The 144,179-nt window shown below is 42.1% G+C and overlaps 1 protein-coding gene across 4 annotated transcripts; it reads right to left on the bottom strand.

The window, feature by feature from the left end:
- Nucleotides 1-23,219: 23,219 nt before the first annotated feature.
- On the bottom strand, nt 23,220-94,193 carry LOC140734471 (cysteinyl leukotriene receptor 1-like). 4 transcript variants are annotated; one of them, XM_073058465.1, is made up of 4 exons: nt 93,784-93,968; nt 81,180-81,272; nt 60,632-60,761; nt 23,220-27,041 (listed from the first exon to the last, which is right to left on the bottom strand). In XM_073058465.1, the coding sequence occupies exon 4, from the start codon at nt 27,012-27,014 to the stop codon at nt 25,923-25,925; it is 1,092 nt and encodes a 363-aa protein (XP_072914566.1). In that variant the 5' UTR covers nt 27,015-27,041; nt 60,632-60,761; nt 81,180-81,272; nt 93,784-93,968; the 3' UTR covers nt 23,220-25,922. The 4 variants fall into 4 exon arrangements, with proteins under 4 accessions (XP_072914566.1, XP_072914564.1, XP_072914565.1 ...); XM_073058463.1 differs by lacking the exons at nt 60,632-60,761; nt 81,180-81,272 and adding an exon at nt 94,095-94,193 and having other exon boundaries at nt 93,784-93,913; XM_073058464.1 differs by lacking the exon at nt 81,180-81,272.
- Between the last annotated feature and the right edge of the window lie 49,986 nt (nt 94,194-144,179).

Here is a 144,179-nt window from a genome sequence, read left to right on the forward strand (position 1 = left end):
TGGCTTGCATGCTTCCAATCCTACCTGGAAGAGATTCCCGTGACTGAGCCTGCTATCATGCACAAAGTTCTGCTCTCCAGGGTCAGTCCACGGATATACTCCCTTATCAGAGACCTGCCGACCTACCAAGGGGCACTGGATGCCCTCAAAAGACAGTACCTGTGGCCGGTGAACACCGTCTACGCAAGACATCACTTAGCAAGACGGCAGCAGCGAGTCGGAGAGCCGAGCGCTGAGTTTGTCCAGGCCCTACAGACACTCGTGCGGGCCTGCAACTGCAGGGGACTGATGGCGGAACAGCATGCGGAGCTCCTGGTACGAGACGCCTTTGTTACGGGGATCAGGTCAGTGTACGTGCGCCAGCGGCTGCTGGAAAATGCCGATCTTATCTTACATTCAGCGATTGAGCTGGCCGATACGCTGGAGGCTGCTCTGCACAACGCTGACGCTGTCCAGCCATGCGATCTCCCGCCGGTCCCATGGACGCTGCAGACCCCGCCACCCGCCGGTGAATCAACCACAGCTGCTGCCACTCACGAGTCCATGAACTCCCCGCAATCGACCACGGCTCCTGCCAGTCGCAAGTCTGCACAGTGTTACTTCTGCAGACTCGAAAAACACCCCCGAGATCGCTGCCTGGCCCGAAAAGCTACCTGCTCCAGCTGCTGAAAGAAGGGCCACTTCGCCAAGGCCTGTAAGTCTAAACCACGAGCCGGGTTGAGCAGCGCCGCATGCAAGGCATGGGGGTCACCATCTTGGTCACCGCCATCTTGCCTGCCCGCCTCGTGCGAGGCATGGGGGTGGCCATCTTGGTTGCCACCATCTTGCTTGCCCGCCTCGTGCGAGGCATGGGGGCGGCCATCTTGGTTGGCGCCACCTCACCCCGCCTCCGACCCACGGGTGCTTACCAGGCACCAAGACGGCGATTCAACTCTGGCCTCCGTAACCCTCGACCAAAGCGCCCCACACCAGCTCGCAAGGTCAATGATGGACATCCTGGTGGAGGGGCACAGGACTAGCTGCCTGTTTGACACGGGCAGCATTGAGAGATTTATTCACCCGGACACTGTGCAACGCTACAGACTCATGACACAGCCGATAAGCCAGAGGGTCACCATGGCTTCTGGATCACATTCCACAGACATCCGGGTGGGTTGTGTAGCGACATAGGTGGTGCAGGGCACAGAATATCGGGACTTTGCGTTACTGGTCATGCCTCAACTGTGCACGCCTGTGCTATTGGGGCTGGACTTCCAGAGCCACCTGAAAAGTGTGACAATGGAGTATGATGGGCCCCTCCCACCAATCACTGTCAGAAATCCTCAGTTTTGTGGGACTTCATCATATACCCAGCTATTGACCACACACACACACCGAACCACCCAGCACCATGCCAATGGCCGCGCTACTGACACCACTTGCAGCCTCTCCACCCTCAAGATCCCTCCCCCACTGCTATTCGCCAACCTGACCTCCGACTGTAAACCTGTAGCAACTAAAAGCAGGAGGTACAGCGCGGGGGACAGGGCCTTCATTCAGTCAGAGGTGCAGCGGCTGTTCAGGGAGGGGATCATTGAGCCAAGCACAAGTCCTTGGAGGGCCCTGCTGGTTGTTGTTTGGACCGGGCAGAAAAATAGGATGGTTGTGGACTATAGCCAGACCATCAATAGGTTCACGCAGCTTGACACGTACCCCACTACCCCGCATTACAAGGTGTACTCGACCATAGACGTGAAATCCGCTTACCATCAGCTCCCCATCCGCCTGGAGGATCACCCCTACACCGCCTTCGAGGCGGGCGGCAGGCTCTATCACTTCCTGCGCGTCCCCTTCGGTGTCACAAATTGTGTCTCTGTCTTCCAGAGGGAAATGGACCGGATGGTGGACCAGTGCCAACTGAAGGCCACGTTCCCATATTTGGATAACATCACCATCTGTGGTCATGACTGGCAGGATCACGACACCAACCTCCAACGATTTTTCCAAGTGGCCGAAGCCCTGAACCTTACTTATAATAGGAACAAGTGTGTGTTCGGAACCACCCGACTTGCTGTCCTTGGGTATGTCGTGGAAAACGGGGTCATTGGCCCTGACCCCGATCCCTATTGGAGCTCCCTCTCCCCACCACCCTCAGAGCCCTCAAACGGTGCCTGGGCTTCTTTTCCTATTACGCACAATGGGTCCCCCACTATGCAGACAAGGTCCACTTCCTGGTCAAGTCCACCGCATTTCCCCTCTCAGCCGAGGCCCGCGCGGCCTTCAGCCGCATTAAAGGGGACATTGCCAAAGCAACGATGCATGCGGTGGATGAGACCATTCCCTTCCAAGTAGAGAGTGACGCCTCCGACTTCGCGCTGGCTGCTACCCTCAATCAGGCAGGAAGGCCGGTAGCATTCTTCTCTCGTACCCTTCAGGGCCCTGAAATTCGGCACTCCACGGTGGAGAAAGAAGCCCAGGCCATAGTGGAAGCTATTAGGCACTGGAGGCACTATCTTGCCGGCAAAAGGTTCATCTTGCTGACCGACCAGCGCTCAGTTGCATTCATGTTCAGTAACCAACAGCAGGGCAAAATCAAAAATGATAAAATTTTGCGGTGGAGAATAGAACTCTCCACCTACAACTATGACATCCTGTACTGGCCTGGAAGGCTCAATGAGCCCTCTGATGCCCTATCCCAGGGAGCGTGCGCCAGCGCACAGCTCGACCAGCTATACGCCCTCCATGCACATCATTGCCACCCGGGGGTCACCCAACTCTACCATTTCGTGAAAGCCCGGAACCTGCCTTACTCCCTTGAGGAAATCAGGACGATGACCAGCGACTATCAAGTCTGCGCTGAGTGCAAACTGCCCTTCTACCGTCCTGAAAAGGCGCAACTTATCAAGGCCACTCGTCCCTTTGAGCGACTGAGTGTCGACTTTAAGGGCCCCCTTCCCTCCACTGACCGCAATGTCTACTTTCTCAACGTCATCGATGAGTACTCGTTGCCATCCCCTGCCCCGATACCACTGCCACGTCTGTCATAAAAGCCCTGCGCCAGCTCTTCACTCTGTTTGGATATCCCTGCTATATCCACAGTGACAGAGGGTCCTCGTTTATGAGTGATGAGCTGCGCCAGTACCTGCTGGCTAGGGGTATTGCTACTAGTAGGACCACGAGTTATAACCCCAGGAAAATGGACAGGTGGAGAGGGAGAATGCCACTGTGTGGAAGGCCACACTCTTAGCCCTTAGGTCAAAGGGATTGCCGGTCTCTCGCTGGCAGGAGGTTCTCCCCGAGGCACTCCACTCCATCCGCTCCCTGTTATGTACGTCCACCAATGCCACCCCTCATGAGCGACTCTTTTCTTTTCCCAGGAAGTCTGCCACTGGGACCACCCTACCGGCTTGGCTGATGTCCCCAGGGCCAGTGCTGCTCCGGAAACATGCGAGGATTAAATACTCACCGATGGTCGAGAGGGTTCACGTACTTCATGCGAACCCCCAGTATGTCTACGTGGTCTTACCTGATGGGCGGGAGGACACGGTCTCCGTCCGCGACCTGGCGCCCGCAAGAGCACCAGACCCCTACCCCAAACACTCCACGGTGACTATGAACCTCGTACCCACCGATGTGTGTGTGTGTGTGTGTGTGTGTGTGTGTGTGTGTGTGTGTGTGTGTGTGTGTGTGTGTGTGTGTGTGTGTGTGTGTGTGTGTGTGTGTGTATATATACACCCATGAGACCCCGCGCACACTCCCCTCTCAGCCGAGGCCCACACGCACACCAAGCCCTACGCAGACTCCTCACGACACTCCCATACCGGGCACACGCATGAGGGATTGCTGATGCCTAACGGGCTGGCACCTCAAGTCAGGCCGGAACCAGCACAACCACCGTCACCTGTGCAAGCACCACCGGTGCTACGTAGATCGCAGCGACAGACTCGACCGCCTGATAGACTTAACCTGTAAATATACTTGTGAGAAACTTCACCCGTGTGGACTCTCTTTTAAAACAAAGGGGGGGGGGGTGAATGTGGTAAACTATGTGTATACCTGTCTGGACACGCCCCTCTGCTGACTGCTGTTGTGGCTCCTCCCAAAGACCCCTGTATAAAGGCAATTGGAGGCACTGCTCCTCCCTCAGTCTCCAAAATGTCGTGGTCATGTTTGCAGCTAATAAAAGCCTATCTTTTGCCTCCCATGTCCGAGAGTTATTGATGGTGCATCACTCTGTATCTACTTCCAAGCACCTTAAAACTATGCCCTCTCATGCTAGCCATTTCATCCCTGAGGAAAAGCCTCTGACTATCCAGACGATCAATGCCTCTCATTATCTTATACACCTCTATCAGGTCACTTCTCATTCACCGTCGCTCCAAGGAGAAAAAGCCGAGTTCACTCAACCCATTTTCATAAGGCATGCTCCTGAATCCAGGCAACATCCTTGTAAATCTCCTTTGCACCCTTTCTATGATTTCCAGATCCTTCCTGTAGTGAGGCGCCCAGAACTGAGCACAGTACTTCAAGTGGGGTCTGACCAGGGTCCTATATAGCTGCAACAGCTATACTTGACACTTGACGGACTACTTGACAGATAGACCTCAGTATGTGCGGTTGGGAGACTGTAGGTCTGACACGGTGGTCAGCAGCACAGGGGCGCCGCAGGGAACCGTACTCTCTCCGGTCCTGTTCACCCTGTACACATCAGACTTCCAATATAACTCGGAGTCCTGCCATGTGCAAAAGTTCGCTGATGACACGGCCATAGTGGGGTGTGTCAGGAATGGACAGGAGGAGTATAGGAAACTGATACAGGACTTTGTGATATGGTGCAACTCAAACTACCTGTGTCTCAATATCACCAAGACCAAGGAGATGGTGGTGGACTTTAGGAGATCTAGGCCTCATATGGAGCCAGTGATCATTAATGGAGAATGTGTGGAGCAGGTTAAGACCTACAAGTATCTGGGAGTACAGTTAGACGAGAAGCTAGACTGGACTGCCAACACAGATGCCTTGTGCAGGAAGGCACAGAGTCGACTGTACTTCCTAAGAAGGTTGGCGTCATTCAATGTCTGTAGTGAGATGCTGAAGATGTTCTATAGGTCAGTTGTGGAGAGCGTCCTCTTCTTTGTGGTGGCGTGTTGGGGAGGAAGCATTAAGAAGAGGGACGCCTCACGTCTTAATAAGCTGGTAAGGAAGGCGGGCTCTGTCGTGGGCAAAGTACTGGAGAGTTTAACATCGGTAGCTGAGCGAAGGGCGCTGAGTAGGCTATGGTCAATTATGGAAAACCCTGAACATCCTCTACATAGCACCATCCAGAGACAGAGAAGCAGTTTCAGCGACAGGTTACTATCGATGCAATGCTCCTCAGACAGGATGAAGAGGTCAATACTCCCCAATGCCATTAGGCTTTACAATTCTACCGCCAGGACTTAAGAACTTTTTAAAAGCTATTATTAATGCTTTTTGAGATAGTGATTTAGATGCATATCATATTTTTTTTACTGAGTTAAGTATTGTATGTAATCAGTTTTGCTACAACAAGTGTATGGGACATTGGAAAAAAAGTTGAATTTCCCCATGGGGATGAATAAAGTATCTATCTATCTACATTACCTCTCTGCTCTTAGACTCAATCCCACGATTGATGAAGGCCACTGCACCATATGCCTTCTTCACTACAGAGTAGAAACATATCTAAAGAATAATGATGCTTTAGTTTTAATTGAGCAAAATGAAAAGGTCATTTATGCTACTTAAAATACTTTTTGTGCACCACAGTTTTCTCACGAAATATCCAAGGGAATTAGTGCGCAAAGAGTGTCTTGTTTAATGGTGAATCTAACTCTTCTTCTCTTTCAAACAAAGAAAATAGAGTTGCAGAATATATCAAATAAAAGAGGAAGTATTTTGAGAATGGAATGACTGGTAAGTCTGGTTGCTGTTTCAGAACAGAGCTAATGTAATTAGCCTTTCAGGATGAGAACAAAATCATTGCTGAAAATCCTTTAGAAATCAGCAGTCAGTATTTCACCACATATTGCTAACTGTAACTTCTGTACCAGTGTGAAATGACCTGGTAGTTCTGTTATTAGTCTGCAGAGTCAAAAGTAGGGCACAGTTTAAATTTAATCATGATATAGTCATTTCAAGTTGTAAATTTTAGGCAAAAGTTATTCCCCCACACTAAAATAGCTACTCTTCTTTTAATATAGTTCCATATAGTGACTGTGGAATATGAATGTATGAATTAGGGAAAGAAGTAGGCTGTTTGTCCCCTCAAGCCTCCTGCACCATTTAACAAGATCATGGCTGATCTGATTGTTAGCCCAAATTCACATTCTGGTCAACCACCAGAAGGTACAACAGCAACTGTATTTCCCTATGAGTTTGAGGAGATTTGGAATGTCACCAAAGACACTTGCAAATTTTGACAGATGTACCATGGAGAGTGTTCTGACAGGCTGCATCATCTTCTGGTATGGGGGTGGGCTGGGAGCTACTGCATAGGATTGAAATAAGCGGCAGAGAGTCGTAAGCGTAGTCATTTCTATCATGGCACTAGCCTCCATGGTATACAGGACATTTTCAAGGAGTGATGCCTCAAAAAGGTGGCATCCATCATTAAAGACCCCAGTTACCCAGGGCTTGCCCTGTTCTCACTGCTACCATCAGGGAGGAGGTACAGGAGCCTGAAGCCACACACTCAGTGATTCAGGAACAGCCTCTTCCCCTCTGCCATTGGATTTCTGAATGGACGCTGAACCCATGAACGCCAGCTCACTACTTTCTTTTAATTCTTATTTTTGCAATACTTATTTAACTATTTAATATATTCAAGTATACTTACAGTAATTTATGCCTTCTTCTCTATCATTATGTATTGCATTGTACTGCTGCCTCAAAGACAAAAAAATTCAGGACGTATGCCAGTGATATTACACCTGATTCTGACCATGACTTGCAAGAACCATTCACTCCTTTGCTGATCGAAGGGCTGCTGTAAATGCCAGTGTTGGTGGGCATGTGAAAGAGAATAAGTTGCAAGCAGCACAATGGAAAAGAGAAGAGGAACAGGACTGATGCAATTGCTCTGCTGAAAAATTGCACAGGCCCAATGGGCTGAATGGCCTCATTCTCTATCATAATAAATAGTTATTTATCTACCTCTACCTTAGAGATATTCAAAGGCTCCACTTCCAATGCATTTCAGGGAGACGATTTCCAAAAATCCATGACCCTTTGAAAGAAGAAAGTTTGCCTTGTATTGGTCTTATTTTTACATCAGGAGTTTTGGTCTTTCCAATGTTAGATTTAAGTCTGCTCCTGACTCAATGTCTTGAAGTTTTCAGGTTCTTGACACATGGACCCAAGGTTTGCCACCAATGGTCAGAGAATAGAAATAATTGCTCACAAGAAAGTGCATTTCTCTGGTTCATCCAAGTTGAAAGTGTTTGCGAGGATGTTAGAAGAATGGGACCTTCCTTCATCTTCTTCAAAGCAAAAATCCTGGAAACGCAAACAAGAGAAAATCTGCAGCTGCTGGAAATCTGAGCAACACACATAAACTGCTGGAGGAACTCAGCAGGACAGGCAGTGTCAATGGAAAAAAGTACAGTTGAAGTTTCGGGCTGTTTCCATAGATGCTGCCTGGCCTGCCGAGTTCCTTCAGCACTTTGTGTGTGTTGCTACCAAACTGGCCCACTGGAACACACCAGCTCCCTTCTCCCAACACTTTCTCTATCCTGGAAGTCACCTGACATAAAAGACATATATCATTACTAAAATGCACCAGTGCCAACACAACCGATGGCCATTTGAAGAATGGTTGTTTACGGCATTCACCTCAAAGCAAGAGAGAGAGGTACCATGAACACTCTCTTGGCAAGGGATAATCAAACCAACAGCAGTGTTCCCTTCCAGGCCATCATCCTCAGAATCGAGGCTGTGATTCCACTCAGTCAGCTTTGATGGCCATATTGTCTGCATCCCGGACACCAGACTTCAAAAGTGAACACTCTGTTCCAAGTTGAGTCATGAGAGGCTCTAGATAATGGAATCTGAAGCAATACACCGAGTGTTGGAGGAACTCAGCAGGTCAAGCGGTGTCTGTGGAGGGAAATGGACACTGGACAGCCTTCATCTTGACTCTGATCCAGTCCAGGTAGAAATACACCTGCACCTGGTGAAAATGATCCAATGATGCTCTTAAAGCCTCTTTGAAAAGCTGTAATATCCCCAATAATTTGTGGGAATTCCTGGCCAAAAGCCTCCAGGTCCTTGTGTAAGGAGCAGGCAGAGTCCTGATGTGAATGGCCAGAGGAGAAAGGCCTGGATGTCAAGACTTCAGAACAGTTTCCACACTGCTATCAGACTCCAAAGCAGGCACCTTTTTCACACTCCCCTCCTGCTGGTGCTGCCACCTTCTCCTTCTCTTAACTTTGACTCTCTTGACTATTCTACTGCTTCAAAACTGCACAGCAATCTTTGCATCATTCTGCCACTTTGTGCCTATTGTTTTTATGACTACCATGTATACTGCTTGTGCTGTGACCTTCATGTGAACATAAAGGTTATTGCTCTGTGGTGTATATAACAACTTAATCTAATCTAATCTGTCAACCACTGGATCCCTCTTTTCCTCCTCAAGTGGTTCTAAGAGCCCATCATCCCTCCCTTATCTGCTGCCATTTATCTTCTCGACTTAACAGATTTCAGAACCAGCAGCCTTTTGTTGCCCCCTCTGATCACCTTCCAGCTTCTGTAACTACCTCCATTCTCTCCCCTCTCCCCATCTGGCTCTAAGTGCCCATCATCTCCTTCTTACCTGTCACCTGCCTGCTCCTGTCTCACCCTTCCACCTCAGCTCTTTATGCTGACCATCCCCCACCTCTGTCTTCTTGCAGAATTTCCGCTTGAAATGTTGGCCATTTCCCTGCGTTTGCAGTTGCTGCCTGACCCATTGAGTTCCTTCAGAGGTTGTATTTTGTCCTCAGACCTGACAGACAAAGAGAATATGACCTATTGTGCATTTTAACATAAGCAATCCAAGGAAGTCATAGCAGTACTAGAATTCTATTTAAGCTGATGATATGTTTACCCTGCTTCACTTTCCTTAAAAACACCAAACTTTGATGTTGTTAAAGGATGCACCGTTAACCAGCTGAGATGGCTTTTGAAATCCATTTTGTGACAGGTCTACATCTGTAGTCTTACAAATGAAACACCCTGGTTTCTTTGGCTGTGTGAGCCTAGGGAAGACAAGCTTCGGCCCCGTCAAACTCGAGAGATTGAGACGCGCTCAATCCCACCCCAAACCCCGGTTCATGTGGATACTGTGCCATTTGCTACCCTGTTACAAATTAATGCCATGAAATAACAGACAGTACACTGCACACGATTAAAGGAATTATATTTATGAATCTTAACTAAAGGGTTAGCAAAGAATATCAAAAAGAAAAGGGCCCATTCTAATTAAATAGTCAAATATGCACAAGTTGGAGCTCATCTTGAACTTCCCTGTCACTCATACGCGGGGCCCTTTGTCAACGTGAAAGCACACACCACCTTCCGAACGTTGCTCGTAATCCATCTCGAACAAATGGGTCTCCCACCAGATCATATGCTACAACCGGTTCTTCCTGTCTTCTCTCTTCATCTCCTCTCAAACAAAAGCCCAAGACCAACCTTAGTGTCCCTCACCAGAGAAACCTCCACTTAATCTGACATCCTAATTGGATGGTACACATTTATCTTCAAGAGGAATCCAAATAAGCATGAAAACAGAACAAACTGCTCTTACAGAACTGCCAAAATGAAATACATACAGCATAACAGTAAAACTGTGAACCAGGACATTACACAAAGAAGAAAGGGAAGATGAAGGAAGAACTTTAACAGCATTACAAAAATGAGATATGGAGTAATTTTTCAAAATAGGAGGAACAAGGTCTCTGAGCAGAAAGCAAAAGCAAGCACAGGAAATCATTTTTATCATCAATTGGATGTTGCAATGAAGACTAAGATTTTGGAAATCTCAGATTGTGACACAGAATTTCAAGAAGCTAACACTAAGGAGTTCTGTAATCCAAGTGATTATGAAAGTCATTTCTTTTTGTGCATAATCAGAGACCCAATGATTAATCAGCTTGAAACAAAGCTTGAATACATTCTGAAAAGTATAAATTGCTGAGATCCTTTGGGTTGAGAACTATCAGTGAACAATTACGATTTAGGAGTGTTGTAGCCTAGCAAATAACTCCAAGGAAATGCTGAGCACAATGTGAAAGGTCAAATGTGATCAATCCAACGAGCAGTTTTGCAGAACATCTCAGAAACATTTAGTTAGCAAAAATAAAAGTTTTTCTGCTAAACTCCTTCACAGTCTCAGGATTTCTGCAAACACTGAATGCTGTAACTTCAACACCTCCCCTAAAAATGATTGAAATGCATCAATACAGTTCCTGTTAAAAGACAGTTGGAAAGATTTAGAGGGCTATGGGCTCACTGGAAAATGGGACTAGCTTGGATGGGCCATCTTGATCATCATGGACCAGTTGGACTGAAACCCCCATTTCTGTGCTGTTTGACCCTATGACTGACAGGGTGCATAGAGCAGTCACAGCTTTCCGAATCAGAATCGGGTTTATTATTGTCAGCATATGTTGTGAAATTTGTTAACTTAGCAGCAGCTGTTCATTGTAATACATAATATAGAAAAAAAAGTAAATCAATTACAGTATACATATATTGAATAGATTAAAAATCATGCAAAAACAGAAATAATCTATATTTAAAAAGTGAGGTAGTGTTCAAGGGTTCAATGTCCATTTAGAAATCAGAGGGTAAGAAGCTGTTCCTGAATCGCTGAGTGTGTGCCTTCAGGCTTCTGTATCTCCTACCTGATGCTAACAGTGAGAAAAGGTCAGGCCCTGGGTCCTTAATAATGGATGCTACCTTTCTGAGACACTGCTCCTTGAAGATGTCCTGGGTATTTGTAGGCTAGTACCCAACATGGAGCCGATTAAATTTACAACCCTCTGCAGCTTCTTTTGGTCCTGTGCAGTAGCCCACCCCCCACCCCCCATAACAGACAGTGATGCAGCCTGTCAGAATGCTCTCCATGGTACATCTAGAGAAGTTTTTGAGTGTATTTGTTGACATACCAAATCTCTTCAAACTCCTAATGAAGTATAGTCACTGTCTTGCCTTCTTTATAACTACATCAATATGTAGGGACCAGGTTAGGTCCTCAGAGATCTTGACACCCAGAAACTTGAAACTGCTCACCCTCTCCACTTCTGATACCTCTATGAGGAGCTGTGATTAAACTTGCTATGAGCATGCAGAAAACAGCAATAATATGCTGGTTATGACATGGGCTCAGAAAGAGAGAAGATAGATGACCACTCAAAGAGGTCTGTCATTTTAGACAGTGTCAGGGGATGTTCTCCTGGAGGAAAGCAGCAGGGAGGAGTCCAATGGAGCATTATTGCTTACAGAGTTATTAGAGGGGAATGGACAGGTATTTCTGAGTCCAACAGTGACATCCTAAAGTGGTATTTTACCTTGCTGTTGCAAGAGTCAGGGGTATCTTGGATTAGGCATAGAAAATTCTAAAGGGAGAGGGAAAAAAAGCCAGAGGTCAAAGTTTAGATTGGTACTAATGACATAGATAGAAAAACTGAAGAGGTTCTGTAATGTGAGTTCAGGGAGTTAGGCAGAAGTTTTAAAAGCAGGACCTCTCAGGTTTCAATCTCAGGATTACTCACTATGCTCAGTGCTGGTGAGGATGAATATAGGAGGATGGAACAGATGAATACTCGACTAAAAATGTGGTGCAGGAGGGTTAGTATTAGCTACTTAGATCATTTGGGATCATTTCTGGAGTAGGTAGGATTGTAGCGGAAGGACAGGTTAGCGTGTAAACTGAACTGCAACCAGAATGCTTGGAGGGAGATTTGCTCATGCTACAGATTGGGTGGAGGGGAGGGGGTTAAGCTAATTTTACAGGGGTTGGAGGGGTGCCTGGGGGTAGGTAGAAAGAGTTGCAAATGGTGGAGAAGAAAATCTGGAGGATAAATAAAATGTCATTGAGCAAAGCAAACACCGATAGACTAAGGAGCATGGTAGGGCTAATGGGCTTAACTGTGCTTATGTTAATAAAAAAGGAGCCTCACAAATAAGCTCATTAGGTAAGTTTAGAGTCTGGATCACCATTTGGAAGTATGATCTTATTGCAAGGGAATGTGAGGGAAATGCAGGACTGGCAGCTTAACTTTCCAGTGTCTCAAAGTTTCAAACGTGACAGAGATTAATATAATTGAGGTGGGGTCATACCATTGATTAGAGAAAACAAGACAGTGGTACTTGGAAATAAGATCTTGGAGGGACCATTCAATGAGATCATATGGGTACAATTCAGGAAAAAGAGGAAGGCAGTCATTAAAACATAGGCCTCCCAGTAACCAACAGGAAGAACAGATATCTAAGCACATTGCAAAATGGTGTATTAGGATTATAGTAGTGGGGGAGTTTAACTGTACTCATTGGGATTGTCTTAGTGCAACGGGCATAGACAGGACAGACCTTACTTTGCACATCCAATAAAATATTTTGAGACAATCTGTAAATAGTCCTACTAGAGACATGGGGAAGGATATGACCTTGTCTTAGAAAATGAAACTGGGAACATGATGGAAGTGTTGTGATGGAACACTTTATGAACAGTGACCACAATTCTATATGTTTTAAGGTGCTTATGGAAAGGAAGAAGATTGGTCCTCAAGTTAAGATCTTGAATTGGAAGAAAACTGATTTCAATAGGAGGACAAAAATATGCCTCGAAAACATTCTTGACAAGTAAAATTAAGGAGAATATCAAGTGTAGTAAGTGTAGGAGGAGCAAAGAAGGAAGCCAGCGAAAGAGTAGGTTGCTTTGGAGAAAGTGGGCAATCAATGTGTGGAGCTTTAAATCTTTGCTCCCTCATCTTAAACCTATGCCCTCTAGTTTTAGGTTCTCCCACCCTGGGAAAATAGGTGTAACAATTTGGCACAGGAATGACCTGTCAAAAGGGACAGGTTGCACTTGAATCCAAGGGGGACCAATATCTTTGTTGGAGATTTGATGGAGCTGTTGGGAATGGTTTAAATGAATATGGCAGGGGGATGGGAACCAGGATTATAGAGCTGAGGATGAGTCAGCAGGTTTACAAGTAGATGATGAAAGTAATATCAATGTAAGGAAGGACAAGCCAATGATTGGGTACCAATGCAGACAGCGCAAAGAGTTATATTGTATCACAGAGACAACATTCAAAAGGGTGAAGATGTTGTATTTTAATGTGTGTCGAATTTGGAATAAGGTGGATGAAATGGTGGCGCAACGAGAGATTGGTCGGTATGATGTTGTGGGCATCACTGTGTTGTGGATGAAAAAAGGTCATAGTCGGCAGCGTAGTGTCAAAGGATATACTTTATATCGAAAGGACAGGCAGGAAGGTATAGGTGGTGGTGTGGCTCTGTTGGTAAGAGATGGAGTCACATCTTTACATAGAGGTGACACGGTCAGAGATGTTGAATCTTTGTGGGTGGAGTTAAGAAACTGCAAGAGCAAAAGAAATATTATGGGAATCATATATAGGCCTCCAAATAGTAGCCAAGATGTGGGGTTGAAATTGCAAAGGGAGCTGGAAAGGGCATGTAATAAGGCTAATGTCAAAATGATAATGGGAGACTTCAATATTTAAAGGGATTGGGAAAATCTGGTTGGTGTCAGATCGGAAAAAAGGGAATTTGTTGAATGGCTATGAGATGGCTTTTTAGAGTAGCTTGAGCCTACATGGGGAAAGGCTATTTTAGATTGAGTGTTATTTAATAATCCAAATTTTTTTAGGGAGCTTAATGTAAAGGAACACTTAGGATGAATTGATCGTAATATGATTAAATTCATACTGCAATTTGAAAAGGAGAAGCACAAGTCACATGTATCAGTATCCCAATGGAATAAAGGGAATTACAGAGGAACGAGAGAAGAGCTGGCCCATGATCAGAGGGGGATTCTGGTAGGGGTGATGGCAGAGTAGAGGTGGCTAGTTTCTGGGAATAGTTCACCAGGTGTAGGATAGATATATCCCACAGAAGTAGTTCTCAGGGGGCAAGGCTAGACAACTGTGGTTGACAAAGAAAGTTAAGGACTGCATAAAAGTCAAGGAAAGGGCATATAATGTAGCAAAAGTGAATGAGAATTTGGATGACTGGAAAATTCTTAAAATCTAACAAAAGGCAACTGAAAAAGCAATAAGAAGGGAAAAGATGAAATATGAGGACAAACTAGTTATTAATATAAAGCAAGATACTAAAAGTTTTTCCAGCTATAAAAAGCATAAAAGGGAGGTGAGAGTTTATATTGGACCACTGGAAAATCATGCTGGTGAGGTAGTAATGGGGGACAAAGAAATAGCAGATGAACTTAATGAGTATTTTGCATCTGCCTTCACTGTGAAAGACACTAACAGTGTGCCAGAGGTTCGTGAGTTTCAAAGAGCAGGAATGAATGCCATTGCAATTACAAAGGGAAAAGGTTCTAGGCAAACTGAAAGGTCTTAAGGTGGACAAGTCACCTGGACCAGATGGACTACATCCCAGAGTCCTGAGAGAGGTTGCCGAAGAGATAACAGATGCATTGGTCATGATCTTTCAAGAAACACTTGATTCTGGCATGGTCCCAGAGGACTGGAAAATTGCAAAGGTTACTCCACTCTTTAAGGGAGGACGGCAAAAGAAAGGAAATTATAGGCATAGATGGTAGGGAAAATGTTGGAGTCCATTATTAAGGATGAGGCTTCAGGGTACTTGGAAACCAATGATAAAATAAATCAAAGTCAGCATAATTTCTGTAAAGGAAAATCTTGACTGACAATTCTGATAGAGTTCTTCAAGGAAGAAAGAAGCAGGGTGAATAAAAGATGTAATTTACTTGGATTTTCAGAAGGCATTTGATAAGGTGCCACACATGAGGGTGCTTAACAAGATAAAATCCCATGGCTTTACAGGAAAGATACTGGCATGGACAGAGGAATGGCTAACAGGCGGAAGATAGTGAATGGGAATAAAGGAGGCATTTTCTGGTTGGCTGCCAGTGACTATTGGTGTTTCTCAAGGGTCAGTATTGGGACCACTAATTTTCACATTGTTTGTCAATGATTTAAATAATCGAATTCATGGCTTTGTGGCAAAGTCTGTAGATGATACAAAGATAGGTAGTGCTGAGGAAGCAAAGTGTGTCATAAGTCAGGTGTTGAATCAGGACCCAACTGCAGGACACAGACACTGGAGTCCCGGAAACTGGACGAGATGGAACACAAGGACGGGACGGGATGCAGTCTAGGCAGGGGAAGCAGGACCAGGAAGAGGGACTGGGAACAAGGAGCCTGAGGTGAACTCTGAGCCCGAGACTGGACAAGGACCCAGAACCTGGGTCTTGCCTTGGGCTCAGACCCCTAAACCCAGGCAAGGACGTGATGAGGCTAGAGGCTGCAGGCTTGGGTCGAGGCTTGAGGCTAGAGGCTGCAGGCTTGGGTCGAGGCTGGAGGCTGCAGGCTGCAGGCTTGGAGCTTGGGGAACTTGGAGGCTGGAGCTAGGGGCAGACTAGGAACTGTACATCAACATGGAGCCAGGACTTATCTACCGACAAGCCAGGACTAATCTATAACTCCACACCAAGGTGGCGCAGGACCATCCATCAGGTAACAGCAGAACAGACTGACCTACCCAGCAGAGGCAAAGAGAAGACAAGACAGATTCCCCCCACAGGGCAATGGCAGAACGGCCGGACTTACCCCACAGAGGCAAGGTCAAGGCAAGACAGATCCCCCCACAGGGCAACAGCAGAATGGCCTGACTTACCCCACAGTGGCAAGGACAGGAAGAGACAAACACCAAGGAATGACAGACAGTTCCACCTCTGCATTGGAGTAGCTCCAAGTAGCCATTACAGCCAGCAGCCTTGGCTAGCTATGGAAGCAACCAGATCCCTACCTAGCTCAGAGTGGCTGACAGCCACCCAGCTGGCCCAGGAAACAGCTGAATCCATACCACAATGACCACTCTGACTACTACCAGCAAGGCTCCCAGAAGCCATGGTTCGCCAACCCCAAGGATGGCAAGAGTCCACTCTGGCCTTCCACCAGACTTGACAACAACCACCACCCACACACAATACCAGGGCCACTTATATTCCCAGTTCCAATATGAACCTCAGGTGTTTCTAGTTAAGTCCAACTGCAGCAAGGGACCGCTGGAAAACCCAGAGTCTGCGGACCAGACCACGGACTTCGGACTGAACCACCACAATGTGATTGCAGAAAGACTTAGACAAATTGGAAGAATGGGCAAAAAAGTGGCAGATGGAATACCGTGTTGGGAAATGTATGATAATGCATTTTGGTAAAAGGAACAAAAGTGCAGACTATTATCTAAATGGGGAGAAAATTCAAACATCAGAAGTGCACAGGGACTTAGGAGTCCTCATGCAAAACTCCATGAAGGTTACTTTACAGGCTGAGTCTATGGTAAAGAAGGCAAATGCAATGTTGGCATTTATTTTGAGGGAATTAGAATATAAAAGCAGGGAATTAATGTTGAGGCTTTATAAGACACCAGCCAGGTCACAATTGGAATATTGTCAACAGTTTTGGGCATCATATCTCAGAAAGGATGCGTAGTGATTGGAGAGAGTCCAGAGGAGATTCATGAGGATGATTCTGGAAATGAAGGGGTTAACATATGAGAAGTGTTTTGCACCTTTGGACCTGTACTCTCTGGAATTTAGAAGAATGCAGGGGGATCTCATTGAAGCCTAGTGAATGTTGAAATGACTAGATAAAGCAGATGTGCAGAGGATGTTTCTTATGGTGGGGTGTCCAGAACTAGAGGGCACAGCCTCAAAATTGAGAGGTGACCCTTTAGAACAGAGGTAAGGAAGAATTTTATTTTAGCCAGTGAGTAGTGAATCTGTGGAATGCTCTGCCACAGACAGCTGTGGAAACCAAGCCTATGAGCATATTTAAAGTGAAAAATCGGTAAGTTTCCTGATTGGTCAGGGTATCAAGTGATATGGCGAGAAGGTGTATGGGTTTGAGCAGGATCTAGGATCAGCCATGATTGAATGGGAGAGCACACTCGATGGGCTGAATGACCTAATTCTGCTCCTATGCCTTATGGTCTTAATGGACTAATCATAGTTATCAGGAAAATGGGATACCTCAGGAATACAATCTGGTCAGCACAGACATATTGGACCAAAGGAACTGTTTCTGAGCTGTGTAACACTGACTGTTTCAGGATGATAAGCATTTAGTAGGTTTTAGTCATCTCCTTCGGAAGTTACTTTATATTGTGCAGTGCAATGCCATAGGCAATCTTCTTACATATTTCTCCAAATTTTTGCTGCATGAATAATTATGCAAAAGTCACTAATAGGTTTACAAAGCCTGGAACCAACTTCTGCAAAATCTTCTGAAAGGAATTTGACTGCTTTTGATTATATTTTATTATTTTTATTTTTTTTTAAACGGCTAGTTCTGTCAGCTGATGTTGGCTGATCCAGTTTGTTCAAACACATTTGTTACATTCCTTTCCCCCTGCTTTGCAATTGCTGCTTTGTTTTCCATGCTCGATACCTACCGACACTGCAGAAGGTCATCAGATATGTGTGAGTCATATCTCATTCTTTTGGTGTAACAATTAGCACGGGTGCACCTCGGGGGTTCACACTTGTCTACTGCTCTACTCTTTCTACACCCATGACTGTGTGGCTAGGCACAGCTCAAGTGCCATCTATGAACTTGCCAATGACATCACTGCTGTTGATAGGATCTCAGATGGCGATGAGGAGGTGTACAGGAGATAGATCAGTTGTTTAAATGGTGTCACAGCAACCTTGCACTTAACATCAGCAAGACCAAGGAAATGATTGTGAAGAAGTCAGGAGAACACGCACCAGTCCTCATCGAGGGGCCAGCAGCTTCAAGTTCCTGGGAGTCAACATCTCAAGAGATCTATCCCGGGCCTGACATAAGAAGATCATGAAGTAGGTATACTAGTGGGTGTACCTTGTTTGGAGTTTGAGCAGATTTGGTATGTCAAGAAATACTCTAGCAAACTTCTACAGATGTACCATTCTGAGTGGTTGCATCACCGTCAGGTATGGAGGCTGCAATTTGCAGAATCGAAAGAGGCTGCAGAGGTTTGTAGAGTCAGCCAGCTCCATCACAGGTACAAGTCCTCCCACCATTGAGAATATCTTCAAAAGCTGGTGGCCTGTCCGAGAAATAAAGGACATTCACCACCTCCGACATTTCCTCTTCTCGTTACTACCCTCAAGGAAGAGGTAAGACTCACATTCTACATTTTATAAACTGCTTCATCCCCTCAGCCATCAGCTTTCTGAATTATCCATGAACCCAGGAACATACCTTACTATTCCTGTTTTGCAATGTTTATTTTTTTATTGTAGCTCACAGTAACTCTTTTTAATTATACTGTAATGCTGCCACAAAACAACAAATTTCATAATATATCTGTGACAATAAACCCATTCTGATTCTATTCCAATAACTAATTGACATCTTTTTAATTGACATAAAAAGATTTGTGTATTTATTTGCGCGTAGCTTTGGAATTGAAAGCCAGTTTGGGGGGGATCTTGTCAAAACTGTAGCTCTGGGATATACTGTATTCCAAATGTACAAGTTGCATTTAAACATAGAGTCCATGAGATTTGCAACAGTGCTGTCAATCAATATCCAACAAAATTTTTTGTATTGATTCTCAGGAATATGTGTTTAGAAATTACAACGGCAATGGACAGAGTAGCAGTTCCACCCAAATCATAATCAGGGAATCCATCTGTAAAACAAATCTTAGAATTCTCTTGAAGAGCTGAGGCCAATTTCAACTTTGGCTGAAGTGGAGAAGGAAGGTATGTATAGTAACCCGAGCTGCTCTGTGCCTATGCAGTCTGAGGTATCCAGTAGCTTTCCAAGAGTTCAATTCTGCCCATCTCTCCTAATCCTCTCAATCTCCTCAGGGTCACCAATTTCCTCATGGATCAACAGAATTGCTTTGCATCCACTTAAGGGATGTGGGTTTCACAGGCTGAGCCAGCATTGAATTGCTCTTCCATTGTTACCCTTGAGAAGGTAGTGCTGAGCTGCCTTCTTGAATTGCTGATTTTGCCCAGGTCTTGCTGCATTGAGTTGTGAGCTGCTTGATCATCTGAGGACTCATGAATAATGCTGAACGTGTATTATGAATGAAGGAAGGTCAATGACAGAGCAGCTCCAGATAGTCGGGCTACAGCATTACCCTGAGGAACTCCTGTGTCTGAGATGATTGACCACCAACCACCACCAACACTATACTGATCTTCCTTCGTGTTAGGTGTGATTCCAAACTGTGGAGGATTTTCCATAAATTCCCATTGGCTCTAATTTAGCCAGAACTATTTGATGTTAAAGTCAGTCTGAAGCTGCCTTGATATCTAGTGCTTAAATAAGATGCAAAAATCCTACAATTTATTTCCTTGTTTTCCACAATGTCTTAGGAGACAGCTACTTAGGCATGGGGTTTAATCACTTTTATATACCGCAACATCTTTTTCAAAATGTCAATATGTTTCAGGACATCACTGTTGTCTTTCCCAAATTTCCTGGCTTCTCTGACTCTTCTTCGTAGTAAATACCAACAAGCAATATTGATTTGTCCTCACCCATCTCCAATTGCTCTAAATGTGGGCAACCACATCAATCCTTAAGGGGACCAATTTTCTCCCTAGTTACACTTTTGCTCTTAATATACCTTATACATATTTTTAGGATTACTCCTTTATGCTTTCCTTATTTCCTTAAGTGCACTTCTATATCCCTTCTACTTCTTTTGCTTGAGCACAGCTGCCTATATCTGACAAATACTTCTTTGCTTTCACTGATCAGACTCTCAATATCCTTTGGGAACCAGTCTTCCCTAATCCTGCCAGACTTGCCCTTCACTCTAAGAAAAATGTTGGCCTTGAACTTTTCCCTATCTCACTTTTAGGTCTCCGACTTGCCAGACATTCCTTTTCTTGCTCAAAGCCTCGCCCAGTTAATGTTGCCTTGATGTCTAGTGGTTAAGGAATCCTTACAGGGCTCCTGCAATTTCTTCCCTTGCAAATTCTTCTTTCCTGAATCTAAGACTTTAACATGTGGATCAGTCCTATCTTTATCAAGAACTATTTTCAGACAAATAGAATTATGATTACTGGTCCCAAATGACTTTCCCGCCAACTCTCCATCTACTTCCCCAGCCTCATTTCCCACTAAGAGATTGAGTTGTCGTCCCCCCCCCCCCCACCCCCACAGCTGCTAGTAGGATCTAGTAGGATCATCTACATATTCACTGAGAAAACTTTTCTGGACACACTTAAATTGTACGCCATACAAACCCTTAGTACTATGGCAGTTTCAATCAATACTTGAAAAACTAAATTCATCTATTACGCCAGCCCTACAACTATCTGTGATATTTTCTAATTCCTGCTGACTTAAAGTGCATATTCATCAAAGTGATCGGTCCCTTCATATTTCTAAATTCCCCCTATCTAGCCTCACTGTGCGATCCCTCAAGTACTGTATTTCCTTCCTAAGTACTGCCATGATGTTCTCTTAACTCCATCTCTCTTATGTCTGAGTATCTATACCTTACAACACAGAGCTGCCAGACCTACCCATCCCTCAACCATGTTTCTGTCATAGCTATAATATCTCAGTTCCATGGGCACATCCTCAACCTGAGGTCATCTGAATTACCTGCATTTTTGAATTAAATGAATGATATTTAGCTTACAAGGAATTTGTGACTTCCTGCCTCATCATTCCTCTGCTTATCCTATCCAAACTTACCTGCTTTAACTTATACATATGCCTCTACTTTCTCATTTGCCACATGAGTACTTTGGGTCACACCCTCTGCCAGACTAATTAAATCCCTCTTGAGCAGTTCTAGCTAATAGACAGATATTGTCTCACCTCCGTTTTGCATATTTCCTGCACTTTATGCATTTATTTCTGGCCACGTCATACCCTCCAGAAAAAGATTTATAAATTCTAGCTACCACGATAATTCACATGTACAAAAGCTGGATGAACTCAGCAGGTCAGGCATATAGGGCCCCTACCCCCTCCTTCTTCAGTCCTGACGAAGGGTCTCGGCCCAAAACGTTGACTGCTCATTTCCACAGATGCTGCCCGACCTGCTGAGTTCATCCAGCTTGTTGTACGTGTTGATTTGACCACAGCATCTGCAGTGTACTTTGTGTTTACGATAATTCACACATAGGTCACATCCTTAGTGAAATCTAACAACTTTTAAAAACAGAGGTGTTCAGAAATTTTCAAAAACATTTAAATACTTCTAAAGCTTATAATCAATAATAAAGAACTTAAATAAAATATTTCAAATTATATTTTGATACATTCAAACACTTAAATACCTATAAATATTTCTAAAAGATAAAATTAAAAATCCAACTAAATATAAATACTTCTTGGAAAGATCTAGAAACTAAACTTCTTCGATTAACAGCCAATTTAAAAAACTTTAAATGACCGAACTCTTACCCGAGGCACTTGCCCCAATTCTTTTTCAGTTAAATCAGAAAATACCCCAATGACATATTGCAGAATTCTCCAGCAAGTGGAACAGCACTTAAGTACCCTCACCCATTCTGAACCGTGTAAGGATTCCGGCAGTCTGATGCAGTGTAAACCATTAGCGGTATTGTGCTTTCCATTTTAGCATATACGTGTGCAGAAATAACACAGCTCTCGTTATATTACATGGATTATTAATACCATAAGACATAGGAGCAGAATTAGGCCATTCAGCCCATCGAGTCTTCTCCACCATTCCATCATGGCTGATCCCGGATCCCACTCAACCCCATACATCTACTTTTTCGCCATATCCTTTGATGTTCTGATCGATCAATAAAATATCAACTTCTACCTTAAATGTACCCACGTTCTTGACCTCCACCACAGTCTGTGGCAGAGCATTCCACAGATTCACTTCTGTCTAGCTAAAAAACTTCCTCCTTACCCCTGGTCCAAGAGGTCACCACTCAATTTTGAGTCTGTGCCCTCTAGTTCTGGATACCTCCACCATAGGCAACATTCTCTCCACATACACCCTATCTAATCCTTTCAACATTTGGTAGGTTTCAATGAAATCCTCATGTATTCTTCTAAATTCCAGTGAGTACAGGCCCAAAGCTGCCAAATGCTTCTCGTGTGTTAACCCTTTCATTCCAGGAATCATCCTCATGAACCGCCTCTGGACTCTCTCCAACGACAGCACATCCTTTCTGAGAGAATCGGCCTAAAACTGTTGACAATTACATATAGACTGAAGATACTGACAATTTGCTACCACATAATCTGGGCCTTCTGCTGATGGTTTGGTTGATAATTAAATATTCCAAAATAAGATTGTGCCTTCTGGTCATCATCTTGGTCAACACTGTTTATAGAAGGCAAAGAATAGGAGACCACCTTTGTCTGGAGCAACAAGAGGCCCTGATATTTTTCAGTGAGTGGTAAGTCATTGAATCATGAGAACTGGATGGAATCTTTAGATTGCAAGTTCAGTAGTGAGTTGGAAGCATGTTAGCCAGAGAGCCTGAAAGGAAGCAATTTTTGCTGCTACATACAGTAGATGTCTTCCAAAAATTCCACATATTTTAATTTGTTCAATGTTTGCAGCATCTCTGGGATATTTTCTACTCCGGAGTGTTACCTAGCCAACTGAGGGCCAAGTCTCTAAGCAGACTTACTTTTGGGAAAGGAATCTGTTTTTGGAAAACGCTGCACTTTATATAGCCTTGACTTCGTAGTATATTGTTTAAACCCAAACTTCTTGGACTTATGAATGAACCTTCCCACAAACCCTCATCAAAAGTTATATTGGGTATTATCTAAAACATAGAAACTGAAATTATCCTTAAAATAACATTTAAAGAGTTATTGATAATAAAACATACATACAGTCCATGAGGACATGAGGATGCAGGGTAAACAAATCTCATCATGCCCAAAGTGGGGGGAAGCAGATGAAATGTGGTCACATGGAGGAGACTCTTTATTTCATAGGTAGCTTTTTAGTGAGATACTGCAATGTGAAATAACAGAAATGTGGAATGTAAAATAAATTTATTTTTTCATTGCTCAGAAAAACTTTATAAAAACTGATTAATAAGAAAGCTTGCTTTCTGTTTAATGACATTATATTGTGCAATTCTAATAATGTGAGATATCATAAATCAGTAAGACAAAATTACAAGGTATTGTTTCAAAATTATTTTGATAACTAATTCACTAATGTACATATATTTTACATTTTTGTGCTTACCTTCTAGTATTTTTCAATTGATGTAAAATTGATTAAAAAATACTAGGTTATAAGTTCTGTGTTTTTCTCTCTTAATCAAATTGACCTGACATTCTTTTACCCATGTTTTTATTTATCTGTCTCCTTGCAGGAGTATCGCTGTGTGGGACACAGGTCAATTTCTTGTAAGAAACAACCAAAGTTCATTAATTATGACATTTAACCCATTGTGAATTCTGCAGTTCTGGCCAACAATCGTTTTCCAGAAATAACTGGGTTAATTTTAACCTTATTGGCGATGACATTTAATAGGATGTTAGAATCCTATTAGACAGAATATAAAGGCATAATGTTCTCCAGTTATTTCTTTGCTGCTGTCAATTCTTTGAAATTACTCATGATGTGATGTGTAGAATTATGAATACCAATATCGAAGTGCAACATGCTAATCCGCTATACATCTAGAAGTCAGTGCATTTTCATTGTAAATATCCTTAGAACTTCAATACATATTGATATTGAGTGCATTACACTGAAGCAAAACTGTCCAAAATACTTTGAGAGAGAATTTCATGGGCCCTTAGGCACCATTTTCAAAGTCTGAATCAACTCTAAGTTAGTTTTCTCTAATGTCAAGATGATCTTATCACTAGCTCTTGGTGTTTTATTTAGCATTTAGTCTTCAATGGTGTTACATCTATAGGAATAATTATATTAAAGTTTCCGGCTTTATATAATCAACCTGAGTAAAGTCCTAATTGATTTGTAAAGTACACAGAATTTCATAAACTAGCTTGAGGTGGATTGCAGAGATGTAATCTGGAAACTTTAGCAACGAACTATGGTAACTGCTTTGAATACTTAACCTAGCTGTCATCACCATCTGCCTCTACGTAAGGAATAGTAGATCATTTGGTCCTAGTGCCAGTTCTTTTATTCGATGAGATTATAGCCAACAGTTTAACAGTGCCAATTTCGTACAGTAGTACTATATACAAAAATCTCTACGTTGAATCTCCTCAGCAACTGAGTCTCCATAACCCTCTGGACATGCGAGTTTTAAAGCTTCACTATTTGCAAGACGGAAGTATTTTTCCCCATCTCTGTCTAGCATGGCAATTCCTTTTGAGGCTCTGCACATAGTTCCTCTGCCAGAGGAAATGTTAACTCCATACCTGAACTGCTTACATAATTTTGTATGACATCCCAAATCTTCTTCCCTCAAAGGTTTTTGTTTTGGACAATTTTACTTCATTGCTCTGCAAAGCTTTAATTTCAATAAAATACTGTACGTGAAAAGTTGGTAGAATTTTTCCAGAACACCCTTTAGTTTTGCAATGAGACTATGTTGGTCAACTATAACTTTTGTGCTTAGGAACATTTGTCTTAAACAGATTTATGTACATATTTAAATTTAAACATTAGTAGGTATTTGTTAAAGAAAAAAGCTGTTTCTACCAGAATTAATGTGATCAATTACTTCCTTCTTGTTCACTGGAACCACATAGCTGTTTTTATTCCCTCTCCTTCACTGGCAAAGGTGGGCATCACATGTTCACCCACTCTCACACAGAAGGACATGTGGCAAGTATAGATATCAGCAGACATTTTGAGTGTGAGGTAAATTAACAGACAAGGCTCAATGAAACCCGAGTCATAAACACTTCCAGTGCATGTTGATGAACAAGTAGATAAAGTGATTCAATAATAATTGCATACTGGCTTGGCTGTGATGCTGAACTCAACAGTGCAATATGGTGACAGTCTTCTCTTTTCAATTCCACTGTCTCTCCACAATAAGTGACGATATTTTACACTTGCCTTTCAGCCCTGTTACTTTTCAAAGAGCTCCACAGATTTTTCAGACAGTCTAATAGCCCATTCTTCTTAAGGAAACAATCCTTCTCGTCCCTTTTTTTGATGCATGTTCATCTTAAACGTGCTCCCTAGCCCCAGCTCAACATTCTGCTCCAACAATCTGGTAAAATCTATACGTGAGGCGATTCAAATTAGATCATATCCCCTTTCAGAGTTTGTTCAATTGAACAGAAGTTGGAAATAGACACAATCCAATGTAAGCAAGCTTCGTGGTGCTATGGAGTCTGTGGAAGTTGCAGAAACTTCACCATCAGACTTTTTGAAGCAGTTGTCATTAAACTAATACTAATCAGAATGTAGAAGGCTCATAAAACACCAATCAGCAGCCTAGGACAGGTGAATCTACTTCAGCATTTACATTTCAGATACCTTCAGCGCCAGCACTTGTAAATAAGCAAAATTATGTCTGATGTCTAAAATGTTTTTGGGGAAGCAATGCCTTTTTAAAGTATCTTTATGTCTTTGTTGTAAATGATACCAATAAGGAGATACTCTTCGACTGCTCCTCTGATTGAATCTAAGGACTTAACAGTGACACTTGGTTTGTATTTGTTTTGCATAATAGAAACGTGATAGTAACAAAAGTTATCTCACAAATTGAAAGGTTGTTCCAAAGCTGTACAACAAGGGATTCAGATTTTGCTGTTGTTGCTGTTGGTTGCACTTGTCGCTGCAGGAGTGTAAGCATTTCCATCGGACTTCTCATTTTCTTGAATCATCAACGAGCGTTTCCTTTTGTTAGACATTTGGTGGCTTGACAAAGATGATTTTCTGCTGAAAGAAATTGTGAGCCTTCGTCTGAAGTTTTCACCTGAGAAGAAGTATAATAGTGGGTCAAAGCAGGTGTTGGCAGCAGCCAGACAGAGCGTGACTACGACTGACTTCTGCATATAAATGATGTCTTCGCAGCTCTTCACATCTTGGTTCAGGAAGTGCAAATGCACTGTACGTTGTACGTGATACGGCATGAAGCTGATCAGGAAGGCAGCAAGCACAATTATGATTAGATGCACTGCTCTTCGACGCGATGCTTTTTTCTTATGAATAGCTGCTGTGCTTTTCATTAAAGTCCTTACGATAAAGGTGTAACAAACAAGGATGATGAGGAAGGGTAGGATGAAGCCCAAGACCACAGATACGTAGTTCATGATCAATAGGCTTTTTAGGCCATTTTTATCTTGTAAAGTTGGAGGTTCAAAGCACTTTGTTTTGTTTTCCACCTGGTGAGAGCCGGACATCAGGAATGGAGCACTCGTCAATGTCACAAAACTCCATATCACTGCACAGACGATCTTAGCCTTCTTAATATTCACTATTTTCATATTTTTAACAGGGAACACGATGGCCAGGAATCGGGTGAAACTCATGGCAGTCATGAAGTAAATGCTGCAGTACAGGTTAACATAGAGAGAGTAAGAGGTGACTCTGCACATTAAGTCCCCAAAGATCCATCTTCCTTTGAAAGAGTAGTATATCACTCTCAAAGGCAAGGTGCATACACACAGCAAATCTGACACTGCCAGGTTCAGCATGTAGATGTTGAAAGCTGTTCTTTGTTTAAAAGTCTTCAGCAGCACATATACAGCAAAAGAATTTCCTGCTAAGCCCACCACAAAAACTAGGGAGTATACCGTGGAATAGACTTGATTGCGAAAATCATCAATCATCGGGCAGTCAGGCTGACCGACCCCTGATTTGTTAGTTGGGGTCACCTCCAGATTCATTTTAGCTTTTTGATATGTCTTCCAGTTCTAAAAGGTAAAACACAGAGAAACAATCAATGCAGTGAAATTTGACATACAACAACTAAATACCTACACTTTTCAAATGTATATATTTTATTCAATAATAGGATAAATATGAACTAACAAGGCTAATGTTTATGGCTCAACCACAGATTCATACAATCTCACCAGCTCATTCCTCTTTCAGTAGGAGAGCGTCTTGGAAATAGTGAGTGTAACTTGGTAAACACAAGGGATACTGCAGATTCTGAAAGCCTTGGGCAACACACAAAATGTTGGTGCAATTCAACAAGTCAGGCAGCATCTACGGAGGGGAATAAACAGTCAACACTTCCAGCGAGACAGCCTGATGAAGTTTCTTGGCCAAAACATCAACAGTTTATTTCAAACCATGGATGCTGCCTCCAGTGCTTTATGTGTGCTTCTCATGATTTGATAAGTTTTCAGATAGTTAAAGTTAAGGACTGGATATTGGGGGAAAGTGCTAAATTTGGTAAAATTAATTACAATAGTATTTGGCAGGAGCTGGTGAGTATAGATCGGGAATGGTTGTTGTTGGGTAAGTCTTATGTCATAAGACTAGAAGTCAATTAATATAGGAGCAGAATCAGGCCATTTGGCCCATCGAGTCTGCTCTGCTATTCCATCATGGCTGATTTGTTATTATTCCTCTCAACCCCATTCTCCTGCCTTCTGCCTATAACCATTGACACCCTAACAACCAAGAACCTATCAACCTCCACTTTAAGTATACCCAATTACTTGGCCTCCACAGCCGTCTGTAGCAATGAATTCCACAGATTCACCACCCTCTAGCTAAAGAAATTCCTCCTTATCTCAGTTCTAGAGGGATGTCCGAGACTCCCTGACAATAGGAAACATCCTCTCCTTATCCACTCAATCAACAATACATCTTTCAAATTCCCCTTTCTTCCAAACCACAGTGAGCACAGGCCCAGAGCCCTCTGGACTCTCTCCAATGTCAGCATATCATTTCTTAGATAAGGGGCCCAAAACTGTTCACTATACTCCAAGTGCAGTCTGACCACTGCCTTATAAAGCCTCAGCATCATATCCTTGCTTTTATAATTTTGTTTGCTTGTTATGTTCCATATCATATGACATAGGCAATCATGGTCTCTGGATAACCAGGACTGTTCTTGGCATATTTATCAGCAAAAGTGGTTTGCCATGATGAACACTCTTCAGAGATTGTACGCCTGGTGTCAGTGGTCGCTAATCAGGACTTGTGATCTGCACCAGTTGTTCATACGGCCATCTACTGCCTGCTCCCATGGCTTCATGTGACCCTGATCGGTGGGGGCGGGGGGGGGGGGGCATGCTAAGCACATGCTACACCTTGCCCAAGGGTGACTAGCAGGCTAGCAGAGGGAAGGCGTGCCTTACATGTCCCATGTCCTCTAGTAGAGAAGTATCTCCATCCACCTCAATTTTATATTCTAGTCCTCTCGAAATGCATGCTACCATTGCATGGTTCTATCTTAAGATGACACTGGTTTAAGATAGTGACTACTTATGGGTGGCAAAAAGACAAAATCAAGGAAACTACTACAGGTAGTCCCCGAGTTACGAACGTCCGACTTACAGACAACTCGTCCTTACAAACCGAGGAAGGAGAACACCGTCTGCCATTTTAAGTCAGATCGTGACGCTGTCCACCATTTTAAGTCAGATCGCGATGCCGTCTGCCATTTTGTCATTGCCGATGACACTGTGTTGTGTGTTTAACTTTGTATTTGGCTTAAATTTTTCTTAGTAAGATTCACCCTGACCCCGCTCCCCGTTCCGGTCGGCTGGTGGCGCAGCGAGATCAGCGCCGCGCTCGAGAACGGAGGTTCCTGAGTTCACTTTAGTGACAGACTGTTCCCGTGCAGGGTTGATGTTGATCCAGTGACTCCCATACCATCTGAGCCAGGTTGATGTCGAGCTCGCAACTTGACCTTGTTAAAAAAACACTGCCACCTCCAGTTTAAAATCCCACGCGGAATATTGTGGAGGATCAAATACCCAAACCCAGCACAGCCCCCACTTGTCCCATTCAGCCTGTCTCAGTGTGGTGGAGTTTAGGACCCAGCGGACCTTGGGAGCCGGTGCAGCTCAGGACCCGCCGCCCGCAGTGTTTCTGTTCCATTGACGGGAAGCGATCACGATTGAAAATAAAGTGGCAATGATAAAGCGTTTGGAAAGAGGTGAAATGCCATCGATCATTGGAAAAGTGTTAGGCTACAGTCAGTCAACGATTGGAACAATTTTAAAGGATAACGGATAAAGTGAGAATAATGGAGCATGTGAAAGGCCCTGATGAAAGCTACGATTATTACTAAGCAACACAGTGGTTTAATTATTGAAATACATATGTTTCTTAAGTGTTTTATATGCATAGAAAGGTAAAATATATACTATATACTAAGACAAACTGACGCTAAATAATACCGGATGTACGTGTTCCGACTTACGTACAAATCTGACTTAAAGACGGACTCAGGAACCGAACTCGTACGTAAACCGGCGACTGCCTGTATACACCTTATTAATAATGATCAACATTAACAATCCTAACAAAAGGCGAGCAGAGGGTGGTTGAGGCAAGTGGAGGTGGAGGTGCTGGCGTGGCATGGTCAGGGCAAGTAGAGACCAGTGGTAACGTTGGCACAGGGAAGATCTGGTCATGGCAAACAGAGTCAGAGTCAAGGCAGAGTCGTGGCACCCCCAAGAGGGAGAGAAGTCCGATGTCTGATTGATTTAACCACCGGGCTGAAATAGAAAGTTTGGGTATGGGTCGAATCATGGTGGCAGGGTCCCAGCCCCAGAGCAGTCCGAATGCGAGGAATGATACGATGTTTTGGATGATTTAAGTGCTGGGCCAGATTGTAAAAGTCAGGGTGTCGGGGGCTGGTTCTGCTGGCTGATCTGCGACGTTTCTCTGAAATGCAGTGCTGGCTGCAGTGATGCCTGGCTTCATGTCTGTGTTTTACAACATTTGCTCGACTTTGCGATGAACTGTGGCTGTGGCCTGCACCAGCTGCAGCGATGCCTGACTTTGTGTCTTTCGTAAAACTTCAGTTCTGAAGCTATTTGCTTATGTCTATTGTCTGCATGGTTTTTGTTTCATTCTTTGCGCATTGGATGTTTGATGGGCTTTTTGTTTAATGGGTTCTTTTGTGTCTTTGTGTTGTGGCTGCCTGTAAGGAGATACATCTTAAAATTGTATATACTGTAGAATACATACCTCAGTAACAAATATACTTTTGCCTTCCTTATCAGGCCTGCAATGCTAACCTTTAGGGAACCATGCACGAGGCTCCCAAGTCCCTTTGCACCTCCAATTTTGAATATTCTCCCTGCTTAGAAAACAGTCTATGCTTTTATTCCTTCTGTCAAAGTGCATGACCATACACTTCCTTACACTGTATTCCATTTGCCACTTCATTCCCATTCTCCTAATCCCTCCAAGTCCTTCTGCAGACTCCCTACTTCCTCAACACTACCCACCCCTCCACCTGTCTTTTTATTGCCCACAAACATGGCCACAAAGCCATTGTCATTGAAATCATTGACATTTTATATGAAAAGAAGTGGTCTCAACACAGACCACTGTAGAACACCAAGAGTCACCAGCAGCTAACCAGAAAAGGCCCTCATTTTTCCCACCGTTCATCTCCTTGCCAGTCTGCCAATCTTCTATCCGTGCTCATGTATTTCCTGTAATACCATGGGCTCTTATCTTGTTTACCGACCTCTTATGTGGCACCTTGTTAAAGATTTCCTGAAAATCCAAGTAAACAACATCCATCAATTCTCCTTTGTCTATTCTGTCTGTTATTTCCACAAAGAATTCCAACAGATTTGTCAGGCCAGATTTCCCCTTAAGGAAACAATGCATTGCTGACTTGAGCCTATTTTATTATGTGCCTTCAAGTCTCTGAAACCTCATCCTTAATAATGCTCCAATATCTTCCCACTGATGCCTTTTGCCTCCCTCACTTTTTAAGGCATGGAGTCATACCTGCAATTTTCCAGTCCTCTGGAACCATTCCAAACTATGGTGATCCTTGAAAGCTCTCCACTGATGCTTCCTCAATCTTTTCAGCTACAACTTTCAGAACCACGGGGTGTCATCCATCTGCTCCACCCAATAACAACTGGTCTGGAGTCAGGACCAACATGTTCCGAGGAAGAAAAAATGGTTTAATGGTAAGATATTGCAAATGTAGTTGGAAAGGAAAAAGAAACACATGTAAGGTTTGGGGAGTGTTTTCTCTGGAGCATTAGAAACTGTCTGGCACGGAAGCATGGATACTAGATAGCCAGAGTCATATTTCTAGGGTGGTTTTGTCATAGATTTGAAGTGTGGGAGAAAGCTTAAAGGAGATTTATGAGTCAAAGATTTTTTTTTTACCTCTGTGCCAGACAGTGGTAGGTCCCTGGAATGTGCTGTCAGAGGAATTTTTGAAGACGGTTACAATCTACATTTAAAGGGCACTCAGCCAGGCCACATGAGCAGAAAGGGAATGAGATGACATAGATTACATGCAGGCAGATAAGATTAGCTTAGCTTGAAATCAAAGCCAGCACAGACATTGTAGGGCAAGTGGTGTGTTTCTGTGCTATACCGTTCTATGTTCTACGTTCAGTCTGCTGTGCCTGCTCAAGCAGTCAAAGTAATTATCATCACTAATCCCATTTTCCAGTATTTGGCACATAGCCTTCTCTGCTTTGCCATTTCAAATGTTCATTTAAGTACTTATTAACTGTTAAGTGATGCGGTTCTTCAGAATTCCCTCAGGCGTAAAGTTTCAGATTTTAACTGTTATCTGGGTACGAATTCTTTCTCCAAACCCCTCTAAATTTCTTCCCTTGAAATTTTAGCCTCTGATTATAGATATCTCTGTTTTTTGCTGTACTTGTTATGCATGCCTTTCATAATTTTGCTTATTCTCAATCTTCTCTGTTCCAAAATAAACAAACTCACCCAACCCAGCCTCTCTTTAAGCTCATTTGCACACAGTACTTCCGGTTTAAGATGGCGCTAGTGATGCCAGTGACTACTTACCAGTGGCACAAAACAAAACAAATAAAACTACTAAATACCTTGTTAATAACACTTTGTTAATAATGATCAACTCTAACAATGGAGAAGCAAGCGGTGGCAGTGGTGCAGGTGAGAAATGGCTGAGGGAAGTGGAGGCAGAGGCCCAGGGAAAGCGAAGGCCTAGGTAAGCGAAGGCGGGGTCTAGACAGAGAAAAGGCAGAATCATGATGTCCTTTAGAGTGAGGAGGGTCCTGATGTCTGATCAATTTCAGTGCCAGGCTGGGTACAGGCCAAATCCTGACAGCAGGGTCCAGGCCCCAGAGCTGGCTGAGAGCAAGAACAACACAATGTTTGGATGAGTTAAGCACGAGCCAAGATTGAAAAGGTCAGTGTGTTGAGTCCGGAGGTGAGGTGAGGACTGGTTCTGTGGCCTACTCCAGCTGCAGTGATTCCTGGCTTCATGTCTTTCGTAGAAATTCAGTTCTGAAGCTATTTGTTTACGTCTATTGTTTGCATGATCTGTTTTTTTAAAATCTGTCTGTGCATTGAGTGTTTGATGGTCTGTTTTTTAAGGTTTCTTTGTTTAGTGGCTACCTGTAAAGAGATGAATCTCAAGGTTGTATAATGTATGCATACTTGGATAATAAATGTACTTCGTACTTAAACTTCTGCACTGGTGAATTGCCTCTGCATCACTTACAGTGCAGTCTTACCCTTCCTATAGTGTGGTGACTGGAACTACACACTCCGGCTGGCTTTCATCTAACCTGTGTTCTACATAGTTGAACAAAACCTCTCTGCTCTTGTATTCTACACTTTGGCTAATGAAGACAAGCATTCTATTTGTCCTTTTAACCAGTGAAGCTGCTGCCATAGGGGATTTACTATTCTTCAAAACATCTTTGGATCCTTTATATCTCAGTATTATTAGTCCTTCCAAAATGCAAGACCTTAAATTTTCTGGGTTAAATTCCATTTGTTGTGGCCAACTCATCAGTATTGATCTGCAGCCAAAACTGCCTTTTTTACCATCAACACCGCCATCAATTTTCATATCAACTGTGAACTTGACATTCACACCTCCTCTATTAACATCCATTTTACATCCAATCGACTAAGTTGTCAATTTCCCATGTGGGTCCTTGTCAGCATGTGGACTGCATTAAGAGCACTATCTTCATTTACACTCCTCTTTAACTCTTCGCAAAATTCAAAATCAAGAATACTCAAATCATAGTATCCATGACTATAAATACAAATGCAAGGTATCCTTTTCAGACCTCAGCTCTAACCTTTGCTTAGATTGCCACCTGGACCTTAATCTTTCTGTTGTTACCCTCATGCCTTTAATATACTGATAAAATGCTTTGAAATTTACTTTAATCATGCCTACCAGTACCAGTTCATTCTTCCTCTTTCCCTTCCTGCTTACATTTTATTTTCAATAGGAAAGGCAAGTACTGATTAGCAATGGTCAGCTAATCTTGTCTCATGAATTTGATGGAGTTGTTTTGAAGGAGTAACCAAGTGGGGTGGCAGAGTGGAGAGATGTCTCTACCAAAGGCTCTCCAGCCCCCTGCTAGCCTGCAGGTCACCCTTGGGCAAGCTGTAGCACCTGCTTAGCACAATCCCCCACTGGATCAGGGTCCCGTGAAGCCACGGGAGCAAGTGGTGGATGGTTGTATGAGCAGTCGGTGCATAGCACGTCCTGGTTATGCGACCACTAACGCCAGACAGACAATCTCTGATAAGTATTGATAATGGCTGGGGTCACCCATCTTCTAAAGACACTGCCCAGAAGAAGGCAATGGCAAACACCTTCTGCAGAAACATTTGCCAAGAAGAATCATGGTTGAAGACCATGATCGCCTACGTCATAAGACATGGCACATAGTGATGATGATGATGATGAAGGAAGTGTGCCATTCTAAGGCCGGCCTCCACAGTCAGACATGCAATCTATTACATAAGTTAATAAATTAATGGTGTGTATGTCTCTCAGGTGAATGTAAAAGATCCCATTACAGTAATCCAAGAAAAACAAGGACCAAAGGGTAATCACTAACCTTCAGAACTGGATGCAATTGGCAGTCAGTAAGTTTGCAGATGATATCAGAACTGGTGGTGTGGTGGAGAACTGATGAAGGTTGCCTAAGATAACAACGGCATCTAAAACAGCTGGAAAAGTTGGTAAAAGGAGTAGCAGATAGAATTTATCATATATGATAAATCGGGTTGTGGAGTAGAGATACAGCTCTACCAAAGAAGGTGTAAGGCACTCCTTCCCTCTGCTAGCCTGCAGGTCACTCTTGGGCAAGGCGTAGCACCTGTATAACCTCCCCGAACAATGTCACGTGAAGCCATGAGCAGCTGGTGCATATCACAAGTCCAGATTGTGAGACCACTGACACCAGGCAGACAGTCTCCGAAGAGTATTGATAATGGCTGGGGTAACCCGCCTTGTAAAGTCACTGCCCAGAAGAAGGCAATGGCAAACCACTGCTGTAGAAAAATGTGCTAAGAATAATCATGGTCATAGGACATGATTGTCTACGTCATTTGACACAGCACATAATGATGCTGATGGACCATGGAGAATGAAGAGGGCTGGGTGGTTTACATTGTCTGTGTAGACCTTTACCAGACCTTTAGCAAGGCCCACATGGTAGTCTGGTTCAGAAGGTTGAAACACATGGATTCCATTGTGAGCTCAGATTGGAGACCTGTGCACAGTGGTATCTCACAGTCATCGATGCTCAATCCAATGTTGCTTGTCATGCATATTAACGATTTGGAATAGAATAGAATGTAGATGCATGTAACATTGCCAGTCTATAGGAAGAATATAATTGAGCTAGAGAAGGAGCAAAAGAGATTCACATGGATGTTGCCTGAACTGGAGGGCTTGAGATATAAGAAAAATTATACAGGTTGGAATTGTTTGCCTTGGAGCAAAAAAAAAGTGAGATTGTGACATGTTAGAGGTACATAATGTAAAACGATGGGATGCAATGATAGAGTAGATACCTGTGGTTTAAAGTAAAGGAGCTAGGAAGTTTATAGGAGATCTGAGGAGTAATTCCTTTACACAAAGAATAGCTAGTGTCAGAGAGTTATACTACATGGATAATGGTTCTTCATTGTTGCTGTTCAAGATGCCTAACTTGAGGCAGTCCCACTTGCCTATGTTAGACCCATATCCTGCTGTTTTTCTTCTATCCATGTATCTGTCTAAATGTCAGTTAAATGTTGTAATTATTCCTCTCTCCACCACTTCCTCTGACAGTCATTGCACATATCCACCATGCTCCGTGTGAAAAACAAAATTACCCCTCTGATGCTCTTTAAATCTTTCCTCTCTCACTTTAAAACTCAGTGAGGGAGATTTTGTGACTGGGGAAACAAGTTTCCAGGCAAAATTATTTGGGTGGGGGGAGGGTGTAACTCTTTTATAAGATAGTATAAATTCAATTGATCGTTAAATCCTAAGGAAGTAGAAAAATCAGGGACAGACTGCTGAGGTTAATTAATAGGCTGAATCTTTGAGGAGTTAACACTGAGAGTAAATAAGGGCAAAGATGTTGCTGCCATTTATAGAGCTTGTGATAATCGCTCATTTGGCATGAGGATAGGAGAAAATTATGAGAGAGCAACAAAATGGAGCCAAGATTGGCTCAATATCTGGAGGCACGGTGTAAACACAGAAAACCTGCTAATCTGAAAGGAATGCTGTTAGCACTGGGGTTTCACAGAGTGAAAACAACACTTGTTTTGTTTATTGTTCTCTGTATGAATGAATTACAACATAGAATGCAAGAACAGGCACTTCGGCCCGTGAGACCTGTGTCAGCTATGATGCTAATTTAAAATGTACTTTGGTATAGAGTTTCCATTCTCAGTCTGTACACAGTCTATAACCCTACATTCTCTGTCTGTACACGGTCTGTAACCCTCCATTCTCTGTCTGTACACAGTCTATAACACTCCATTCTCTGTCTGTACACGGTCTGTAACCCTCCATTCTCTGTCTGTACACAGTCTATAACACTCCATTCTCTGTCTGTACACGGTCTGTAACCCTCCATTCTCTGTCTGTACACGGTCTATAACACTCCATTCTCTGTCTGTACACGGTCTATAACACTGCATTCTCTGTCTGTACACAGTCTATAACACTCCATTCTCTGTCTGTACACGGTCTGTAACCCTCCATTCTCTGTCTGTACACGGTCTATAACACTCCATTCTCTGTCTGTACACAGTCTATAACCCTCCATTCTCTGTCTGTACACAGTCTGTAACCCTCCATTCTCTGTCTGTACACAGTCTATAACACTCCATTCTCTGTCTGTATACAGTCTATAACACTCCATTCTCTGTCTGTACACAGTCTATAACACTCCATTCTCTGTCTGAACACAGTCTGTAACCCTCCATTCTCTGTCTGTACACAGTCTATAACCCTCCATTCTCTGTCTGTACACAGTCTGTAACACTCCATTCTCTGTCTGTACACAGTCTATAACTCTCCATTCTCTGTCTGTACACAGTCTGTAACCCTCCATTCTCTGTCTGTACACAGTCTGTAACACTCCATTCTCTGTCTGTACACGGTCTATAACCCTCCATTCTCTGTCTGTACACGGTCCGTAACACTCCATTCTCTGTCTGTACACAGTCTGTAACACTCCATTCTCTGTCTGTACACAGTCTATAACACTCCATTCTCTGTCTGTACATAGTCTGTAACCCTCCATTCTCTGTCTGTACACGGTCTATAACACTCCATTCTCTGTCTGTACACAGTCTATAACACTCCATTCTCTGTCTGTACACAGTCTGTAACACTCCATTCTCTGTCTGTACACGGTCTATAACACTCCATTCTCTGTCTGTACACGGTCTGTAATCCTCCATTCTCCATCTGTACACAGACTATAACACTCCATTCTCCACCTGTACACAGTCTGTAACCCTCCATTCTCTGTACACAGTCTATAACACTCCATTCTCTGTCTGTACACAGTCTATAACACTCCATTCTCTGTCTGTACACAGTCTGTAACCCTCCATTCTCTGTATGTACACGGTCTATAACACTCCATTCTCTGTACACAGTCTATAACACTCCATTCTCTGTCTGTACACAGTCTATAATCCTCCATTCTCTGCCTGTACACAGTCTGTAACCCTCCATTCTCTGTCTGTACACAGTCTATAACCCTCCATTCTCTGTCTGTACACAGTCTATAACCCTCCATTCTCTGTACACAGTCTATAACACTCCATTCTCTGTCTGTACACAGTCTGTAACCCTCCATTCTCTGTCTGCACACAGTCTATAACTCTCCATTCTCTGTCTGTACTCAGTCTGTAACCCTCCATTCTCTGTCTGTACACAGTCTATAACACTCCATTCTCTGTCTGTACACAGTCTATAACTCTCCATTCTCTGTCTGTACACAGTCTATAACTCTCCATTCTCTGTCTGTACACGGTCTATAATCCTCCATTCTCTGTCTGTACACAGTCTATAACCCTCCATTCTCTGTCTGTACACAGTCTATAACTCTCCATTCTCTGTCTGTACACAGTCTGTAACCCTCCATTCTCTGTCTGTACACAGTCTATAACACTCCATTCTCTGTCTGTATACAGTCTATAACACTCCATTCTCTGTCTGTACACAGTCTATAACACTCCATTCTCTGTCTGAACACAGTCTGTAACCCTCCATTCTCTGTCTGTACACAGTCTATAACCCTCCATTCTCTGTCTGTACACAGTCTGTAACACTCCATTCTCTGTCTGTACACAGTCTATAACCCTCCATTCTCTGTCTGTACACGGTCTGTAACCCTCCATTCTCTGTCTGTACACGGTCTATAACACTCCATTCTCTGTCTGTACACAGTCTATAACCCTCCATTCTCTGTCTGTACACAGTCTGTAACCCTCCATTCTCTGTCTGTACACAGTCTATAACACTCCATTCTCTGTCTGTATACAGTCTATAACACTCCATTCTCTGTCTGTACACAGTCTATAACACTCCATTCTCTGTCTGAACACAGTCTGTAACCCTCCATTCTCTGTCTGTACACAGTCTATAACCCTCCATTCTCTGTCTGTACACAGTCTGTAACACTCCATTCTCTGTCTGTACACAGTCTATAACTCTCCATTCTCTGTCTGTACACAGTCTGTAACCCTCCATTCTCTGTCTGTACACAGTCTGTAACACTCCATTCTCTGTCTGTACACGGTCTATAACCCTCCATTCTCTGTCTGTACACGGTCCGTAACACTCCATTCTCTGTCTGTACACAGTCTGTAACACTCCATTCTCTGTCTGTACACAGTCTATAACACTCCATTCTCTGTCTGTACATAGTCTGTAACCCTCCATTCTCTGTCTGTACACGGTCTATAACACTCCATTCTCTGTCTGTACACAGTCTATAACACTCCATTCTCTGTCTGTACACAGTCTGTAACACTCCATTCTCTGTCTGTACACGGTCTATAACACTCCATTCTCTGTCTGTACACGGTCTGTAATCCTCCATTCTCCATCTGTACACAGACTATAACACTCCATTCTCCACCTGTACACAGTCTGTAACCCTCCATTCTCTGTACACAGTCTATAACACTCCATTCTCTGTCTGTACACAGTCTATAACACTCCATTCTCTGTCTGTACACAGTCTGTAACCCTCCATTCTCTGTATGTACACGGTCTATAACACTCCATTCTCTGTACACAGTCTATAACACTCCATTCTCTGTCTGTACACAGTCTATAATCCTCCATTCTCTGCCTGTACACAGTCTGTAACCCTCCATTCTCTGTCTGTACACAGTCTATAACCCTCCATTCTCTGTCTGTACACAGTCTATAACCCTCCATTCTCTGTACACAGTCTATAACACTCCATTCTCTGTCTGTACACAGTCTGTAACCCTCCATTCTCTGTCTGCACACAGTCTATAACTCTCCATTCTCTGTCTGTACTCAGTCTGTAACCCTCCATTCTCTGTCTGTACACAGTCTATAACACTCCATTCTCTGTCTGTACACAGTCTATAACTCTCCATTCTCTGTCTGTACACAGTCTATAACTCTCCATTCTCTGTCTGTACACGGTCTATAATCCTCCATTCTCTGTCTGTACACAGTCTATAACCCTCCATTCTCTGTCTGTACACAGTCTATAACTCTCCATTCTCTGTCTGTACACAGTCTGTAACCCTCCATTCTCTGTCTGTACACAGTCTATAACACTCCATTCTCTGTCTGTATACAGTCTATAACACTCCATTCTCTGTCTGTACACAGTCTATAACACTCCATTCTCTGTCTGAACACAGTCTGTAACCCTCCATTCTCTGTCTGTACACAGTCTATAACCCTCCATTCTCTGTCTGTACACAGTCTGTAACACTCCATTCTCTGTCTGTACACAGTCTATAACTCTCCACTCTCTGTCTGTACACAGTCTGTAACCCTCCATTCTCTGTCTGTACACAGTCTATAACACTCCATTCTCTGTCTGTACACAGTCTGTAACCCTCCATTCTCTGTCTGTACACAGTCTATAACTCTCCATTCTCTGTCTGTACACAGTCTGTAACCCTCCATTCTCTGTCTGTACACAGTCTATAACACTCCATTCTCTGTCTGTACACAGTCTGTAACCCTCCATTCTCTGTCTGTACACAGTCTATAACCCTCCATTCTCTGTCTGAACACAGTCTATAACACTCCATTCTCTGTCTGTACACAGTCTATAATCCTCCATTCTCTGCCTGTACACAGTCTGTAACCCTCCATTCTCTGTCTGTACACAGTCTATAACCCTCCATTCTCTGTCTGTACACAGTCTATAACCCTCCATTCTCTGTACACAGTCTATAACACTCCATTCTCTGTCTGTACACAGTCTGTAACCCTCCATTCTCTGTCTGTACACAGTCTATAACTCTCCATTCTCTGTCTGTACACAGTCTATAACTCTCCATTCTCTGTCTGTACACGGTCTATAATCCTCCATTCTCTGTCTGTACACAGTCTATAACTCTCCATTCTCTGTCTGTACACAGTCTGTAACCCTCCATTCTCTGTCTGTACACAGTCTATAACACTCCATTCTCTGTCTGTACACAGTCTATAACACTCCATTCTCTGTCTGTACACAGTCTATAATCCTCCATTCTCTGTCTGTACACGGTCTATAATCCTCCATTCTCCATCTGTACACGGTCCATAACACTCCATTCTCTGTACACGATCTATAACTCTCCATTCCCTATCTGCTCCAATTGCCACTGAAAATTTGTTACCCTGTCTGCTTTCACCTCTGGCAAGGGTGTCCGGGCACTACTTGCCATCTATATAATGAACTTGCCTCACATCTCCTTCATATTTTTCTGCTCTCACCTTAATTCTTCACTCTCTGGATTTCGACATTTCCACCTTTAGTTGGAAGTGCCACAGTTCATAACAATACAAAAATTGACCGTGTGATCGATATGGGTACGAACTGTTCAAACTGCAAGATAAAGATGGGCAGAAAAACAGCCAGCACAATTTAATACAGAGAGATGTGAGGTTAAATGCAATAAGATAATTGACTACCAAACGATTAGACAGATATTGAAAGCTATCAGGAACAAATGGACTTCTGAGAGTATGCTCATAAATGCTTAAAAATAGGAGAACAGTTTAGTTGAAAGATATCATGAAAAGCCACTTTATTATTTGAGGCACTGAATATAAAAGTAAAAGGGCTACACCAGAACAGTTTACAGCTGGTAAGTCATAACTTCGGAACTGTATACAGTTCTGGTCACCACTCTTAACAGGAAGGATGTGGTGAGTATCTGGAACAACATGTTCAAGGAAGCTGCAAGAGGTGTGTTCAATTATGATTAAAAGACATTGGGACAGGGATATGCTTGGAATGAGTTGGAGGGAAATGCAGCCCATGTGACTCGCACTGGTCCAGATGGATGAGTTTGGTTGATGGATTTGTTTTCTACGTTGTACAATTATATAAGTGAACTGGAGAACATGTGGAGAAAATGTGCCAGGGCAGGAAAGTAGTAGCTATGAGGAATAACTAAATGAGCTCGATTGTTTTGTAAGAATTAAGAAAGCTGTTCTAATTTTACACATGTAAAATTGAAGGAACTCAATGTTGAAGGAACTCAGTAGGTCAGGCAGCTTATATGGAAATGCTTATCTTGAATCAATTCTATTCCCTTGGCTCAGTCCATTCCAATCTACATCCAAGACACTTCACATTCTCTTGATCTGCTCAACAACTTTCAGTTCCCTGGCCCTGACCACATTATTTTCATCATAAATGCCCAGTTCCTGTACACCTCTATCCCCCATAAAGAAGGCCTTAAAACTCTCCACTTCTTTCTCAAAAAAAGATACAACCTGCTCACCTCCATTACCACCCTCCTCTGTCAGAACTGCTTCTTGCCCTCAACAATTATTCCTTTGGCTCTTCATACCTTCTCCAAACTCAACAAAAAGCCATGGGTATCCACATGGGTCTTAGTTATATCTGCCTTTTCATTGCAACCTGGAACTGGAACAGTCCATGTTCCAAGACTTCCTTGGTAACGCTCTCCAACTCTTCCAACACTACAGTGGCATCTGCATTGGTGCTGCTTCATGCATCCATGCTGAACTTGTCAATTTCATCAATTTTGCCTCCAACTTCTGCTATTCCCTTGTCTCATATCCTTCATCTCCATCACTTCTGTTCCCAATATGAGGCTTTTCTTTCTAGGGCATCAGAGATGTCCTCTTCCTTTGAAGAATGGGGTTCCCTTTCCTCCACCATTGCTGTTGCTCTCACCATTTGCCAGATATCCGTGCTCACCCCATCCTCCTGCTGCCTTAACAGGGATAGAGTTGCTTTTGCCCTTACCTAGCTCCCCGTGAGTCTCCGCATCCAACACATCATTGTCTGCAACTTCTGCCACCACCATCGCCTAACACATCTTTACTGTCCCCCATACTCTCTGATGGCATTACTCCCTCTGTGATTCACAAGTCCATTTGTCCCTTGTCCCTCCCCTCTAATCGCCCTCCTGGTGCATATCAGCAACAGGCAACAGAAATGCTACACTGCCTACTTACTTCCTCCCTCACCTCCATTCAGGGCCACAAACAGTCCATCCATGTGAAGCAACACATCACCCGTGAATCTGTTGGGGTTGTCTGTTGTATCCAGCGCTCTTGATAACAGCCTCTTCTACATTGGTGAACACTAATGTTAATTGGTACCTCCATTCCATCTGCCAAAAGTGGAATTCCCTGGTGGTCAACCATTTTAATTCTATCTCCATTCCCACATGTCAGCCCACGACCTCCTCTTCTGCCACAATGAGGCCACTCTCAGGGTGGAGGAGCAACACCTCATATTCTGTCTGGGTAGCCTCCAACCTAATATCATCAATTTCTCCTTCCAGTAAAAATTACTTTTATTTCCTCTTCCCTCTTCTTCTATTCCCCACTTTTGCCTCTTACCTGCTAACCTCTGCCTCCTGGTGCCCATCCTTCTTCTGATTCTTCCATGGTCCACCTTTCTCTCCTATCAGATTCCTTCTTCTCCAGCCTTTTACCTTTCCCATGCAGCTGGCTTCAACTATCACCTTTTAGGAAGCTCTCCTTTCTGTCCTCCCACTTTTTTTTGGCATGTTCCCCCTTCCTGTCCACTCCTGAAGAAGGGTCTTGGCCCAAAATGTAGATGCTGCTTGGACCGCTGAGTTCCTCCAGCATTTTGTGTGTTGTTACTCTGGATTTCCAGCATCCGCAGAATCTCTTGTGTTCCTAATGTTACATATCTCACTTAATTGAAGTGTATGAAATTGTGAAAGGGCTGAATATAGAATGAGAAAAAGGTATGCCAACCTGAGCACATGGATAGTCAGTGATTGGGAGGATTACAAGGAGATGAAGAAACAAAATCTCTCTCCTAAAGGGTGATAGGAATTTGCAATTCAGTGACTGAACAGATGACAGATGAATAAACTTTTATCACATTTTAGCTATGTAGATAAGAACATAAAGAGTTGTTAATAAATGACTATGGAACTAGTTCTATAGGGAAATGGGATAGATAGTTCTATTTTTATTAGCACTGACAAGGCCTTCTCTGCCTTAACTTTTCTGTGGGTCTATTTCCTCCATTCCCCATGAGAATTCACTGCCGCATCAGTATTCAGAACCAAGTTCTAAGAAGAGAGCAAGATGCCCTCAGAAGTTCCCCAGACCACAGAACCATAGAACACTACAGCCCTTCATGTTCTGCCAACCCATATAATTCTTTAAAAAAAGTACTAAACCCACACTACCCCATTACCCTCCATTTTTCTTTCATCCATATGCTTGGCTTTTTCTGTCTGTTCACCCATTGCTTGGTCTCTCTCTGCCTATACCCTCAGCTGTAAGATGACCACCTTGTGAAGCATACTTTCTACAGCACACAGAGTCTTGTCAATAGTCTGCAATGACATTACCCTAAACCTTGCTATCCTTTGACTGTTAATACTTCCGCCACCTGCAGTTTCTGAGATATGGAATATCCTGGGTATTTTCCACATGACACAAGATACTCATTCCACAAGTTGTTACATGCCCTATTCAAAGATAAGCTATTTTTTTTTTTAGCAAAAATAAACAGCTTTTAAAAACGAGAAGTACTTACCAGCAGAGTTTCGTTGTCCTGAGCTCATCCAGTAAGGATTATCCTTACCATTTTGTGAAATCTTACTATTGTCCTTCACCGTCTAATCCCAATGCTATATCTCCACTCTAAGGTTTTACCACGTCTTGCCCTTTTTTGTGATTTCTCCAAGAGAAACACCAGAGTGAGTGTTACTAACAGTTACTATACTTAGCCTACCAAAAGTCCCAACTCACTCATACTGCAGATACAATGCTACAGATGCTGGAGACTGGCACAAAGCCATCTGCTGGATGTACTCAGCAAGCTGAGCAGAATCTTTGGGTGAAAAGGATCAATGGACATTTCTGACACTTCTTTTTCCTTTTCCAGATCAGTCTCTCTCTTAGAAGACAAACTATCAACTGATATATCCTACAAACCCACTAACTCCAGCAGGTACCTCTTCCCATCCTATCTCTTGTTAGGATGCCAGCCCATTTTCAGCATTTCTAACATATCTGGTCTCGAGGTCAGGCCTGCGATTCTAGGACATCTGAAAAGTCCTCCTTTCTCAGAAAATGCAACTTCCCTTCAACTGTGGTTGATAGAGCCCTCTCTCATATTTCCTCTGTTTCTTGAACTTCTGCTCTCACCCCACCCTTCTGCACACAGGACAGAGACAGTCTAAGTCCAAGCACAAACTAGTGACCAAATCACAGGTTCAAGATTGTTTAGTGTCATTTCCAGTACGTAAGTGTAAAGGAGAATGAAATGATTGTTACTCTGGATCCGATGCAGCACAAAACAACAACACAATAAAATATGGAACACAATAATAATAAAACACAATAAATATAAATACATAAGATAGCTTATATACATAGATTGATTGTCCATAAATTGACGCTAGAAGACAGCAAACTGTGTAAATGCATATGGAAGTAAATAGCAATAAGTAATGAGACCATGAGATAACAAGTTAGAGTCCATAAAGTGAGATCATTGGTTGTGGGAACATCACAATGGATGGGCAAGTTGGTGTGGTTGCAAATAAAATCTGCCGATGCTGGAAATCCAAGCAACACACATAAAATGTTGGAACAACTCAGCAGGCCAGGCATCATCTATGGAAGAGAATACAATCGATGTTTTGGGCCGAGACCCTTCGGCAGAACTTTACCTATCCTCTTTTGTTCAGGAGCCTGATGGTTGTGGTGTAGTATCTGTTCTTGAACCTGGTGGTGTGAGTCCTGAGGCTCTTGTACCTTCTACCTGATAGCAGCAGCAAGAAAAGAACATGGCCTGGGTGGTGGGGATCTCTGATAATGGATGCTGCTTTCCTATGAAAGCGTTTCATGTAGATGTGCTCAATGGTTGGGAAGATGTACTGGGCACAATCCACTACCTTTTGTCAGATTTCATAATACTGAGGTATTATGTTTAAATCTAGCCATCTCATTAAAGCAAGAATGGAAGGCATTACAGAAATTCTGGAAAGAATCTACAAAAATAGTTCCAATGGATAAGGCACAACAATTAGAAGAATAGGTCAGAGAGGCCAATACGTTTCTCTTTGGAGAGATGACTAAGGGCAGATTTAACTGAATTGAATAAAATATAGAGAAATTAGGATAGTAACGGACTGTTTCCTTTGGTAAAACATTTGAGGACTACAAATCACAGATGTTCAAGTTTTTCTTCTAAAAAAGTATGATTGAAATACAGAATACATTCAGTGGCCATTTTTTTAGGTTCACCAGCTCGTTAATGCAAATATCTAATCGGCCAATCACGGTCGCAGCAACTCAGTGCATAACAAAACGTGCGGACATGATCAAGAAGTTCAGTTGCTGTTCAGAACAAATATCAGAATGGGGAAGAATTGTGATCTGTGACTTTGACCATGGAGATGATTGTAGGTACCAGGCATGGTGTATCTCAGAAACTGCTGATCTCTTGGGATTTTCATGCATGATAGTCTCTAGAATTTACAGAGAATGGTATGAAAAGCAAAAACAAAATTCCCAGCGAGCAGCTGTTCTGTGGGTGAAAGTGCTCTGTTAAAGACAGAGGTCAAAGGAGAATGGCCAGACTGTTTGAAGTTGACAAGAAGGCATTATTAACTCAGATAATCATGTGTTATAATAGTAGTGAGCAGAAGAGCATCTCTGAATGCCCAACATGTTGAACGTTGGAGCGGATGGTCTATGGCAGCAGAAGATACCAGGTTCCACTCTTGTGCCTAAGAAAGTAGCCAGTGCGTGTATTCTCATTGGGCACCCAACGACTCTGTGTTGATCAGGATGCTTGGCTGTGTGGGAAATGCCTTTCAGAGAGATTTGTTGAGGAACTGTACATTGTACTGTATTTATTTGTAGTGCACCACTGCAAAGGAAATTTGTTTCTATTCCTAATCTTTTGTTTGTTATCGGAAATTAAATGGAAACAGATTGCAGGGGAGGAGAGAACAAGGTGATGGTCACAACAGACAACACATGACACCAGACAGCAGAACTAGAGATGAAAACGGACTAGTAGAGATAACAGTGAGGAAATGTGCAAGTGAAGCAGAATTAACACAGGAAACAGAAAGAACAGCCAGAGCACTAACAAAGAGCGAGACAAAGACATGGGCAAGAAGAATACAGAACAATTTAAACAATACCAGAAATTAACCAGAGATCAGGGTAACTGAGAGGTAAATGGGATTGAGAGGGATATGTGGTTATGGCCCAAGTGCCAAGAGAGAAACACTGAAATGGATCAACAGTTCACTGACTTTTAACAGGAACTGTGCAGAAATAAAGGGGAAAAAAACAACAATAAATGCTACATCACTAGGGCTGTTTACTAGAACTGTCAATCTAAAGCTAACACTGATATAGTGGGTCAGCAGTAAAAGCACATTAAGTAATTACCGCTCCTTAACAGCATCAATCTAAATGATAGCCTTCTTTCCCAGAACCTGGACAATGGTCAGCAGGGAGTGCTGACTTTGCTCTGTTTTGGTCAAGTCTCGACAAGACTGAAAGGGAAGGAAGGGACCAAATTACCACCAGAATGAAACACTAATCATCTGGCACGCGCATACTCATGAGCATGACTGCTGAACCTGTTCCGCAGCCCGTCTGAGCGTCCACGGTGGTGGCTGAGACCCCCCTTGTAGGCGCTACTCCCAAGATGACAGACCTGTGTCTGCTGGAAGTCCCAGCTGAGACACCTGTACAGCATATCATGGACCGGAACCCCTCCTTATCCATGAGATACTGACCTGTGACCCACAACTGGTGAAGAACCAGAACATGTCACCCAGAATAAATCACAGACCCATCCACCAAGTGGAGAGCTGGGGTGACTGGAGCAAGGGCAGAGCTGGGAATCATGGAATACTGGATGAATCCTCATTGTTGATCATAGGTGCAACCTATATGAGGCCTTGTTGATAACTTTCTCCACTATAAATAGTTCCATGTGGGGACACTTTGCAGCTCTTGACTTTCAGGGGAAGATCGCTAGACTCCAGCCAGACTTTCTCCCCTGGGTTCAGAGGTCTCAGCCGTGGGTGGTGCTGATCAACCTGCCAAGTATGTTTCTGAGTGCGTAGCAGAGAAGCCCTGTAGCGTTGGACAAACTATTCAGCAGCAAGAAATTTCACGTTAATCTTTTGGTCAGTGAAGACCAGTGGCTGGAATCCCTCCTGGCATTCAAAGGGGGACATCCTGGTGGAAGATGACTGCACGTTATAGTCATAGTCTCTGCCCAAACAAATTGGGCACTCCAGGAAGAGACAAGGCAACACAGTGTTGTCTCCAGCTGTTGATTCTCTCTCTCAGTCTGGCCGTTAGATTGGGGGTGGAAGCTAGATGAGAGGCTGGCTGGGGCTCCGGCAAAAGAACAGAGCACCTTTCAAAAGTGGGATGTGAACTGTGGACCTCGATCAGGCTCTAGTCCTGAGGGAGACCATGTAGAATGAATCACGAGGGTGGTGGCCTCATAAGCCACCACTTAGGGAGCTTAGGGAGAACAATGAAGTGGGCAAGGTTGAAGAATCGGTTTACACCCAGCAGAATGGTAGCATTTCCATCAAACGTTCTACTTTATTAGACGCTTGGGTAGATTTGGCATGTCACCAGAAACTTTGACAAACTTCTATAGATGCAAAGTGGAGAGTATCCTGACTAAGTGAAGAAACCTATTGAATATTGAAACACATAGTCAAAGGGGATGTGGAAAGGATGTTTCCTACGACTGAAGGGCACAGCCTCAGAATAGAGGGATATCCATTTAGAATGGAGATGAGGAGGAATTTCTTTCACCAGAAGGTAGTGAATCCGTGGAATTCGTTGTCACAGATGGCTGTGGAGGCCAAGTCATTGAGTATATTTAAAGTGGAGGTTGATAGGTTCTTGATTAGTAGGGAAGAATCAAAGGTCACGGGAAGAAGGCAGAAAAATGGGGTTGAGAGGGATAATAGACCAGCCAGGATGGAATAGCGGAGTAGGCTTGATACGCTGAATGGCATAATTTTACTCCTATGCCTTAAAGTCACATCACAGCCTGGTATGGAAACACCAGTGCCCAGGAATGGAAGAGGCTAGAGAAAGTGGTAGATACAGCCGTGCCTATCACAGGCAAAACCCTCCCCACCATTGAGTATACTTACATGGAGCGCTGCCACAAGTAAGCAGCATCCATCATCAAAGACCCAGGCCATGCCTTCTTTTCACTACTACCATTGGCAGGAGATACAAAAGCCTTAGATCCCACACCACCAGGTTCAGGAATAGTTATTATCCTGCAACCATAAGGCTCTTGAACTGGCATGGAAAACTTCAATCACCACTAGTCTGAACTGTTTCTACAACCTACAAACTCACTTTCAAAGGCTCCTGGTTGCTTGTCAGTCTTCTCTGTTTATATATAGCTTTTCATAAATTCCTCTGCTTTTGTTTTCCTGAAATTCCCACAACAAAATGAATCTCAAGGTAGTATATGGTAACATATACATCCTGTGATAATGAATTTACTTTGCAAAAGGCCAGCGAGACCACCATGGATTACGGGGAGTAGAAATGTCAGACTTCCATGTAAGCAGAACAGCCCAGATTAGGATGATTCAGTCTTTCTGCATTTGCTCAAGGACGGCCTGAGCACAGCCTACCAGGAGATTCTGGAACTAGATGTAGCAGTGTTATCTACTACCTGAACAATAATACCATGGGTCCAAGAGGGAGGAATGGTCACACAATTGCTGCAATAGGTATATCTGCCATTAAGAGTCTGTAGGGAGAAAACAAGCAAAATCTACACATCTTCCAGACATAAGTGGAAGCAAGGAATTGGAATTCAGGATTGTTGAGGATGGAGATATTTTAATTTTGTAAAGAGAGACATATTGCTCTGGAGTGTAGGACAAACAGTCTTACTATTTGAGTCCCTTTATGGTTCAGAGGTTGGATTGTAACAAAACATGGACGTTGTTTCAGCTTTGGTGCTGTGAGGATGTTTGAACATGTGCTTCTCCATTACCAATAACATCCTGTATTATTTTGTTTTAAAGTCTTAATGTTTAAAAGACTCCTTAATTGTATTTCAAGCTGCTTTGTCAACTGTTTAACCCTTAAGAGCAAGGAATTCTTTGAACTGATTCCAATTGTGAATGGTTTGTAAGTGGTGTACGAAGTATGACAACTTGTGAGTTAATATTGATTTGCACTTAGTGGGGAGGAGGGAGCAGAGAGAGCTGGATTCTATACTGAATCCAGGTTGATTGTACCTGTTGGACCACAATGCCTCTCTAACACCACCTTCTGGATCACTCTTTTTTTCCCGCTCACTACTCGTACATTATTGTCCTTCTTAACTAGCCATTTCTGCAGTACTCATTTTAAGAGGTAGGACTACATCTTTGAATGGTGTGTAGATATTTTTTCACTCCCTAATCCATCACAGCAGTCAATTTTTGCAGACTCCAGCTCACTGACCATAGTTCGAGCTTATAGGACTAGATGTTTCAATCCCTTTGATAAGCAGACCCTAACTCGGATCATAGCATAGAGATCTTGAGGTGGGGCTTGGTAGAGGGCAAATGCTTCCCAGGGGTCATCAGGTGGGCAGCCCCCTTCTTAGATGTTGCATCAATTATGCCCACTACATCTCCAGAGGGCTGAACAGTGCAACACGGCATCCCAAGTGCACCCCCCGCTTCACATCTGGCCAGCCATGGGTCATTTTAGGGCCCAGCTGCTGTCACTCCTCTCCATCAATGACCAGTGGCTGCTTTGCTCGGCTACCTCCAACACTTATTTTATAGCTTACGGCTGGCCCTGGCCTCAGACTCCGATCCCTTCAGCAATCTGACCACGGAAGTAGTGAAACCAAAGTTTTGAGCTACAGATGTTTTCTGAGGATGTGGCTGCCACCATTGATCAGGGTTTTCATCAGCTTTCATCCTGCCATGTGCATCATAGAGACAGAGCCAGAGGGCGCAGAAGTAAGCCCTTCAGCCCATCAGGGCCAGTGTGGATAGCACGGACCTTTATGCTGGCTGTCACATTCCCATCAATATCATTCCAATTTGATCCGTTCCTTTGCTGTTGGTGCTTATCTAAAGACATAAATGCTATGAGAGTTCTGCCTCACTCTTAAGGCCAATTTATACATCTGTGTCGAATCTACGCCGTAGTCACCGCATGCCCTACACCATAGGGTGACGTGCACCTCTCCAGAAAAGTAACTCACGCATCGTGGCGACGCAGACCGCAACAACTGTGATTGGTCTGGTTGGTAGCATCGCATTTCCGGTTGCTTCTTCTCCGCCATGTCTCTACACCGATGTGAAATAGATGAGCCAAATTGTCAAATCTACCTGCCAGCATGCGAAAATGTTCGAAATGCATTTCCTCGTCCATGTCTCTCACAAAGGAACTCAACACAGTGGCATAGAAACCTCATTGCCAACTAGCATTTTGGCACAAACCACACTGCTTGCTATGGTGTAGAGCCTATGCAGAAGTGAAAATCAGGCCTACGGCGTAGCCCATATGCAGAAGTATAAATCAGCCTTTAGGCAACATGACTCCAACCACCCTTGGGTGAAAATGTCCCTTACGTTTCCTCTAAGCCTCTTACCCCTTATCTAAAATTTGAAGGCAGGATACCATTGCCAGGGACATAGATTTCCTACTATTTGTCACATTTTTAATCCTTTGCCATCAGTCTCTTCTGCTTTAGAGAAAACAAATCCAACGTGTCCAGTCCCATTTCATATCTGAACCTGTCCACTCCAGATGCTGGTGAAACTCCTACGCACCTTCTCCAGTGCAATCATGACCATCCAACTGTGCAGCAGCCAAAACAATACCCAATTCTCTGGTGTAGCCCAACCAATGTTTTCTCAATGTGAACCATAACCTTTCTGCTCCTAATTTTATGCCCTGTCCAATGAAGGCAAGTATCTTTTATGCCTTTTTAATCACCTTATGTACTCACACCTTCAGAGATCTTTAATTTCTATACTAGGGTCACCATCATTCAGTGTGTAAATGCTAATGAGTCATTTTACCCTTATTAACCATACTTCCTACATTCCTATTGAAATTACTAAACAACCATAGCCCCAGCACCTAGTACATCACTGGTCACAGGCTTCCAATCACAAAAACCACCCTCCCTATTATTCTCTCTCTCCCATTACATGTAATTTTGGATTCAATTTGCCAACTCATCTTGGTTTTGTACTGATTCTAAACTTTAGGACCTGTTTCTCAATGTTAAAGACTACATCAACCATGCTGCTGATGGCAATGCATCTTGTTACATCTCTATTTGGTTACTTGGGATTGAGACACTGATTCAGAAAGTCAAGAGATATGGGATTCAGGGAAATCTAGCTGTTTGGTTACATAGAAGGCAAAGGGAAGTTGCAGATGGATCAGATTCTGCCTGAAGGTCCGTGACCAGCGGTGTTCCGCAGGGACCCCTGCTCTTAGAGATTTTTATCTATTGACTTGGCAGATGACATAAAAGTTGGTGGAGTTATGGATAATTTAGAAGGTTGACATAGGTTACCATGGGACATTGACAAGATGCAGAGCTGGAATAAGAAGTGTTAGATGGAGTTAAACCCAAAAAGGTGTGAAGTGATTTACTTTGAAGGGTCGAATCTGAAGGTGGAATAGAGGGTTAATGGAAGAATTCTCAGAATGATCATTGGGTCCACTCCCATAGATCCCTCAAAGTCACAGCAAAAAAAAATGTTAGTGTTGTTACAAAAGTGTATGGTGTGCTAACTCCCATTAATCAGGAGAATTAATTCAAGAGGAGTAAGGTCATGTTGTAGCTCTATAAAACCCTAGTTAGACTACACTTGGAATATTGTGCTCAGTTCTGGTTGCCCCCTTTATAGGAAAGATGTAGAAGTATTAGTCAGGTTGCAGAGGAGATTTACCAGGGTGCTGCCTAGATTAGAGGGCATGTCTTATTAGGAAAAGTTGAGGAAGCTAGGACTTTTCTCTCTGGAGTGAAGGAGGATGAGAGATCACTTTTTCCCGGGGCAGAAATGGCCAGTGTGAGAGGCCATAATTTTAAGGTGATGAGGGGAAAGTATAGGGTAATGTTGGGGCAAGTTTTTATTTATATATGAGCACAGAATGGTAAGTGTGTAGATTGCCCTGCCTTAGGTGGCAGTAGAGGCAAATACATTAGGGGAATTTAAAAAACTCTTAGATAGGCACATGGACGATGGAGAATGGAGGGCTATGTCAGAGGGAAGGGTTAGACTGATCTTGGGGTAGGTTAAAAGGGCAGCACAACGTCGTGGGCAAATGGTCTGCACTGTGTTATAATGTTCTATGTTCTGTGGTCTAAGAGACATGAGCGACTGCTTCAGGCCAAAATGTTAAAAACACTTTTTCTCTTTCTCTTGCTACTCAACCTTCTGAGTTTCTCCAGCAAATTGTTTGTCAGGATGTTCCCCTATAAACCATGCTGACCATCTTTGATTAATCCCTGATTTTCCAACTGTAGATCTTTTAAATAATTCTTTACAGCTAAAACTGCTCCATTATACTTAAAAATCAACTCTCACCCTTGACAGCAATCTACTACTACTAAATATACAACGAGTTCTGGCTGTATCAAATGGTACTGTGTGTGGTTATAACTGATTAAGATCACATTTAACAGCAAACTGTAACTTAAAAAGTACTTTCCTGAAGTTAAGTGAAAGTTTAAGATAGCAGAGCCATGAGTTTGCTGTTTTTGAGGAAATGTTTAAATGCTGTACGTTGTCAGTTCATTTGGATGTGGTCCAAATGTGGAGAGAGAGACACTGAAGTGGTCAATAGTTCAGACTTTAATGTAAACAGGGTTTTAAGGGAAAGGAAAACAATAAATGCTAGACCAAGGTGTGCCATTAATTAAATCTCTCAAACAGAAAGCTAGATGCCAGCACTGCAGCTGAAAGGAATAAATACAAAATGAACACTGGCAGTTTTCAGCATGATTCAACTCGACAGTCCAATTTCTCAGGCAAGGCCAAATGCAAGCAGGTAGCGCAACATTGCTGTGCTTTGCTCAAGTCTCAACAAGCGCTACAACAAAAAGGAGGGAGTTAAATACCACCATAATGAAATAATAACTAGTTGACACGTGCATATTCAGGAACGCAATTGCCAAATCTGCTGCATTGCGAGACTGTGGTTGTGACTGGTGCAGCTCCTGAGCCCGAACAGACGTGTACCCGCTGGAAGTCCCAGATGAGTGGCTTGTCCAAGATGTCCTCCGCTGGCATCTAAGTATGTTCTTCAGGACCATTCCTTTCCCAGTCCACAAGGTACAGGATCTTACCATGTACCCGGCGAGATGCCAGGAAGTGCTGCACTGTATAGACCAGGGAACCATCTACCATAAGACCATAAGATATAGGAGCTGAAGTAGGCCATTTAGCCCATCGAGTCGGCTCCGCCATTCAATTATGGGCTGATCCAATTCTTCCAGTCATCCCCACTCCCCTGCTTTCACCCCATACCCTTTGATGCCCTGGAGGAGGGGGCAGTAGGAGCCAGGGGAGAGTAGTAACTGGCTTGAGCTGGGAAGCATGGAATACTGGGTGGACCTTTTTCATTTTGTGGCTCTTGACTTTCAGAGGAAGATCCCTTGATGCCAACCAGACCTCCTCTCCTGGTTTGAATGGCTTTTATCTACTGGTGGAGCCGATCAGCCTGCTGGGCCTGTTGTTTCTGGGTGTGCAGCAGAGAAGCCCTGGCTTGTCTTCAGGTGCACGTAGTGCTGGATCAGCTGCTCAGCAGCCGGAACTCCTACATCAACCTCCTGATCAGGGAAGAGCAGGGGCTGGAATCCCTTCTTGCATTCAAAGGGAGACATACCTATGGAGGATGACTGGAGGTTATTGTGTGTTATCTCTGCCCAAACCAGTTGGGAGCTCCACGACGTAGGGTTGGAAGAGGTAAGGCAGTGCAGGATTGTCTCCAACTCCTGGTTCACTCTCAGTCTGGCCATTAGATTGGGGAGTGGAAACCAGATGAGAGGCTGGCTGTGGTTCCTACAAGAGAGAAGAAAGCCTTCCAAATGTGGGAAGTGAACTGTGGTCCACGATCAGACACTGTCTTGAGAAAAGCCGGGGAGCATGAACACATGTTGGGACATTCGGGGACATAGATGGTCACCAAAATTGTCTCTTTATGAATTCCTGGGTCTGTTGAATTCCTAGATGTCCAGCCAGACGGGAGGAGTGATCCCATTCCAACACTTCAGAGTGCACTGCAGCAGGGACAAATGGCTGGTTGGTAGGTCCGCCACCCGGGCCTGGGTCCGACTGTTGGGCAGCCCTCACCTCTCTGTCTCTATTCGCCACATCACTGGAGCAGCATTACAAGAGCGAGGAAGAAGGGGCTCTGATCCATCGAACTGCCCAGAGAGAGCCCTGGCCTTTGTATTCTTGCTGCCAGGACGATAGGTGAAGGTGAAATTGAACTGTGTGAAGAAGAGAGCCCACTGGGCTGGAAGAGAGTCTCTTTGTGTCCTGAATGTAGGAGAAGTTCCTGTGATCTGTACAGACCAAGAATGGATGCTCTGCCCCCTCCAGCCAGTGTCGCCATTCCTCCAGGGCCTCCTTGACAGCCAGAAGTTTTCAGTTTCCAACATTGTAACTCCTCCTGGCTGAAGTCAAGCAATAGGAAAGTAAAGCACAATGGTGCAACGGGCTATCGGCAGAATAGTGCTGAGAGAGGACAGCTCCAATGCTGACATCCGATACATCCAACTTGACTATGAATAGCTGCCTAGGTCTGGATGTTGCAGCACCAGGCCAGTGGTGAAATGTCGCTTTAGTTCTGAACATGCTTGGCCGAAACTGCCTGTCCAATGGAGTCCTGCTGAAGTCTTCCTGGTGAGTGCATTTATGGGAGCTGCAACAGAGCCGAAATTCCAGATGAAGCAGCGACAAAAGTTTGCAAATCCCATGAAGCACCCTAAGTGAAGATGGTTTGGGCCACTCTGCAACTGTCTGAACTTTACCCGGGTCTATCTGAACACTGGATGGGGCAAGTCTATAGCCCAAATACAACACCTGGTCTTTATGGAAATCACATTTCTTGAGCTTGGTGTACAGGTTATTTTTGAGGAGCCATCTGAGAACTCTCCAGACATGCTGGACATGTTCCTGATGAGAGCGGGAATAGATAATGATGTCATCTAAATACACAAAAACAAACTGGTTCAACACGTCCCTGAGCACATCATTAACTAAGGCCTGGAAAACAACGAGAGCATTGGCCAGACCAAAAGGCATCACAAGATACTCATAGTGGCCATTAGAGATGTTCAAAGCTGTCTTCCACTCATCCCCATCTCTCATATGAACAAGACTGTAAGCATTGCGCAGATCAATTTTGGAAAATATGGTTGCTCCCTGGAGATGTTCAAACACAGATGCCCGGGAAGGATTAGTACCAGGTAGAAGGTCTATGACCAGTCGTATGGCCAGTGTGGAGGCAATGTGGGTGGCCTTCATTTTACTGAAGACCTCAAGAAGATCAACATATTCAGCTGGAATCCCGGACAGGTCCACATCCTTAGCTGACACAAGAGGGGATTCATAGACTGCACCCTGAGTTGGAGGCACACAGATAGACAGACATCCCAGTCCCCACTCCAGGAGTGCTTTAAGAGACAAATCAATCCATGGGTTATGTCGGAACAACCAGGGAGACCAAGCACCAGTGGCAGCTCAGGCAAATCAACCAGAAAGAAAGCGAGTTCCTCATGATGGTTGCCTTCGAGCACCAGTTGGAGGGGTTGGGTGGAAGGGTGAATCTGGCCGGTGGCCTGAGGTCGACCTTCTGGGTCACCAAGATGTTGATCAGTTCTCTTAATTCCTGAGTCAGAATTCCCCACCTTTGAGCCAGACAGATGTCCATGAGATTCCCGGCTGCACCAGAGTTGATATATGCCTTAAGTTCATGGGTCTAAGACAAGGAAGCTGGGAGCATCACACAGTTAGGAGAAGCTGACTACAGAGAGACCCAAACCATCAGAACTCGACTTCCTGTTGAGCAGTTTCCTCTTTTACTGGACACTTGGGTCATGCCACCCGGAAATGTCCTGGATCGCCATAATAGAAGCAGGAAACTATTCTCCTGTGCCAATCTCGTTCCTCCTGAGATAGGCATATGCACCCCACTTGCATAAGACTCTCTGTGGACTGGGTGATGGGTGATGAGGGAGAGGGAGGAAGGACAGTGATCAGATGGCGCGTAGGAAGCTTGAAACACCCTTTCCCTGCGCCACTCGGTTCAGTCATCAACTCGAATAGCCAGATTAATCAGGTCATTCAGAATATCCTGCTTGTCATGGACATCAATCTTGCGCTGGACCCCTGTGTTCAGTCCACACTGGAAAGCAGTGATGAGAGATCTCTCATTCCATGCCATCTCTATTGCAAGTGTGCGGAAATTGACTGCATAGGCTTTCACCATCCTTCTGCCTTGGCGCAGGTCCAAGAGTCGGTGGGCAGCCTCCTGATCCCATACTGGAAGGTCAAAAACCCTCCTAAACTCTGCCACGAAGTGTCAGAATGACTGGGCTGTGGGGTATCCTTGCTCCTGTAAGTGTTGAACAGACTGAGTGGAAGTCCATCTCGGAGATTGACCATGTACACCATTTTTCATGCATCATCACCAAAATGATCAGGCTGGGCTTGAAATGTCAGCTCGCATTGGGAAATAAGATTCCTGGAGCATCGGATCTGCCAGGTGGTGGAATACTCGGTTCCTGTATGGGCGCAGGAGTCTGTGGGGGTCTGGTCTGGGTGCAGGAGTGGGACCATTAGTGGCAGAGACTGTCGAGGTTTGAGAAAAGGAGAACCTGCGAGACGCTGGGAGTGGGACTGACACAGCCAGAGGCTGCTGAATTGCATGGCGAGAACTGCCACCCGACACTGGCTGACCACAGTGAGCTGGTGGATGGCGGCTGTGAGAGCGGAAATTGCAGACACCTGTGTCCAATTGTCTGTGGTGAGCTGTTCAACCGTTGCAGCCAGAGATGATACCTGTTCCTCCAGATGAGACTGGGCTTGTTGGCATGGGATTATCTGCCTCATTGCCTCTGTAACTTCACTCAGAACAGATTCCATTGCCCATGGCTTGTGAATCTCAGGGCCAAGGTCAGCTGCTCTCCCTCTGCTGGGTCTATCTTTGTGTGGTCAAGACTTGCTGCCAGTTTGTTTGGATATGGCCCAAGTGTGGAGCAAGAGAAACTGAAACAGGTCGATGGTTCACAGACTTTAATGCAAACAGAGTTAGAGGGAAAAGAAAGCAATAAATGCTAGGCCAATCAGGGCCATTAACTAAAACTCTCAAATGAACAAATTAAATGCCAACATCGCGCTGAAAGGAATATCCAAATACAAAATGAACACTGCCAGTCTTCAGCGTGATTCAACTCGATGGTTCACATCTCAGGCAAGGCCAAATGCAAGCTGCTGGAGTAACGTTGCTGTGCTTTGCTCATCTCGACAAGTGCCACAATGAAGAGAAGGGAGCTAAATACTGCCATAATGAAATAATAATTAGCTAACACATGCATTTTCACAAGCGCAATAGCCGAACCTGATGCGCTGCTGAGTCCGTGGTTCTGACATTTCTGGAAGAATGGAAGAATGTCCTCTTTAATGTATTTCAGTATGTTAATGTGTTTTAAAGAATAAAAATGCCCATTAAAAAAACCAGGAAAGCTTACAACAAACTGAAATCCTGAGCCTACTTGGCATTCCAAAACGGAGGTAAAAGCTGGCGAAGCGCACTGAACAGAGAGGAGTTCAAAATGAAACAATTGCTTGGCATATATCACCTGAATTCCCATCTACTTACAAATGCCAACACAAATAGACTGCTGCCTAATGAATTTACCAAATTTATGAAAGGGATAAACAGACCCAGTTCAAGGGCTGTGTGCACACAACCATAGCTTCCATTGCCCTTTAACATAAAAATGACCTCAAGAAGAATTTTAAAGCATCTCTACTTCACAATACAGCAAAATAGTGACAGTGTAAAATAAATCCAAGGCAGTTTGGGTGATTTCGTTATCAAATATTACTGAATAATTTAGGTAGAGTAAATGCCTCTGAAATGTTGCTACTGTACCAACTTCTACCACTTCCCTTGGCTATGCATTTTCAACACCAACTACTCTGTGTAAAAATACTTGTCTTGCACATCTCCTTTAAAATTCTCCCCTCTCACGTTAAAGCTTTGCCCTCTAGTACTTAACATTCCCATTCAATTCTATCTATGCCTCTCAATTATTTATACCTCTGTGAGGTCATCTCTCAGTCTCTGCTGCACCCAAGAAAACAAGTCAAATTTGCCAAACCTCAGCCTATGGCTAATACTTTTGAATCCAGTCAACATCCTGGTAAACGTTCTGCTACAAAACCCTCTACATCCTTCCTGTAATGTGCTGACCAGAACTCAACAAAAAATTATAAATTGCCCTAACCAAACGGGAGCATGAATTCCTGACCTTTATTCCCAATACCCAACTGATGAAGGCAAGTAAGTTGTGCACCTTCTTTATCACTATCTGTGTCCTATTTTCAGAACACGATGCACATGTAACCCAAGATCTTCCTGTACGTCAACACTTCTGAGGGTCCTGTGATTTACTGTCTACATTCCTTTTTTCATTCAACCTCTCTATGTACAATGGTTCACACTTGTCCCAATTAAACTCTTCTCTGCCCACTTTTCTGAAAGCTTTCATGTAATTTGCTAAGTTAGTAATTAAACCTCTTATATTTTCATCCAAATCATTTTATTATATCATAATCAAAGGAGAACTAATCCTTTGGAATACACCTTCTGTCAGAATTTCACCCCTTTACCACTGCCCTGTGTTTTCTGTGGCCAATCTGATTTTGAATCTAATATACCAAGTCTCCATGGATCCCATGTTCCTTAATCATCAAGACTGGCCTCTCATGAGGAATGTTGCCAAAAGTTTAAAGTCCATTTATACAACATCTCAGGCCCTACCCTCATTCCCATTCATTTTGATCTCCTTCTAAAAATAAAAAAATCAAATTCATGAGGCATGGCCCCCCCTGCACAAAACCATGCTAACTTTCCTTCATGTTTATGCTTTTCCAGATGTGAGTAGATCTTATCCCTAACAATATTCACAAATAATTTCCTAACATGGACGTAAGGCTCAATGGCCTAAAATTTCCTGTTTGTCTTTTTTAAACAGAGGAACATTCTTGAGTCCTCTGCTCATGAGACAGGATACAAAGATCAGTGTCAAGACTCCAGTAATCTCTTCTCATCTCTCTCATTAACGTGGAATGGATCCCATCAGATCTTGAGGATTTATCCATCTCCATGTTCAAAAGCACCAACTCGGCTTCCATCTTGATAGTAACATACCCTAGAATGTCAACATCTCCATCCCCAATCCATGCCCAGACTGCATTTTGGAAAATCTGATCGCTTGGCTGTGCTTCTCCTACCTCCATACAGGCAGAAGTTAAAGAACAAGGATCCAGAGATTAGTACAACAAAGAGGTGGTACTGGTAGGTAGAGGAGCAGCTATGGGATTGCTTCAAGTCAATGGACTAGCCCATGTTCAAGGACTCGTCTACAGATCTGAATGAATACACCGTTGTTGTCACAGACTTAATAAAAACGGTCATAGACGTGTGCTAACACAAAATCATACAGACTGTTCCCCAACCAGAAGTCCTCAGTGAACCATGAGATCTACAATCTGCTGAGGGCCAGATAAAAGGCATTCAAGGCTGGCAACCAAGAATGTTACAAGAGATTCAGGTACAATCTCCAGAAAGAGATCTATCTCATGGGCGAAGTGACAATTCTGGACTAAACATGAATCAGCTTGAATAAACGATGCTTTACAATTTAGCAGGACTTTAATGCTATTACATCTTACAAAGTGAAATCAAGCAACATAAGTGACATCAGGTTTTCACTTCCAGATGAGCTCAATGCCTTCTATGCTCGCTTTGATTATAAAAACGTGGAGGAACCATCACAAAATCCCACGGCCCCTGATGATCCTGTGATTTCAGTCTCTGAGGCTAATGTGAGAGCATCCTTCAGGAGGGTGAACCTATGGAAAGCATTTGGCTTAATACAGGCCGTGTACTAAAGACCAGTGCTGATCAACTGGCTGTAGAATTCCCTGAGATCTTTAACCTCTCACTTGAGCAGTCTGAAGTACCCACCTGCTTCATGAAGGCTTTAATTATAACAGAGCCTAAGAAGAACATGGTAACCTGCCTCAAAAACTATCATCCAGTAGTACTTACATCCACAATGATGAAGTAGCTTGCGAAGTTGGTGAAGAAACATATCAACCTCTGCCTGAAAAGCGACTTGGATCTACTCCAGTTTGCCTACCGGCAAAACAAGTCCACAGCAGATGCTCTTCACTCAATCCTGGAACAAAGATTCATACATCAGGATGTTCTTCATCAGCCACAGCTCAGCATTCAGTACCATCATCCTGAAAACTAATCAATAAGCTCCAAGACCTTGGTCTCAATACCCTCTTGTGCAATTGGATCCTTGATTTCATCACTTACAGAACCCAGTCAATTTGGATTGGCAATAACACCTCGTCCACAATTTCCATCAGCATACATTCACCATGAGGCTGTGTGCTTAGCCCCCTGCTTTACACTTATGACTGCTTGGCTAAGCACAGGTCCAATGGCACATTTAAGTTTGCTGATGACATTGCCATGGCAGGACAGTTTGAAGTGGTGATGAATCAGCAGATACAAGGGAGACTGAAAAATCTGTCTGAGTGGTGTCATAATATCAAACTCTTACTCAATGTCAAGAAAACCAAGGAACTGATTATTGACTTCAAGAGATGGAAACCAGAAGTCCAGAGCCACTCCTCATCAGAGGATTAGATGTGGAGAGGGTCAGCAATTTCATAGAAACATAGAAAACCTACAGCACCAATACAGACACTTCAGCCCACAAAGTTGTGCCGAACATGTCCTTACCTTAGAAATTACTAGGCTTACCCATAGCCCTCTAGTTTTCTAAGCTCCATGTGCCTATCCAAAAGTCTCTTAAAAGACCCTATCGTATCTGCCTCCACCACCATTGCTGACAGCCCATTCCATGCACTCACCACTCTCTGTGTTAAAAACTTAACCCTGACATCTCCTCTGTACCTACTGCTCAGCACCTTAAACCTGTGTCCTCTTGTGGCAACCATTTCAGCCCTGGGAAAGAGCTTCTGACTATCTACACAATCAATGCCTCTCATCATCTTGTACACCTCTATCAGGTCACCTCTCATCCTCCATTGCTCCAAGGAGAAAAGGCCGAGTTCACTTAACCTATTCTCATAAGGCATGCTCCCCAATCCAGGCATCATCCTTGTAAATCTCCTCTGCACCCTTTCTATGGCTTTCACATCCTTCCTGTAGTGAGGCGACCAGAACGGAGCACAGTACTCCAAGTGGGGTCTGACCAGGGTCCTATATAGCTGCAACATTACCTCTTGGTCCTAAATTCAATTCCACGACTGATGAAGGCCAATTCACCACATGCTTTCTTAACCACAGAGTCAACCTGTGCAGCTGCTTTGAGCGTCCTATGGACTCGGACCCCAAGATCCCTCTGGTTCTCCACACTGCCAAGAGTCTTACCATTAATACTATATTCTGCCATCATATTTGACCTACCAAAATGAACAACTTCACACTTATTTGGGTTGAACTCCGTCTACCACTTCTCAGCCCAGTTTAGCATCTTAACAATGTCTTGCTGTAACTTCTGACAGTCCTCCACACTATCCACAACATCTCCAACCTTTGTGTCATCAGCAAACTTATTAACCCGTCCCTCCACTTCCTCATCCAGGTTATTTATAAAAATCACGAAGAGTAAGGGTCCCAGAACAGATCCCTGAGGCACACCACTGGTGACTGACCTCCATGCAGAATATGACCCGTCTACAACCACTCTTTGCCTTCTGTGGGCAAGCCAGTTCTGGATCCACAAAGCAATGTCCCCTTGGATCCCATGCCTCCTTACTTTCTCAATAAGCCTTGCATGGGGTACCTTATCAAATGCCTTGCTGAAATCCATATACACTACATCTACTGCTCTTCCTTCATCATTGCGTTTAGACACATCCTCAAAAAATTCAATCGAGCTCATAAGGCACAACCTGCCCTTGACAAAGCCCTGCTGACTGTTCCCAATCGTATTATACCTCTCCAAATGTTCATAAATCCTGCCTCTCAGGATCTTCTCCATCAACTTGCCAACCATTGAAGTAAAACTCAGAGGACCTGTCCTTGGAAATTATGAAGAGAACATGGCAGTGCCTCTACTTCCTCAGGAATTTGCGAAGATTTGGCATGGCATCTAAAACTCTGACAGCCTTGTATAGATGCTTGGTGCAGATGGCTGCCGGGGCTCCATCAAGAAGGTGACTCGTACAAGCAGCTCTGATGGAAGTCATCAAATATTCTCATTTCAGCCTGCTGCAGCTGAGAACTACAACTATGTCTAAGGTTAGAATCAGCTTTATTATCACCGGCTTGTGTTGTGAAATTTCTGAACTCAGCAGCAGCAGTTCAATGAAATATATTATAACATGGAAAGAAAAATAAATAAGTAAATAAGTTAATCAATTACAGTAAGCATATATGTACATTGAATACATTAAAAATAATGCAAAAACAGAAGTAATATGTTTTTTAAACAAGTGAGGCAGTGCTCATGGATTCAATGTGCATTTAGGAATTGTATGGTAGAGGAGAATCACTGAGTGTGTACCTTCAGGCTTCTGTACCTCCTTCCTGATGGTAACAATGAGAAGGCAGCATGTCCTGGGTGATGGGGGTCCTTTATAATGGACAATCCCTTTCTGAGACACCGCTTCTTGAAGATGTATTGGGTACTACGGAGGCTAGTACCTAAGATGGAGGTGACTAACGTTACAACTTCCTGTAGCTGTTTTTTTGTCCTTTGCAGTATCCCCTCCCCCCATACCAGACTGTGATGCAGGCTGTCAGAACACTTTCCACGGTACATCTATAGCAGTTTCTGAGTGTTTTAGTTGACAAACCAAATCTCTTCAAACTCCTAATGAAAAATAACTACTGTCTCACCTTCTTTATAACTGCATCAATGGGACCAGGTTAGATCCTCAGAGATCTCGACACCCTGGAATTTGAAATTGCTCACTCTCTCCACCTCTGATCCCTCTTTGAGAGTTGGTTCATGTTCTCTTGTCTTACCCTCCCTGAAGTGCACAATCAACTCTTTTGTCTTACTGACATTGATTGCAAGGTCGTTGCTGTGACACCACTCAACAATCTCGCTCCTGTATGCCCTATCACCTCCACCTGAGATTCTACCAACAAAGGTTGTATCATCAATGAATTTAAAGATAGTATTTGAGCTATACCTAGCTACACAGTCATGGGTATAAAGGGAATAGAGCAGTGGGCTAAGTACACATCCCTGAGGTGCATCAGTGTTAATTGTCAACAAGGAGGAGATATTACCACTAATTGTCTGGACAGTTAGTAACATTGTTTTAAGGTGATTAAAAAATCTCTTACTACTTAAAGTCGACAGAACTTGAATGGATTCTGGTGGCTGATGCAATCCCCTTTAAGACAGCGGAAGAGAGGACGCTGCTCTAATTTAAAAATTCATTTAAGGAAGTGTGGCTTTCAACTACCAATGCCGACCATCTTGATGGCAAGCATACAGTCTCTGGTAAATAAAATTGAAGATCTCAGAGCTAGATTTCGGTACCAGAGGGACTTTAGGACCAGTTGTTCTTTTCGTTTCATGGAATTTTGGTTAACCCCCTCCATTCCCAACACAGCGATACAGCTTGATGGGTTCAATAGACTCCACCAAGATAGGGCTGCTGAGTGTTTCAAAGGCAGAGGAGATGGAGTACGCTCTATGATCAACTCCTTGTGGTGTACAAATGTTGTGGTGCTGTCCCAGTCCTACTCTTCCGACCTGGAAAATCTCGCCATCAAGTGTCATCAATTTTATCTGCCACGGGAGACTTCAGCGATCATTTTGGTTGTGGTGTACATCCAACCTCAGGCCAGTGTCAAACAAGCTCTAGACGAACTGAGTGATGGAATAAACAGGCAAGAAACAGTGCATATTGATGCCTTCCTTATCATTTTGGGGGTCTTAACCAGACCAACTTGAAAAAGTCTCTAAATAATTATTACCAACAAATCACTTGTAGTACTAGAGGAACCAACACACTGGAGCACGGTAACACCACCATCAAATGTGCTTACTGTGCCATTCCACGCCCACACTTTGGAAAGTCTGATCACCCACTGTACTTCTACTGCTTGAGTGTAGGCAGAGACTGGAGACTGCAGCACCAAGAAGGTATGGACAAGGGAGGCTCTGGGGTGCTGACAGGACGACTTTAAATCAGTGGACTGGACTGTATTCAGGGATTCATCTTCATGTCTGAATGAGTATGCCACAGCTGTCACTGACTTCATTAAAACCTGTGTGGATGAGTGTGCGCCTACCAGAACATACTGTGCACACCATATCAAAAGCTGTGAATGAACCAGGAGCTTCGTAGACTGCTGAGGGTTAGACCTGTGACATTCAAGTCTGGCGATCCAGGAACGTACAAGAAAACCATGTACAACTTGCAGAGGGCTACCTCAGGAGCAAAGCAACACTTATGAATGAGGTTGAAGGCGAAGTCGTATGCACGTCAACTCTGGCAGGATTTGCAGGCGCGTCAAGGTAAAACGGAACATCGTGAATGGCAGCGATGCTTCACTCCCAGATGAGCACAATGCCTTTTATTTACGCTTTCGAAGGGAGAATAAAACTACAGCTCCTGAGAATCCCTGCAGCTCCTCGTGATCTCGTGAGCTTTGTCTCAGAGGCCGACATCAGCTGCCCTTCAAGAGGGTGAACCCTTGGAAGGCAACAGGCCTTGATAGGAAATCTGGTAAGGCTCTGAAAACCTGTGTCAACCAACTGGTGAGGGTGTTCAAAGACATTTTTCAATCTCTCATTGCTACAGTCAGAAGTTCCCACCTGCTTCAAAAAGGCAACAATTATACCAGTGCCCAAGAAGAGCAGTGTGTGCTGCCTTAACGACTATTGTCCAGGAGCACTCATACCTACAGTGATGATTTGCTTGAGAGGTTCTTTATGGCTAGAATTGACTGTTCTCTCAGCAAGGACCTGGACTCACTGCAATTTGCCTATCGCCACAATAGGTCGAAGGTGGATGTGATCTCATTGGCTCTTTACCTAGCCTTGGTTCATGTGAATAATACAAATATCTACGTCAGGATGCTATTTATTGACTGCAGCTCAGTGTTTAACACAACCATTCCTACAGTTCTGAATGAAAGGCTTTGGAACCTAGTCCTCTATATCCTCCTCTGCAAATGGAACCTTGACTTCCTAGCCCACTGCTCTACTCTCTCTACACCGATGACTGTGTGGCTAGGCGTAGCTCAAATGCCTTCTATAAATTTGCCGATGATACTATTGCTGGCAGAATTTCAGATGGTGATGAGAAGGAGATATATCAGCGAGTTGAGTGGTGTCACACCAGCAGTCTTTCATTCAATGATAGTAAGATCAAAGAACTGATTGTGGACTTCAGAAACATTAAGATGAGGGAATACACACCAGTACTCATAGAGGGATCAGAAGTGGAAAGAGTGAGCAATTTTAACTCCCAGGATTTCAATATCTCTGAGGATCTAACCTGGCTACAAAAGGCACAACATGGCTACATTTCACTAGGAGTTTGAGATTTGGTATGTCACCAGAAACACTTGCCAATTTCTGCAGATGTATCACATAGAGCATTCGAACTTGCTGCCATCACCAGCTGGTATGGAGGAGGGGCGGGGGCTACTGTACAGGATCAAAACAAGTAGCAGAGAGTTGTAAACTTAGTCAGCTCTATCATGGGCACTTGCCTTCATTGTACCCGGGACATCTTCAAGGAGCGATGCCTCAAAAAGACGGCGTCCATCATTAAGGACCCCCATCACTCAGGTCATGCCTAGTTCTCATTGTTACTATCAGAAAAGTGGTACAGAAGCCTGAAGTCACACAGTCAGTGATTCAGGAACAGCTTCTTCCCTACTGCCATGCAATTTCTGAATGGACATTGAACCCATGAACACTACCTCACTACTTTTTTATTTCTATTTTTGAACTGCTTATTTAATATGACTATTTAATATATATACTTACTATTTTTCTGTTATTATGTATTGCATTGTACTGCTGCCATAAAGTTAACACATTTCACAACTTATGCCGGTGAACCTGATTCTGATTCTGCATCAAAACCTGGTATGGGAACACCAATGTCTTGAACAGAAAGTCCTACAAAAAGTAATGGATGAGACCCAGCCCATCACAGGTAAAGCCCTCCCTGCCATTGAGTATATCTACACAGAGCTTGGTCACAGGAAAGCAGTATTCATCATTAGGGACCTCCACAACCTAGGTCATGCTCTCTTCTCACTGCTGCCATCAGGATAGTGGTACAGGAGCCTTAGGACTCACACCACCAGGTTCAGAAGCTGTTATTACCCTTCAACCAACAGGCTCCTGAACCAGAGGTGAAAACTTCACTCAGCTTCCACTTGCCACCTCCCTGAACTGTTCCCACAATCTGTGGACTCGCTTTTAAGGTCTCTCCATCTCATGTCCTCGATGTTTATTTATTTATCATCATTGTCATCATTACTTCTTTTTTATTTCTTTCTGTTTGTACTTGTGCAGTTTGTTGTCTTTTGCACACTGGTTGTCTGCCGTTTGTGCGGCCTTTCATTGATTCTATTATGGTTATTGGATTTACTGAGTATGCCCGCAAGAAAATAAGTCACGGGGTTGTGTATATGGTGACATATATGTACTTTGATATTAAATTTGCTTTGACCTTTGATCTCTTGATCCATCATGCTCTTGTCTGTGGTGAATACCAAAGCACAGTACTCACCTATTACCTTATCTACACCGTCTGGCTCCAGACATAAATTTCCAAGAGTACTCCTACTGCTCTCTTGTTTTTAATGTATGAATAAAATACCCAAGATTCTCTTGAACCCTTACAAAAATATTTCATGTTCCCCTTTTGCTCTCCTGATTCTCTGTGTTCTCTTCTGCTTCATTTATTTACCTCAAAAGACTTTCTTAAACTTTACATAGGTTCTTTTACCTACAGCTTCAACTAAGTAGATTTATAGATGCTATCTGCCAGTAAATATGATGTAGCCTAGCAACAGTAGTTGGCTACTTATGGTATTTTAAATTTTTAGAAAAGAAATAAGATATGAATTTCTCTGTCCCTTAAAAACAGCTGCTAAAAAGTTTTGGCACTGAAGTGCAATTTTCAATCACGGCCACTCTGCCTGAGAGAAGACCCATAATGCATTGCTTTCCTCACTGGTATATACCCATGACATTTTAGCAGAATTAGTGAAGGTGAAACTCAGCAGGGGTGTTCAGTGTTCGACTACTAAGTACACATGGCAACTTATTCAAACAATGCTATCATTCCAGGCACCTTGCATCTTGACCTTGGAGCTGTCAAGCCAAGGGCTTCAGGATCCTTCCCCCGTTCTGAGATGATGTGCTAATGGGAGAACATGGAAAGATAAATCAACATCAGTTGTGGGGAGCCGGTTGACAAATGGAAAGGGTTCCACCTCAGGGAGCTAAGTGATGATAATGGTGTTACGTTTTGGCAGTGTTTTTTCCCCTCTCTTTAAAGTTGTACATTGTAAAGCTTTCTGTTTGTGTGGTGAACTACATATACCTGTCTGGACACGCCCCCTGCTGACTGCTCCTGTGGCCCCTTCCTTTGACCGTGGCTCCTCCCACAGACCCCGGTATAAAGGCGATTGAGGTCTGAGCCCGGCCCTCAGTCTCCAGGATGTAGTATGGTGGTCAACTACTGCTTGTTCTTTCTTCCAGTCAATAAAAGCCGATATCTCGCCTTGACGTCTCAGAGAGAGAGTTATTGATGGTGCATCAGTTTGCACTATTTCTTTCTTATCAAGAATAAAGTCTATTTTTAGGGGCAAAAAAGTCAGGTGTGAGGCACAGTGGCCCTGATACAAGTGTGAAAGACTTCATTCATTTATTCTAGGTAAATATGTTTCCCATAAATCCCATCTGAATATACCATCAACACTGTCCTTTAGGCTGCCCATGCCATTGCTGACATATACACAAACACACTTTCACATTCTGCAAGAGAAGATTGCTCAATTGCAAACTGGAAGTTCCACCCTTTAGTCTCAGTGACACAATTCTTTTGAGAACCCACTGCTGTTAATCATCGCCTTTGTACTGTGAGGCTAACAACTGGTTCGGGCCCAACATTATTGCAAATCACAGTACATACAAAACTTCCTTAGCATATTCTATAATCTTGCTGCTTCTTCTGCTCCTATTCAATAACAAGTCACAAGAGCACCCTAATTACTCATATCCTCTCCCCTCCCCACTCGCTGTTATGCTTTTTTAAAAAATTCAAACCTGCAGGCCGTCCCTTTGGAGGAGAGACACATGCCATTTGGCCAGATAATCGCAGTACCAGTTTCGACCAAGGTCAAAGTCAATGCTAGTTTTGTTGTGGGTGATCTGGAAGGGAACTACAATAGGGGAGTCTGCTGCTGATGTATCTGGAGAAGACTGGCATGTTATCTGGTCTGTCAAAAGTGGAGAAGTGAAGTACTGGACTATCCTGCTCCAGTAATTTAGAAAACTTTGCTTACTTCATGGCAGTTTTGTCTGTTAAAGGTGACAGATCTCCTGATGCTTCAGTTCTTGGAAAACTGATAGTGGGAGTGTGTCTCGCCATATACACTAACAGAGAAGCCCTTCAGACACATCTATACGCAGAGCCTCCTACAGACTACCTCATTATAGTACAGAGTTCAAAGTAAATTTATTATCAAAGTACATATATCTTCATTTCCTTGAAGGCATTTTCAAGAAAAAAAGAAATACAATGGAATTTTACAAAAATCTATACATAAACAGACAAAAAATAACAAACAGCCACTGTGCAAATAAAAATAATACTGAGAACATGAGTCGTAAGAAGTCCTGGAAAGTGAGTCTGTACGTTGTAGAATCCATTCAGAGTAGTGGTGAGTGAAGTTATCCACATCGGTTCAGAAGCCTGATGGTTGTAAGGTAATAACTGTTCCTGAACCTGGTGGTGTAAGACACAAGGCTCCTTTACGTCCTGTCCGATGGTAATCATGATTATAGGGCCTGGCCTAGATGGTGGTGGTCTTTGACAATGGATACTGCTTTCTTGTGGCAGTGCTCCATGTAAATGTATTGATTTGTGGGGAGTGTTTCATCTGTGATGGACAGGTCTATCTACCACCTTCTGTAGAATTTTCTGCCCCCGGGCATTGGTGTTTCCATATCAGGCTCTAATGCAACCAGTTAGGATACTCCTCACTTTGCTGATGTTGAGTGAGGCTGCTGTTGTGACACCACTCAACCAGACTTTCAACCTCACTCCTATAAGCCAATTAGACACCATCTTTGATTTACCCAATAACAGTGCTGTCATCAGCAAATTTAAATATGACATAGGAGCTGTACTTACCCATACAATCATAGTTATAAAGTGAGTAGGGAAGCGGGCTACGCACACAGCCCTGGGTGAATCTGAGCTAATGTAAGTGTGGAGATGTTGTTCCCAATCCGTACTAACTGGGGTCTGCCAGGGAGGAAATAGAGGATCCAGTTGCACAGGGAACCGTCCTCCTCTAGATCCACCAGAGCAGAGCTTTGATTTGGAGGAAATCAGCACCTTGCTCTCCTGGCCTAACTGCTACCCATCACCGGTAGCTCTCTCTCCATACGAAATTCAGAGGGAACTCCTGCAGTAATAAAAGTAATAAAAGGGCGAGGAGGGAGTACAGCTAATTGGAGGCAACACACACAAAATGATGGAGGAACTCAGCAGGTCAGGCAGCATTTATGGGAACGAATAAAAGGCCAATATCCTTCTTCATCACTATCCTTTCCTTCCTTCTTGTAGGTCCTCTGGCAATACTGGGTTGCCTTAAGACCCTCTTGTGTCTTGGCTGGGCTATACAGAGCTAATAGTACCAAAGTATTAATCACTATGTACCCTGGATTCCTCAACTACTTGTGGAAGCTAGGCACCTGAAATGATCAGCTAAGGTACACTTAATTTCCCAACAAAGTTATATTAGTGAATTAAATAACAGAGAATAGTTCTGCTGGTGAAATCCTTTTTTGTGCATGGCCCAAACTGTGTATAAATTACATATGCAGGGCTGCATGGGAGCTAATGTCATTGTTACAGACTCTGAGCACCAGAGTGTACAGAGCATGCCAAGATCTTCCTAAAGAGGCAAATGCAAGTACGGTAATTAAATGTGGTGTTCCAGTCTCTGGGGGAAAGCAAACACCAGCATAATGAATCTGAGGTATGGTATTTGCAAGCCAGTCACAAAATCCCACCACCTCGTGTGCATCTTTAAGCATAGATATTTGATCTTGGTTGCAGAGACCTAATTTCCAGGAATGTGCCAACGTCACAGCTAGTCAGCCAGTTGGTGTTTTAAGTGGGCTACTTTGGAAATAAGTTATTGTGCATGTAAACACAAAGAGGTCTTGTCTCAATCCATTTGTAAAGACACTACTAAGAAATTCCCACCCCCAGCAACAAGCATGAACTTGTTACTCCTCACTGCTGTGCTGTGCTCAAACTACAAAATCTAGTTGCTCTTTAAACTCATATTTTACCTACAGTAAAACATTCAAATAATTTCCTGAGCTGGAATAGATTACTTCACAAAATTGGCTTGGAAATCTGTAGAACCCTCTAATTTATCTTCTCAGCAAAGTCCTCAGAAGTGATGTATTTCCTGATTTGATGTTCCTTTCCATATTTTAGATGGTTATTTATTTATTACTGTATTTAACATTACAGTATGGAACAGGCCCTTCCAGCAACCTGCCTATTTAACCCAAGCTTAATCACAGGACGTCAGCCAAGGGTAAACTCGTTCCACCTCAGGCACATATTTCCCGTTTTCTGGCAGGACAGAATCAACAACACAGAGGTTCTACAGCGGGCTGACACCTCCAGCATCCACAGACTCAGTTACAGACGCCTCAGATGGTTCGGCCACGTCAAACGGATGGACCAGGGACGCATTCCCAAGGACATGCTGAGTGAGGGTTACCGCCCACGAGGAAGTCCATGCTCCCGCTACAGGGATGACTGCAAGCGTGACATGAAGCTGGCAGGCATCGACCTCAGCACACGGGAGGAAACAGCTGAAGACCAGACAGCATGGAGGGCCACAGTCAAAAGCGATGTGCAATGTACTGAAATAGCAAAGACCAACGTGCTCCTCAATAAGAGAGCCAGAAGAAAAGCCAGAGCACCTTCCTCCTTCACCTGCGGCCACTGTGAACGAGACTGTCACTCGAGAGCACAGCTGTATAGCCACTCCAGAAAGTTCAAATAACCCCAAACCTACAACCCCAAGAACCATCGGAACGAGTGTCACACCATTGTCTCCCGAGATGTATGGATGTTGCTGCCACCATCGATGAATCACAGGACAATTTACAATGACCAGATAACCTACCAACTGGTACATCACTGGGGGAATGTGGGAAGAAACCCACACCAACACGAGTAGGGATGTACAAACTCCTTACAGATAGTGTCGGAGTTGAACTCTGAACTTAAGACACCCCAAGCTTAACAGTGTCGCGCTAACTGCAACGCTACCATTTTCAGAATCAATGAAGTTACAGACTCATTCATTGCTGCTTTTTGCTGACACATGATACTTAATTTTCATTCTAAAATGCAGATAAGGGAAAGTTATCTGTAGTATTTGTAGAAAGTACTCCATTGCAACAGTTGTTGAGACTATGAAAAGGCAAAGAGAAAATCTTTAGTATATAGCAGTGAAACTCTGTTACGGATGGTTCCAAGCTCGTTTGCAAAAGGAGGAAGGTTAAGCCTGTAAAAACACAGACCTACTGAAACACCAGCAGAAGCTCCAAAGACCTCACCCCAGGAAGAGGAAGGATACACCAAGGAGGTGGGCTATACCTGGAGACAATGTGAAAGACTGGCCCAGGACAGGACGCTCATGAAGAACTGTTGGTGGCCTGTGCCCAAGTAGGGATGATGACCTTAAGTACATAAATATGGTAGCAGTGACAATTGAAAGTCAATTTGAGCTTGAGGGCATCACACCAGAATGAGATTTCAAGATGGATGTAGAAGGAAGGACTCTGAATACTTGTGTAGCTTCTGTTAGATTTTCCAACACTGGATTTTATCTAACTAAGACTGGCAGAAAATAATATTGACAGATAATTTTTAAATTACTCTAGGACAACAAACAGTTTTACTCATTTTTATGAATTCTGTACAGAGAATTCTGATATCTATAAAAAGAGCAAATTGTGTGATATAACCGTCAAGAACAGTGCTCATTTATTTGTCTGCAAATAAAAAAGTCTGGTATTTTTGGTATTCCATTTAAAGTAAAGATAATGCCCTTTCAAATTTTAAACAAAATTGCAACACAATTAACAATGGGGTAGAATTTCCCACAGGCATAGGAATGAAAAGAGAATAAGAGTACTGCTGTCCAACTCATGCAAATTACAACATGTCCATACCTACAGTTCATAAGATTAAATCTGTGAGGATATTTTCACAACTTTATCTGTTTTCCAGTGAATTTCATTGATTAAAATGTGTAGCCTGTAATATTTATAGATGTCAATTCGAAACACAAGCTGAAATCATTTTTCACTGACAACTAAATGAGATAGACATGAGTGAATGGTATTATTACTTCAAAGTGATTAATTGACTTGAAGTGAAATGCTTAGAATACATTTCTCAAAATAAAAGTCAGAGTTCAATGATCTAAGAGGTGAATCATATTTATCATATGATCTCTGAAGAAGTAGCTTAAGCAGTTAAATATAAATTTAAAATGTAACACAAGTACTTTTCTCTTTGAGCTGTAGATACTGACTGATAGTTCTGAAGTTAGTGCCAGTGATGCATAATCTTCTGCAAAAGTATGTCCTACAAGCAGAAAGAAATTGCCAATCAATTGCTCAAATCACCAGTTATTTCACAAGTCCCAAGTTAATACTCAGCTAAATAATGGATGTTCATTAATTGATTACACATGCTTAGAGCATAACAGAGCACCTCATGGCCAACAAATTGTTTTTGGAGTATAGAAATTATCACTGTATAATTCTTGTGTGGCAGGGGCTCACATATGCAAGTATTGAGTCAGAAATTAAGCATATCACTGATGATAAGATATCAAAAGTGACATTTCTATACAAACTGACAGAAATACCATCCTGTAAATATAGTCTGAAAATGGGACCTGCCTTGCAGTATCTGTGAACAGGAAAAAAATGTATAGTTCTCGTTGAAGCCAGGGAAATGCACTGATGTGCCTAAGTCAATACTAACAAAAATAAATGGGGGAATAGATTCCAACTCTGAGTAATCAAAGCTTTGCACAATTATCCAACATGAAAAATTGAGCAAACTCAGATCTAAATCCATTGCATATGAAGTTACTCCATGGTAAACATACCTTTCATGCATACATTTCTACTTTTCTCAGCTCATTATAGTGACCTTTCCTCACTGCGGTTCAAAGGTCCATCAGTCATTGGGCCTAGCTGTAAAATTGTTCACAATAGTAAGTAATATAGTATTTTTTCTGATGATTTGTATTTTTATTTATCTTCACATGCATGTTCTGTTTCACACATCAGTATAAGCCATGTAAACAGAATCTTAAGCATGTGCAGGATAGACATCCTTCAGCTCTAACTTAAAACAGAAACTAATGGTGTGATTTAATAACTTTACTCCTTTACATAATAGTGAAATGCAGCAATAAATATCAGGCAACTAGACATCTGTCTTATTCAGTTGAATATACTTCCTAATAATATTGGACAAATAAGCACGTGAGCTTCTATTTTATATCTACCTGTTATTTGTATTACTTGTTTTTGTTTAAAGTGTTATAAAGCTGTAAGTACTTCCAAAATCAGCCAACACATTCTTGTCTCTCACTGTGGCTCTTTGCTGAGCTCCCTGTAGAGGTCTGGTGCATATATTTGTTCAATGATGAGAAATTCAGCACTGCTGACCTTCAAAGGGACTGAAAGCCAACACACAGGTGGAGCAAGTGATTGCAAGAGCAAATGGAACGGTAAGCTTTATTCTCATCAGATAATAGGAGTAAGGGAGTCTTAATAAGATCTTGGTGTAACTCACTTGGGATTTAGTGTAATGATTTGATCTCCATACTTAAGAAAAGGAATACTTGCCATAGAGAGAGTGCAGCAGAGAACAATCACTAGACTAGTTACATGGATGGTGGACTTGCTATGCCAGAAGAGATTGATGAGTCTGGTTTAGTTGCCATAGACTCTGAGTAAAACAGCAACAGAAACAGGCTCTTAAGCCAAATTTCCTCATGCCAACTATGGTGCCCACCAATCTAGTCGTATTTGCCGGTGTTTGGTCCAAGTGGCTCTGAACCCCTTTCAAACCCCAATCACTACAGCTAAACAAGAGCATCAGGCACATAATCAAGTTGCACACTATTCTGATTTGTAAACATATCACAGGTCTTTCACCATTATTGCTTCTGAATCCTGGAATTCCCTACCCAACAGCAGTACAGGTAATCCAAAAGGACAGCTGCTGTTCAAGGTAGTGAATCATTCTACCCCTCAGCGCAATAACTGTGGGCTTACTAACAGTGCTCAGATCACAAAACAACTCAGAAATCTTCTACAAAGTCAGTGTGACTAGAAATTGCCACAGCATAAGTTGTTATGCTTCCACACACACACAGCCAATTATAACACTTCCTGTGTAAGTTATGGATCATTGCCAAATAAGTTAGATCAGCTTCGCCTGCAAGCAGCTGCCTTGGAAATATTGGACCTCCACATACCAGCAGAGCACAGGGTGTTCCCCAAATTCCATGTTAATTGTTGCATCCTTTTTCTATCCTCCTCAAGTTAATTGATGTTCTTAGTTCTCCAAACACACACAAATTCTTAAAGGATCCGCTTTGCCCTGATCTCTCACCCACAAATTCCACCAACCCCTACACAGATCCCAGCCTTGGACCCAGATATCATAGTTTCACTCTGAGCTTCCTAATCTGCCCTATATCTTCACCATTTTCACATTTTTTGCAGCTTTCCAGCATCCATGTCACTTTTCTTCCAGGAATCACAGCTTGAAACAAGCTTTGCTGGCTCCTCCCCACCATTTTCCAACTGGGTCTCCAAAGCTACCCTTCTAACCTTTGCTGGTTTCAGTTCCTTTCTTAGATTTGGAAAGGTATTTATCAGAATTAACTTTCATGGCCACAACTCTTTTCTTGGTAAATACTGCTGGCTCTGACTTATTCCACGTGGTTTCATTCCAACTTCACTGTTTAGAACACTAATTTTTCTGGAAAGGGCCATATGTCTGCCTTGCCAACCCCGCTCAGTTGTGCTGCTTTGTGAATTTCAATATAAAACTCAAGCCACACCACAAAGACATGGTTTGAGAGGTCAATAAGTTCAGTTAAAACCACACAAGCTGTCTGCTGCAACTTAAAAACTCTCATTCCCAGTTAAGACATCATCTTTTCCGCAGGCACACCAGCCCTCACAGGGATCAGAAGCATAAAGAGTAAGCAATTTCAGGTTCAAAGTAAAATATATTATCTGAGTACATACACATCACCACATACAACCCTGAGATTCGTTTTCTGCGGGCATGCTTAGCAAATCTATAGAACAGTAACTATAAACAGGATCAAACTGTGCAAATGCAGATATAAATAAAGCACAACAAATAAAGGGCATGAAATAACAAGATTAAAGAGTCCTTAAAGTGAGAGCATCGGTTATGGGAACACCAAAAATAGAATGAGTGTAGTTATCCTTTTATGTTCAAGAGCCTGATGGTTGAGGGGTAGTAACTGTACTTGAAGCTGGTGGTGCGAGTCCTGAGGCATCTTTACCTTCTACCTGATGACAGCAGTGAGAAAAGAGCATGGCCTGGGGGTGAGGACCTTTGATGACGGATGCTGCTTTTCTACAGCAACATTTCATGTCGATATGCACAATAGTTGGGAGGGTTTTACCTGTGATGTACTGGGCTGAATTCACTCAAAGGCATTGGTGTTCCCACACCAGGCCATAATGCAGCCAGCAGCACACTCTGAATGAATGAATGAAATTAATTTATTTCAGTCAGTACGAACATAACAAAAAGCATCATTTACAACAATGATTTCACAAGACAAAATTACAATAAAGAACATAGATATTCTTTAAAACAGACCGAAAGGGTATAGGCTGAAGCTACAGCTTATTACGCTTACCTCTCTTACTTAGACAACAACATATTTGGCATCAATCATCACATCAAAAACAAAAAAAATCATAATCTTTTAATACAAAATCCAATTCCAAATATCATTTATTTACATTACTCCCATTCATTTTAAATCATGTATTTTATATTTGTTCATTAAATATTTCTTAAATAATTTTTTAAACTTATTAAGTGTTATGCATGTTTTTAAACTTTTAATCCAACTGTTCCATAGATTCACCCCTCTGACTGAAATACAATGATTTTTTACATTTGTTCTTATCCTTTGTTTTTGAAATACACATGTTCCTCTCAAATCATGTTGACTTTCTCTCATTTTAAACAATCTTTGGATACTTTGTGGTAGCTGTCCATTTTTACTTTATACATAATTTGTATTATTTTAAAATCAATGAAATCTCTGAATTTTAAAGTGTTTAGTTGAATAAATACTAGATTGGTTGGCTCATAATTTGTCTTATTTACAATTCATATAACTTTCTTTTTGACTAGAAAAACAGAATTTGTATTTGTTTTGTATGTATTTCCCCACACCTCTACACAGTAAGTCATGTATGGGACTATAAATGACCAGTATAATGTATACAAAGATTCTTGATCTAAGAAATCTTGCGCCTTGTACAGTATTGCAATAGATATTGACATTTTTGCTTTGACATAATTTATTTGTGGTTTCCAGCTTAATTTACTCTCTATACCACTCCTAAAAATTTTGTTTCAGATACCTTATCAATTTCAACATCATTTATTCTATGAGTTTGGTACACGGTTTCCAAATATTATGAATTTAGTTTTACTTAGATTCAGTGATAATTTGTTAGTATCAAACCATTTCTTTATACTTTTTAGTTCTTTCTCCACTGTATCCAAAAGTTGTTTCAGATATTCCCCACTACAATATATAGTTGTATCATCAGCAAATAATATACATTTTAATGTCTGAGAAATCATACATATATCATTTATATACAAAATGAACAGCAATGGGCCAAGCACTGAACCTTGTGGAACCCCACAAGCTACCTTCAAAAGTTTTGAATTTGAGTTTTTTTTATGTACATACTGATACCTGGATTCCAAATAACTACTTAACCAGTCATGTGCCACCCCTCTAATACTATATATTTCTAATTTTGTTAATAATAGTTTATGGTCAATGGTGTCGAATGCTTTTTTTAGATCAAGAAATATTCCCATTGTGTATTAATTTCTTTCTGTAACGTTTGATATTTCTACAAAATCTTTTAATACTATTGTAGTGGTTCTGTTTTTTTCTGAAACCATATTGCTGTTTACAGAGTATATGATGTTTTGTTATAAAATCATTTAACCTTCTTACAAATATCTTTTCCAATATTTTGGAAAACTGTGAGAGCAAAGAAACTGGTCTATAATTTGAAAATACATGTTGATCTCCAACTTTGTATATTGGAACGATCTTGGCAATTTTCATTTTATTGGGAAATTTTCCAGCATTCAAAGACTGATTACAAATACGAGTCAGTGGTTTCACAACAGTCAATGATGTTTTGAATTAAATACATATCACATCCATTCCAATCTGTTGATTTCTTACTCTTTGATTTATACACTCCATCAATTATTTCTTTTTCATCAGTTGCTCCGATGAACATAGTGTAAATATTTATATTGATAATGTTACTATTTACTCCATCTTTATTGCTGGGGTCTGTAATTGATTTAGCTAAATTAGTTCCCACATTAACAAATAAATCATTAAACCTATCTGTAACCACATGTCAGGAGAAGTTTGCCAAGGTTTTTGATGACATGCTGATTTTCTGCAGAATCCTGAGGAAGCAGAGATGCAGTTTGCTTTCTTTGCAATTATATCTATTTGATGGGTCCAGGACTGGTCCTCTAAGATAGTGACTCCCTGGAATTTAAAGTTTCTGACCCTCTCCACCTCAGATCCTCTGATGAGGGCTGGCTCGTGCTTTCCCTCTCCTGAAGTCTACAATCAGTTCCTTGGTCTTATTGACATGAGTGAGAGATCGTTGTTATTAAACCACTCAACCAAATTTTCAATCTCCCTCCTGTATGCTAATTCAGCACCACCTTTGATACAGCCCACACATTGATGTCAACAGCAAACTTGTATATGGAGTTGGAGCTGTACTTAGCCACACGGTCATAAGTGTAAAGTGAGCAGGGCAGGGGGCTAAGTACACATCCCCACGGTGCCCCAGTGCTGATGGAAATTGTGGAGGAGATGTTTTTGCCCATCCAAACTGACTGGAGTCTATAAGCGAGGAAATCCAGGATCCAATTGCACAAGGGGGGTACTGAGGCCCAGGTACTGGAGTTTACTGATTAGTTTTGAGGGGGTGATGGTGTTAAATGCTGAGCTGTAATCGATAAAGGACATCCTGATGTATGCACCTTTGCTGTCCAGATGTTCCAGGGTTGCGTGAAGAGCCAACGAGGTGGCATCTACTGTAGACCTTTCGCTTCAGTAGGTGAATTGAAGCGGATCCAAGTCACCATTCAGCCAGGAGCTGATATGCTTCAAGACCAGCTTCTCAAAGCAGTTCATCAGTGTGGGTGCAAGTGCCACTGGACATTTGTCATTTAGACAGGTTACCATGCTCTTCTTGGGAACTGGTGCGATTGAAGGCTGCTTGAAGCAGTGGGTACTGAGAGGTGAGAGGTTGAAGATATCCGTGAAAACACCAACCTGTTGATCAGCACAGATCTTCAGTACTTTGCCAGGTTCTCAAGACAGACCCAATAATTTCCTTGGATTCACTCCCTTGAAGGCTGTCCAGATGTTCAGATACTGAGACCAAAGGATCATCGGGTAGACATGGGGGTGTGGAAATGTTCCTCCCTGCTCTGGTGAGCAAAGTGAGCATAGAAGGCATTGAGCTCATCTGGAAATGAAGCCGTGCTGTCCCCTGTGTCGCAAAATTTAACAGAGATGTCAACATCTCTGAGGATCCATCTTGGGCCCAACATATCAATGCAGTTACAAAAAAGGCAAGACAGTGTTATATTTCACTTGAAGTTTGTGAAGATTTGGTATGTCACCAAAGACACCTGCAGATTTCCACAGATGTATTGTGGAGAACGTTCTAACTGGCTGCATCACTGTCTGGTATCGGGGAGGGGCACATTGCAGCCAGTTGTGAACTCAGTCAGCTGCATCACGGTACCAGCCTCCCAGCGTCCAGGATATATTCAAGGAGCAGTGCCTCAAAATGGCAGCATCCATCATTAAGGACCCCCATCACCCAGGACATGCCCTCTTCTCATTGCTACCATCAGAAAGGAGGTATAGAAGCCTGAAGACACACACTTATCGATTCAGGAACAGCTTCTTCTCCTCTGCCATCAGATTTCTGCACAGACATTGAAACGATGAACACTACCTCACTGCTTCTTTTTTCCACTACTTGTTTAACTTTTACGTATATATAAAACTTCCTACTGCAATGCAGAGTTTGTGTATTATTATGTATTGCAGTGTACTGCTGCCACAAAGACAAGTTTCATGACATATACTGGTGAAATTACACCTGATTCTGATTCTAACCAATCTCCAGAGTGTTTGCAGCATTTTCTTGTTGGTAACTTTAGATTTCCATTATTTCCAGGGTTGTTTTTTTTTCCATTTCACGTTTCCTGAAAGGATGACCCAGTGAGCAAAAAACAAGTGCTAATTTTCCATTTGCACTTGTCCTACTTTACGATTTTTTTGCTACAGAGCTAGATATTTGGGCAGTCCAGACTATGTCAGAGATGTGTGGTTTCACATGTTTTGAACATCTCAAAATACACATTCTGCTTTTTTACTGTCACACATTTGAACACCAGTAAAGAACAACCCACCAGTTGAAATGGTTCCCTTTCTACAAGTGAGAAGTGACTTCCATAAAGAAGGAAGAGGGAAGCTTTGTGTAAGACACTCTGAAGGTCACAGAGCTATTCAACACAGGGACAGGCCCTTTGGCCCAACTTGTCCACGCTAGCCAAGTTGTCAGCCTCAGCTAGTCCCTTTGCCTGCATTTGGCCCGTATCCCTCTAAATCTTTCCTTTCCAACTGTCGTTAAGCATTATAATTGTACCCAACTATATATGAGGGGTGATTAATAAGTTCGTGGCCTAAGGTAGAAGGAGATGAGTTATTAACTTCAAACTTTCTGCATTTTCACTCAAAGAGTTGAATGGCACGTGCATGTAACGAGAGCTGTATAACTCATCTCCTTCTACCTTAGGCCACAAACTTATCAATCACCCCTGCTGTGGATCATCTGGAGGCACGTGCAGTTCAACTCTTTGAGTGATAATGCAGTACGTTTGAAGTTAATAACATCTCCTTTTACCTTAGGCCACGAACTTATCAATCACTCCTGCTGTGGACCACTTCTACAGAGAGGGGATCCGTATGCTCCACAACTCAGCAGATCAGGCAGCATCTATGGAAAGGAGTAAGCAGTCAATGTTTCAGGCCGAGACCCTTCATCAGGACTGGAAAGGAAGGGGAGAAGTCAGAATAAGAAGGTGGGGTGGAGGGAGGAAGAAGTACAAGGTGGTGGATGATAGGTGAAAGTAGGAGAGGGGGAGGGGTGAAGTAAAGAGCTGGGAAGTTGACTGGTGAAACAGATAAAGGGCTGAAGAATGGGGAATCTAATAAGAGAGGATAGGAGACCATGGAAGAAAGGGAAGGGGGAGGAGTACCAGAAGGAGTTGATGGGCAGGAAAGAAGAGAAAGTATGAGAGGGAAACGGGAATGGGGAATGGAGATGGAGAAGTGGGGGAGTGGGGGTGGGCAATTACTGGAAGTTTGAGAAGTCAATGTTCATGCCATCAGGTTGGAGGCTACCCAGACAAAATATGAGGTGGTACTCCTCCAACCTGAGTGTGGCTTCATACCGGCAGTAGAGGAGGCCACGGGAAAGAGAGGTAGAATTGAAATGTGTGGCCACTGGGAAATCCCACTTTTTGTGCTCAACGGAGTGAAGATGCTTGACAAAGCAGTCTCCTAATCTACATCTGGTCTCAACTATACACAGGCCACACCAGGAGCACCAGATACAGTGTATGACCCCAATAGACTTGAAGGTCAAGTAGCATCTCACCTGGAAGGACTGTTTGGGACTCTGAATGGTAGTGAAGGAGGAGGTGTAGGGGTAGGTGTGCCACTTGTTCCGCTTCAAAGGATGTGTTGGGAAGGAGATCAGTGGGGAAGGACGAGTGGACTAGGGAGTTCTCTCCTTTCAAATTACCCCTTCTCCAGCTCTTTATCTCTTTCACCAATCAAGTTCCCAGAGCCCCCACCCTCTCCTGGCTTCACCTATCTTCTGCCACTTTGTACTTCTTCCACCCGCCTCTCCCTCCAACTTCTTATTCTGACTTCTCCTCTTCCTTTCCAGTCCCGATGAAGGGTCTCAGCCTAAAATGTTGACTGTTTACCCTTTTCCATAGATGCTGCCTGGCCTGCCGATTTCCTCCAGAATTTTGTGTGTTTTGCATGGAATTATTGAGTTCTATCTGAACGCAAGCAACAAGTTCTCAATAATTATCAATGCTTGGAGGGGGGAGTGAAGTAAGATTCCCTAATCTTGTCATATTTGCCATTCACACTTAGAGCTGGATTTCTAAGGAGGAACTGAACAGGCTGGGGATTTTTTCCCCCTGGAACATTTTCTGTGTTGCTTTGGATTTCCAGAATCTGCAGAGTTTCTCATGTCTGTTGATAATTTTATTATCTTTACTGTCAATGTCCAACTTGCTCCCACTTTCACATGTGTATGATATATGTCTCCTTGACATCTTAATTGCTATCTCAAAAGACCGGATAAGCTACAAATATTCATTATATCAGCTTAGCAGGGACTAGGATCAATTGGGAGAGTGGGCAAGGGAATGGCAGATGGAGTTTAATTCCAACAGTGCAGTGTGGGATGGTGCATTTTGGGAAGTCAAACCAGAGCAGAATATGCATAGCAGGACCTGGGTTTGTTGTTGAATAAAGAGACATGGGTGTACAAGAAGGTAGTTACCTGAAAATGGGAAAACAGGCAGACACATTTGGGAGGAAGGCATGGGACATGCTTGCCTTCATCAGCCAAGGTATCAAGTATAAGAATTCACATGTCAAGCTACAGTTGTACAATATTTTAGTTAGGTTGCATTTAGAACATTATACTCAGTTCTGGCGACTAAAATTCAGGAAGCGCATTGTTAAGTCAAAGAGGATGCAGAAAAGATTCACAATAATGTTGCCTGGATTGTAGGACCAGAGTTATCAGAGAGATTGGACAGGTTAGGTCTGTTTTTTCCTTGAGCCAAGGAGGCGAAGAGGTGACATGGTAGAGGTATATACTATTATGAGAAGTGTAGATGGTGTAGATAACTGTAAACTGTTTTCCACATCTAAAACTAGAAGGAATAGTTTTAAGGATAGGGATAGGAAGTTTCAAGGGGATAAGATAGGTTATTTTCTTTTCAAAGTAGTTGGTATTTGGAACGAGTTGCCAGAGGAGGTGGTGGAGACAGGAACAGTAACAATACTTAAGAGGTACATGGATGGGTACCTAAATAATCAGGACACAGAAGGAAATAGGACCAATGATTTTCATGACTATGCCTGTGATATTGAACCTGATTCTGACTAGTATACGCAGGCATGATAGTCGGCATAGACCCAGTGGTCCAGAGCCTACTTCTATGCTGACGATACTGTGATTCTTCCAGCTATCTCATCTATACCTCCTCTCATCCTGCTTCCTCCATTCCTTTCTCCCTCTTTCTCTATTTCAGTCATATCTGTTCTGATGAAAAATGAGATCTCTATTAAGATGTTCTTCTCCTGCTTAAACATAGCCTTTTCTCTGCTATAATTGACAGGGTCTTCCATTTTGTTGTATGCATCTTTCACTCTCTCAACTCCATCCCAGCAAGCTTCACATTCTATGGGATATCTATTAAATGAAATTATGTTCCGTCATCTATACTAGGATTCCACCACCAGACATATCTACTCTTTGTCTTGTCTTGTCTTGTCCATACTGCACCAACCACTGCCACTGGGCTATAAACGTACAGGAGCAGTGTGTGGTTAAGTGCCTTGCTCAAGGACGGACACGCTGCCTCGGCTGAGGCTTGAACTAACGACCTTCAGACCACGAGACCAATGCCTTAACCACTTGGCAACGTGCAATAACCTCTTTGCACATACTGCATTATGAGGGGACCATTCCTGACCATAACACTTTCCTATGTAAGCACGATTGGTCGACCTTTATCTCTTCACTTTCCACCAGCCAGCCAGGGATTGACAGTCCTTCTGACTGAAACAGCCATTCACTTGCATTGTTTCTACTTTAGTCTACTACATTTAGTGCCCACATTGTGGTTCTTGCATTCGAGATACCAAGCACAGATTGATTGCCTGCTTTGCAGAATAACACCAGATTATCCCTAATCCACCAGTTTCTTTTCACTTAACACCCTGCCCGTGTCCCCCCCGACCTCTGAGAGTGTAAAACAAAAATTACATTTGTGTTGGATCGTTGTATAAGTGAGTGTTGTTTGTTATTACAGACTCTGTGAGCTTAATTTCCTTGTGAAATGACCAAAGGTAAATATTAATGAGTTTTCTCAGAAGTAAGCATTGAAGCCCATTGTTGGAAATAGCAAATATATGGTACATGATATCAAGCTAGTAATAAAGAGCACAGAACAAATATAAATAAATGTCTAAAGTAAACTGGATATTACGTATAGTTACCAAATCATTCTTTGCTGATATTTGGCATCTAAGTTTGTGTCATTTTAACATTGACAATCAATGTCATTATAGCCAATTGATGATATTTTCACTTTTCTAAAAATGACCTCAAGCAAAATGCAATTGCCTGGAAATACTGCCAAAGGAAATTTCAATTTGACAAAGACATAAGGCAAGATAAATTGGAGGATTTCTCCAGTGTCGGATGGGGTGACGTCTGTTGTAACACTTGCCTAAAAATTAAATCAAAGTTTAAAGCTGGATCTTGAAAAGTTACATTTCCCAAGCTGCTGAAAATCCACAAAAAAGATAAAAATGTCTCAATAAGTGTTGTGGTTTTCACTTTATGTGTAAAGAGCACGACAAAAATTCCATCAAGGTCAGCAAAACAAAAGAGTTTGGCATTGACTTCGAGAAGTAGGGCAGAATACACGCCACTGCTTATATCAGTGGTACAAGGTTGAAATGGTTGACAGCTTCAAGCACCTGGGTCTAATCAGTACTAACTTTTTGCCCTGATCTGGCCTCATGGACAATACAGCTAAGTAAGCACACTAAAACCTCTACTACTTCAGAAGGCCAAAGAAATTTGCCGCGTTCCTGATGACTCTCACCAATTTTTTTTAAACATACATATTGAAAACATTCTATTCCAATCCATCACCGCATGGTATGGCCGCTGCTCTGCTGAAGACCACAAGAAATTGCGGAGAGTTCTAAGCGCAGCCCTGTTCATCGTGAAGACCAGCCAACCCTGCATTAACTGTCTACACTTCCTGCTGCCTTAGGAAAGCTTACAAAGTAATCAAGAAGCCCTCATTCTCTCCCTCCCCAAACACAGGGCAGAAGTTAAAAGAGCTTGAGAACATAAACTACCAGCCTCAAGGACAGCTTCTGTCCCATCTTTATCAGATCTGAATGGCCTCCTTATATGCTAAAGAGGATATCTTGATCTTTGCATCTAAATGGTCGTGGCCCTTGCACCTTATACGTCTACCTGCACTGTCCGTTCTCTGTAACAGTCACATATCATCCTGCATTCTGTGTTCCTATTCACTACTTCAAAATAATTGTGTACAGAATGACCTTTTCACTGTTTTTCAGTACATGTGCCATTAATAAATCAATTCCAATTGAAATCCCATCTCTGAATATGACAAGTGTCATAAAATCAGTCAGCATTGAAACAGGCCCTTCAGCCCACCAAGTCTATGCTGACCATCCTGTCCATCAATTCTAGTTTATTCCCTCATATTCCCATAAACTCCCCAAACTTTGGCAAAAGACATTGAAGTAGAACAAGTGCAAGTGGTAAATTACCTTTGCACACTAGAAATGATTTGCAATGGGCAATTAAACCTCCAACCCATGCCCCTTTGGGATGTGTTTGGAAACAAGAGCACCCACAGAAAACACACACAGTGAGAGGGAGAACACAAAAACTCCATAAAGAAAGCACTGGAGATGGGAATAGAACTGGCCAGCTGAAAAGTAAAGCAACAGCTCTATCAGCTAAACAACTGTGGACCATTATGTTAACTACATTATAAAGCCTATATTTCCTATAGTTATGTAGGTATAAACATTTGTTAAATACAAGTCAGGGAAGAGTAATTCTTGTGTGAGGGATGGGCTGATTCAGCTCGCCGCTCAGCTCTATGCTGAACTAAGGGTCTGTGGGCGGACTGTCTGTGGAGTTGGAACGCTATTTGGTTGCGCTTATTGTTTGCTCGATTTGTTCTTTTTTCTGAGTGTTTGGCCAGCCCACCTTGGCCATGCCAACAGTGATGCCTATCTATGCTAATCTCATTGGCCCTCATTAGGCTTGTGTCCCTCCATGTCTTTCCTTCACAAATATCTTTCAAATGTTCTAATTGTGCCTGCCTCCAATGCTTCCTCTGGCAGCTCGTACCAGATAACTACCTCCCTCTGTGTGAAAATCTTACCCCTCAGATCTCCTTTAAATTTCTCCCCTCTTATCTTAAGATTGTGCCTTCTAGTTCTGGACACCCTTGTCCAAGAAAAATAGACTCTACCTCATAATGTTATAAACTTCTGTCAGGTCACCCCTTGGCTTCCTTCATATCAGTGAGAATAAATCCATCCCATTTAATCTCTCCTTGTAACTACAGCTGTCCATTCCAAGCAACATGCTTAAGAAATTCTTCTGCACTCTCTCTATTGCCACTACATCCTTCCTTTAGTGTGGCAATAAGAATAGCGCACAATGCTTTAAATGTCATCTAACCAATGTTTTGTACAATTGCAACATTACCCCTCAGGACTTACACCCAACGCCTTGGTTTACAAAGACAAGCATACCAAATGCCTTCCTCACCACCTTATCAAGTATGTCAATGCTTTCCATGAGCTATGGGCTTGTGCCTTAAGATTCCTCTGTACATTAACTATTTGTTCTATATCCCATCAGAATTTGACTTCCCAAAGTGCATTATGTCAGGTGTGCCTGGATTAAATTTAATCTGCCCCTACTCTGCTAATTTTCTGCCTGATCTAAGTTCTACTGTATCCTTAGACAATCTTCTTCACTCTCTACAACCCCATGAATTTTTGAGCAATCTGCAAACTTACAAATCAGACCACTCACATTATCATTTGAGCAACAAAGCTTCCAATGTCAATCCTTCAGGTTCACTGCTTGTCAGAGTTTTCCAATCAGAAAGACACACTCACCACTACCTACTTTCTCCTTTCACCAAGCCGATTTTGGAACCAGTATGCCAATATGTGTCAAATTCCAAGTCCCTTAACCTTTTCTAACAACCTCAACCATGTGGGACTTTGTCAAAAGCTTTATCCAAGTCCAGGTAAACCACATCAATCTTGCTGCTCTCAATTGTTTAGTTAGCTTTCCTTGACATCCTTTGATAGATAAGAGGCTGGGAATTTGTCCACTAGAATGTATGCCAATATTTCTAATGCTTCTCCTTCCTAATACAGATATATTCCAGAATATAAGCATATACCTCCCTTATCTATTTTGCCACCAGAACTTCTCCTTGTTGAATACAGTCGAGCTGTATTCATTCAGAACTTTGCTCGTATTTCAGCATGGAAACAAGCCTTTTATCCAATTCTATGCTGACCTGGTTGTCTGTCTGAGCTAATCCCATTTGCTTCTGTTTGGCCCACATCTCTCTAAATCTTTCCCACATTCACATCTGCCCAAATATATTTTAAAGATTGTAATGTACCACCACTGCCACTTCCTCTGGAAGCTTATTTCAGATACACATCGACTGAAAAAGTTGCCCCCTCAGGTTCTCTTTAAATCTCTCCCCTCTCACAAATCTTTGCACTCTAGATTTGGACCCACGTTCTTGGAGAAGGGGTTGACCATTCACCTCATCTGTGCCCCCAATGATTTTATATCCCTCTATAAGGTCACCCCCCTCTGCTTCTTTCACTCCATGGTGGATAAAAAGCCCCAGCCAATCAAGTATTTCCTCACAGCTTGCAATTTACCATTTCTAGCATGGGGTGAGAACATATAAGTTTGTTTCGTTAATTTGCAGAATAGGTGTCAAAGAACAGTGAAGCTGGTTACAAGACTTACAGACTGATTGTGATCAGCTGGGCAAGTGAGTCAAGAAATTGCAAATGGAGTTAAATTTGGATAGGTGCAAGGTTTTGCATGACATATCAGTGTAGAACTTTCTCAATGTATTGCAGGACCCTGGGGAATGTGGTAGGACAGAGGGATCTCTGAGTAGAAGAAAGTTTAGTAGTAGGTTTGCCTGAAAGTGCCTTTGCAGGTACACAGGGTGGTACTGAAGGTTTTTAGCATACTGGCCTTCATCAGTCTGGAAGCTGTGATATTATGTAGCAGTTGTATGAGACATTAATGAAGCTACTTCTGAAATATTGCTCTAGTGTTAATTACCCTGCAATAGGAAATATGTTCTCAAGCTGGACAAAGTGCAGAAGACTTCTGGAGAGTGATGGAGTGATTGAGCTGGTTGGGATATTTTTCTCCTGTGGGAGAAGGAGGGGTGATTTTATGGGGGTGTGAAAAATCATGAGGAGCAGAAGTATGGTCAGTACACACAGTTCCCCCCTACACCCCCACCCTGCACTGAGTTGGGGAATCAAGAACTAGACAGCAGAAATTTTTAAGATGAGATAGAAGAGAGTGAATTGGAACCTGAAAGGGTAACTTTTTCGCCCAGAGGGAGGTCAGCTTATGGAATGATCTGCTAGAGGAAATGGTTGAGGCAGGTACAATAACAACATTTAAAAGTTGATTTAGAGGGATGAGCCAACATGAACAGATTGGGCTACCTTAGATGGTAATCTTGGTTGGTGTTAACCATTTGGGCTGAAAAACTTGTTTCTGTGTGATATGACTTAATGACTCAATCCATCCAGCCTGATACTGTCCTTGCAAACCTTTTTTACACTCTTTGCAGTTCAATGACATCTTTCATTCAGCTAGGAAACCTGAAATACACACAATGGATTAGCAACTGGAATCCTAACTTTAATTTCTTTCATTGAATTACCACAAAATTGAGTCAAGGGTCCGGAGCTCACTGTTCTAAGTAGGGGTAGAATGTGGATAGCATGAAACCTCAAGATGTTTAAAAAGCACTTGGATGAGCATAACGTGTGGACTGAGAACAACAATGTATCAGAGAGCTGGATGGCACATAAAAAATGCTAGAGGAACTCAGCAAATTAGGCTGAGACCCTTCATTAGATCTTATCATTTTGTGGGTGCTGCTCAAGATTGCCAGCATCTGCAGAATCTCTTGTGCTTATGTTCATGCTGTGCAATTCTCTTTGGTCCAATAAGCACACAGTGGGTCCACTGCTTTCCCCTCTGCCAAAATTGTCTGTGATTCTATCTGGTTCATGAGGCAACATTAGACAGAGAGAGAAAATCGCATGATAACTTTTAAGCTGCAGAAAAATTTATGGGCTAACAGCTTCAGTCAAACAATTTAATTAATAGTTAAATCACTTGTGAGACAAATGTTAGTTTGTTTATCTTTACAGCAGTAATATAATACACAGGCCACAAAATATGTTGGCACATTCTGAGAATACAATTCTCCCATGCATTTACTTCTGCCCTTGTTTATTAAAATAAAGAACAAAACACTCAAAATATGTCTAAATATTTTTAAATTAAAAGAAGTAAAACATGCAAAGTCACATGCTGGGTTATTTAGCTTCTGTGTTCTGCATCTTATATGTAAATATTAACAGATTAGCATTCATTGAGACAGACACTTAGTAATTGTATTTTCTTTTTTAAGCCAAGCCAATGGACCTGTTATTTAGCGTAACTCAATTATAAAAATCTAGACATGCAGAATGATCATTTGGAGGCTTTTCCCTGAACTATTTCTAATTTAGCAGCTTCTGAAATTTGTACACTGACAAATGTGCAAGTGTTATACTGTAGATGCAAAAGGTTTTAATAAAAATAAACAAAAGGACAATGAAAAATCTTGTAATATTACACTTACAATATATTAGGCATTTTACTGTAAAGTAGCAACTTTAGACACTAGTCTGTGGATATGTCATAGAACATATAAGTCAATGACATGACCTGGGATTCTCGGTGAGGGTGGACTGAACATTATCAGCAAAAACAGACAGTATTTAACAGATTTTGAACACTAAATTTCAGTTGGTCTGATACCAACAGGTATTTATCTTATTGTTTCATAAAATCTAAAAATATGCAATTTTGGCAAATGATAATAACTAAGAAGTCAGACGTAGCTAAAAATAAAATCTTGTTAAATATCAATCCTTAGTAGAAAGGTAACACAGATTTGTGTGAAAATCTATACATTATTATGAGGGCAAGAAGTTATAGAAAGACAGCTCTGCCAGTAAGTAAGGGAACTCAAGATGAATGGTAAGAGAACTTAACATCCAAAACTTTGACAGCAAAAAATTCAGAAGTAAATGCAATAAAATTACAGTAAAAACAACATCCACATTCAGTGAAAGAACAAAAAGGAAAGCCGTTCTATTCTTTCTACATGCAAGGCTATGAGGCTAAGGCACAGCTAAAATGCCAGCTATCAATTCACTGATAACACCATTGTTAGTGGCAGAATCTCAGATGGTGGGAAGGTGTATTGGACGGAGGTAGATCAGGTGGTTGAGTAGGGTTGTAACGACAACCATACACTCTACATCAGCAAGACTAAGGAATTAATTGTGGACTTCAGGAAAGTAAGTTAGGTGTGCACCCTAACTTAATTAGGGTCTGTGGTAGAAAAGTTGAGCAGCTTTAATTTCCGGGGCATCAATATCTCAGAGGGCCTATCCTTGGTCCAAGACATTGACACAACCATGAAGAAGGCATGCTAGTGGCTCTACTTCATTAGGAGTTTGAGGGAGATTTGGTATGTCAACGAAGACTCATAAATTTATACAGGTGTACAGCAGCAATCTGACTGGCTGCATTACTGCCTGGTATGGAAACTCCGATGACCTGGATTGTAGGAGGCTGCAGGTGGTTGTAGCCAGTGCCATCACAGGCACAACCTTCTGCACTAGTCTGTGCATCAAGAAGTTGACATTTATCATTAAATACTCTCACCATTCGGATAAACCCTCATTGCATTACTACCTTCAGAGCCTGAAGACCCACACTTATAGCAGCTTCTTTTACTCCACCGTCAGATTTCTGATTGATCAATTAACCCACAAAGCTTACCTTGTTATTCTTCTTTGATTTATTTACTTATTCAACTTAGAGTAATTTTTATTTCTTACACTGTACCGTTAATGGAAAACAAATCTCATGACATTTGTCAGTAATAATAAATTTGATTGGTATTCTGATTCTTAAATAGAATGGTAACTACATCTGAAAATAAATACATGAAATAGTTATCTCTGCCAAAAATGAATTGCTAAATACATGAACTCAGAGAGAAACTGAAGCAGTTGCTTATAGTCCATGACAAGAACACCGTAAAACAAAACAAGCAACATATAATAGGTACATATAGAAAGTCACAGGAGATGTTGAGAAAGGAGGCATGGATTCTAAACTGCATCTCAAAAAGAGCTGGAGAGGCGTGGAAGCAAATAGATTTAGCGCGGAAGTTCCAGACGCTGCATCCCTGTAACTAAAGAGCAAGGATTAAAATCACTGACCGCCAAAAGAGGTCAAATGTGGATTGAAGAGCAGTGAGAGACAGAGTGTTGAGACTACAGAGAGATTATATATATATATATATATTAAAAAAGTTTTAAAAACCATAACATTTGCATAGTCTTCAATCTGATTTTTTTCTGCAGAAAATGCAATAGCTTTGTAGCACTTGGCTTCCTTTCTTGCTCCTTCTAAACTAGGGTGACCTGTTTCTTCCTTCAGTTTAACCTCACCTGGTTTACTGGGAAATGTATTGTGTAACACCAAAAAAGATGAATTAAAAGTCTGTTGCAGTAACAGGAAGTAAATTCATTAGACCAGAAAATATGCCAGTCTAACACCACTAATGTCCAAGAATAACATTTTTTTTTTGGAGTTCTGCTGTACATCAGTTAAGACAAGGTGGAATCAGATACGATTTTTAAAAAAAGTTTTAGCCTGAAATTAAAAGTTAATAGCTTTCTGGAACAGGAAATATCCAAGTGCTTGATCGGAGAAGACTGAATATACTTTTACTCCAATCGAAACCGGTATAAAACAGAGCACGCTACCTACTATAACTGGCATCCCTGGTCTGAATAGCTGGCTGGGAATTGTAGTGAAAGCCGGAAGTTTGGTAGGTATGGAGACCCCAGTACCAACTTGACTGGAGGAGATCTGGTAAACGGTAAATCCAAAGGAAGGCAAAAATGTAGAAACAAACTCTAAGGGGGAAAGAATGAACTATGAACATTTAAAGTGGATGAGAGAGTGACAATTCCATCAATTCGACCTCAAATTCATCTTCCCCTCTATTAAGATCCTTTCCCTTCAAGTGCCAGTTTATTCTACCGCCTGGCCTCTCCGGCACCGTCCGGTGAAACTACCCGCGACGTGGTTATCAACCTGTCACTGTTCAACCAGCATTCCTGTGAACGAGAGCTAATTGTAAAAGCGTCCATCGCCACGTTATGTGCCGTGTGCCTGCGGTGATGCTCCAAAGAAGATTTGTCATTGCACCAGAGCGTGTGTGTGTATATATATATATATATATATGTATATATATATATATATATATATATATATATATATATATATATATATATATATATATATATATATATATATATAAACACACACACACACACACACACACACACACACACACACACACACACGTGTCTATGGCAATAAACTGAACTTTTTGACTTTATATCGCAGCATTGACGGACTGGCGCAAGTTTAGCGATGAATTGGTTACAGAGAGCGCAGGTGTTGGGGCGAACGCTGAGCTACAGAGCAATAGCTGATACAGCTATGGCTGGCGGAGGGTAGTTGTTACACAGCGCCGAGGTCCTGGGGTGTCCCTTGGATGCGAGACCCCTCTCTGCACTGCTCTTGCCAGCGGAGAGAATTCCCTCCGAAACACGCTCAACAGATGATGTCCACAGCATTTGAAAGACTTCAATATTCAGTACAGCACACGACATCGATTTTCCTTCTAGCTCGAGAAGAAATTTCCATTCTAAGAATTTTTTCCCCTTGATACTTCTCTTAGACCCCGAGATAATTATCAGAGCAACAGCGCTGATTTGTATACACCGTTGATGAACGCCTTGGTTTAAAGGCAAAAAAACTGCTGAAACAGGGAAGTCCGATGAAAAGCTGACTTGAAATCTTTACTCTGTTTTCCCCTTTTACAGATGCTGTCTGACTTCCCAGAAGGATTTCCAGCATTTTCTAGTTATATTCCAAAGTTTTAGATTCACCATGAATAGATGCGTTCAGTCTTCTAAAAAGACAACATTTAATTTCTTTATGATTGCTGTCTGATTGACTGCATCAGCTACAATATTTACTGATGCAGGTTATACTTGTATATCAGCGGACACATCAGCCCAAATTCAAACACATCCTCGGTATAATACTGCCTGCTTTAAAAGATCAGATTTTCGCCTGAAATTTACACACAACGAATATAAGTCGCTAGACTTATCAGCGGTGAATTCGCGGAATGTATGTCTTTCTGTATAAATACAGAATGAACACAATTTTCCAACCTCACCTTACGAGCCACTTCTCAGTTCGTCAGCTTTCTTCGCGCAATTTATAATCTACCGAAATGCATTCATCCGCGATCGCTCCTCTTTCTGCTCGTGAGCAAACGACGGCTGGACAATGAGCAGGAAATCCTCCTGCATTTTAAAAGACATTACACCGTGTCAGAGAGCCACCCCCTGGTTTATGCAATAACACATAAAACTGGCGAAATGCCAGAAACGGACGCAAAACCTGAGGACGCGACTCTAGGGATTCCAGATGCTCCAGAAGGGAAGATAAACAGACATTTTACGGAAATTAATTGGCCCACGTCACCTTCAATCACAGGAACCTGACGGAAGGGCGCGGATTTGGAACGGGACCTGGGGTTCGGAGTACATCTGGTGGCGAATTTTCTCCGTGTGTCCGCCTATCTGTTCAAGCTTATAAGCTTTCTAAGGCACTCGGAACAGAAACACAGTTCCGACCCCTTTCTACCAGTTTAGCAAACGTACTTCGGCATTTAGGAAGTGGAATCAGCAAAGTCCCGGAATTTTCGGGGCCGTTTTTGTAGGAATCTAGATAAGGGTGTTCAGGGTAATATATGAAAAGCAAAAATATGTTCACATATTGACTGAAATATCAATTTCAAGGTGTAGAAGAGAACAGGTCAAGATGAGGTTAAAGGACAATATCAGTTACTGATGCATACTGAGGTCTTTTGAAGCCCCTTTGAGTATATGCCTCCCAATCCAGCCGTCTTTCTTTTAGCTCTCCAATCCAACCCTGGTCCACTTTTCTTGACTCTTCTTCAGCCATTTGTTCTTCTGTTGTTCTTCCCTTCCAATGTTCTCCTGTGCTGTCCACCACTACCTCTCTCCCTCTCAATGCTTCTCTTGCACATTTCAGCTCCCCTACTCTCTATTCCTCTGCTGGTTACCATGGTCAGTGTCAGATATTCCCTCAGGTTAAAGTTTCCTCAGCTTGATTTACATACCAAGAAACACATTGTGGCATTGTTCCTTATACCACTTCCTGTGGCCGCTCTCAGAGATATGGTGCTAAAATAGAAGTGGTTTGTGCTATGGAAGCAGCTGGGTATTTGCAAAACTGATTTATTTAGCCCTCATATTTAAGTTGAGTATCAGAGTGTAATTGTCCAGATCTGAGGCTTTTAGCCAAAGCATGTTCTCAGAGAGGTACTGAGCCCACTTGTTTCCACTCAAAATGGAATGACTTATCCTAGCCATACCTCAAGCTTTAGTTACTGCTGTTGTATCTCAACTTCCAAGCTAGATTCTGCAAACAATGATCTACAGCTGACTACTTGCCCTAAAATCAGAAATTGATCCAAAAAAGTTTCTAAATCATAAAATTATTGCTGAATTCCACAAAGGATAAGCTGTGACTGATATGCCTTTCTAGTCTGACTGCTTGTTCACAGGTGTTGAAACATCCTTTTCAATTTTTGTTTATGAAACTGTGTATTAGCTCCTAATAATTATCGCTGGTGCACGTTGCTGTGTACGGGATGTCCGGAGAGGGTGAATGGATTTGTCGTATGCATTCTGGGGCAGTTCACCCACATTTGCACCCACCGGACTCTCAGCTTTCACCTGAGGCTTGAGGTACAGTAGCTGTTTGCATGTGACAGTGGCCACACCCTGGTACTCCACTTCAGTAGGTGGGCTAAACCAGGTGAGGGTAACCAGTAGGCCTCATACGCTGGCAAAATATGGACAAGCCTGTGCTACCCGGTGAAGTTGGTGAGCTTGGTGGATGAGAATAACAGTGAAATCCAATGGCCAAGAAGGCAGTTCTGCAACACCTCATGGAGAGCGAAGGGCAAGATAAGGCAAAGAGGAAGTCATAGTTATCTACTGCAATCAAGGAAGATCCCAGTTTGTGATGACTGCTTATACCACTGGACCCAGACTTCTGAGTCAAGAGAGTGGAACTGTCCCAGTGCAATGGCTTTTCCACTTTAAAAACTCTCCCACACAGGCTTCACCATCATTGTCAGATACAATGAACAAGCAACGTGCTAACGTGTACTTTGGATTGACTGTAAATCCACAAAATTAGTGCAGACACCCAATGGATTGCCTTCATACAATGCTTTCGACAATTGTGTCCTCTAAATCTTCATTTTCATTGCAACATTCAAGATGATTGTTGATATCATCAAATTCTTCATAGTTTCTAACTTGTTGAAGTAGTGAAATAGTTTCATTTTCACTCATGGTGGTTTCTGGCATCTCCAAGCCTAAATGCTTGAAACCACAGTAAGCAAAACAATTCTAAGTTGTCTTAATGCTTATTTTTCACCAACTATCAGTGACAAAATTCATTGTTTTTTGAACACAACCACTTGCAAATAACGCTATTTAAAAACTGTTCACTCTACGCACGGTAAAGTGTCTATCGGCTATACAAGTTCACGTTACTGATTCTAGTTAGGAACTGTTTGGCAACAGTCTCCTGTCCCAATTAAGTGGCATAGAGTCCCAAATAAACAAAGGGAATCCTGGTTATTTTCTCTCATAGTTTCTGTGTCTTAAGAGCTGTCCTAAATAAGCTGCTACCTCAATTAACTGATGGAGCAATTAACTGGAATCCACTGTATTTTAAAAGAGCTCCCTAAATCTGCTAGTGGTGATCTGATTCCAAAAGATTGTAAAGACAAAACTGCAGGACTTAAAATCCAAATTATGTTATATAGGGTTTAGCTAATTTTAAAATTTAAATTCTGGTGACAATTCATTAACGCAGTCAAAGGTTTTCATGTTCAGGACTTACCTGTGCAGTTTTGAACATATTAAAGTTTGAACTGTAACCAGTGTTCTAATGGTACCGAAACAGCTCATTGGAGATGTAATTAGCTCTGGAACAAATTCTTGTTATGATTCTTTACCCTCACTGCACTTTCTTTGTAGCCATTAACTTTATCCTCATTCATTATTGTTTTACCTTGTACTACCTCAATACCTATGTAATGGCATGTTCTGTATGAACAGTATGCAAGACAAACTTTTCATTGTATCCCAGCATACTTGTCAACAAAAACCAAATGCAACTCCAATTTCAATTTTAACTAATTTCAGTCCTAATGCACTGCCGAAGGAGAAGGAGGTTCTATTGTCCACTTGAGGAAAATCCACTGTACTTTACCTCTTTTCACTTCTAATCTGTTTCCTGTAACTTGTTGATTTACTATCCATAACATTACAACCATGGGCTTCAACATTAATGACAAGCTTCTTCACAAAGTGAATCAGAAATCCACAGGTACAGCACAGAACATATTTCCCTCACTGACCCTGTCTGTTACATCATACAAAAATTTAGTAAAATACAATTAATCTTGAATAAATCTGTCTGGCTTTCTCAAGTCAATCCACACTTGTCGAAATGTTTGTTGATTCTGTTCCTGATTATTGTTTGTGGAGCCTTCCTCACTACTGAGATAAAACTGGTTAGTCTATAATTATAACACCGTAAGTCATAGGAGCAGAAATAGGTCATTCAGCCCATCGAGTCTGCTCCACCATTCCATCATGGCTGATTTATTGTCCCTCTCAACCGCATTCTTCTCCTTACTCCCCATAAACTTTAACGCTCTGACTTATCGAAAACCTATCAACCACAAGTTCTGTGGCAATTCCTCCTCATCTCTGTTCTAAATAGACATCCCTTGACTCTAATGCTGTGCCATCTGGTCGCACACTCCCCCACTATAGGAAACACCCTTTTCATATCCATGCTATCTAGGCCTTTCAATATTTGTTAGGTTTCAATGAGATCTCCCTCATTCTTCGATATTCCAGTGAATACAGGCCCAGAACCATCAAATACTCCTCGTACATTAACCCTTTCATTCTCGTGAGGCTCCTCTGGACCCTGTCCAATGCCAGCACACCTTTTCTTTGATAAGGGGCTCAAAACTGCTCAGAATACCCCAGTCTGACCAGTTGCTTATAAAGCCTCAGCATTACATCCTTGGTTTTGCAATCTAGTCCTCCTGAAATGAATACTGGCATTTTTGTCTTCCTTGCCACTGACTCAACCAACAAGCTAACCTTTTGGGAATCTTGTACAAGGACTCCCAAGTCCCTTTAAACTTCTTATTTTTGAATTTTCTCACCGTTTAAAAAACAGTTCCTGCTTTTATTCCTTCTACCAATGTGCTTGACTATACACTACCCTACACGATATTTCATCTTCCACTTCTTTGCACATTCTTCCAATCTGTCTAAATCTATGTTAACTTCCTGTTTCCGCAACACTACCTGCCCCTCCCCCTATCTTCGTATCACCAGAAAACTTGGCTGCAAGGCTATAACATCAAAAGGAGTGGTCCCAACATCGACCCCTGTGGGACATTACTAGTGAGGCAGCCAACCAGATATGGCCCCCTTTATTCCCACTCTTTACCTCCTGCCAGTCAGCCAATCTCCTATCCATGCCAGTATCTTTCCTTTAATGTCATAAGCTTTTATCTTGTTAAGTAGTCTCATGTGTGGCAGCTTGTCAAAGGCCTTCTGAAAATTCAAGTATACAGCATTCACTGACTTTACTTTGTCTATCCTTCTTGTTATTTCCTCAAATAATTCCAACAGATTTATCAGATATAAATTCCCCTTAAGGAAACCATGCTAACTTTGGCCTATTTTATCATGTGCCTCCAAGTTACCCTGAAACTTCATCCTTAATAATAGACTCCAAAATCTTCCCAACCACTGAAGCCAGGCGAACTGGTCAATAATTTCCTTTCATCTGCCTTCCTCTCTTTTTAAAGAGTGAAGTGACATTTGTAGTTTTTTCATTCCTCTGGAACCATTTCAGAATCCAGTGATTCTGGAAAGATCATTACCAATGCCTCCACAATCTCTTCAACAACCTCTTTCAGACCTCTAAGATGTAGTCCATCTGTTCCAACTACCTTCAGACCATTCAGTTTCCCAAGTACCTTCTCCTCTGTAATTGCTACTAAACTCACTTCTGCCCCCTGACACTCTCAAATTTCTGGCATACTGCTAGTGTCTTCCACAGTGAAGACTGATGCAAAATAATTATTAATTTCATCTGCCATTTCTTTGTCCCCCATTACAACCTCTCCAGTATCTTTTCTGATTTCCACTCTCACCTCTCTTTTATTCTTTATACACTGTATCTGAAAAATAATTGGTATCCTCTTTTATATTATTGGCTAGCTCAGTGTTTCTCAAAGTGAGACAGTAATAACCACAGATTGCTAAATTTTCTGTCTTGCTATGCATTTCCACTATTTCCTGTCCTTACGTATATTTTTTTGGTTTTCATTTTGTTTTGAATTCACCCACCTTTAGCCAACCCTGAAGAAGCTCTTTTCCACTACTCTTGATGGTAAACGTTAATTATATTTCTCTCTCCACAGATGTTGCCTGACTTGATGATTATTATTTTTTACCATTTTCTGATATTACCGCAAATTTTTCATTGCTTTCAAAATAAAAATTTGAAATCTTTTTTCTAATAATAATGCATCAATTTAACTGTGGAATCATGCCTAGGTAATGTTAATGGGTAAAAAAAATAAGTAGATTACATCACTGATGTTGCTATCAAAGGCAAGTAAAAAGACATCCTGGAATCTGGAAAAAAATACAACCTGCTGATGAAACTTCAAACTGTTAAAGAGTAGAAACAACATGGGGAGAACAGTGGGTGAGGAATTCGCAGAACTCCTATTGAAGAGAAGAGCCGACTCTCTGAGTTCCTCGAATAGTTTATTTTTCCATTAACATAAGCCAGATATGAATAAACTATATTCTTCATTTTATTTATTCCCACACATAGTGACATGGTCTCACTGGAATATTCATGAATTCTCATGATCTTTGTCATTTAAGGGTCAAAATTTAAGGCTTCTTTGAATAAAATGTCATCAGTTACATCAATTGATAATTCTGAACTTGCGCTGAGTATATTTGCAATCTTTCTAACTGCTTTGTGTGTACTTTATTCTGTTCTTTGATCTGATAGTAGTCCTTTCAATTTGCTCTTCAATCTATCCACGCTTCACTTGTGTTGAGGAGGGCAAAGAGTTGGAAAAGACCGATGTGCAGGGTAATGGCAGGGGTAATGTTAACCTTAGCACGTTGAGAAGGAACAGAGCTAAAAGCATAGGAATGGTTCAGCAAATACAGTCAAAAGGAGAGGTAATAAGAGAAAATTAAAGAGAAAAAGTTAAAATGAAATGGGAAACATAGTTCACAGTACTGTATGTTAAGTCAGCTTAAAGATTTTACTGGAGTCAGGAAAATAGAAATGACAAAAGAATTAACTTTAGTGACAGGAATTTGCAATGCTACAGAGACTATACATACAGTATACAGATCCTGCATCATTGTTTTTACATGCCCCTACAGAGAAGATGTCATGACCCTGACAGTGGTGTCAAGAGAACAACCTCTCCCTCAACATGCAAAACAAAGGAGCTGATTGTGGACTTCAGGAGGAACGGAGACAGGATCACCACTATTGACATCAATGGATCAGGGGTTGTGAGGGTGAACTGCTTCAAGTTCCCTGATATACACACCACTGAGGATCTCACATGGTCTTTACATACCGGCTATGTGCTAAAAAAAGCACAACAGCACCTCTTTCACTTCAGACGTTTGAAGAAGTTTGGCATGAGGTCCCAAATCCTAAGGGCTTTCTATAGGGGTACAATTGAAAGCATCCTGACTGGCTGCCTGGTATGGGAACTGTACTTTCCTCAATTCCAGGACTCTGCAGAGAGTGGTGTAGACAGCCCAGCATTTCTGTAGTTGTGAACTTCCCACTATTCAGGACAATTACAGAGACAGGTGTGTAAAATGGATCATTGGGGACCCAAGTCATCCCAACACAATCTATTCCAGCTACTACCATCCGGGAAGTGGTACCACAACACTAAAGCCAGGACCAACAGACTCCAGGACAGCTTCTTCCACCAGGCCATCAGACGTTAATTCATGCTGATACCATTGTATTTCTAAGCTATATTGACTGTTCTGTTGTACATCTTACTGTACATACTATTCATTACAAATTACTATAACTTGCACGTTGCACATTCAGTTAGAGACGTAATGTAAAGATTTTTACTCCCCACGTATGTGAAGGATTTAAGGAATAAAGACAACTCAATTCAATTCGATACTATTATTCTCTATGGGTTTGTTGATTTTATGTGTGAGGACTGGGCATCAAGCTGTGGTGCCATGGGGGTGGTGGGGGGGTGTAGTGGGTGGGGTTGCTCAGGACTTTTTAATTCTGTGAATATGTTCTGTGTGTGAGACTGTTGGTGACGTGCTTTAGCACCTCGATGCCATAGTAATGCTATCTCGTTAGTTGTATTCATGTATGATTGAATGACAATGAAACTTGAATTGAATTGAACAAGCTGACGGGTGGGAGTAGAGAGTTGCTCTGGCAGAGAACTGGTGTGGACACGACACACTGATGGTCTCCTGTGCTGGAACAAGTTTATGATTCTATAATATTGATCCTGCACATTATACTCTCTAGCTGTGATCCAGCCACTGACAGCTGTAGGAATTTGAAAGACTCTTTGTTGACGTACCAAGCCTCCACTAACTTTGAAAGAAGTAGAACTGTGGGTGTGCCTTCTTCATGGTCACAGCAAAACATTGGAACCAACATAGATCCACCAAGATGCTGACGCCAAGGAACGTGAAACTGTTCACCCGTTCCACCACTGACCCCTCATTGAGGACTGGTGCTGTGCCCCTGACTTCACCTTCCTGCCGTCCACGATCAATTGCTTAGTCCTGCTGACACTGAGTGCGAGGTTGCTGTTGTGACATCACTTAGCCAGATCTACCTCACTCCTTGGCGCCTCCTCGTCGCCATCTGAGATTCTGGCAGTATCAGTGGTGTCATCAGATGCTGTCTGAGTTGCGCCTAGCTGCACAGTTGTGAGTGCATTGGGAGCAAAGCAGTGTGCTAAGCTCACATCCTTGAGCTTTCTATTGTTGATTGTCAGAGAGGGAAATATTATACTGATTCACACCCTCTGTGGTTTTCCAATAAGGAAAACAAGGATCCAGTTGCCAAGAAAGGTACAGAGGCCCAAATTCTGAAGCTTGTTAATTACTACTGAGAGGATAATAGTGTTGAACGCTATGTTGTAATTGATAAAGAGCAGGCTGGCATATGTTCTTTTACTGTTTTCTAGGTGCTCCAGGGAAGATTGGACAGCCAGTGAGAATGCATCCATTTTAGACCTGTTGCAGCGGCAGACAATTTGCAGCAGGTCCAGCTCCTTGCTCGGGCAAAAGTTAACAGTAGGCATGACTAAGCACTTCATCACAGCAGATGTGGCTGCTGACAGGTGATAGTCATTGAGGCATTTCTCTCTACTCCTTATGGACACTGGTTTGATTGATGCCCTTTCATAGCAGGTAGGAACCTCTGATTGCAGTAATAAAAGTTTGAAGATGTACTGCAACACTGCAGCTAGTTGGTTAACATAGGTTTTTAGTACCTTGTCTGCTACAATGTTTGAGCCTGGTGCCCTGCAATAGCTTACCCTTTTGAAGGATTTTCTAACATTGGCTTCTGAGATGAGGATCGCAAGGTTGCTGGATGCTGTGGAGGTTTGCAAAGGCATAGTATTATTTTCCCTTTCAAAGTGTGCAAAAAAGGAACTGAGTTCATTGGCGTGTGAATCATCGGCTGATGTATGGCTTTGTCTTATAGAACAGAGTGGCATGCATCTAATTGTGTCTCTAACTCCATACAGAATTGCTTTTTCACTCTCACAATGGCCTCCTGTAGATCATATATGGATTTCTTGTAGGGTTCTGGACCACAAGTCTCGAATGCCGCAGATCTAAAGCCTGCAGCAGATTGCGAATTTCCTAACTGATCCAGGGCTTCTGGTTTGAAAAGACTTGGCATGATCTGAAAGGCATACTCTTGTTAGCCTCTATGCAAAGCAAACACAGACTCTCCAGTCTCTTTTCATTACGGAAATATTCTGCCCTGGGTCATATTCTGATATATTGTGTCCTGGGTAACATTCTGGTGAATCTCCTCTGCACTTTTTATTGCACATTCATCTACTCGCTACAACAGCTTAAACACACACACACACACACACACACACACACACACACACACACACACACACACACACACACACACACACACACACACACACACACACACACACACACACACACACACACACACACACACACAAAAATATATGCTTAGAAACTAAATTACGTAACATCCTGTTTTCCTGTACTGATGGGTCTATTTCATTACCCAAGCTTCAGGACTTAGTTTCTCAGATGAAGGAACAGAATCTAGAGCGTGAGGAGCCCAGGATGGACTGAGGCAACCACTCCTGTTCTACATGTGGTCATCTATGCTCAGACACATGCAACAGGCTAAGTGAGTCATCCGTGATCTTGACAATGTAATATTGTGACCATGAGAAATCTCAATTAATCTGGGATGTCCCTCTTTGCAGTTTTTATAGAGCCCAGAATCTCAGCAGTTAATTAGTATTCCACTCAAATGCAATCTAATCCTGACCTTTTATGATGCATACAGTCTATTTTGAGTAGAAGTATCAGTGATCCTTTGATGAATCAAAGCTGTGAACTTAGCTGACCGGCTATGACCCCAACACAAAGTTGTTTACAATGTCAGCAATTTTCACATCATCAGAGTGAGCTGTATGTATGGCTGATGTTTTTGCTGCAGGCGTTTACACCAACTATGAAAAAACAATTACACTCCAATTACTTTGCACGGGTGGGTAAATACGTTCTTTGTTGACTTGAGAATAATTGGACCAATGGGAATGACCCCTTCTTTGGCATATAAAATTTTAAATCTTCTACCAAAATGTAACACTCTACACCATTCGTTTTCCTCTGCCATCCATCTGCCCATTCCTGAAGCCGATCCATATCTCTTGGAGCTTTGTTACTATCTCCTCCCAGTTCACCCTCTCTCTGCAAGTTTTTGTCTTCTGCTGACTCAACACCCTGGATACACAAGTCCAAGTGGACAACACAACATTGTATAGTACTGGCAGCAGTTCAGTGATAGCCCTAGTGCAGACACAGAATGAACAGTTCACTGAAAACTGTTCAGAACAAAGGAAAATAATAAAGGCCAGGCCAAACGGACTGCCAACTTACAGTAACACCATCACTGTGGCTTGAAAGCAATAGCCTAGAACTAAATTAATACTCGTCTTTAAAAGCATCTGTCTAAATCACTAATCTGTCCTGGAGTGTGGGCTGAGGTAAGCAGGGAGTGTTATCATCGCTATGTTTCAATCAAGACTTGAGAACGCTGAAGCAAAAGGAAGAGAGTTAAATACCATTACAAACAAGCCCTAATTGGCTGGAATGTGTGCACTCTCATGTGTGTGATTGCCGTCTTCCTTCAGCTGCCCACCGCGAGAGCTCCCAGGCTCCACAGCAGTTGTGATGATTACAGTACAGTAAAGGCCCTTCAGCTCATGTTGTGACAACGCTTTAACCTACTTGAATGTCAATCTAACACTTCCTTTGCCTATAGTTCATTCATCCATGTGCCTGTCTAGGAGTCTCTTAAGTGTCCCTGATATAATTTGACACTATGACCACCCAAGGCAGTGTGTTCCCTTCACTCTGTGAGAAATACTACCTCTGACCTGCTCCCCTGTACTTTCCTCCAATCACCTTTAAATTATGTCCACCCATATTAGCCATCACCACTTGGGGATAAATACGCAAGATATCCACTCCATCAATGCCTCTTATGAATTTATACAGCTGTATCAAGTAACCTACCATCCTTCATTTCAAAGTGAAAAGTCCCAGCTCACTCACCCTTTCTTCCTAAGACATGCTCTCCAAGATTCAAAGTTCAAGTTTATTTATCATGTGTATATCAAAACCTACAGTGAAGTGTGTTGTTTGCATTAGCAACCAACACACTGGAGGCTGTGCGGGGGGCCAGCCCGCAAAGTTGCACATGCTTTCCAGTGCCAACGTAGCCTGCCAACAATGCTCATCTGAAACACACACACACACACACACACACACACACACACACACACACACACACACACACACACACACACACACACACACACACACACACACACACACACACACACACACACACACACACACACACACACACACACACACACACACCCCTGAACTCAAGACAGTTCATATTCTTCAGCCTCCAGTGGAGCCGGATTATGACTCACATTTGGATGCAGACACGTAGGCCCTGAACTATGGTCTCAACAAGTCGCGAACCCAAGGGGTCATCAGACCTCGTTCCACATGCCCGCACAAAAGTCCAGCTCCAGAATCCTCCAACAACACAGTGACCCTGGGGCAGCCACCAGCCTTCATCCGAGCAGATCTGTCGGCTGAACATCCAGCCTGGTCCATGGATCTCCCATGTCCATGTCACTGTCCTTTGAAAGTAGTGTAGAGAATTAAGACTCCAGAATCTAACTCCTCGAGCTCCCCCAATCCCTAAACCCTAAGCTCACCTCTAACTCCCAAAACTATCCCCACAAACCCCAAAAAATCACGAAGAAACAATGGAAGCTGAACTGTGGCTTCAAGTCGCCAAAAGGCAGCATACTGGCAAATCCTCGCTCTGCATCCTCTCTAAAGCTTTCACATCCTTCCAATATTGAGGTGATCAGAAATCAACAGAATATTCCAAGAGTGGTCTAACCAGAGTTTTACCAAGCTACAAAATTACCTTGCAGCCCTTGAAGTCAATCACCTGACTACTGATGGTTAACACACCATCCACGTGGCAATCTTGAGGGGTCCGTGGACATGGATTCCAAGATTCCTCTGTTCCTCCACACTGCTAAGAAATCCTGCCATTAATCCTGTTCCCTTCTTTCAAGTTCAGCTGTCTAAAGTGTATCACTTCACACGTTTAATACCATAGGCATTAGGAGCAGAATTAGGCCATTTGGCCCCTCGAGTCTGCTCCACCATTTCATCATGGCTGATCCATTTTTCCTCTCAGCCCCAATTCACCTGCCTCCTCCCTGTATCCCTTCATACCCTGAACAATCAAGAATCTGTCATCTACTGCCTTAAATATACCCAATAACTTGGCCTCCATAGCTGTCTGTGCAACGAATTTCACAGATTCTCCACTCTCTGGCTAAAGAAGTTGCTCTTAATTATAAAAGGATGCCCCTCTATTCTGAGGCTGTGTCCTCTGTTCCTAGATTCTCCCACCAGAGGAAATGTCCTCTCCACATCCACTCTATCACCCTTCATTCTAATTCCAGTGAATACAGGCCCTGAGCCATCAAATGCTCTTCATATGATGAGCTTTTCAAACCTGGAATCATTTTCAGGAAACTCCTTTGAACTCTCTCCAATTTCAGTACTTCCTTCCTAAGATAAACAGCCCAAAACTGCTCACGATACTCTAAGTGAGGCCTTACTCATGCTTTATAAATTCTCAACATCACATCCTTGCTTTTATATTCCAGTGCTCTTGAAATTATTGCTACTATTGCATTTGCCTTTCCCACCATAGCCTTAACCTGCAAATTAACATTTAGGGAATCCTACACAAGCACTCCTAAATCCCTTTGCATTTCATTTTTTTGTATTTTCTCTTCATTTAAAAAATAGTCAACACTTTCATTTATTCAACCAAAGTGCATGACCATACACTTCCTGATACCGTATTCCAACTGCCACTTCTTTGCCCATTCTCTTAACTTGTCTAGGTCCTTCTGTAGCCTCTCTACTTCCTCAAAGTTACCTATCCCTCCACCTATCTTCATATCATCTGCAAATTTTGCAACAAAGCCATTCACAATTCCTTCATCCAAATCATTAACATATAATGTAAAAAGACTCGGTCCCAACACCTGTCCCTGTGGAATACTAGTAGACACTGACAGCCAACCAGAAAAGGCTCCTATTATTCCCACTCTTTGCCTCCTGCCAAACAGCCACTGGTTTATCCATGTTAGAATCTTTCCTGTAATACCATGGGCTTGTAGCTTGTTAAGCAGCCTCATGTGTGGCAACTTGTCAAAGGCCTTCTGAAAATCCAAGTACACAGCATCAACTGATTCTCATTTGTTTATCCTGCTTGTAATTTCTTCAAAGTATTCCAGTAGATTTGTCAGGTGAGATTTTTCCTTGAGGAAACCATGCTGACTATGACCTATTGTATCATGTGCTTCCAAGTAACTTGAAACCACTTTCTTAACAATTGACTCCAACATCTCCCCAACCACTGAGGTCAGACTAACTGCCCTACAATTTCCTTTCTTCTGCCTCTTTCCATTCTTGAAGAGTGGAGTGACAGTTGAAAATTTCCAGTCTTCCTGATTCATTCCAGAACCTAGTGATTATTGAAAGATCATTACTAATGCTTCCACAAACTCTTCAGCCAACTCATTCAGAACCCCGGGGTGTACACTAACTCAGCTGGGTGATCTATCTACCTTTGGGTCTTTCGGTTTCCCAAGAACAGTCTCCCTATAATGGCAACTTCACACACACCTCTGATGCCTGGAACTTCCAGAATACTGCTAGTGTTTTCCACAGTAAAGAGTGATGCAAAATACTTATTCAGTTCATCTGCCATTCCTTGTCCCCCACTACTACCTCTCTAGCATCATTTTCTAACAGTCTGAGATCCTTTATGTATCTGAAAAATCTTCTGGTATTCTCTTTAATATTATCGGATAGCTTACTTTAGTATTCCATCTGTACCTTCTTAATGACTTTTTTAGCTGCCTTCAATTAGTAATTAAAATTTTCCCAGTCTTCTAACTTCCCACTAATTTTTGCTCTATTACATGCCCTCTCTTTGGTTTTTATGTTGGCTTTGACTTCTCCTGTTAGCCACAGTTATGTAATTTTGCCTTCAGAATATTTCTTCCTTTTTGTGAGGTATATGTCCTGTACCTTCCAAATTGCTTCCAGAAATTCCAGCCATTGCTGCTCTGCCATCATTTCCACCAGTGTTCTTTTCCAATCAATTTTGGCCAATTCCTCTCTCATGCCTCTGTAATTCCCTTTATTCTACTGTAATACTGATATAACTGACTTTAGCTTCTTTTTCTGAAAGTTCAGGGTGAATTCAATCATATTACAATCACGTACCCCAATGGTTCTTTTACCTTAACCTCTCTAATTAATTCTGGTTCATTGCACAACACCTAATCCGGAATAGCTGATCCCCTCATGAGCTCAACCATGAGCTGTTGTAAAAAGCCATCATGGGCATTCTAGAAACTCTTCCTCTTAGAATCCAGCACCAATCTGACTTTCCCAATCTACCTGCACATTGAATTCCCCCATGACAATTGTAACATTGCCCATTTGGCATGCATTTTCTAATCTCCACTTTTAATTTGTAGACCACATTAGTACTGCTGTTTGCAAGTCTGTATATATCTCCAATCAGGGTCTTTTCACCTTTACTGTTCCTTAGCTCTATCCACCATGATTCAATACCTTCTGACCCTATGTCACCTCTTTCATTTTTGAGTTGTTATCATTTTTTTTACCAACAAAGCAATGCCATCCCCTCTGCCTTCCTGCCTGTATACTTGAACATTAAGCTCCTAGCTATTATCTTCTTTCAGCCATGATTCAGTGTTGTGCCTACAACGTTTTACCTGCCAATCTGTAACTGTGCCACAAGTTCATCTACCTTATTCTGTATACTGCGCCCATTCAAATATACCATCTTCAGTCCTGTATTCACTCTTTTCAATGTTGTGCACCTTTTACATTGCAACTCGTCCTATTGACTGCAATTTTGCCCTGTCAGCAGCATCTCCTTGCTAGGAGTCTCACTACACGTTTCCTCTGGTTGTAAAGCAAATCCTGCAGGAGAACCTCGCCAAGCTCAAAGAATGTCACATTTTTATACCCTTTAAATACAAGGACAACATTTTCAATATTTGGAATTGCATAGTTTACTTCAATATTTTGGGTATGGGCAAAAGATTGCACAGAGTTGCACATTTACAAGGGAAACATAGCTTACGTGACCGATTCTTTTTTTTGTAATTTATTTTTTTATTGAAGTTCATCATCAAACAAACATTTCCATAAGATGTATTTCAGACATTGTACATATATATCATATAATCATATATATCACAAATCTCCACAAAGTATTTTCTGTGGTATACACTTATAGAAAAGAGTGGGAAGAAAAGACAAGCAAAAGGAAAGAACTATGTACAAGTAGGGAGTGATCTTTTTTTTACAACAGATTCATTGGTTTGTGAGAATAAAATCAGGCCTATGAGGCATTATGTAGTTAAACAATTTTTCCCAGTATAAATCAAATTGTTCCAGCTTATGATTAACAGATGTTGTTATCTTCTCCACTTTGTAAATGTCCATTGAAATTTCCATCCATGCATTTAAAGTTGGGCTCTCCTGTGATAACCATTTCCTAATAAGAGTCTTTTTACCAGCCACCAACAGTATATTCATTTAATATTTATCTCTTTTCAACCATTCTTGAGATATATATCCAAAATATATGGTCTTACTCTCTAAGGGTATTTCATATTTAAGGATGTCTTGTAAGGCATTTTGTATCCCCCTCCAATAGTTTTTGGTAACAGGGCAGTCCCAAAAAATATGATAATGATTTGCATTTTGATTTCCACAATTTTTCCAGCAAACAGGGAGGTTACTATCATAATGGGATTTCTGAGAGGGTGTAATAAAATATCTTATCAAGTTTTTCCATCCAAACTCCCTCCATTTCTGTGAACTGGTACACTTCCATTGATATCTCCATATTGTTGTCCATTCTTCCTCAGATATAATTATCCCTCCTTCCTTGTCCCATTTTGTTTTAATGTATGAAGTCGAATGTGTTTTAAGATTTGACAACCCCTTATACATGCTTGAAATGACTCTACTGCCATTGTTTGAATTATATGCTTTTCTAAAGAGCTCTATCAAGCATGTACTTGCCTTGGTTACATTTTTAAGCATCTTATTAACATATTGCCGCATCTGTAAATACTGATAAAAATCTTGTTTTTCTGATAAGTGTTTCTCTTTAAGCATTTCAAAACTGAACAGTGCTCCTTCTTTCATTATGTTGCAAAGAACTGTTATTTCTTTAGCTGTCCAGTCCTTAAATCTAGCATCCAATTTATTTGGTGTAAAATCCGAGTCATATGCACATCATTTAAGAATTGCAATATCTCCCACTAGATTATATTCTTTTATAGTAGTTTTCCATATTTTAAGAGTCAATTTCACCCATGGGTTATCAATAGTATTTATGTACCTTTGCAGGTTGTTATCAGCCAGAATTGCTTGTATGGGGATGGGAAATACCCGCTCCTCAACATTTTTCCATTGAGCGTCATATGATGGGTTGCACCAACATATCACAGCTCTCAACTGTGCTGCAAACTAATAATCTCTAAGAGAAGGTAGGCCCCATCCCCCCTTTTCCTTTGCTAATTGCAAAGTTTTGAGACGAACTCTAGGCCTTTTACCCTGCTAAATATACCTTGATAACATCTTGTTCCATTCATTGAATTGATTTTGATTAATCTCTATTGGTAGGGTCTGAAAGAGATATAACAGTCTGGGCAGAATATTCATTTTAATAGACTCAATCCTTGAACTGAGACTGAAAAAAGGAATCAGGTTCCATCTTGCCACATCTTCCTTAATTTTTTTATATAAAGGCTGATAATTACATTCTGTTAATTTTGCCAAATCTTTTGGCATAATGATGCCCAAATATTTGAAGGACTCTGTGTGCCACGCCGAGGGGTATGGACTTTCAATTTCTCTTGGTGGGCTATAGTAATATGAAAGTAATTGGGTTTTATCTGTATTGATCTTGTATCCTGATAATTGACCATATTGTTCAAAGGATTGCATCAATTTAGGTAAACAGTATGTTACTTGCCCTAGATAGATCAAAATGTCATCCGCATAACAAGCCAATTTATGCTCTGTCCCTTTAATAGTAATTCCCCTGATATCTCTTTTTCTCGAAGTCCAAAGTAAATTTATTATCGAAGTCTGTATTGTTACCATGTACTGCCTTGAGATTCATTTCTTTGAATTTTCAAATGGTTACAGAAGGAAAAAAAATTATCAACCCTTCCCCCCTCCCCTTAACCCCTCCCCCCTAACATATCCCTGTAGAAGGAGAAAAAAAAGAGAAAAACAAGAAAGAATGCCTGGATATCGGAAGATCCCCACATGCTCCATGGAGTTCATAATAGCTTTAGTATATATATTTATTTCTTTCCCCAAATAACCAATAATTTTATCTTCTGAGCACCTATATATTTAATCCTATCTTTTGTAAATAAGGGCATCAAATTTTCAAAAATATTTCATATTTATCTCTTAAATTATAAGTATTTTTTTCAAGTGGAATGCAGCTAAAAGCTATATCTATTTTCATTTTCTTAATGTATGTTAAAATTCTTTTTCTTTTCACCAGTCCATTAAGCCCATTAACATTAAAACTTAAAAAATTCAGTAAATTAGTCATTATTTTTAACAGGGCTACTCTAGTCTATAGTAATACCTAACTTTTCAACTTTCGTAGTACCTTGGGGAATCTTTTTAAAATTATCTGTGCTGCTATGTGTCTCCCCCACCCCCTCCGATTGTCCAGGCAAAGAAAGAAAGATGAAAGAAAAATAGATTATAAGGAAAAAAAAACAAAATACCCCCTACTAATGTTGTGAATAAAAAAAAAACACAACATTATCCCCCTCCGTTGTACAGGTCATGGCAATTGCCATGATTACACATGTGAATCCCGTAGCAATCAATCCGAAGTTCCCCCAGCTCCCCCGTAACATAAAAATGTATATATAAGAGAAGAAAAAAAACACTACTCTCGATTAATATTTCTCAAGTTTTTACCTTTCTCCCCTTGTATCATATAATTAAGAATATATTTAAATATTCTTCTGTCCTTAAACATCTATCAACTCCATTCACTGTCCCTGTCTTCATCTTTAATCCGTTTCACTTTTAAATCTTTGGCTGTGGTTAGCAAATATTTGGGAGTGCTTGTGCAAATTCTTCTGCATCCCGATAATCAGTAAAAGATCTTCTTTTTCCATCATCGAAAAAAATTATCAGGGTTGCCGGGTGGTGCAATATAAATTTATAACCCTTTTCCCATAAAACTTTTTTCGCTGGGTTAAATTCTTTCTTTCTCTTCAAAAGGTCATAACTTATATCAGGATAGAAAAGAGCTGTTTTCCCTTCTATCATCAATGGCCCATTTCTCTTTCTGGCACGTTGGGCAGTCGCCTTCAGGATCTTTTCTTTATCTTGATACCTTAAGCATTTTATCAAGATTGATCGTGGATTTTGATCAACTTGAGGTCTTGATCTTAAGGCTCTGTGAGCCCCTTCAATTTCAATTAACTGGGTTCCTTCTTCCATTTCCAAAATTTCCGGAATCCATTTCTGAAAAAAATTTATTGGATCCTCTCCCTCTATACCTTTTTTAAGTCCAACAATCTTAATATTATTTCGTCTGCTAAAATTTTCAAGTACATCCACTTTTTCCAACAAACGTTTTCTTTCTGATGTCCAGGCAGAAATATTATCTTCCATTTTATTCACTCTATCAATGGTGTCTCCTGTTGTTTCTTACAAGTTTTAAATTTTCTTGACCATTTTGTCCTGTCTTTTCATCATTTTATCAAACATAATCTTCATATTTTTAATATCTTTTTATTACTTTTAATGCTTTTAATTCATGCATTATTTGCACCAAAGATTTTTTATGTCTCCAATATCACCTCCAACCTCTTCCTGTTGCTCTTCTTTGTTTGTCTCTCCATCTTCGTCTGATTTATCCAGAGAATCTGATTCCACCTCATATTCACTTTCATTTTCAGTTCCGATCGTAGCTGGGATTTGTAGTTTGGGTTGCTCGTGTTTGCGCATGCCCCTTCCTTCACACATGCACAATTCCTGTTACTCTTTTTTTTGGAAACGGTTGATGTTGTCGCAGTTTCCTGTTCTGTATCGCCAGATGTAAAATGCACTTGAGCCGGATGCTCTTTCATGGCGGCCGGCCTTGATTCTTTTCCAACTTGTGTTGTCTTCAAAGTAGTAGTTTCCTTCTGCTTCTGTTTAGGAGACATATCTTAAGACAATCCTGAGTAGTTTATAAGTAATTTTTAAAAAGTATTTACTAACTTTTCTTCACATAAACATTATTTTACTGTTTTTTTACGGGAGAGCTGGATTTCCACATCTCGATCCTACGTCATCACATGACGTCCCCATTCCCCTGGTATCTTCATTTTGTCTGATGTATTGAGCTAATGGTTCCTGATATAATGCGAAGAGTAGCGGTGACCATGCACAACCTTGTCTCGTGCCCCTTTCTAGGGTAAGACTATTTGATAAATATCCATCAATTTTAATCCTAGCAGTAGGATTGTCATATAGTGTCTGTATAGTTTTAATAATTGTGTCTTGGAAACCAAATCTATGTAAAACTCTGTAAAGAAAATTCCAATTAACCAAATCAAATGTTTTTTCAGCGTCCACGCTTATCACTATTGCTTCGATTTTATTTTTTTGTATATGATCCATAATGTGAAGTGTCCTTTGTATATTGTCTTGTGTCTGATGTTGTCGTATAAAACCTGTCTGATTGTTACGTATCAGTATGGGTAGAAACTCCTCTAATCGTTTGGCCATAATGGAGGTAAATAATTGATAATCTACATTAAGAATGGATATTGGTCTAAATGACCTGCATTCCATTTTATCCTTGCCTTCTTTCGGTATAGCTGAGATTATCGCTTCCTTCCAACTGGGTGGCATTTGTACCTTTTTTAGAGCCCAGTTCAGTGTGGGGAGTAAAACAGGAATTAACTCATTTTTAAATTCTTTGTACCACTCTGTCGTATACCCATCTGATCCTGGTGACTTGCTTAATTTAAGCCTATTAATTGCAGCTTTTAATTCAACTTCAGTTATGTCAGCAGTCATCGTTCTGTTTTGTTCTTCGCTTAAAGTGGGTAACTCTAAAGAATTCAAGAAAGTGTCAATTTGGGTTATGCTTCCCCCTGGAACTTTGGAATATAGAGTTTTGTAAAACACTTCAAAAGCTTCTTGAATTTCACTTAGCTTATTTTTTATCACTTTCGTTCTTGGGTCCCTAATTCTATGAATTGTATTTTCTGCTATAATTTGTTTTCAGTTTCCACGCCAGTATTTTCATAGTCTTTGATCCACTTTCATAATGTCTCTGTTTCAGAAACATTAAGTTTTTCCTGATTTCTTGCGTAGCCAAACATTTATTTCATCCTTAATTCTTTTAATTTCCCCTAATGTATCCTGTGCCAAATTCAATTTGTGTTTTTTCTCTAGTTCCTTCAGCCTACTTTGTAATTCCTCAAAATGCAAAGTGCACTGCAGATGCTGTGGTCAAATCAAGACGTACAAAAATTCTGGATGAACTCAGCAGGTCGGGCAGCATCCGTTGAATGGAGCAGTCAATGTTTCGGATCGAGTCCCTTCGTCAGGACTAAAGAAGGGGGGACAGGGGCCCTATAAAGGAGGTGGGGGGAGGGTGGAAAACCAATCAGAGGAAAGATCAAGGGGTGGGGGAGGGGAAGCAGGGAGGGGATTGGCAGGAGAGGTGAAGAAGGAATCTAAGGGGAAAGCACTATGGGTAGTAGAAGAAGGCAGAGTCATGAGAGGTGATAGGCAGCTAGAAGAGGAGACAGAGTGAAGGTGGGATGGGGGAAGGGAGAGGAAGGGAATTATCGGAAGTTGGAGAAATCGATGTTCATACCAAGGGGTTGGAGACTACCCAGACGGTAGATGAGATGTTGTTCCTCCAACCGAGGTTTGGCCTCATCATGGCAGTAGAGGAGGCCATGTATGGACATATCCGAATGGGAAAGTGAAGGAGAGTTGAAGTGAGTGGCAACCGGGAGATCCTGTCTGTTGTGTTGTTGCGGACGAAGCCGTCCCCCAATCTGCGTCGGGTCTCGCCGATGTAGAGAAGGCCGCACCGGGAGCACTGGATGCAATAGATTATCTTTCCCTCTCTACCCCTCTCTGCTTTTCGCAGGGATCGTTCCCTCCGCGACTGCCTGGTCCATACGTCCCTCCCCACAGATCTCCCACCTGGTACTTATCCCTGCAAGCATAAGTGCTACACCTGTCCCTACACCTCATCTCTTACCATCATTCAGGGCCCCAAACAGTCCTTCCAGGTGAGGCAACACTTCACTTGTGAGTCTGTTGGGGTAATCTATTGCATCCGGTGCTCCTGGTGCGGCCTCCTCTACATCGGGGAGACCCGATGCAGATTGGGGGACCGCTTCGTCGAGCACCTCTGCTCCCGACAACAACAGACAGGATCTCCCGGTTGCCACCCACTTCAACTCTGCTTCACATTCCCATTCGGATATGTCCATACATGGCCTCCTCTACTGCCATGATGAGGCCAAACTTCGGTTGGAGGAACAACATCTCATCTACCGTCTGGGTAGTCTCCAGCCCCTTGGTATGAACATCGAATTCTCCAACTTCCGGTAATTCCCTCCCTCTCCCTTCCCCCATCCCACCTTCACTCTGTCTCCTCTTCTAGCTGCCTATCACCTCTCATGACTCTGCCTTCTTCTACTACCCATAGTGCTTTCCCCTTAGATTCCTTCTTCACCTCTCCTGCCTATCCCCTCCCTGCTTCCCCTCCCCCATCCCTTGATCTTTCCTCTGATTGGTTTTTCACCTGGCACCTTCCACCCTCCCCCCACCTTCTTTATAGGGCCCCTGCCCCCTCCTTCTTTAGTCCTGACGAAGGGTCTTGACCCGAAACGTTGACTGCTCCTTTCAACGGATGCTGCCCAACCTGCTGAGTTCATCCAGCTTTTTTGTACATCTTGTAATTCCTCTAATGTTTTATTCCTTACTTTTTTTCTTATATGAAGATATCGCTATAATTTTCCCTCTTAAGACTGCCTTCAGAATATCCCATAAAATGGGAGGTGAAACCTCTGTATTATCAATAAATTCTAAGTAGAGACCAATTTCTTTTTTAATTTGTTCCTTAAAGTACGGATCATTGAGTAGACTTGAATTTAGTTTCCAAATAGTATTCTTTGGTTGTAGGTCAAAATCAACAGATAAATATGTAGGTACATGGTCACTTACATCATTTGTCCCAATTCCACAGGTGTTTATTTTGTCTTTGTCTTTTCCAAATGTTATGAAATAGTCTATTCTTGTATATACAGAATGGGGAGCAGAATAATGAGTGTAATCCCTTCTGTCGGGGAAAAGGTCCCTCCATATATTAATTAAACCAACATCCTCAAAAAGTGTATTAACTTTCTTATGTAAAGATTTAGTTTCATAGGTTTTTCTATTGGAAGAGTCTAAGTTTGGTTGTAATTGTAAATTTAAGTCTCCCCCACATATCAGGAGACCTTCTGTTTCCGTTACCATAATATCAGTAATTTTCTGAAAGAAACCAATATCACTTCCCGGGGGGTGTGTATATTCAATAGAGTAACTGAATTTCGGTCTATATTCCCCCTTACCAGAATAATTCTGAATGTTAAAGTACATTGGTTGAGACAATATGGCTCATTGAGATATTCTAAAAGCTTTTGAGGTCATAACCTAGACCACTTAAAATGACTTTATTTTACTATAAGTGAGAGATGGCTCTCTGGATATGCAAACACCTCAAATATTGATTGACAGAAGAAATATAGGTTCAGTTAAATATTAAGTGGAAAAATAGCTAAGTATGAACCTTCCTTAATCCCATCCAAATCTCAATTAACTAATGTGTTTCCCTGCCTATGTTTCAGTGGTGTGAAGCTCAGGACATTTCATTTTAAATGGATGGTTCTAATGTACTGAGCAATCTATTGCATCAGCTCATATCACATTAGAACATCTTTATACAAAAGTCCATTAAGAGAATGTTTTGTTAGTTTCTAAAGCATACCTATTAAATGGCTTCCTGCCCAAAGTTGGTATCTGTTTGATTCTGAAGAATATCCTTGTAATTATAAAATGGATTTACTGCGTGTAGGTTACATTTGCAAATAGTCTGAAAGCTGTTTCTTGCCCACATTAATGGCTGCTGCCATTTATCTTTTTAGTTGCTATTCCTTAACACACATGTCAAAGTGGCTGCTGATATTCTTCCTGATTGTTCTAGAACTTGACCACCAATGAAGTTAAACTCACTGGTCTTGACCAGTCATCCCTGTGAGATGTCACCTGGGATATTGCGTGCTGGTCTTGTCACTCTCGCTGCTATAGGAAGGACATGATCATGTTAGAGAGGGTGTAGCAAAGAACCACATGGATGTTGCCAGGACTGGAGGGATTGAGTTATGAGGAGAGACAAGAAAGGCAAAAAAAAAAGAAAGAAAGGATGTTTCTATTTTCCCTGGAGCAGAGAAATTGAGGAATGATCTTAAAGGGGTTTATAAAATCATGAGGAACATAGATATGGATGGTCATAGCATTTTCTGAGGGTAAGGAAGTCTAAAAGTTGAGGACGGAGGCTTAAGGTGAGAGAGCACACTTTAAAGGGGATCTGAGGGGTAAGTTGTTCACACAGATGGTGATGGATGTCCGAATCAGAATTGGAATCCGATTAAGTGTCACTGACATACCTCATTAAATTTGTTGCTTGCTGACAGTAGACATTAAAAGTATCACTAGAAGTAACATTCAAAAGAAATAAATCATGCAAAAGATAAATAACAACATCATGTTCATAGGTTCATGGACCATTGAGAAATCTGCTGGCAGAGGGAAAGAAGTTGTTCCCAAAACATTGATGTGGGTTTTCAGTCTTCTGTCTTCCTGATGATAGGAATGAGAAAAGCCCATGTTCTTAATGTTTGATGACATCTTATTGAGGCACTGCCTTTGAAGATGTCTTTGATAGTGGGGTGAGTTTTGCCTTATGATGGAGCTGATTGAGTCTACAATCCTCTACAATCTCTATTGTGATCCTATGCATTGGAGCCTCCATGCTAATCTGTAATGCAAACAGTCAGAATGCTCTCCACAGTACATCTATAGAAATTTACTGGAGTCTTTAGTAACAAACCAAATTTTCTGAAGCTCCTAATGAAGTATAGCCACTGGTGTACCTTCTTCATGATTGCATCAATGAGTTCGATGCCACTTGGATGATGATTCCCAGGAATCTGAAGCTGCTCACCATTTCCACTGCAGAATCCCTCATCAGTGATTGGTGTGTGTTCTCCCAATATCCTCTCCTTGAAGTCCACAATAATTTCCTTGGTCTTGCTGTTGTCTTGCTCACTCCCGTATGGCTCCTTGTCACCACCTGAAGTTCTACCATCAACAATGGAGTCATTGATAAGTCTACAGATGCCGTCTGAGCTGTGCTTAGCCACACAGTCATTGGTGTAGGGAGAGTAAAGCATCATGCGTCCTTGAGGTGCAGCTGTGTTGATTGACAGTGAGAAGGAGATGTTATTTCTGATCCACACTGACTAATGAGGAAGGTAGGAATTCAGTTGCCGAGGAAGTACAGAGGCTAGAACAAATGGTAGAAGTCAGCGCAATTACCATGATTAAATTATCTTTCTGCAGGTTTAGAGCAGTGTAAAAACTTTAAGCCCATTGAAACCAACCATTAAATGTGGGACATGTTGATTTTGCAGCTTTATAACTGGTCAGTGGGAGACAATAAAAAAAAAATTATGCTAACTGGCCCCCATCAACACCTTTCATTACAAAACTGTGGAGGTATGGATACCCTACTGAACAATTTTCTGTAATTTCTACTTGATGGACAAAATTGGCTAATGGATCTCTGTAACCCTTTGATGGCCAATTAGTCTTGGATGATTTATCCACTTTAAATGCTATCAGCCATGATAATACTTTTGCACTTAGTTGCAATTATATCCTATTCTAACCCCGATTACAGGACATCTTCTGGCAGTTTCTTCAGTTGTGTGAATCACTAATGTTGCGTACTCACTGTTCATGCTCTCTACTCCCACATGCAGGAAGTTTTCTCGTTGGCCGCAGCCCTGCTCCTCCAGCCCTTTTCCTGTTCTCATGCCATTGCACGTTTCCAGATTTCTTTAATGCTTATTGCTTCCCACATTCTCCCTTTGCTTGCCTTTTTAATTTATTATTTTCCCCTGAACTCTCTATAATCTCATTAGTTTAACAATTGTCAACTGGTCCTTTTCTCTCTTTTCTTTTGATTTTTTCCTCCTTCCATCACTTTCTTCCAAGCTGTTCCAAGTGTTGATGATCCTGTCAGGAAGCAGAGTGCTTCCAGCTGCACTCAGTTGAGTGAGGTACTATTGGAAACTATGTACTATCTCATTTTTATGTGTGTTTCTCTTCACAGGACTTAAAGAGCACAAATCTATGACTCTTAGGGTAAGAATGAGCAGTTGATGGTTGGTGCACATTGTTGGGCTGATAGCTCTTTGACTGTGCTCAAGGATTCTATGACCATTTTTGACCAATTGTGCAAAATCTTGCACAGAAAATGAATGAGTTCCAATATTGCATCCAGGCCCAGAGCGTATCAATGTGACAGGGCCCAGGTCTTAGAGCGAGGAATGACCCGATGGTTGGATGATTTAAACGCCAGGTCAGATGGATGGAAAAGGCCGGGTATCGGGACCAGAGGTGAGGGTTGGGCCAGTCCTGTTCACTGCACCGTGACATTTACTCCACTCTGCGCTGAACTGAGGCTGAGGATATGGCCTTCTTCAGCTGCTTCGGGCTTCGTGCCTAAGGATTCTCTTTCATTCTAAATGCTATTTGCTTCCTCTTATCTTTAAAATTTGATTTTTTTTCTCTCTGAACTTTGTGTGTTTGTCTTTTTAGTGGGTGTTTTTGAGTGTTTTTGTTTTGTACCTGCCTGTTAGGAGACAAAACTCAAGGTTGTATAACGTATATGCACTTTGACAATAAATGAATTTTAAACTTTGAACTTTCTGAGCTGAGTATTTTATAATGCAGTATAGTTTATTAAATGATACAAATGATAAGCTTTCAGCTTTAGCTCGGAGATCAATTCAAGTTAAAGAGGTCATAACATATTGTGATACTTCTAACACTTCTGATTTAATCTTTCCAAGCTGCGGCTCATTTTGAAACCAAACAAATGCAATCACAATGACATTAAATGAAGATAACCGGCATAAGATAACATTGTGCCTTTTATTCTTGAAAATAAAATTGCTGCCTGTTTTTGACCCTGTTAATTTTTTAACAATTCAATAACTCTACTACTTAGAAGTTGATTTACCAACTAAAATTTACACATTAAGTTTTGCGTTAGTGCTGAGGTCCCTCTCCGCTGGGCAACAACACATTTTTATGTAAGACCCCCATAGACATCTTAGATTTTCTTTATTCATCAACCAATCTTCTGTGGTATATATTAAAATGTTATCTATTAAGCCAGACTATTTGGGTGTTTTAAAAATTAGCAAAAAAATTCTCCACTATTATGAACTATACATTTCAGAAGGAGTTTCTAATAAGTGTATAAAAATTAGAATGAATCATTTCTAAAAGTAACTATATTCCAGATGCTGGAAATCTGAAATGAAAGCAGAAAATGCTAAAAATACTCAGGAGACCGGATAGGGAGAAACATTAACATTTCTGATCAATGGCCTTTCACCAATACTAGTTCTGATCTGTTAACCAGTGCTGTTGGCCTTGTTTTTATTTTTTCATCCTTTCTATTGATTATTTGTGCAGATCAGAATACTCAACCCACAGTTGTAAGCATTTACAACTGTGGGCAGCTATTGTATAATTTACGTTTATGTTTTTCTAGTGGAGGTTATTTATCTGATGCTGTGTCAGAGATGCTGCTGCAACTAAGCTTTTCATTATACTGTATTTGTTCACACATGTTGGTGCACATGGAAATAAACTCAACTTATCTGAATGAATTGATGACAGATCACTTTGAAGTTTACAATACTGTTGAATTGTGGATTCAGCCTATCTTAAAATCTCTTGTCGACAAAAAGAAGATGACCGTAGTCATGTAAGTGTTTCATCTGAGGGCTTGTTGATGGCTGATAAAACAAACAGCGGAATGAGTTGGGAAAATTATTGAGTTGGATAATAAAATGGCGAATATTGGAATGAGAGAAACTGTTTAAGAATATACCACAAGGCATCTGCTGAGTATGTACACAAGGGTCTCTCTGTACCCTGCTAGAGTTTTCTTCAGCGGCTGAAATGCTACTCGCTGAATTACAGTGTGGAATCCATCTGTCTCAAGTTCTAGTGGGCCTTTTGGTTTAAGATGGTGCTGATCATGCCCAGTGACTACTTAGCAGTGGCAAAATACGAAACAAAGAAAGCTAATGAATACCTTATTAACAACACTTAATTAGTAGTGATCACCGCTATTCATGGAGAGGCGTGCAGAGGCGAGGCTAGGCGAGCAGAGGTGGAGGCACGTGGAGGTGGGAGTGGGGAAAAGGCTTGATGTCCGATTGATTTAAGCACCGGGCTAAATCATAGTGGCGCAGTCCAGGCCTCAGAGCTGTCCAAGAGCGGGGGACAGCTCGGTATTTGGATGATTTTAGCGCTGGGTTGGATTGAAAAGGGTCAGGGGGTTGGGACCAGAAGCGAGGGTCGGGTGATTTCTGCCTGGTTCTGTTCTCTGTTCCACCATGTTTACTCATCTCTGAGCTGAACTGAGAAGATGTCTGCTGTTGTGTCTTTGGTACAACTTCAGTTTGAAGCTATTTGCTTACTTCTATTGTTTACAATTTGATTTTCTTTCTCTCTGCACATTGGATTTTTTTAATGGGTTCTTGTGGTGTTTCCTTGTTTTGTGGCTACTTGTAAGGAGATGGTTCTCAAGGTTGTATAACGTACACATACCTTGAACATAATATACACCACTGACAACTCTAAAAAAAATGCAGAGAGCAGCAACACAAGGTCTTATTTGAAATCACTCCAGACTTAATTACTTCAATCAGTAGGAACTGTAGAAGTCGCGACCCAAGTTGAGTTCTCACAGTAATGTGTCTCTGTTTTTTGTTTCTCAGCAGCCTGCAAACCACAATGCTGACCAATGGGTTGACAGCAGAGTAAATCACAATTAAACAAGATTGCACTATTGCCCCCGAACGATCTTCTCATGGGATCAGGCCTCATTTTCAGAACTAATGAGAAACAGTTCAAATACGCTAACTGCACCCCAGAGCCAAAGACAGCTGAGCGTCAATTGGTAAACTGCAGCGCGCAATTACTGAGTGTGTCTGCACACATTCAGAGGACAAACGCCAGACGCCGTCAGATTGTCCTCCTAGGCACCAGAAGATGGGCCTCAAATCAAAACCTGGAAGGCAAAGGCTATTTATTGATAGGTGTTTTTTTATCAATCTTTTTATTAATTTAAAAAGAGCATATATACAACAAGAGGGGAATTATCTCAAATATATATATCAACAACAGTACATAAAGAAGGTGAAATAAACATTGTCAAAATCATGCATAATATTAATCTGATATAGAAGGTATAATAATGAAAAGGATTCTCCTCTTATCAATTCATGAAGAGAAAAAAGACTTTTTGAAAATTTTATGTGAAAAAAACCCCACTATTCTATACAAACAAAAACAAAAAGGGAAAAAAAGGACGACTGGGCAGTCCATCCTGAGAGTAAAACCAAGAAAAGAAAGACTTCCTGATCAAATCCAAAACTTTGGAAAAATAACTGGAAGAGACTCAGTACAAAAATCAATAAATCAAATATTGAATAAAAGGTCAACGGATTTCTTCAAATTTAGAAGATGTATCAAATGTCTGACTTTTTATTTTCTCTAGACTTAAACAGGACATGATGGAGGAAAGCTAATAAAAAGCAGTAGGTGGTTTAGGATCCTTCTATTTAAGTAAAATGGCTCACCTAGCCAATAAATTTGAAAAGGCTATCATCCGCTGAGCGGAAACAGGAATATATCCTGCTTCCGATGGAATAATCCCAAAAATTGCTGTAAATAAATTTGGTTGTAAGTCCAGATCCAAGACATTTGATAAAGTTTTAAAGACATCTTTCCAAAAATTGTCCACCTTTTTGCAAGACCAAAACATGTGAGTTAAAGTGGCCAACTCAATATTACATCTATCGCAAATAGGATTGATATTGGGAAAAATACAGGCTAATTTATCCTTTGACATATGTGCTTGATGCACTACCTTGAACTGTATCAAGCAATGATGAGCACAAATAGATGAAGTATTTACCAAATGAAAAAATTTACTCCATTGATTACCTGAAAGTAACTTTTGAAATTCCAATTCCTAAGCACCTTTAATTTCATCGTTAGGTATCATTCGTAAATTCAATAACTATTTATAAATTGTAGCTATCGATCCTTTTTGAAGTGGTTTAACCTGAAAAAGGGTATCTTTCATATTAGGTGGATAAGCAAAGGGGTAAGATCTGTGTTATTGCATTTCCAACAATAATGGTTCGTCTTAAAGGCTCATTGTTTCTGGTCATCTAATAAAGAATTTTTTAATGTATTCCTTGCATAGTTTCCAAATATTGCTTTGTTCTTTATTGACATCTATGTGGCTGAAATTCACATCCTTATCAATACGAATGTATATTTCTTTAACTCCTTCAAATTCCTGCTGATGCCATTTCACAATTTCATTTCTTAATTACCAGGGCACTTGATGTTCAATTGCAATTTATCAAATTGTCCTTTTCACAAAATGTCAGTTCACAAATCATTCACCCTGGCCTGTTCTGTCCACCGGCTCAAAGTAGAGTGGTTTACAATGGAACACACACAAGATGCTGGAGGGACGCAGCAGGCCAGGCAGCATCTATAGGAAGAATTTTTTCAATGTTTCAGGCCGAGACCCTTTTCAGGACTAACTGAAAGAAGAGATAGTAAGAGATTTGAAAGTGGGGGGGGGGAGGGGGAGATCCGAAATGATAGGAGAAGACCGGAGGGGGAGGGATGAAGATAAGAGCTGGAAAGTTGATTGGCAAAAGGGATACACAGATGGAGAAGGGAGAGGATCATGGGACAGGAGGCCTAGGGAGAAAGAAAGGGGGAGGGGAGCACCAGAGGAAGATGGAGAGCAGGCAAGGAATGATTGTGAGAGGGACAGAGAGAGAAAAGAGAGAGAGAGAGAGAGAGAGAGAGAGAGAGAGAGAGAGAGAGAGAGAGAGAGAGAGAGAGAGAGAGAGAGAGAGAGAGAAATAACTAAATAGATAGATAGATAGATAAATAAGGGATGGGGTAAGAAGGAGAGGAGGGGCATTAACGGAAGTTAGAGAAATCAATGTTCATGCCATCAGGTTGGAGGCTACCCAGACGGAATATAAGGTGTTGTTCCTCCAATCTGAGTGTGGCTTCATTTTGACAGTGGAGGAGGCCATGGATAGACATATCGGAATGGGAATGGGACGTGGAATTAAAATGTGTGGCCACTGGAAGATCCTGCTTTCTCTGGCGGACAGAGCGTAGGTGTTCAGCGAAACGGTCTCCCAGTCTGCGTCGGGTCTCACCAATATATAAAAGGCCACACCGGGGGCACCGGACGCAGTATACCACACCAGCCGAGTCACGGGTGAAGTGTCACCTCACCTTGAAGAACTGTCTGGGGCCCTGAATGGTGATGAGGGAGGAAGTGTAAGGGCAGGTGTAGCACTTGAAGATGAGGCTACACTAAGGTTGGAGGAACAACACCTTATATTCCGTCTGGGTAGCCTCCAACCTGATGGCATGAATATTGATTTCTCCCCTTCTTACCTCATCCTTTATTTATTTATCTATCTATCTATCTATCTATCTATTTATTAATTATTTTTCCCACTTTTTTCTCTCTCTCTTTTCTCTCTCTCTGTCCCTCTCACAATCAGTCCTTGCCTGCTCTCCATCTCTCTCTGGTGCTCCCCTCCCCCTTTCTTTCTCCCTTGGCCTCCCATCCCATGATTTTCTTCCTTCTCCAGCCTTGTATCCCTTTTGCCAATCAACTTTCCAGCTCTTATCTTCATCCCCCCCCCTCCGGTCTTCTCCTATCATTTCGGATCTCCCATTTTCAAATCTCTTACTATCTCTTCTTTCAGTTAGTCCTGACGAAGGGTCTCGGCCCAAAACATCGACTGTACTTCTCCCTATAGATGCTGCCTGGCCTGCTGCGTTCCACCAGCATTTCGTGTGTGTTGCTTGAATTTCCAGCATCTGCAGATTTTCTCATGTTTGATTTAAAATGGAATAGTTCACAGTGTTGGAAACCGATTGCAGCTTTATTCTCAGTTAATACCGACCAGGTGTCAATTAAACAATCTTCCTTCACTGTGTTTCTTCGTTCAGTGGTTCCCAGCATCTCTTCTTAGCCAGCAACATGTCCTCCTAGAGTCTGATGGGATACTTGACATCTCTCTGGCTGCAACATTCCCCCTTTTGATTCATGATTAACATGATCACTGAATTATACAAGATGTTTAAGCAGGTAAGTCCAAACACCAGCAATAAGCCAATAAGCAATAGGAAGTTGTGGGAGAAGATATACACTGAGCAGACTTAGTCAACAGGTCCGTTAATTAATTTGAGGGGCACAAGTAACTCCTGAATAATGTTACATTTGCAATAAATGAATAAAGTAAAGGCAGTGATCCTGGTCTGGTGACATCTCTCAGTGGATGAGCATTTCAGAGACAGAGACCTCAGTTCACCGACCTTTACCATAGCCTTGGACTGGCATTGGAACAGACTGGTTGAGAAGATATTTAATTGAGGGAGGGTGTATTATGATGCTATTATCTAGCATTATTTAGTAGCTTGGGAGACTAAAATAGGAAGAGATGTACTCAGGGAAATTGAAAATGGAAATGTGGAAGCTACTTGGGGAGCACTTGCAAGAGGTTCTAGACAGGTTTGTCCCACTGAAGCAAGGAAAGAATGGAAGGGTGAAGGAACCATGGTTGACAAGAGAAATAGAACATGTAGTCAAGAGGAAAAAGAAAGAATACTTAAAGTTTATGAAGCAAAGATCAGACAGAACTTTTGACAGTTATAAATAGGCAGGAAGGAGCTTAAGAATGGACTTAGGAGATCTAGAAGGGAACATGAGAAGACCTTGGTGAATAGGATTAAGGAAAGCCAAGTTTTCTACACTTACATGAAGAGCAAGAGGATGACTAGAATAAGGGTAGGACCAGTTAGGGTTAAAAAAGAGAAAACATGTGCCTGGAATTAGAAGAGGTGGTTGAGGGGTCCTTAATACATATTGTGCTTCAGTATTCACCATTGAGAGGGTCCTTGACAAATATGACAACAGTGTAGGTCAGGCTAATATGGTAGAACATGTTGACATCAAGAAAGAGGATGTACTGGGACATTAGAAAAAACATTTAGGTATAGTTTTCTGGGGCTGCACAGGATATACCCCAGATTGCTACAGAAAGCGAGGAAAGGGATTGCTACACCTTTGACAATGATCTTGGTGACCTCACTGACTACAGATGTAATACCCGAAGATGGATGTTATTCCTCTTATCAAGGAAGGTAGTAGAGATAATCCTGGAATTATAGACCAGTGAGTCTTACATCAGCGGTGGGCAAACTATTGGAGAGGATTCTTAGTACAAAGTTTACAAGCATATAGAGAAGAATAGTTTGATTAGGGACAGTCAGCATGGCTTTGTGAGGGGCAGGTTGTGCCTCATGAGCCTGATTGAATTCTTCATGGAATTGACAAAACAAATTGGTGAAGTTAGAGCAGTGGATATATTGTATATGGATTTTAGTAAAGAGTTTGAAAAGATTCCCCATGATAAGCTCATTTAGGAAGTCAATAGGCATGGGATCCAGAGAAACTTGGTTGCATGGATTCAGACTTGGCATTCCCCCAGGAGACAGAGGGTGGCAGTGGATGAGCAAATTCTTCCTGGAGGTCGATGCCCACTATTGATCCTCAGGGATCTGTTCTGGGACTTGTATAAATGATTTGTTTATGGAAGTGGGATGGTGGATCAGTAAGTTTGCAGATGTCATAAAAGTTGGAGATGTTGTGGATAGTGTAGAGGGTTGCCATCGGTTACAACAGGGCATTGACAAGATGCAGAGCTGGACTGAAAAGTGACAAAAGGAGTTCAATCCACAAAAGTCTGAAGCTTTTGACTGAAGGCACATTACAGGGTTAATGGCAGGTTTCTTAGCAGTGTAGAGGGACTGAGGGATCTTGGGGTCAATGTCCAAAGATCCTTCAAAATTACCAAGCCGATAGGATGGTTAAGAAGGAGTATGATGTGTTGGTCTCAATTAGTTGAAGGATTGACTTCAAGAGCCATGAGAAAATGTTGCAGCTCTATAAAACTCTGGTTAGAACTTAATTGGAGTATTGTGTTCATTTCTGTGGTCACCTCATTATAGGAAGCTTCTGAGAGGGTGCAGAAGAGGTTGATCAGGATACTGCCTAGATTACAGAACATGTCTAATAAGGAAAGGTTGATCAAGCTAGCACTTTTTCCTTTGGAGTGAAGGAGGATGAAGGACAATGAATATGTATGAAATGATAAGATGTATTGTTAGAGCGGATAGAGAGCACCATTTTTCCCAGGGCATTAAAAGCTTATTAAAGAGGGCATAATTTTAAGGTGATTGGAGGAAACTATAGTGGGGATGTCAGAGGTAGGATTTTTTTGCACAGCGAGTGATGGGTGTGCAAAGCTCTGCCAGGGTACATTAGGGACATTTAGGAGAGTATGGATGGAAGAAAAATAGAGGGTTATGCATGAGGGAAGAGGTAGATTGATCTTGGAGTAGTTTAAAGGTCTGTCAGGCCTGCACTGTACTGTACTGCCTGTGTTCTATGTTTCAATAACTAAGCAAATAAGTGTAATGATAAATTCAGCAGTGATAATTTAAATAAACAAGACAGCTGGAAAAGAAAGAAAAACATATAAGTTCTCTTTTCGTGTAAACTTTAAAATTAAAATGTTAAATTATAATCTTCTGTGTACAGGGTGAAAAGAGACAAAAGCATCAGTCACTTCTGTGAGTGAAGTAATGGGGGAGAACCTGCTCTGCGGAATTAGGCATGGTAAACGTGCCTACTCCTGCTTCTGTGCTGACCGTGATAGCTCAGACTCTCGGGCTACAAATAAAGCACTGATTCTGATGAGAAGGGCATGCCACTGGTGACAATTGTGCTGAGAGCTGACTCCTTTTAGTCAATTAACATAGCGCCAATTAGCTTTTCCATTTTCTAGCATGAATTGATAATATGCTGTTGAACTGCCTTATGTAGTAAACGTTTAGAGTATGCAGTAATCTTTAATTTAATTTTGATGTGATCAGTGACGTTGCTGTACTGGGTAAATTTCTATTTTATCAAGTCAGCATCTTGCATAACCTTTCCTGCAAACTGAATTAGCTGGTCAGAATGAATAGCACAGATAAACCCCAACAAGTAAGTGTGTGTAACCAAAAATTGTGCTGTAACTTCTGCTGAATGTAGTTCATGTGGGAAAACTTTAACCCATTTAGTGAAGGTATCCACAACAATGAGAGGATGCTGTGTACCTGTATCTCCTTTGCAATTGGGGTCCAACATAAAATTTGCAATGCAATCCACTGAAGCCTCATTTGCATGTTACCGGTTACAAGATGAACTTCAAGTAGATCGCACTTTTGCATTGTACAGGAAAAGCACTACGATTACATCAAAAAAACTTTCCAAAAGACTCAAACACATATGCCAAACATCTTAAACAACATCTTCTAAATTTTGACTAAAACGTGGTTAGGAAAAGCAACATTTAAGGTTACTCAACACAAACAAAGTGCTAGAGGAACTCAGTAAGTCAAGCAAAATATTTGGGGGAATAGAAAATCAATGTTTTGGGCAGAATTACTTTATTCGGATCCTGATTTTAAATATATATTAATCACCAATTTCTCCATATTCAAGTCTAAAAGCCAAGACAGTTATAAGAGGTCCAGGTACGATCTCTGGAAAGCCATCTCCCAAACGAAGTGGAAATTCCATACCAAACTTGAATCAATAAAGGACGCTTGACAGTTGTGGCAGGGCTTGAATACTATCACCTCTTATAAAATTAAATCTAGCCACATAGGCCACAACAGAGCTATGCTTCCAGATGTGCTCAATATTTTCTATGCTTGCTTTGACTATCAAACTTGGAGGAACCATCATGAACACCCACAGCCCCCAATGATCCTGTGATTTCAGTCTCTGAGGCCAACGTGTGAACAGCCTTCAGGAGGGTGAACCTATGGAAAGTATTTGGCCTGGATGGGGTACCTGGCCAAGTACTAAAAGCCTGTGATGATCAACTGGCTGGAGTGTTCATTGAGATCTTTAACCTCTCACTTTGGCAGTCTGAGGTACCCAGCAGCTTCAAGTAGGTTTCAGTTGTACCAGTGCCTAAGAAGAACATTGCAACCTGCCTCAATGACTATCATCCAGAAGCACTTACATTCACAGTGATGAAGGGATTTGATGATTAAACATATCAACTCCTGCCTAAAAAGTGACCAGAATCCACTGCAATTAGCCTATTGGAGTAAGAGGTCCACAGCAGCTGCCATCACATTGGCTCTGCACTTAATCCTGGAACATCTGGACAGCAAAGGTACGTACATCTGGATGCTCTTTATTGACTACAGCTCAGTATTCAGTACCATTGTGGCCTCATAAGTAAGCAATAAGCTTCAAGACCTTGGCTTCAATACCTCCTTGTACAATTGGATCCTCAATTTCCTCACTTGCAGACTCCGATCAGTTTGGGTTGGCAGCAACATCTCCATCACGATTTCCATCAGCACAGTGGGCACCACAGGGATATGTGTTTAGCCCTCTACTCTACTTGCTTTACACTTATGACTGTGTAATTATGAAGAAAGTACAATTTGCCCCTACTTCCTTAGGAGTTAGCGAAGATTCGGTATGACATTTAAAACTTCGACAAACTTCTTTAGATATGTAGTGGAGAGGATATTGACAGTCTGCATCACAGCCTGGTATGGAAATGCCAATTCCCTTGAATGGAAAATCCTCCAAAAAGTAGTGGATACAGCCCAATTCATCATGGGTAAAGCCCTCTGCACACCATTAAGCACTGCTCTTGGCAAATATCATCCATCTTCAGGAATCCCCACCATGCAGGACATGCTCTCTTCTCGCTGTTGCCATCAGGAAAAAGTTACAGGATCCTTAGGACTCACACCACCAGGTTCCGGAACAGTTACAGCCCCTCAACCATCAGGCTCTTGAACCAAAGGGGATAACTTCACTCAACCTCATTAGCCCCATCATTGAACTATTCCCACAACCTCTGGATTTATTTTCAAGGATTCTTCATCTTATCTTCTCGATATTTATTGCTTATGTATGAGTGCTGGTGCCTGGCCTAGTGGATAAGGCATCGGTCTACTGATCTGAAGGTCACTGGTTCGAGCCTCAGCTGAGGCGGCGTGTTGTGTCCTTGAGCAAGGCACTTAACAACACATTGCTCTGCGACGACACCAGTGCCAAGCTGCTTAGGTCCTAGTGCCCTTCCCTTGGACAACATCGGTGGCGTGAAGAGGGGAAGGCTTGCAGCTTCCCTGCCCAGGCCTGCGCCCTGGAAACCTTCCAAAGTGCAAATCCATGGTCTCACGAGACGAACGGATGCCTATATAAAAATGTATAATAAGATGCATGATAGAGTGGTCAGAGAACATCTTTCTCCCCAGGGCAGAAATAGCTAATATGAGGGGGCACAATTTTAAGGTGATTGAGGATGTCAGAGATTTGTTTGTTAACATGGAGAGTGATGGGTGTGTTTCTGGGCTGTATGCTTTCCATGGGTTCACTCTCCTGAAGGATGATCATATGTTGGCCTCAGAGACCAAAATCACAGGACCATTAGAGTCTGTGGGAGTTCATGATGGCTCCTCCATGTTTTGACAGTCACAGCAAAAAAAGAAGGCATCGAGATCATCTGGAAGTGAGGAGCCATTGTCGCTTGATTTCACTTTGCAAGAGGTGATAGCATTTAGGCCCTGCCCCAGCCGTCAAGCATCCTTCATTGATTCAAGTTTAGTCAAGACTTGCCACTTCACTCGTAAGATGGCTTTCCGGAGATCGTGCCTGCACCTCTAGTAACCATCTTGGTCAGCAGAATGTTGCTGATCTGGCCCTCAGCAGACTGTGGATGTCATGGTTCATCCAGGGCTTCTGGTTGAGGAAGACTCTGAATGATTTTCTGAGCGCCCGATTTTTATAAAGTCCGTGACAACAATAGTGTGTTCATTCAGATCCAAAGAGCATGGCCCAGACCACCATCTCAAGCAATCCCATAGATGCTCCCCTGCCTCACACAACCTCCTCTTTGTTGTCCTAATCTCTGTAGCCTTGATCTTTAGTAATTGATTGTATGTTGACTGCCTCTCTCAGGCCGCCTGTTCTGCTTCCGAAGGGACGCAAACCCAGATGATCTAATTCCTTCCCAAGCCTGAAATGCTTCATTCTAGTCAAGATGGCACCTCCGAACAGTGCTCCCAAGGTTGATATCTTCTGGAGAGACCACAAAAGTATTTCTTTCACTTCTTTTCTGTCTTTTACCTCTGTTTTTCATATTGAACGTGTTTCTGGAACTGTTGGAGCCTGTGATTTGCAGTCTGGAGATTATCTGGGTGATGTGGCACTTTGCTGTCCCCGAGGGGATTCCGAGAGACAGCGAGCACGAGCATCGAGGTGAGGCGGCTGTGGGGGGGGGGGGGGCATGAGCCAATGTTTGGCTCCATTTCGCCAATTAAAGCTTCCATTGTTTGCTGATTGAAGCGATGAGGGAGATTGAGGCAAGTATGGAGTGTGAGTTCCAGCTGCCTGCCTGGTGGGATCACTCTGCTGCCAAAGAGGGGAGACTGTTCGGCCAGCCCTTGAGCACAGAGGATGTTACTGATGTTTCTCTGTTTGGATTTGGATATGGAAATGGATTTGGACAATGGTCTGGACTTTTTTTCAGGCTTACAGATTTTATATTTTGTGTTTTTGGCTTAATCTTCCTTGTTCTTTTGTGCAGGCAAGCGGGAAATTTGGGGTCAATGATCATGCAGCTGTTCTTTTCCTGTTGGAGGGAAACAGGAATCTGTCTGGAGAAGAAGAATTTCAGAGTTGTATATTTTGGAACCTTTAAACTTTTAATGTTCTGATGAATCATGTCTATATCATCAGTGAAGCTACATCTTTGCTGTTGTGTCGCCTAACCAATATTTGAAAATGTTGGACTAGACTTTCCTGCTTTTATATGAGCCGCAGTTAATGAGGGCAAGTGTCCTTCTTCCTTATCTACTTTGCTGCTAACTTCAGAGATCCTCACACACCAAGGCCCTTCTCTTCCTCAGCACCCCTTTGTGAATACTTAAATAATCAAATTCAATTTGCCGCTGCTCTGCCTATCTTAGCAAATGAACATCTTCCAGCACTTAACCACTATTCGTACTATCAATAGCAGCATTTCTTGTGTCATTTGTAAACTTACCGATCATACCTCGTGCATTGATATCCAAACCCGTATCTCATCCGTTCATCTGACAGTTGGTTGATTACAATCTTTTATGAACTGCTGCAGTCTTTCTATTGAAGATACATGTACAATGCTGCCAGGTACAGCTCCAGAGTTTATACCCGGCGACGATGACAGAAAAGTGATATATTTTCAGACAAGGATACTGTACGACTTGGAGGGAAATTCAAAGATGGTAATGTCCTGATCCAACGGTTATTGTAGCTTGTTAGTTAACATATTTACAAAAGAGTAATGATGGTTTTATTTTACATATCAACATTTTTAAAGAGCATGGAGATAACATTGAGAGCATTTTAACAAATGCAAGTTCATATTATTTTTTAATGCAGACTCTAAATGCTCAATAACCTTTCCAATCTTTAACTTCTGTTCATCTACCCCAACATAGAAACTGATATTACTGAAAGGGTGCTCAAAATCTTATTTGATCTGGTTTTAAATATAATCAAAGATCCTTTCATTTGAATTGAATTCATTAATATTGAAACCGATTTCCAGCAAGTTCCTTGAATCCCAAGCCCTGAATCACTTCTTCTAATCCATTCAGCAAAGGAGTAGATAATTCATCTTACAATGCCTGTGCCAGTTCACCCACTCCTGACCTTTTCCCTCAGTTCCACAATATTCTCAATTTTCTAATGATTCATCTTTGACCGCTGTTGAAACTGTGTATTTTAAACCAAAACTGAAGTGCAGCCTAACATATTTGCAAATGAAAAGTAAGATGACAAAGTCAGTGGTGTAGAAGCATTTGTGTAACAACTGGCAAATCATCCCACAGTGGCTGTAGACATACGCTCCTGAAGAAAGTTAGAGCACGTTCTGCTTCTCAGCTCATCAGTGGAATTGATGGTTTTCCATAGGGACATATCAGCTCTGCTCCAGTTTCTCCAGCCTGAACAGTTGTGGCCATTGCCATTGTCCATCAGAATGGTGAATTCACTAAGACTCATCCTTGTCATCATGAAGGGACTTTGATGTTTGTCTGGAATGCAAGCTGTTTGAGTTGGTCAGAGAGTGTAGCCTCTGGTGCTCTTCCTTTGGGCATTTGTCTAAAATCAGGAGTGTATAAATGGAATTTATACATAATTTCTTATGGGGGGGGGGAGGAAGCAAATCAAGAACCAGAGGATATAGGTTTAAGTTGAGAAGGGTGAGATTTAATAAGAACCTGAGGAGCAAGTTTCTTTTTTCCCAGGGATTGTCCTTATGTGGAATAAGCAGCAAGAGGAAGCACTTGAGGCAGTTACAATAATAACATATAATCAAGAGAAGAGCTGCAGATGCTGGAAATCCAAGCATCACATACAAAATGCTGGAGGAACTCAGCAGGTCAGGCAGCATCTATGGAAAAGAGTAAACAGTTGACGTTTCAGGCCGAGACCCTTCAACGGGTCCTGATGAAGGGTCTCGGCTCGAGACATCGATTGTTTACTCTTTCCCCACAGATGCCACCTGGCCTGCTGAGTTCCTCCAGTATTTTGTGTGCATTGTGTATATAACTCACTTTGACAGGCACATGGATAGGTTTAATGAGTATGGGTCAAACATGGGCAAATGGGACTAGCTTAAGTGGGATCTTGGTTGACATGGACCAGTTTGGCCAAAGGGTCTCTTTCCATGCTATAGGTCTCTACGTGCTCCATGTGTCTCTTCAATAGAGTCAGTGAGCTTCTAGTCAAGTCACGTCAAGTCAAGTCAAGTCACTTTTTATTATCATTTCGACCATAACTGCTGGCACAGTCACAGTAAAAATTAGACAACGTTTTTCAGGACCATGGTGCTACATGAACAATACAAAAACTACACTGAACTACGTAAAAACAACACAAAAACCACACTAGACTACAGGCCTACTCAGGACTGCATAAAGTACACAGAACAGTGCAGGCATTACAATCAATAATAAACAAGACAATAGGCACAGCAGAGGTCAGTAGGTTGGTAGTCCGATGGCTTGGGGGAAAATCTGTTACATAACTAAACAGCTGAATGGTGGCGTCCAGAATTCCGTCCGTTTCTGTACTCCCACCAAGTATTTCATTGCCACGGATGTAGTCCAATTTAATGTCCATTGGAGAGCAGAATGGACGGGAGAGCCGGCTGGATAGGGCTTGCTTTTCTCCTGGCACGGACTCCTGCCCACTTGCCTCGCTTCTGCTTCCTCGCACGCTGCTTACGCTGTCCCCAACTCCGGCCACCGGCATGAGGCGACTCTGAGGACTGCAGGCCCGATTCCCTCAGCAAGCGGACATCGGAGAGCAGAATGGACGGGAGGGCCGGCCGGCTAGGGCTTACAATTTTCCTGACACAAACTCCTGCCCGCTTGCCTCACTTCCGCTTCCACACACTCTGCCTACGACATCCCCAACTCCAGCTACCAGCATCAAGCGACTCCGAGGAGTGTAGTTGTACTGTAGTTGTAGTGTAGTTGGTACTGATATGTTGGTCTTAAGAGATCTTCAAGAATTTTTTTTGAGAAGGTGAGGATGGAAACTGCTCAGTCTCCTCTCAGGCTTGGAATAAGGGTCCTAACCCTTTACAGTCGTGAAGAACGAACCTGATGGCAGAAAGCTAAAAGATATTCGTATCTATTCATAATTAGCAGCTTGTTTTTCTAGACATGTCAGATAAGCGTGAGAGAAATGTCAAAGGCTCTGATTTTCGAATTAAGTCATACCAATGCCTATCAGATACCAGAAGAGCTGTAGGGCACGTTTTCACAACAAAGGTTGTGGCCAAGTAGAATGTGCTACCAGTGGAACCGGTGGAAACGGAAACAATTGCAACATTTAAAAAACATTTAGATGGATACTGGGATAAGTAAGAGTAGTAGGATACGGGCCTAATGCAGGCAAATGGGAGTTGTGTCAATAGGCATCATGGTTGGCATGAGCAAATTGGGCTGAGGGCCCGTTTTCTGTGTTGTGTGGCTCTGATCCTCGTTCGACATGTTTGGGCCTTATTTTATGGGGTATATTGGTTACTATGACATAACAGCTGCCTTATTGGAAGTGATTTCCATGTTGAAGTTGTTGCATGCTTCCATGAAATTATCCTTCATGATTCGGACCATGTTCATAAGTTATCGGATCAAACCATTATTGCCTGTGAGTACAGGAGCATAAGAAATCAAAATCAGATAGGGACAATCTATTCTCACATATTGTTACAACATAGAGAGACATTATTCATCCCATCAAGTATCTGCTAGCTCTCACAGCATACACCTTGTAACCACATTCCCATCAGCTCCGTCATTCAATCCTCAGTGATGTTCCATTGTTGAATAAAAAGTTGGCTCTTCAACCTTCTCTGTCATGCACAACAGAAGAGTCATTATAACATAAAAGTATGAGGAAATCTGCAGATGCTGGAAATTCAAACAACAACACGCACAAAATGCTGGTGGAACACAACAGGCCAGGCAGCATCTATAGGGAGAAGCGCTGTCGACGTTTTGGGCCGAGACCCTTCATCAGGACTAACTGAAAGGAAAGATAGTAAGAGATTTAAAAGTAGTGGGGGGAGGGGGAAATGCGAAATGATAGGAGAAGACCGGAGAGGGTGGGATGAAGCTAAGAGCTGGAAAGGTGATTGGCGAAAGTGATACAGAGCTGGAGAAGGGAAAGCATCATGGGACAGGAGGCCTCAGGAGAAAGAAAGGGGGGGGGGGAAGCACCAGAGGGAGATGGAGAACAGGCAAACAACTAAATATGTCAGGGATGGGGTAAGAAGGGGAGGAGGGACATTAACGGAATTTAGAGAAGTCAATGTTCATGCCATCAGGTTGGAGGCTACCCAGCCGGTATATAAGGTGTTGTTCCTCCAACCTGAGTTTGGATTCATTTTGACAATAGAGGAGGCCATAGATAGACATATCAGAATGGGAATGGGACGTGGAATTAAAATGTGTGGCCACTGGGAGATCCTGCTCTCTCTGGCAGACCGAGCGTAGGTGTTCAGCGAAACCGTCTCCCAGTCTGCGTCGGGTCTCACCAATATATAAAAGGCCACACTGGGAGCTTAGGACGCAGTATACCACACCAGCCGACTCACAGGTGAAGTGTCGCCTCACCTGGAAGGACTGTCTGGGGCCCTGAATGGTGGTGAGGGAGGAAGTGTAAGAGTAGGTGTAGCACTTGTTCCGTTTACAAAGGATAAGTGCCAGGAGGGAGATCGGTGGGAAGGGATGGGCAAGCCTCTTCTGGTTGGCTGTCGGTGACTAGTGGTATTCCACAGGGGTAGGTGTTGGGACCATTTCTTTTTACATTCTATGTTAATGATTTTGATGAAGGAATTGATGGCTTTATTGCAAAATTTGCAGATGATATGAAGATAGGCTGAGGGGCAGGTAGCTTTGAGGGAGTAGAGAGACTACAGAAGGGCTTAGACAAATTAGGGGAATGGGCAAAGAAGTGGCAGTTGGAATACAGTGTCAGGAAGTGTATGATCATGCACTTTGGTTGAAGAAATGAAAGGGTTAACTATTTTTTTAAATGGAGAGAAAATACAAAAAAAAACTGAGGCGCAAAGGGACTTGGGAGTGCTTATGTAGGATTCCCAAAATGTTAATTTGCAGGTTGAGGCTGTGGTGAGGAAGGCAAATGCAATAGTAGCATTCATTTCTAGAGTACCAGAACATAAAGGCAATGATGTAATGTTGAGAGTTTATAAAGCTCTGGTATATTATAAGCAGTTTTGGGCACCTTTTCTCAGAAAGGATGTGGTGAATCTGGGAAAGATTCAAAGGAGGTTCACCAAAATGATTCCAGGATTGATTGGCTTGTCATATGAAGAGCTTGCTGACTTTGGCCTATTTTATCGTTCGCCTGCAAGTAACCCAAAATCTCATCCTTAATAATAGACTTCAACATCTTCACAACCACTGAAATCTGGATAACTGGCCTTTAGTTTCCTTTCTTCTACCTACCTCCCTTCTTAAAGAGTGGATATTTGCAATATTCCAGTTCTCCACATCCATTCCAAAATCTCATGATTCTTGTGAGATCATTACTGATGCTTTAGCAATTTCATCAGCTGCCTCTTTTAGAACGCCTGAATGTAGTCTATCTTGTCCAAGAGACTTATCTACCTTCAGACTTTTCAACTTCCAAAGCACCTTCTCCTTAGTACTTGCAACAACACTCAATTCTTTCCTCTGAGACTCTTGAATTTCTGGCATACTGCTAGTGTCGTACTGATACAAAATACTTATAAAGTTCATTTGCCATTTCTGTATCATTTTCCAACAGTCCAATATCCACAGTTGTCTCTCTTTTACTCTTTATATATCTGAATAAACTATTGATATCTCTTTTTTATATTATTGACTAGCTTACTTTCATATTTCATCTTTTGTCTTCTTACAGCTGTTTTAGCTGCCTTCTGTTGGTTTTTAAAAGCTTCCCAATCCTCTAACTTCCCACTAATTTTATATATTGTATATTCCCTCTTTTGCTTTTATGTTGTATTTTCTCCCCTTGTCAGTCATGGTTGCCTCAACATCTCTTTAGGATACATATTCATACTTAGAACCTCTCAGAAACCAAAGTTCCTTAAACCTGTTATCTTTACAATAGACAATAGACAATAGGTGCAGAAGTAGACCATTCGGCCCTTCAAGTCTGCACCGCCATTTTGAGATCATGGCTGATCATCTACTATCAATACCCAGTTCCTGCCTTGTCCCCATATCCCTTGATTCCCCTATCCATAAGATACCTATCTAGCTCCTGCTTGAAAGCATCCAGAGAATTGGCCTCCACTACCTTCCGAGGCAGTGCATTCCAGACACCCACAACTCTCTGGGAGAAGAAGTTTTTCCTTAACTCTGTCCTAAATGACCTACCCCTTATTCTCAAACCATGCCCTCTGGTACTGGACTTTCTCAGCATCTGGAACATATTTCCTGCCTCTATCTTGTCCAATCCCTTAATAATCTTATATGTTTCAATCAGATCCCCTCTCAATCTCCTTAATTCCAGCTTGTACAAGCCCAGTCTCTCTAACCTCTCTGCGTAAGACAGTCCAGACATCCCAGGAATTAACCTCGTGAATCTACGCTGCACTTCCTCTACAGCCAGGATGTCCTTCCTTAACCCTGGAGACCAAAACTGTACACAATACTCCAGGTGTGGTCTCACCAGGGCTCTGTACAAATGCAAGAGGACTTCCTTGCTCTTGTACTCAATTCCCTTTGTAATAAAGGCCAACATTCCATTAGCCTTCTTCACTGCCTGCTGCACTTGCTCATTCACCTTCAGTAACTGATGAACAGGTTCTCCTAGATCTCTTTGTATTTCTCCCTTACCTAACTTTACACCATTCAGATAATAATCTGCCTTCCTGTTCTTATTCCCAAAGTGGATAACCTCACACTTATTCACATTAAACGTCATCTGCCAAGTATCTGCCCACTCACCCAACCTATCCAAGTCACCCTGAATTCTCCTAACATCCTCATCACATGTCACACTGCCACCCAGTTTAGTATCATCAGCAAATTTGCTGATGTTATTCTCAATGCCTTCATCTAAATCATTGACGTAAATCGTAAACAGCTGTGGTCCCAATACCAAACCCTGTGGCACCCCACTTGTCACCACCTGCCATTCCGAGAAACACCCATTCACCGCTACCCTTTCCTTTCTATCTGCCAACCAGTTTTCTATCCATGTCAATGTCTTCCCCCCAATGCCATGAGCTTTGATTTTACCCACCAATCTCCTATGTGGGACCTTATCAAATGCCTTCTGAAAATAAATTTTTTTAAAATTACCTTTCATTCTGACAGCAATATACAAGCTTTGTACTCTCAAAATTTCACTACTGAAAGCCTCCCACTTACCGTGCCGATAAAAAAATATTCACCCCCCCATGTTTTCACATTTTATTGTTTCACAGCATTGAATCACAGTGGATTTAATTTTTTTTGGCACTGATAAACAGGAAAAGACTCTTCCGTGTCAAAGTGAAAACTGATTTCTACAAAGTGATCAAAATTAATTACAAATATAAAACACAAAACAATTGCTTGTATAAATATCCACCCTCCTTTGACACACTGAATCATCACTGGTACAGCCAATTAGTTTTAGAAGTCACATAATTAGTTAAATGGAGATCTGTTTTTGAAGGCCTTTGAGCAGTCAAGGTGATTCCAGATACGCCTGTATCTGGAAGGTCCAACTGCTGGTGAGACAGTATGCTGGCAAAAACTACATCATGGAGACACTCCAAACAACTCCATGAGAAGGTTATTGAAAAACACAAGTCAGGAGATGGATACAAGAAAATTTCCAAGTCACTGAATATCCCTTTAATCAGTTAATTCAATCATCAAGAATTGGAAAGAATATGGCACAGCTGTAAATCTGCCTAAAGCAGGCTGTCCTCAAAAACTGAGTGCCTGTGCAAGAAGGGGACTAGTGAGGGAGGCCACCAAGAGACCTATGACAACTCTGGAGGAGTTACAAGCTTCAGTGGCTGAGATGGGAGAGACTGTGTATACAACAACTGTTGCCCGGGTGCTTCACCAGTTGCAGCTTTATGGAAGAGTGGCAAAGAGAACGTCACCAATGAAAAACTCACATGAGATCTTGGCTAGAGTTCGCTAGAACTCTGAAGTCAGCTGGAAGAAGGTTCTATGATCAGGTGAAACCAAAATTGAGGTTTTAGGCATCACACTGAACACTAAGTTTGGAGTAAACCATACACCGCACATCAACAAAAACACACCGTCCCTACTGTGAAGCATGGTGCTGGCTGCATCATGTTGTGGGGATACTTCACTGCAGCAAGCCCTGGAGGGCTTGTGAAGCTAGAGGGTTAAATTAATGCAGCAAAATACAGAGAAATCTTGGAGGAAATCCTAATGTGGTCTGCAAGAGAACTGCGACTTTGGAAAAGATCTGCTTTCCAGCAAGTCAATGACCCCAAGCATAAAGCCAAAGTTACACAGGAATGGCTTAAAAACAACAAAGTTAATATAAGCAGAAACGCAGAAATATAAGGAAAGTTAATATAAGCATGGAAAACGCAGAAAACCTACAGCACAATACAGGTCTTTCAGTCCACAAAGCTGTGCTGAACATGTCCTTTCCTGAGAAATTACCTAGGGTTACCCATAGCCCTCTACTTTTCTGAGCTCCATATACCTGTCCAGGAGTCTCTTAAAAGACCCTATCGTATCCACCTCTACCACCATCTCCTCTGCACCCTAATGACTAGAGTGGCCAAGTCAAAGTCCAGACGTCAATCCAATTGAGAATTTGTGTCTGGACTTGAAAAGGGCTGTTCACTCACAATCCCCATGCAATCTGACAGAGCTTGAGCAATTTTGTAAAGAACAATGGGAAAAAATTGCAGAGTCCTGATGTGCAAAGCTGATAGAGCTGTATCCACACAGACTCAAGGCTGTAATTGCTGTCAAAGGTATATTTACTAAGTACTGGGTATATTTACTAAGTACTGACTTGAAGGGTGTGAATACTTATGCATTCAATTATTTTGTTTTTATATGGAGGTGAATACTTATGCACTCAATTATTTTGTGTTTATATTAGTAATTAATTTAGATCAGCTTATAGAGATCTGTTTTCACTTTGACAGGAAGGAAGTTTTTTCTGTTGATTAAGTTTCAAAAAAGCCAAATTAAACCCATTGAGAATGATTGTTGTAAAACAATAAAACATGAACATTTACAAGGGGGTGACTACTTTTTATAGGCACTGCACCATGTACATCTTTGCTTGAAAACAACCTGTTCCAATCCACATTTGCTAGATCCTTTCTGATACCATCAAAACTGGCCTCTCCAACTTAGTTTTTCAATCCAAAGACCAGACATATCCTTCTCTATAATTATCTTGAAACTATGGGCATTATTATCACTAGATGAAAAGTGTCCCTGTGTTGGCGTGTGGCCTAGTGGATAAGGCATTGCTCTAGTGATCTGAAGGTCACTGGTGCGAGCCTCAACCGAGGCAATCTATTGTCCTTGAGCAAGGCACTTAACAACACGTTGCTCTGCGACGACACCGGTGCCAAGGTGCTTGGGTCTAGTGCCCTTCCCTTGGACAACGTCGGTGGTGTGGAGAGGGGAAGGCTTGCAGGTTGGGCAACTGCTGGTCTCTCTTACAACCCTGCCCAGGCCTGTGCCTTGGAAGGAAACCTTCCAAGGTGCAAATCCACGGTCTCACAAGACTATCAGATGCCTAAAAAAGAAAATGTCCCTCAACACAAACTTCTGTCACCTTCCGCTCTCTCCAGTTGGGACTTGATTAAGAAAAATTTCCTGAACACATTTGATGCACTCTATCCCATACAGTCCTTTTACATACTTGGAGAGTCCCAGTCAATATGTGGAAAGTTAAAATCACTTATTATTACAACCTAAACACACAAAATGCTGGAGGAACTCAGCAGGCAGACAGTAACTATGGAAAAGAATACAATTGATGTTTCAGGACAAGACACTTTGGCAGTCCTGAAGAAGGGTTTCAGCCCGAAATGTCAACTGTACTCTTGCCCATCGATGCTGCCTGGTCCGTTGAGTTCGCCCAGCAGTTTGTGTGTGTCGCTTGGATTTCCAGCATCTGCAGACTCTCTCTTGTTTATTATTACAAGCTTATGTCTCTTGCAACAGTCTGCAAGCTCTCTACCAATTTGCTGTTCTAAATCCTGGACTGTTGGATGGTCTATAATATAATCCCATTAACATGGTAATCCCTTTCTTGTTCTTCCATGCCACCCACTTAGCCTTAGTAGACGAGCTCTCCAGTTTGCACTTCCTGAGCGTTGTTGTGACATTTTCCCTGCCAGTCCTAGCCCTCCTGGAGCCAACTCTTATTAATGACTACGATATCATAATTCCACATGTTGATCCATGCCCTAAGCACATCTGCCTTTCCTACCAAACTCCTGGCATTGAAATATACGTAACTCAGAACATTAGTCCCACTAGGTTTAATCTTTCGATTCTTGACTTTGTATGTTGCCTTATCCACATCCTTCCCCATAGCATTCCACTATGTTGTTCTGATGCTGTGGTTCCCACTCCCCTGCACATCTAGTTTAACCCCTCCTCCCAAGCAGCACGAACAATTCTTCCTGCCAGGATATCAGTCTCCCTCGAGTTCAGGTGCAAACCACCTCCTCTGTCGGTATAGGTTCCACCTTCTCTATAAGAGAGCCCAATGTTCCAAAAATCTGAAGCTTTCCTTCCTGCACCAACTTCTTAGCCACGTGTTAAACTGTATGATCTTCCTATTTCTGACCTCACTAGCAGATGGCATGGATAGCAATCCTGAGAACACAGCTCTGGCGGCCCTGTCCTTTAACTTAGCACCTAACTCTCTAAACTCCCTTTGCAGGACCTTTTCATCCTCCCTAGCCATGTCATTGGTACCAAAATGGACCACGAATTCTGGCAGACGCGGTGTAATGCACACTGGTACAAACTCCCACATACAATATCAGACAGAACACAATGTACGTTTTACAGATTACACTTTATAAATCTTACTAGAAATAGGTAATTAAAAGCAATACAATATAAAAAGAAAGAAAAAGGCACCAAAACTTATCAAGGTTCGATCAGTTCATGCACAACTGTTGGAGCTCAATTATCAAAGGCTTCTATTCCCATTCGATCTTCTCTGGCCTCCTCGACCCGCCGCCTGGGACCAACCTCGGTGGTCGACCAGAGCACGTCCAGCACGTCCTTCCTCTTCGGTTCTTCTCCCGAAAATCCCACCACTGACTCCAGGTTCCCACACATACAACATCGCTTCCATTTGTTAGTTCCTCCGTTATCAATAATTATAACCCAACCTTTTCAATTAAACAGAGCATTACCTCATCAGTTACCTACAAAGAAGCCATTTCATTATAACGCTACAGAGAAGCCATTTTATATATGCAGTTAACCGTTAACATTACAGTAAATAATCTGAGGACCCTACACAAGGGCACCCAGGTACCCTCAAACTCATCTCAATTGGTTTCAATACATACACTTAACGTCAGAGAAATGTATACAATATACATCCTGAAATGCTTTTTCTTTGCAAACAGCCATGAAAGCAGAGGAGTGCCCCAAAGAATGAATGACAGTTAAAACGTTCGAACCCCAAAGCCCCCCCAGCTTCCCCCCCACGCACAAGCAGCAGCAAAGCAACGACCCCGACTCCCCCCTCCCCATCTTACATCCCTCCTGTTTGTTTCTATCGCATCCATGTATATCCTTCATCTGATGGAGGCAGAGGGGAGACCTGCTGGACGTCCGTTCAATAATGAAGGACATAGATAGGCCTATTTCTCTCTTTTTGGATATCTGTTAATAGTGCCTTAAGGACCTTGAGACATCCTTATCACAACTCACATTCCCACTTAGTCTGCTGTCATCACCAGACGTATTAACACACACAAAATGCTGGAGGAACTCAGCAGGCTAGGCAGCATCCATTCAAAAGAGTACTGTCGAGGTTTTGGACTGAGACCCTTCAGCAGGCCTTCATCGGCCTGAAACATCAACTGTTTACATTTCTCCATAGATGCTGCCTGACCTGCTGAGTTCCTCCAGCATTTTGTGTGGGTTGTTTTGGATCTCCAGCAACTGCAGGTTTTCTTGTGTTTGTGACCAAACATTTTAATGCCGCATTTTGTCAGTGCAGCCAAATCATGAATAGGGATGGTGAATATTTGGCATCCGAGCACTGATCACTGAAGTGCTCCACCAGTCTCTCTGCCAGTGTGTTAGA

This window comes from Hemitrygon akajei, chromosome 10, assembly GCF_048418815.1.
Source record: "Hemitrygon akajei chromosome 10, sHemAka1.3, whole genome shotgun sequence".
Taxonomy (NCBI): domain Eukaryota; kingdom Metazoa; phylum Chordata; class Chondrichthyes; order Myliobatiformes; family Dasyatidae; genus Hemitrygon; species Hemitrygon akajei.

Excerpts from the sequence above, each read along its gene's own strand:
- LOC140734471 (XM_073058463.1), bottom strand. The coding sequence starts at position 27,014 with ATGAATCTGGAGGTGACCCCAACTAACAAATCAGGGGTCGGTCAGCCT.